The sequence below is a fragment of the Mesoplodon mirus genome, assembly GCF_964341445.2.
Source record: "Mesoplodon mirus genome assembly, chromosome: 12".
Lineage (NCBI taxonomy): Eukaryota > Metazoa > Chordata > Mammalia > Artiodactyla > Ziphiidae > Mesoplodon > Mesoplodon mirus.
In genome coordinates this window covers 36,721,625-36,863,229 of record NC_138988.1, presented here as the reverse complement: position 1 = coordinate 36,863,229, position 141,605 = coordinate 36,721,625, and the positions used below count along the sequence as shown (strand labels likewise).

The following is a 141,605-nucleotide window of genomic DNA, read 5'->3' as shown; positions in this document are numbered from 1 at the left end:
ACATTCCCACCAACAGTGTAAGAGGGTTCCCTCTTCTCCACACCCTCTCCAGCATTTATTGTTTGTAGATTTCTCGATGATAACCATTCTGACCAGTGTGATGTGATACCACATTGAAGTTTTGATTTGCATTTCTCTAATAATTAGTGATGTTGAGCATCTTTTCATGTGTTTGTTAGCCATCTGTATGTCTTCTTTGGAGAATGTTTGTTTAGGAATTCTGCCCATTTTTTGATTGGGTTGTTTGATACTGAGCTGCATGAGCTGTTTGTATGTTTTGGAGATTAATCCTTTGTCAGTTGGTTCGTTTGCAAATATTTTCTCCCATTCTGAGGGTTGCCTTTTTGTCTCATTTATGGTTTCCTTTGCTGTGTAAAAGCTTTTAAGTTTAATTAGGTCCCATTTGTTTATTTTTGTTTTTATTTCCATTATTGTAGGAGGTGGGTCAAAAAAAATCTTGCTGTGATTTATGTCAAAGAGTGTTCTGCCTATATTCTCTAAGAGTTTTATAATATCTGGCCTTACATTTAGGTCTTTTTTTTTTTTTTTTTTTTTTTTTTTCCGTACGCGGGCCTCTCACTGTTGTGGCCTCTCCCGTTGCGGAGCACAGGCTCCGGACGCGCAGGCTCAGCGGCCATGGCTCACGGGCCCAGCCGCTCCGCGGCATATGGGATCCTCCCAGACCAGGGCACGAACCCGCATCCCCTGCATCGGCAGGCGGACTCTCAACCACTGCGCCACCAGGGAGGCCCTACATTTAGGTCTTTAATCCATTTTGAGTTTATTTTTGTGTATGGTGTTAGGGAGTGTTCTAATTTCATTGTTTTACATGTAGCTATCCATGGTGCAATTTTATGCTAGGCTTTTTTTTTTTTTTTTTTGTGGTACGCGGGCCTCTCACTGTTGTGGCCTCTCCCGTTGCGGAGCACAGGCTCTGGACACGCAGGCTCGGCGGCCATGGCTCACGGGCCCAGCCGCTCTGCGGCATGTGGAATCTTCCCGGACCGGGGTACGAACCCATGTCCCCTGCATCGTCAGGCAGACTCTCAACCACTGCGCCACCAGGGAAGCCCCATGGTGCAATTTTAAAAGATACTGGTTTTTTACATTCCCTGTCTGATATTTCATTGTTAGTGTAAAGAAATGCAACCGATTTCTGAATGTTAGTCTTGTATCCTGCTACTTTGCTGAATTCATTTATTAGATCTAGTAGTTTTAGTTTGAAATTCTTAGGATTTTCTATATATAGTGTCATGTTATCTGCATCTAGTGACAATTTTACCTCTTCCTTTCCAATTTGGTTACCTTTTATTTCTCTTTCTTGTCTGATTGCTGTGGCTAGGGCTTCCAATACTATGTTGACTAGAAGTGGTGGGGGTGGACATCCTTGTCTTTTTTTAAAAAAATATTTATTTATTTATTTATTTGGTGGCACCAGGTCTTAGTTGCAGTAGGTGGGCTCCTTAGTTGTGGCTTGCCAGCTGCTTAGTTGCGGCTCACCAGCTCCTTAGTTGTGGCATGTGAACTCTTAGTTGTGGCATGTGAACTCTTAGTTGTGGCATGCATGTGAGATCTAGTTCCCTGACCAGGGATCAAACCTGGGCCCCCTGCATTGGGAGTGCGGAGTCTTAACCACTGTGCCACCAGGGAAGTCCTGGACATCCTTGTCTTGTTCCAGATTTTAGTGGGAAGGCTTTCAGCTTTTCACCATTGACTATTATTTTGGCTGTGGGTTTGTCAGAAATGGCTTTTATTATGTTGAGATGTGTTCCCTCTATACCCACTTTGGTAAGAGTTTTTATCATGAATGAATGTTGAATTTTGTCAGATGCTTTTTCTGCATCTATTGAGATGATCATGTGGTTTTTTATTTTTCTGTTGTTAATGTGGTATATTACATTGACTGATTTGTGTATGTTGAACTATCCTTGTAAACTTGGGATGAATCCCACCTGGTCGTGGTGTATGATCTTTTTCATGCGTTGTTGGATTTGGTTTGCTAATATTTGGTTGAGAACTTTTGCATCTATAGTCATCAAAGATATTGGCCTGTAATTTTCTTTTTTGGTGGTGTCTTTGTCTGGTTTTGGTATCAGGGTGATAGTGCCTTCATAGAATGTCTTGGGGAGTGTTCCCTCCTCTTCAGTCTCTTGGAAGAGTTTAAGAAGAATCAGTATAAGTTCTTCTTTGTATGTTTGGTAGAATTCACTTGTGAAACCATCTGGTCCTGGACTTTTGTTTGTAGGGAGTTGTTTTTTTTTTAACTACAGATTCTATTTCACTTCTAGTGATGGGTCTGTTCAAATTATCTATTCTTGATTCAGTTTTGCTTGGCTGTATGTTTCTAGAAAGTTGTCAATTTCTTCTAGGTTGTCAAATTTGTTGGCATATAAAATTGTTCATAGTATTCTCTTATGGATTTTTTTTAAGGTAAGTTTTTTTGCTTGTCTTTATGGAAGTGAGGTTCGTTCTTTTTAATGTTTTATTTATTTTATTTTTGGCTGCGTTGCTGTGCATGGGCTTTCTTCTAGTTGTGGTGAGCGGGGGCTGCTCTTTGTTGTGGTGTGCAGGCTTCTCATTGCAGTGGCTTCTCTTGTTGTGGAGCACGGGCTCTAGGCACATGGGCTACAGTAGTTGTGGCATGCAGGCTCAGTAGTTGTGGCTCGCGGGCTCTAGAACACAGGCTCAGTAGTTGTGGTGCACAGGCTTAGTTGCTCTGTGGCATGTGGGATCTTTCCGGACTGGGGCAAAACCCATGTCCCCTGCATTGGCAGACAGGTTCTTAACCACTGCACCACCAGGGAAGCCCCTCTCTTATGTTTTTTTGTATTTCTGTGGTATTGGTTGAGGTTTCTCCTTTTTTGTTTCTTCTTTTGTTTATTTGGGTTCTCTCTCTTTTCTTATTCATGAGCCTGGCCAGAGGTTTGTCAATTTTGTTTACCCTTTCAAAGAACCAGCTCTTGGTTTTACTGATTTTTTTCTACTGTTTTTTTTTTTTTGCGGTACGCGGGCCTCTCACTGTTGCGGCCTCTCCCGTTGCAGAGCACAGGCTCTGGACGCGCAGTCTCAGAGGCCATGGCTCACGGGCCCAGCTGCTCTGCGGCATGTGGGATCTTCCCGGACTGGAGCACGAACCCGTGTCCCCTGCATCGGCAGGCGGACTCTCAACCACTGTGCCACCAGGGAAACCCTCTACTGTTTTTGTTTTGTTTTGTTTTTTTTTTTGTGGCACGCGGGCCTCTCACTGCCGTGGCCTCTCCCGTTGCGGAGCACAGGCTCCGGATGTGCAGGCCCAGCGGCCATGGCCCATGCGCCCAGCCGCTCCGCGGCATGTGGACTCTTCCTGGACTGGAGCACGAACCCGTGTGCCCTGCATTGGCAGGCAGACTCTCAACCACTGCACCACCAGGGAAGCCCCTCTACTGTTTTTTAATCTCTGTTTTATTTATTTCCTCCCTGATCTTTATTATTTCCTTCCTTCTGCTGACTTTAGGTTTTGTTTGTTCTTTTTCTAATTCTTTTAGGTGATAGGTTGTTTATTTGACATTTTTCTTGTTTCTTGGGTTTTTTTTGAGGAAGGCCTGTATCACTATGAACTTCCCTCTAAGAACTGCTTTTGCTGCATTGCATAGATTTTGTATGGTTGTGGGTTTTTTTTTTTTTGCGGTATGCGGGCCTCTCACTGTTGGGGCCTCTCCCGTTGCAGAGCACAGGCTCTGGACGCGCAGGCTCAGCGGCCATGGCTCACGGGCCCAGCCGCTCCGCGGCATGTGGGATCTTCCCAGACCGGGGCACGAACCCGTGTCCCCTGCATCGGCAGGCGGACTCCCAACCACTGCACCACCAGGGAAGCCCGGTTGTGGGTTTTTTTTAAGATTTTTTTTTTAATGTGGACCATATTTAAAATCTTTATTGAATTTGTTACAGTATTGCTCCTTTTTTTTATGTTTTGGTTTTTTGGCTGTGAGGCATGTGGGGTCTTAGCTCCTCAACCAGGGATCAAAACTGCACCCCTTGCATTGGAAGGTGACGTCTTAACCACTGGACCACCAGGGATGTTGCTGTATCATTGTGTTTTCATTGTCATTTGTCTCAAGGTATTTTTAAATTTCCTTTTTGATTTCCTCATTGACCCATTGGTTTGTAGTAGCATGTTGTTTAGTTTACATGTAATCTTTTTTTTCGCATTTCTTTTCCTGTGGTTGATTTCTAGTTTCATGCCTTTGTGATCAGGGAAAATGCTTGAAATAACTTCTATACTTTTAAATTTGTTGAGGTTAATTTTATGCCCTAGTATGTGGTCAGTCCTAGAGAATGTTCCATGTGCACTTGAAAAGAACATGTATTCTGTTTTTGTTTTTTTTGTTTTTTTTTTGGATGTAATGTCCTGAAAATATCAATTCTAACTGTTCTATTGTATTATTTAGGATCTCTGTTGCCTTTTGATTTTCTGTCTAGAAGATCTGCCCATTAATGTGAGTGGGATGTTAAAGTCTCGTACTGTTATTGTATTCCCATTGATTTCTCCTTTTATGTCTGTTAGTATTTGTTTTATGTGTTCGGGTGCTCCTATATTAGGTGCATATATGTTGACAAGAGTAAAATCCTCTTCTTGTATTAATCCTTTTTTCATTATATAGTGTCCTTTATCATTCTTTATAGACTTTGCTTTAAAGTCTGTTTTGTCTGATATGAGTATTGCAACTCCTGCTTTCTTGTCATTTCTGTTTGCATGAAATATCTTTTTCCATCCCCTCACTTTCAGTCTATGTGTGTCCTTTGCCCTAAGGTGGGTCTCTTGTAGGCAGCATATTGTAGGCTCTTGTTTTTTTATCCAGTCTGACACTCTATGTCTTTTGATGGGAGCATTCAGTCCATTGACCTTTAAGGTAATTATTGATACCTGTGTATTTATTGCCATTTTAAACCTTGTTTTCCATTTGATTCTGTTTCTGGGGTTGTTCCTTTCTTTTTTTTTTTGGCGGTACATGGTCCTCTCACTATTGTGGCCTCTCCCGTTGCAGAGCACAGGCTCAGCGGCCATGGCTCACGGGCCCAGCCGCTCCGCGGCGTGTGGGATCTTCCCGGACCGGGGACCCGTGTCCCCTGCATCGGCAGGCAGACTCTCAACCATTGCGCCACAAGGGAAGCCCCATTCTTTTTCTTTTTGTGGTTTGATGATTTCCTTTTATTCTATGCTTGTGTTCTCTTCTTTTTGGTTTTTGTGAATCTATTGTATGTTTTTGATTTGTGGTTTCCCTGTTTTTCAGGTATGTTAGTCCCTTCCTATATCTGCTTGCTTTAGACTGGGTGTCATGTAGTCTCAAACACATTTTTTAAAATCTGCATTTTCTTACTCTCCTTCCCCAAATTTTATGATTTTCATTACCTCCTTTTTGAACTTGTTGTCTATTAGACTGAAGAGGTCTGTTTCATTGTTTGTTCCTTCAGGGGAATTCTTTTGGTCTTTTAACTGGGGGTGGTTTCTTTGCTTCTTCATTTTGCTTATATTTCTCTTAATCTGTGAGTTTAGGAGAAACAATTATCTACTGTGTCTTGGAGGGCTATTTTATGCAGGAGCATCCCTGCGTAGAATGTGTGGGTTTAATATCTTTTTGGCCTGAGGGCTGTTGTTGGTTTGGATGCCTGCCGTCTCTTTCCTCAGTATGTGCTGGCTGTTATCCCCTTGGTAGTGGGTGTGCAGGTGCGTGGCCTGAATACGCTCCTGGAAGGCAAGGACAGCAGTTGGTGCCCGGTTCCTGGACCCTCAGCAGCAGGAGCAGTCTGCACCTCCCTCTGGAGTTTGAGATGGCGGTGGACGCTTACACCCACCCCTGGAGCGTGTGTAGGTGGTGTTCTGCTGCCTGAGAGCGCGTGGAGAAAGAAGCTCCTATGGCAGTCCCGCCCCTCTTCTCGTGCACCGCCCAACAATAGCACCTTCCCTCTCTGGTGGGCCCAGGCTTCTTCCCATACTCCCTCAGTTGTGGTGACCACACCCTAGTCCCCTCAGGCTGTCTCTGCACAGCCAACTCCAGCCCTGTCCCCGGGGTCTGACCTTGGAAGTCTGAGCCTCAGCACACCACCCCAATGCAAGTGTCTGAGGCTGGGGAGTAGACTTCCCAGTGTGTGGAAACCTTTCTTCTTTCACAGCTCCCTCCCAGGGATGCAGGACCTGTCCCAATTCCTTTCTTTCTCTCTTTTTTTTTCTTTTGCCCTACCCAGTTACATAGAGATTTTCTTGCCCTTAGGTCTTCTGCCAGCATTCAGTACATGTTCTGTGAGAATCGTTCCACAACGTAGATTTTTTTTTTTTTTTTTTTTTTTTTTTTTACAGTATGCGGGCCTCTCACTGTTGTGGCCTCTCCCATTGCGGAGCACAGGCTCCGGATGCGCAGGCTCAGCGGCCGTGGCTCACGGGCCCAGCCGCTCCGCGGCATGTGGGATCTTCCCAGACCAGGGCACGAACCCATGTCCCCTGAATCGGCAGGCGGACTCTCAACCACTGCGCCACCAGGGAAGCCCCGTAGATGTATTTTTGATGTATTTGTGGGAGAAGGTGAGCTCCACATCCTATTCCTCCACCATCTTGATCCAATCTTTTGTCATATTTTAGATTCCACATGTAAGTGTTATCATATGGTATTTGTCTTTCTCTTTCTGACCTATATCACTTAGTATGATAATCTCTAGTTGCATCCGTGTTGCTGCAAATGGCATTATTTCATTCTTTTTTATGGCTGAGTAGTATTCCATTGTGTATATGTACCACATCTTCTTTATCCATTCATCTGTTGATGGCCATTTAGGTTGTTTCCATGTCTTGGCTATTGTGAATAGTGCTGCCATGAACACAGGCATGTATGTATCTTTTTGAATTATAGTTTTTTGTTTGTTTGTTTGTTTGTGGTATGCGGGCGCCTCACTCCTGTGGCCTCTCCCACTGCGGAGCACAGGCTCAGCGGCCATGGCCCACGGGCCCAGCCTCTCCGTGGCATGTGGGATCCTCCCGGACTGGGGCACGAACCCATGTTCCCTGCATCAGCAGGCGGACTCTCAACCACTGCGCCACCAGGGAAGCCCCTTGAATTATAGTTTTATCTGGATATATGCCCAGAAGTGGGATTGCTGGATCATACGGTAATTCTATTTTTAGGGGTTTTTTTGCCCCCTGCAGTGGAAGTGGGGAGTCTTAATCGCTGGACCACCAGGGAAATCCCTATTTTTAGTTTTCTGTGGAACCTCCATTACTGTTTTCCACAGTGGCTGCACCAACTTACATTCCCAACAACAGTGTAGGAGTGTTCCCTTTTCTCCACACCTTCTCCAGCATTTGTTATTTGTAGACTTTTAAAAATTATTTATTTATTTATTTGTCTACGTCAGGTCTCAGTTGCGGCATGCAGGATCTTTAGTTGCAGCAGGCAAACTCCCAGTTGTGGCATGTGGGATCGAGTTCCCAGACCAGGGATCGAACCCAGGCCCCCCCCACTGGGAGCATGGAGTCCTAGCCACTGGACCACCAGGGAAATCCTCTTTGTAGACATTTTTTTTTTTTTTTTTTTTTGCGGTACGCGGGCCTCTCACTGTTGTGGCCTCTCCTGTTGCGGAGCACAGGCTCCGGACGCGCAGGCTCAGTGGCCATGGCTCATGGGCCCAGCCGCTCTGTGACATGTGGGATCTCCCCGGACCGGGGCACGAACCCGTGTCCCCTGCATCAGCAGGCGGACTCTCAACCACTGCGCCACCAGGGAAGCCCAACTTTTTCTTTTTTTAATCAGAGGTACCTGTGTTATCCATTTTTTAAAAAATTTATTTATTTTGGTTGTCTTAGCTGCAGCACATGGGATCTTTGTTGTGGAATGTGGGATCTTTCATTGTGTCGTGTGGGCTCTTCATTGCAGCACATGGCCTTCTCTAGTTGCGGTACGCGGGCTCAGTAGTTGCAGCACGCAGGCTTAGTTGTCCCGTGGCATGTGAGATTTTAGTTCCCCGACCAGGGATCGAACCTGCATCCCCTGCACTGGAAGGCAGATTCTTTTTTTTTGATTTTTGTTTGTTTGTTTTGTGGTACGCGGGCCTCTCACCTTTGGGGCCTCTCCCGTTGTGGAACACAGGCTCCAGACGCGCAGGCTCAGCGGCGATGGCTCACGGGCCCAGACACTCCGCGGCATGTGGGATCTTCCCGGACCTGGGGATGAACCCGTGTCCCCTGCATTGGCAGGCGGACTCTCAACCACTGTGCCACCAGGGGAGCCCTGGAAGGCAGATTCTTAACTGCTGGACCATCAGGGAAGTCCCCTGTAGACTTTTTTTTTTAATTAATTAATCATTTATTTATTTATTTTTGGTGTGTTGGGTCTTCATTGCTATGCACGGGCTTTCTCTACTCTTCATTGCGGTGTACGTGCTTCTCATTGTGGTGGCCTCTCCTGTTGCGGAGTACGGGCTCCAGGTGCGCGGCCCTCAGTCATCATGGTGCGTGGGCTCAGTAGTAGTGGCTCGTGGGCTCTAGAGCGCAGGCTCAGTAGTTATGGCGCACAGGCTTAGTTGCTCCGCAGCATGTGGGATCTTCCGGGACCAGGGCTCGAACCTGTGTCCCCTGCATTGGCAGGCTGATTCTTAACCACTGCCCCACCAGAGAAGTCCCCCCTGTAGACTTTTTAATGATTGCCATTTTGACCGGTGTGAGGTGGCACCTCGTAGTTTTGATTTGCATTTCTCTAATAACTAGTGATGTTGAGCATCTTTTCATGTGCTTATTGGCCACCTGTATTTCGTTTTTGGAGAAATGTCTATTTAGGTCTTCTGCCCATTTTTTGATTGGGTTGTTTGTTTTTGTTGTTGTTGAGTTGTATGAGCTGCTGATATATTTTGGAAATTAAGCCCTTGTTGTTCACATCGTTTGCAAATATTTTCTCCGATTCCATAGGTGTTTTTTTCTTTTTCTTTTCTTTTTTTTTTTCTGCTGTTTGTTTTGTTTTGTTGGTTTCCTTCACTGTGCAAAAGCTTGTAAGTTTGACTAGGTCCCATTTGTTTATTTTTGTTTTTATTTCTATTGCCTTGGGAGACTGACCTAGGAAAACATTGGTATGATTTATGTCAGAGAATGTTTTGCCTATGTTCTCTTATAGGAGTTTTATGGTGTCATATCTTATGTTTAAGTCTTTAAGCCATTTTGAATTAATTTTTGTGTATGGTATGAGGCTGTGTTCTAACTTCATTGATATACATGCAGCTGTCCAACTTTCCCAGCACCACTTGCTGAAGAGACTGTCTTTTTCCCATTGTATATTCTTGCCTCTGTTGAAGAGTAATTGACTGTAGGTGCATGGGTTTATCTCTGGGCTCTCTGTTCTGTTCCATTGATCCATGTCTCTTTTTGTGCCAATACCACATTGTTTTGATTACTGTACCTTTATACTATTATCTGAAGTCTGGGAGAGTTATGCCTCCTGCTTTTTTTTTTTTTTCTTCAGGATTGCTGTGGCAATTCTGGGTCTTTTATGGCTCTATATAGATTTTTGGATTATTTGTTCTAGTTTTGTGAAAAATGTCATGGGTAATTTGATAGGGATCACATTCAATCTGTAGATTGCTTTGGGTAGTATGGCCATTTAACAATATTAAATCTTCCAATCCAAGAGCATGGGATATCTTTCCATTTCTTTGAATCCTCTTTAATTTCCTTTATTAATGTTTTATAGTTCTCAGTGTATAAGTGTTTCACTTCCTTGGTCGGGTTTATTCCTAGGTATTTTATTTTTCGGGGCACAATTTTAAAAGGTATTTTTTTTGTACATTCCCCCTTTTTTTAAAAAAAAAAACATCTTTATTGTAGTATAATTGCTTTACAATGGTGTCTTAGTTTCTGCTTTATAACAAAGTGAATCAGCTATATGCATACGTATATCCCCATATTCCCTCCCTTTTGCATCTCCCTCCCACCCTCCTTATCCCACCCCTCTAACTGGTTGCAAAGCACTGAGCTGATCTCCCTGTGCTATGCAGCTGTTTCCCACTAGCTATCTATTTTACATTTGGTAGTGTATATATGTCAATGTTACTCTCTCACTTCATCCCAGCTTACCCTTCCCTCTCCCTGTGTCCTCAAGTCCATTCTCTACATCTGCGTCTTTATTCCTGTCCTGCCCCTAGGTCCTTCAGAACCTTTTTTTTTTTTTTAGATTCAATATATAAGCAGTTTGTTTTTCTCTTTCTGACTTCCTTCACTCTGTATGACAGACTCTAGGTCCATCCACCTCACTACAAATAACTCAGTTTCGTTTCTTTTTATGGCTGAGTAATATTCCATTGTATATATGTGCCACACCGTTCATCTGTCGATGGGCACTTAGGTTGCTTCCATGTCCTGGTTATTGTAAATAGTGCTGCAAAGAACATTGTGTACATAACTCTTTTTGAATTATGGTTTTCTCAGGGTATATGCCCAGTAGTGGGATTGCTGGGTCGTATGGTAGTTCTATTTTTAGGGTTTTTTGTTTGTTTGTTTTTTTGTTTTTTCATGGTACATGGGCCTCTCACTGTTGTGGCCTCTCCCATTGCGGAGCACAGGCTCCGGATGTACAGGCTCAGTGGCCATGGCTCACGGGCCCAGCTGCTCCGCGGCATGTGGGATCTTCCCGGACCAGGGCACGAACCAGTGTCCCCTGCATCGGCAGGCGGACTCTCAACCACTGCGCCACCAGGGAAGCCCTATTTTTAGTTTTTTAAGGAACCTCCATACTGTTCTCCATAGTGGCTGTATCAGTTCACATCCCCACCAACAATGCAAGAGGGTTCCCTTTTCTCCACACCCTCTCCAGCATTTATTATTTCTAGATTTTTTGATGATGGCCATTCGGACCGGTGTGAGGTGATACCTCATTGTGGTTTTGATTTGCATTTCTCTAATGATTAGTGATGTTGAGCATCCTTTCATGTGTTTGTTGGCAATCTGTATATCTTCTTTGGAGAAATGTCTATTTAGGTCTTCTGCCCATTTTTGGATTCGGTTGTTTGTTTTTTTGATATTGAACTGCATGAGCTGCTTGTATATTTTGGAGATTAATCCTTTGTCAGTTGCTTCGTTTGCAAATATTTTCTCCCATTCTGAGGGTTGTCTTTTCTTCTTGTTTATGGTTTCCTTTGCTGTGCAAAAGCTTTTAAGTTTAATTAGGTCCCATTTGTTTATTTTTGTTTTTATTTCCATTTCTCTAGGAGGTGGGTCAAAAAGTGCTGTGATTTATGTCATAGAGTGTTCTGCCTATGTTTTCCTCTAAGAGTTTTATAGTGTCTGGCCTTACATTTAGGTCTTTAATCCATTTTGAGTTTATTTTTGTGTATGGTGTCAAGAAGTGTTCTAATTTCATTCTTTTACATGTAGCTGTCCAGTTTTCCCAGCACCACTTATTGAAGAGGCTGTCTTTTCTCTCTTACCTCCTTTATCAAAGATAAGGTGACCATATGTGCATGGGTTTATCTCTGGGCTTTCTATCCTGTTCCATTGATCTATATTTCTGTTTTTGTGCCAGTACCATACTGTCTTGGTTACTGTAGCTTTATAGTATAGTCTGAAGTCTGGGAGCCTGATTCCTCCAGCTCCGTTTTTCTTTCTCAAGATTGCTTTGGTTATTTGGGGTCTCTTGTGTTTCCATACAAAGTGTGCAATTTTTTGTTCTAGTTCTGTGAAAAATGCCATTGGTAGTTTGATAGGGATTGCATTGAATCTGTAGATTGCTTTGGGTAGTATAGTCATTTTCACAATGTTGATTCTTCCAATCCAAGAGCATGGTATATCTCTCCATCTGTTTGTATCATCTTTAATTTCTTTCATCAGTGTCTTATAGATTTCTGTGTACAGGTCTTTTGTCTCCTTAGGTAGGTTTATTCCTAGGTATTTTATTCTTTTTGTTGCAGTGGTAAATGGGAGTGTTTCCTTAATTTCTCTTAAAAATATGGAATGCTTCACGAATTTACATGTCATCCTTGTGCAGGGGCCATGCTAATCTTCTCTGTATCGTTCCGATTTTAGTATATGTGCTGCCGAAGCGAGCACTACATTCCCTTTCTAGTGTTTCATTGTTGGTGTAAAGAAATGCAACTGATTCTGAATGTTAATCTTGTATCCTGCTACCTTGTTGAATTCGTTTATAAGTTCTAGTAGTTTTTGTGTGGAGTCTCTAGAGTTTTCTATATATAGTATCATATCATCTGCATGTAATGCCAATTTTATCTCTTCCTTTCCCAACTGGGTACATTTATTTCTTTTTTTGTCTGATTGCTGTGGCTAGGACTTCCAATACTATGCTGAATAGAAGTGTCTTGTGCCAGATTTTAGCAGGAAGGCTATCAGCTTTGCACCATTTAGTATTATATCGGCTGTGGGTTTGTCATAAATAGCTTTTATTATATTGAGATGTGTTCCCTTTATACGCAATATAGTAAGAGTTTTTATCATGAATTGATGTTGAATTTTGTCAAATGCTCTGTCTGCATCTATTGAGATGATCATGTGGTTTTTGTCTTTGTTTGTTTGTTTATGTGGTGTATTACATTGATTTGCGTATGTTGAAGCATACTTGTGAACTTGGGATGAACCCACTTGGTCGTGGTGTATGATCTTTTTTATGTGTTGTTGGATTCGGTTTGCTAATATTTTGTTGAGAATTTTTGGGGTCCCATAGCTGCCTTCTGTAATTTTCTCCTAATGTCTGGGGCAGATTGAGTGATAAAATGGGTATTTACTAGGACTTGCCCTTCAGGGGAGTCAGGATTAATATTGGTATACTTTCTAAAGGCCTCCACCAAACCGCCCTGGAAGAGCGCCAGTTTTTCATCTTTTCCATGTGTTACTTCCTGTGTTGTTCTTCAGTCTTAACAACACACCTTTTCATCCCTTCTATGAAGCAAGTTATCATGTGGTTCCTGTGTTCAAGCCCTCTACCTCCCTGTTGGTAGTCTCAGTGGGAATCTCGGTCAGGGATTGCGTCCCTTCCGTAAGGTAGATTATATATCCTTGATTTGGGGCTGCCAGTTTGTTGGCATGTGCCCAGGCTGCACCAAGGATCCGGCTTTCCAAAGGTGCAGCAGGTAGAAAGGAGGACCTGTGTGTCCCCCCAGGTAAGTTCATAGAACATTGTCAGCTTGGTGAATTCCTCTACGAACCAACTGGTGTCCTTTGGAATAACGTCCAAATTTCTCTTTGCAAGTAGCTAGGTCAGCCATAGGAAAAGGGACATGGACTCTGATTGTTCCTCCACCACCAGCTGGCACTTCCCTTAATGGACAGAGTTTGGTATTTGGAGGCTGGTAGGTAGCCCTGCTTCATGTAGTACTGGCAGGACTCACCTCCAGTAATGGAGGACAGGGCAAAGCTAGAGGGATAAAGTGGTGGGATTTCCAGCAGCCCAGGAGGGGCACTTGGGGCAGATGGTCTGGAAAATGTCCCCTCTCAGAACTGGGGGGTGGGGTGGGTAGGAGTTCCTGGTTGTGGACCTCGAGGAGGTAGACTCATAAGGGAATCATTTAAAACATCGAACTCCTGTGGGGGAAATAAAGCACTTTGAAGGGGTGTGAGCCAGGCACACCCAGCAGGAGTTTTTTAGATCTGGATCTTGGAATAGGGTCGTGACCATTTGGATGTGTGGGACTTCACCCCATTTACCATTCCTTTTACAAAATACATCCAGCTGCAAGATGGTATTGTTTTGTTTTTTAAATATTTATTTATTTGGCTGTGCTGGGTCTTAGTTGCGGCACTCAGGATCTTTTAGTTGTGGCATGCAGGATCTTTAGTTGCAGCATGACGGATTTTTAGTTGCGGCATGTGGGCTTTTAGTTGCGGCATATGGGATCTGGTTCCCTGACCAGGGATTGAACCCGGGCCCCCTGAATTGGGAATGCGGAGTCTTCCCCGCTGGACCACCAGGGAAGTCCTAAGATGGTATGGTAATTCAGTGACCCATTTTCTGGCCAGATCTCTTGATCCCCAAGTTTGTACTGGGGCCATGGAGTATTGCAAAAGAAAATTAATTTCTTTTTTCTTAAACCATCCTGTCTAAATTCACCCCAGTTAGCTAATATGCATCCTAATGGGGAGTTCTTTGGGGTGTTTGTAGTTGCCTACATTTTTGGTTAGGATGTCATGACGAGCTAAGTACTTCAGTGGATAGACCCCCTCAAGGGGGTGTTGCAGAATTAAGTTTTGAGCATGAGAGAGGCAGCTTCCGGAAGGACAGTTTTCTTCTCATAGCTTGCAGAGCTAGCCCCAGAGAAGGCCTGGTCTACTGAGTCCCCCAGATGCTTCTAGACCTCGCAGGTCACCCCAGCTACAGGGCACTGGAGGGACTATCCTGTAAATAAGAGGGGGATTCTGCTCCATTGGTAGGGGTCATGTGGAGCCCGTTAGAAGACACAGGATTCATTGATTGATTGATTGATTTAATTTTTGGCTGCTTTGGGTCTTCGTTGCTGTGCGTGGGATTTCTTCTAGTTGCGGTAAGCAGGGGCTGCTCTTTATTGTGGTGCGAGGGCTTCTCATTGCAGTGGCTTCTCGTTGCAGAGCACGGGCTCTAGGTGTGCAGGCTTCAGTAGTTGTGGCACGCGGGCTCAGTAGTTGTGGTGCCCGGGCTTAGTTGCTCTGCGGAATGTGGGATCTTCCCGGACCACGGCTCGAACCCGTGTCCCCTGCATTGGCAGGTGGATTCTTAACCACTGCACCACCAGGGAAGCCTGAAGACACAGGATTTAGACCACTGAAGAATTCTGTGATCAGCTGGCCATGTCTGCCATTGGTGGAACATGGGACAGATGACGTGTGATGGCTGTATGTTTGCAGCCCTTCGTTGTACAGTCGGAGAAACTGAGGTCCAGAAAGCAACTCTCCTAAGACCACAGAGCAAATTAGAGACTAACTGCTTCTCCTTTCCTTCAAGTGGTGATTTCCTTGGGGCAAATTCCCAGGAACAGGACTGCCAGGTTGAAGGTTATGCATATTTTTAGGCCTTTTAACATAAGCAGGTAAAAGGCCTTCAGAAAGCATCTCCAGGTCCACGTCCTTGGCGGGTTGTGAGGCAGTTATACTTGTGACCCAGCCCTACTCTGGAAGTCGTTATACTTGTGGCCTGGGACAAAGCCCTCTGGAATCCCCCTGAGATAGAAGGACTCACCTGTACACACATCAAGCCTCACCCTTCCCTCTGCGGGGACTCAGGGGTAGGCAAGCCAGCTCTGCCCTCCTGTAGTCTCATGGGGGCCCCAACAGGTAGACAAACCCTCACAGCACTGGTTAGGGGGTAGTGAGCACAGCAAAGGTACTTACGTCAGTCTGGGGAGGGGCGGCTTCCCAGAAGAGGCAATGCTAGGCCAGGTAGGAGGCAGCTGGCTGGGGACAGAAGGGAGAGTCCTTGTCCTGAAGCCTCCGTGGGGCTGAGCCTGATCCCAGAACGAAGCACTCCAATTCCATCATTCCTTCCCAGGCAAGGGTTGGGGTGTGGGCGGCCCCTCCCCATGCCCAAGTTATAAACTTCTCTGGGCCTCAGTTTCCACACTCACAGTAAAATGGGAACCTGGTAGAGGAGTTTGGAGAGCTTGTGTGAGGTCTTCAGCTTTGAGCAGGGGTCACTACTGGCCCCAGATACCCAGGAGGCAGAATTCTCCTTGGCGGGGGAGCGTGGCTGAGCCCACTGGCTGCTAGCTGAGGCCCTAGGACTCCTCCCAACTCAGAGTTCAGGCTCAGATAGCAGCATTCAGAGTCGTACTGTCAGAGGAGAGAGGCCTGAGACCACCTTCCTGAGGGCTTGCCCACACCCCCTTCCCCTCTGTCTGCCCTCTGTCCCCTGAGACCCAGCCCCGGGGCAGAGTGACCCAGCACCCTGCTCCTCGCATCCACCTGCAGGGTCACCACCTTCGAGGCAGCACTTCCACCCCCTCGGTCCTCCTCCGGCTGGGGCACACCCTGCAGTGTGGCTGCTTGGGCAGCGCCTGAAAGTGCATCCCGGGGGCCTTACCCCAGTGGGGTGAGGTCCTTGGAATCCACTCCCAGCCCAGGGCCAGCGGCTCTGAGGGTGTCTGGGAGCTCCCCCCGCCCCCTGCCCTGCCCAGCGGGCACACACAATAACAGCTGCTGCCCCTGTTCTCCCCGGGGCCTGGTGGCTCAGACAAGTCGCTCCCACACCTGGTGAGACAGGTATCTATATTATCCCCACTGAGTGAGGCTCAGAGAAGTGAGGGTGGGACTCCCCACTTCTGAAGGTGGGACTGCAAACCAGTCTGCAAAGCCAGACTCTGCTGGGCCACAGAACTCACCCCACTGGGACGTGGCTGTATGTGATACCCACCCTGGCTCAGCTGTTACCAGAGCTATGGTTCATGAGACATCTCTGATCCTGGCCACAGCCCCCAAGGAGGGAATGGACTCATGGTGTAGAGGTGGCAGCTGAGGCCCAGAGAGGACAGAGCTGGCCTTGGATCACACAGCTTAGAGCCACTCACCGAGCCCAGGGCAGCAGTGGGTGCACACCTACACGGAGGCTCTCAGGAGTCTTGGGGCCGAGGGATGGTGCTATCAGAACGTTGTGTGTCCTCCTCAGAGTGACCCTTCATGGGAGGTCAGAGGCTGAGGACAGAGTGGAGTCCCCTCCCAGAACCCTTGAGTCAGATGAGGTGACTATTTGGGGGCCTATTGACTAATAGACCATAGTATGTCTGGCCTAGCAGGTGTTATACAAGAACTTGGGGTGTCTGAACTGGGAGCAGCCCTCAGTGAGTCCAGCCAGTGTGAGCAGCTGGGAGACTGGGGTCCAGAGGGTGCAGGAACCTAGCTGCAGGCCCGCTGCCCTTTGGGGCCAGAATCCAGAGCCTCAGCCTCCCAGCCCCGCTGAGGAACACTCGGGCAGCTGTGCCTCTCCCTTGAGCTTCAGTAGCTTAGTACAGGCCCAGCTGGGGCAGGTGCTGACCACTGCTGGGGCCTGAGCCTGGGGCAGAGCCTGGAGACTGGGGGCTGTGTTGGAGCTGCGACCCCACCTAGAGCCAGAAGTTGCCTGAAGCCCCATCCCCCCGACCCCCGCCTTACCCTGATGGCAGCTGCAGCAGATCATTTAGGGATCCTAGGAACCCTCAGTGTCATCAGGCCAGGCTCCCACTTCTGTCCTCAGGCATCTAGAGGCAGCCTCAACCTCTGTTCCCTGGAGGGACACAGTTCAGAGGCTGCCTTGGAATCGAAGGAGGTTGAAACTGATCAGAGCCCAGGTCTCGGTCTGGAGTTATAGCAGGGGCTCAGCTCTTAACCCCCTCCCAGGGTCCTGGGCTTGAGTGGGCTGGGGGACCAGGGATTCTGAGGATGGAGATCAACAAGATGGGCAGCTGGGACAGAAGGGGCCCTTGGCCAGGTTTGGGAGGGAGAACATCCACCTCTACTCCCAGACTGAGCCTGGCAGCCTCTACCCAGGGCAGTGGCCCCACCCCCACATATTCCTGGGAGTCTAGACTGGGGTGGGTGGTGTGCAGGGCGGGCAGGCTCTGGGGAGGGCGGGGCCAGGCATTTCCTGCTGCCGGGTGCCAGGCTCCAGTCCTCTGAGGGGTGATTCTTTAGTCTTAGTCAGAGGAAGTGAGGCAGGGCACATGGGCAGTGTGTGAGCAGGGCCGGTGGGGCAGGGCTGGGCGGACAGGCAGCTGTAGAAACCAGGGAGCAGGCCCGGCCCTGCAGGTCCCCTGCAGCCATACACACAGGACCTGCCCTCGACAGCCAGCCTGTTGCCCAGCACCCAAGTAGGGTCACCTGGAGACCAGACCCCGGTGGTGACCAGCCCCAGACTCTGGCTCCCTCCTCCCCAGTTGCTGAGGCTCTGCCGATCACCTGCTGTGTGGCTTAGACTGGTCACTTCACCCTGAGTCTCAGGGTTCTCATCTGTGGAGTGGGGAAAACTGTGGTACCCACGTGCCCCTGACTTTCTCCCGCCCCAGCATCAGGAACCCACCCTCCCAGTTTGTCCCACTCTTGGGTCCTGGGGAAGGAGCCCACCAGGGTAGAGCCAATCTCCTCCTTGAGCAGAAGGGGCATTCCAGTCCCAGACTGGCTGCTTGAATGGTTTTTTCAAGTCCCCAGGGGTGACCCCCCAAGCCCCCTGGCCTTGGCTGCGCTACCTGCCCCCCCCTCTGGTGGCCCCCAGCAACTGGAGCCCCCCTGCACTCCACTGGGGGATGAGTTACCAATACCATGGCTGCCTGTGGGCACCCGCCACGAGGCCACCACCCTGTCCCACAGCCCTGCTTCCGAGGCTGTGCCTGGGGCCCCTGATGTCTGGATTCTCGGGCTTCTCTCTGAGACAGCTCTGACCTCAGGGGGTAGGAGGTGCAGTTTCTGTCTTGATCCCCAGACTGGGACCTCTTCCCTAAGGCTCCACTGCTTTCCCTCTTAGGAAGCCCCAGCAAACGCTGTCCAAGTGGAGAAGGGAGGAAGCCTGCCGGCTCAGGGCTCCAATTCCCCAGTCCCTAACAGGAGGAGGCAGAAGACAGGGCTATGTGTGGGGAGAGTCTGCCCTGGGTAGAGCCCTGGCCCCCCGGCCTCTTGGCCAAGTGCTCTTGCCGGGGGAAGCTAGCTCAAGGATGAACAGAAGTGGCCTTCAGCTAGCTTCCACCACAGAAGGTCACTGCGAGCAGAGGCCAAGCAGAGGCCTGGAGAGGACTCAGACCAAGAGACCTCCTCTGCTTTCCCCACCCTGTGGGCCAGGGGCTCCTCCCCACTTCGGTGCTCTCACTAGGGGCCGGCGCTGGCTGAGGGCAGGAGCGGAAGTGGAAAGTTTTACCCCTCAGGGTCAGGGTAGCAGATCATCTCACCCAGCCCCCTTCCCACAGATAGGAAGACCAGGACTCAGGAGGGGAAGGACGGGGGCAAAGCCTGCTGTCCTCGTAGGTCCTTAGAGCGTGGCTCTGGCCCAGCTTTTGCTGAGCTCAAAAGGTAAGGAAGGCGAGGAGGGTCTCCGGATGGATGTGGCTGGGCCGAACCGGGAGAAAGTGCTGGGCTCTGGCTGGGCTGGGCAGCCGGCCTCCCTGCCTGGGCCTGGGCTGGGTGGGGGCAGCAGGGCTCAGGCCGGCAGCCCAACAATGATGAAATGGCCCCTTTGTCCCACGGCGCCAAAGTTTCTGTGACTGGAGGAGGCGTGACGTGAAAGGGTCATTGTTCCCACTTGGGCAGCCACTCAGGGAGCTGGAGGACCGGCCCAGGGTCGGCTTCCTGCCAAGGCTGCAGCCCTGCCTGCCGCTGTGGCGGTCATGGTGTCCTGGGCTCCCGGCCTCCTACCCATGGCCAGCTCCCTCCCTGGGGCCATCCGGAGCCACAGGTACCCAGCAAAGGTGTCCCACTCCCTGCCCTCCCTCCCCCTCTCTCCTCTGGTCTGGAACCATCATGTTACAGTGTTGGGGGCTGGGCTCTGCTCTTCATGCACGTGAGCCCTGCTGGGCAGGATGCCTGGGTGCCAGGAGAGCTTGCGGGTAAAGCAGGTGTTTTGTCCTGGGGCGAGGAAACATTCCTGACTTCACATCCCAAGGCTCTGGCCTTCGGGGACCCCTCCCCGAACCTTGCAGATTAGGGGAGAGAAGCCCAGAAAAGGGAACTGGGTGGCCCTAGGCCACACAGCATTAGCTAGTCTGCTAACACCCAGGCTAGACCTACCTCCCCACAAGACCCCACACCTGATGGACCTCCACTCTCTCTGGACACCTGAAGCTCCCTCTTTGCCAGCTCCCACCCCTTTCCTGCCCCTCTAATCCATTCTCGACTGAGCAATCCATCCCCCACCCCAGCCCACGATCTTTCCAAAACCCAAACCTGATCAGGCCCCTCCTTGCCTTCAAACCTGCCTGTCCTCCCACATCCAGAGAAAGTTTCAGCTCTTGTGCTGGCATTCAAGGCCCTCACTATGCTATAGCAGCCAAGGGTGAGAGGCCCTTTTGTGGAGACTGGAGTCTCCCTCAGCCCGTGTGGGGATGCTAACCAAGTAAAGGCCCTTTTATCTTCCCGGGGTCAGCCTCCACTGCTTTGCTCCCACAGGTCCTGCCCCCACCGGTGCACCTCTCCCCTCCTCCTCTGGGCCCAACTGCCCCTGGCCTCTGGGGCTCCGGTGAAGAGCCAGGAGGCTGGCAGGGTGATCAATGGCTGGTTCAGGCCCAAGCTGGAGGCCCCTTATCCCCACCCCAGGTGGCCCCGCTGGCTCCAGTGCCCAGAATTCCTCCCCGGCTCTCCACTGCCCCCAGCAGCTGGCATCAGGCTCAGCCTGACCCAGGCTAATTAAACCCTCCCCCAGCCCAGAGGAGGCTTTGGCTCCAGCTCTAGGCTTTTTTCCCTGGAGGGACGGAGCTAATTAACCGAGAGGGTTTAATTAATCAATTAGCGTGGCCTCCAGACCCCTCCACTTAGCCGACGTGGTGGCAGATATTTATAAACAGGAGCTCTGGCTGGAACTAGAGGGGAGGGCAGGCGACCATGGTGGGCACAGAGGCAGAGAGAACAGGGGCTGCAGAGGCCAGAGATCCTGTCAGTCCCACCTCCTCAGCATCTCCAGAGGCAGGTGCAGAATCAGCAACACCTGGACACGTGAGGACGTGTACTCTGGGGACACATGCAACATCTCTGTGTGCACAGGTCATGCAGGCCTGACATCCAGAGCTGGGCAAGTTCCCAGAGGTACCTCAGACAGTGGCCAGAGGGATGATGATGCCCAGCTGGGCCCAGCATCCTGACAAGCAAAGCCTCCAGGGAATGGGGCTGCACAGAGGGCCATGGGAGCCAGAGGAGGTGCCAGAACCTCAGCTGGGGGAAGAGGCTTGGAGGGCTTCCTGGAGGAGGAGGCATTTGAGCCAAGCTCAGGGAAAGAGTAGGCAGAGGTAGCCATTTGAAGGGAGCGGTGGATGATGAAGAGCATTCAAGGGGAGGAAATAGCAGGGGCAAAGGCCTGGAGGCAGGAACAGCAGAAGCTCCATCTTTACCACAAGATGTCCCCTTCTCTGGGAAGCCTCCCTGACACCTTACCTTTTAGAATTGGGTGTCCCTGAGTCTCTGCCCCTCCAGCCTTTGCACTCTGGGACAGCCCAGACTCAACACACCCTCCCAAGCCTCCTGAGGTGATGCCAACTCTCCTCCTCTGCCTCCCCTGCCCAGCCTGGCCCAGGGAACCCACAGATGCATTGTAATCCCTTCAGAAAGGGGGTTACAGGCTCCCTCCCTCAAGATGCTGCTCCTAGGGTTGGCACCGGTGGGAGCCCAGGTGGTGTTGGGATTGGGAGGGGTCAAAGACCCCAAAGCCACCATCTCATGCCTGGGATATTTGAGAGTGTTACTGAGTCCAAGCTTGTACTGCTCACTGCATGACAGGCCAGTAAATCGAGAGACAAGTTGTTGGGGCAAGGAATAATGACTTTATTGAGAAAGCCAGCATACTGAAAAGATGGTGGACTAATGTCCCAAAGAACCACCTTACCAGAGTTGGAATTCAGGCTTCTTTCATGTTAAAAGGGGGAGGGGGTGTGGTTGGTTGGTGCAAACTTCTTGGTGTCAGAATCCTTCCTTCTTGCGTCTGTCCACTTAGCCCGGGTCATGATGTTCCTGTAAACCTCCAACAAGACAAATGTTATTCCCTGTTTTGCAACCTTTTATCTCTACATGAATGGAAAAGTGTTATACCTTTGAAAGTCAGAGCCTTGAGAATGGGCCGTCCTGTATATTTCAGGCTACAGGCAACATTCTTAACTTATAGCAAAAGTAATAGAAGACAAAGGTTAGAGTAAAAGAAACAGGTCCAATATGGAGGCATATTTGTTCTTCACTATGACAAGAGCAAGGATTCCAGAGTCAGCCAGGCGTGCACCCAGACTCCAGTGCAGACCCTTCTCAACTTGCTTTCCTCGTCTGCCCACTGGGGACAATCAGCACCCCCTCCTAGGGCTGCAGGGAGGATTAAATGAGTTCATCATGTAAAGCCAGAGGGACTCGCACTGTTGGTGGGAATGTAAATTGATACAGCCACTAGGGAGAACAGTATGGAGGTTCCTTAAAAAACTAAAAATAGAACTACCATACGACCCAGCAATCCCACTCCTGGGCATATACCCTGAGAAAACCAAAGTTCAAAAAGAATCATGTACCACAGTGTTCACTGCAGCTCTGTTTACAATAGCCAGGACATGGTTTTCATATCTGTAAAACAACTCAAGAAATGCGCATCGGATACCATTATCTGGGTACTTCAATTAGCGATAATTGCGCCTCGGATAAACCTCATTGGCTACGATACTGCCACTGTGCAAAGCTATCTGGGTACTTCAGAGAGGGGCTACAGCAGAGGATATGGAGGAGGAGTCTGTCCCAGGAAGGCCCCATAGGGTCCTGCTAAGTTACACTGGGACCCTGTGTTCGCACCATGGGTCCTGCCTCCCATGAGGCTCAAGTGCTGCTGGTCCTGCGGTTATGCCCTTCTCTCTGCCTCTCCTCCCATGCTACAATGGTCCAGTCCCCACCACCCACCGTGACCATGCTAGCTTCCTCAATGTCCCCTGTCCTGGACACTTGCCCCTCAGCCTATTCTCCACTCAGAAACTAGTGTTTTTTAATATTTTAATCAATAGTTTTAAAATTGAAGCATTGTTGATTTACACTGTGTTAATTTCTGCTGTACAGCAAAGTGATTCAGTTATATATACATTCTTTTTTTAAATATTCTTTTCTATTATGGTTTATCATAGGATATTGAATACAGTTCTTTGTGCTATACAGTAGGACCTGTTGTTTATCCACTCTCTGTATAAAAGCTTACATCTGCTAACCCCAAACTCCCACTCCATCCTTCCTCCAACCCCCTCCCCCTTGGCAACCACCAGTCTGTTCTCTATGTCCGTGACTCTGTTTCATAGATAGGTTCATTTGTGTCATATCTTAGATTCCACATATAAGTGATACCATATGGTATTTGTCTTCCTTTGTCTGAATTACTTCATTTAGTGTGATAATCTCTAGTTGTGTCCATGTCGCTGCAAATGACATTATTTCATTCTTTTTTATGACTGAGTAGTATTCCATTGTGTATATGTACCACATCTGCTTTATCCATTCATCTGTTGTTGGACATTTAGGTTGTTTCTATGTCTTGGCTGTTGTGAATAGTGCTGCTATGAACATGGGGTTGCATGTATCTTTTTGAATTCTAGTTTTGTCTGGATATATGCCCAGGAGTAGGAATGCTGGATCATATGGTAGTTCTATTTTTAGTTTTCTGAGGAACCTCCATACTGTTTTCCACAGTGGCTGCACCAACTTACGTTCTGGGGGATCTTTCTAGTGACAACTATACCTTGCCAGCCATGGGCTTAAAGCTCTTTAGGGGCTCCCCTGTCCTCTGGACCACACCCCTCCACCCCCTCCTGGCCCATCCAGCCCTGGAGAAGGGGCTGCGGCCCCTCTTTGCTTGCAGCAGGGATGGAAGGGCCCTGGGACTGGAGGAGGAGGTGTGGATGTAGAGGGGCGGATGGAGATCCTACAGATGCACAGAAGCCACAGGGTAGATGATGCCCCCTGGAGGTATGCGACGAAGCAGACCTGGGAAGGGGGCTGCCTTCCTGAGCAAAGGGGGTTTGGCAGGGGCTGGAGTCCCCTGTTGCCTGTCAGGGCTCATCTGGCCCAGCCAGAGACAATGGGGCTGAGGCCTCATCTTACCTCTGGGGAGTTGCTAATGATGGTCTTTAATGGCCTTGCCTGGGAAGGGATGACCTCACCGGGCCACACCCTGATGAGAGGAGGCTGGAGTCAGAGGCGGGCGGCTCCTCCATCGCCGTGAGACCTGCTTGGGCTTGTCTTGTCTGAGGAATGAGGGGGCAGTGTGTGTGCGCTGATGTATCTGGTCCTTCATGCGGCCAGAGGGAGAAGGCTCCCAGCCTGATGGGGGAGGCAGGACCTGGGTGAAAAGTCTCAGGGCAGCAGGGTGGGGAGGCCTTGCTTCTACTCAGCGTCTCTGGCTTCTGTTAAGGGTTTGGGTGTGGGTGCCGGTGTTCCCGGCCACATCCGTGCTGAGGCAGAGGGTCTGCCCACTGCACACATACTATCCGGGGGCAGGCCTGCGTGTGCCAGGTGGTGGCGGCAGCAGGGGTGGGAGCAGGTTCCAGCACCGGCTTGCTGCCTGCCCCCGCCCTGCCCCATTCATCAGGGATGACTGTGTTTGTACTCTGGGGAGGGGTTCTGTGGAGGTGGCCCCTCTCCCGAGGGCAGCCTCCCCCCTCCCCCAGGCTCGGAGCAGGACCACTCTAGGGAAATGTCCTTGTCAGACCTCCTCCAGGGTGACGCCTCCACAATGCTACAAGTTCTTTCTCGTGTCCAGCCTCCGTCACTCTTGCTGTTGCACCTGATTCATTCATCAGAGGACAAGTTGAGGGCCCCATTATCCTGCCACCCAGTCTGACATCACTGAACTTCCCTCGGGCACGTTCCCACTCCTGGGACAGCCCAGTCGGCACAGGAAATGGCTGCTGGATGAATGTGCAAGTGAGTGAGTGACTGAATGAGTGGCTCAGATCCTCCTCCCATGAGAATGCTAAGTAAGAAGTGGCTAAGAAGTGGATGAGGGGGTCCTGGGGGCCTGGGCTAAGATGGAGACAGACCCAAAGGGAGGCAAAAAGAGGGTCAGGAGAAAAGAGATGGGACTGAGGGCACAGAGACGAAGCAGATGCAGCCAAGAGCCAGGTGTCCTCGAGCTCCACTGGCATGCAAGGCCTCAGCCAAAGATGGCCTGGGACGGACAGGGCCCATGGGGGGGACAGCACGGCCAAAACAAGGTGGAATAACAGGAGCTCAGAGTGAGGGACCATGAGGCAGGAACCTGGGACCCGGGGTGGGGACAGCAGTCTAGCATGACCTAGACCAAGGTCAGAGCAAGGACCCAGGGCCCCAGCCACCCAGCCATGACCTATCCCTCTGCCCCCACCAGAAGGAAGCTGCAGGGAACCTCAGCCAGGCATGGTAGTGAGGTGGGAGTTTCTACAGACGAGGACACCGAGGGTCAGAGGCCACCTGGCCTAAGGTTGCATAGGAGGTAAAGCCCCTCCTTGCTTGGTTGGAGGGGCCAGCTCAGGAGACTGCTGCTCCCACCCCCGAGCCTGTGCTTGGGCACGGTGGCACTGCCAGGCACTTACTCGGCCTGTCGAGGGCCCAGCCCCCCGCACAGCACCCGCGGGCTTCCCCAGCCCTGGCCGAGGGCAGCAAGGGAACAAAGGTCCAGTCTCTGCCTGCTCAGGCCCCCACCCCCTTGCCCGCCCCTGGCACAGAAGGACCAGGGCCCTGAGGGAGCCCAAGAGCCAAAGCAGCCCCCGCCCCTTTGCCGACACTGTGAGAACCCCCTTCCTCCCCCTCCCTGGCCGCACTGCAGTGTCCCCCATTCTAGAGATGGGAAGGCTGAGTGAGAGGGCTGAGGAGCTGGCAGCCACACAGCTGGGATTCGAGCCCACCTAGCCCTCCTCATACGCGTGAGGGTGTGACTGTTCCGGCTGGACGTAACTCACGGGGAGAGATGGGGCAGGGACGGAGATGGCAGAGCCTAGATGGCCCCAAGGGGAGTGCTGGGGAAGGGGCTGAACTGCTCTCGCTTCTCCAGCCCTGCCCACCTACCTGCCACCCAGGGCCAGGCCAGTGCTGGTCACAGCAGAAGGGATAAAGCCAGGGGAGAGGCAGAGATGGGGAAATGGAGTCAGCACCCAGGTCCCCCTAAGTTCATGACCGGGGCTCACTCAGTCCAGCCAGAGGTGAAGCCCCTGCGTAGCTTCCGTTTCCCCATCTGTAACATGGGGGCTGTGGGGCCCACTGGGGGCCTCGCTCCCCAGGCCACGGCCATCATTCTTCTCCAGGACCCTTGCCTGCCCCCTGCTCCCCCCAGGGCCTGGCCTTATGCCTCCAGAGGGGCCTGCAGGGAGGGCTGACGCTCATCTGCTCTGGAGAAGCTGGGCACAGCCTAGCCCTCCCTGCAGGCCCAGGTCCAGACCAGGAAATGAACATCAGGTGTTCATCATGCCCGAACGTGAAAAGCACTGGGTATTTGGGTGTGACTGGCTCCACTGTACAGAAATGGATACTGAGGCTCAGGGAGGCTGAGGGACCTGTCTGAGGCCACCCAGCTCCTGAGGAGCAAAGCAGGGCTGACCTGCTCACTGACCAGGCTTCACGTCCTATAGGCACCCCAGGGACAGAGGGGGAAGGAGGGAGGTTGATAAATGCACACCCCATGTCCCGTCCACAAGAGTAGCAAGAGAAAGGGTCAGGGTGCCGGGGCCGCAGAGGGGCAGGTCAGGAGCCTGGAGTGCTTGGGTAGTCTGGGCAATGTCCAAGTGGACAGCCTTGGGCGGTTCTGGGCGAGCAGAGGCTCAGTTCTGTAACCTTGGTCCATAAAACCTCTCCAAGCCTTGATCTGTCAACCAGTGGGCCAAAGCACATGGAGAAAGCCCAGATGCCCTTGCCTGCCTGCGCCTGAGGGGCTGGGGAAATGCCCACACCCCAGCCGCTCCTCCCAGCTTTGGGCACCTCCGACCAGTCAAAGCAAGTGCCCAACAGGCCCCAGGCAGGATCAGGCTGCTGCCTCTCGCAGAGCAGGCACTGGGATACTGGCCACAGTGCCCCTCCTCACTGCCTCCACCCCTGGCCCTTATCAGACACAACTCGTTTTAAAGAAAAAATAATATTTATTTGCAATATAAACAAAGTCCCGTTGCTGGATCGGGATATATATATGTATGTGTGTGTATATATATGTAGGGTCACAAATTTTCCTTCATAAGTTCATAAAGCAAAACTGGCCACCCTCTTGGCATACCCTCATTTACACAAATCTGATGCATCTTTCTGGGTTTTTCTTTTTAAAGGTAAAAAAGAGAGAGAACCATGTACAGCATGGAAGCTTTTTGTCAATTTCTTGACTGTGGCAAGATTTTAACCTGCTGCCTTAAAGAATCCCTGAAAACCACCCCTGTGAGGTAAGATGCAGTGGGGGCAGAGTTTCCGTGGCCTTGCTCACATGCTGAGTGCTGGCTCGCTCAGGGACCCCAGCCCGACTGCGGACCCCAGCCTGACTGCTCACCCCACCCCGGGCCCCATGCAGTCCTGACACCTGGGAGAACTGAGGTTGGAGAAGGAACAAAACTGGAGGAGGATAACGGAATCCGTGGCTTTGTTCTGTGGATATGGGGGTGGAGGGATGGACAGAGCCTCACACCCCTTTCCTTGTCCATCCTCGCTGCCCACCCCTGCCCTGGGATTGAAATGGCTGCGAGTTTCTTAACAGAAGGCAGGGGCAAGATGAGCACAGGGCAGGCTTTCACGGGTCGAGGGGGCTGGGAGTGGCAGCTGAACCAAAGCAACAACCAGGGTGAGGGAAGAGACCTGGGGGAGGCAGGGCTGGGCGCCCCCCGAGCCACTAGGCCTGCACCCTCAGCTACAAACAGAGAGAGGAAGAGACAGAAGTAGTGGGTACATATAAAAAGGGCCTGGGGCCCAGGCCCCCCTCGGGGCTGAGCCCAGAGGGTTAATGCTACTGCATGGCAGCCCCCTGTGGCCCCACCTCCAGCAGGACAGCGGCAGGGCCTCCCTCTGCTGCCTGGGGCAGTTGGCAGGGACCACCAGAAGGGCAGTTGGGTGGGCAGAGAATGCAAAGGCCACCTGTCCAGCCCACCACTCACCACTCGCGGCAGTCATCACAGGCAAATGCAGCGCCAGGTCGGGCTGGGCCGAGGTGGGAGGTGTGGGCAGGCCTGGGAGTCCAAAGCTGGCGAGAGCAGCAAACCACCCCTTTAAGGGCCGCTGCGGAAACGGAGGCTTCACACATGTGCAAAACGCTTTTGGTCAAGATCAACGCGGGGTTTGTCTTTTCCATTAAAAACAAAAACCCAAGAATTGCTTTTTGAAATAAGAAGAAAAACAAACTGATAACACTTCTCTCTCTCTCTCTCTCGCAGGATCAAGAAAGGGATGAAATACTGGTTTATACAATCCACTGTTGCATGTAGCCTGAAAATAACACTTTTCATTAAAAAAGAAAAATCAAGAAGAGCTTGAACACTCTCTCTGCTCCAGGGAGCTCGGATTTACCTGCCAAAAATAAAAAGTAAACTCAGGTCCATGGATGTGTCTTTAAAAAAAAAAATAGCCAAACTGGCTGGGCCATCAGCAGAAAGGAGTGTCCTGGGACAAGGACGAGGCCCCGCTGGACTCCCAAAGCCACATGTCTGAGAGCTGAGGGCCCCTCCAGAAAGTCCTGCCAGGGGAGGCCTGGCTGTGGGCCGCACCCTCCCCGGGATGGTGAGGGACGCTCACCTCTGGGCACAGGCGATGTCCGGGTTCCTCACGCCAGAGGCAGCAGGCGTGGGCCCTCCCTGCGGGCCCTGTGGAGGCCCGGGAGGGGCTGGCCCGTTGCCCCGTGCCCCCGGCCTCACGTGGACTCGAGCGTGTTGAGTGGGAACAGGTTGTGGTTGGTGGGCGTGGAGAAGTAGAGCTGCTCGCTGGGGGTGTGGTTGTCACACGGGCTGCTCAGCCCCAGCGTCCGCTCGAAGTCCAGCAGCTGCCCCATAAAGTTGAAGTTGGGTGAGATGTTGGACTTTTTCCTCTTGACAAAGTCGTAGGCATCATTGAGCGACAGGTTCATCTTCTGCATCAGGTAGGCCACCGTGACCGTCACCGAGCGGCTGATGCCTGCCAGGCAGTGCACCAGGACACCGCACTTCTTGGAGCGGGCCTCGTCTGAAACACACAGGCACGGGTCAGGGCAGCACCTCCTCCAGGGAGCCACCGCAGTGGGGGCTGGGGCACGGGTGGGGCTGGGGGCAGCATGGTGACTGGCTGGTGCCTCCCGACTCTCAAGTGACCTGGTGAAGTCCCAGGTGGGTGGGACAGCAACTTGGGGTCGAGGTCAAGAGCATGACTATATGGAGAGGGCTCTGCCATACAGTAGCTCCAAGTCACTGGACATTCCTGCACCTCGACCTTCTGTCAGAGGGCCTGCTTACTCAGTGCTCTCAGAAGGACGTGAGCCAAGGGAGGGCGCCACAAACACTGTGATCACTGCTAGTCCTACTGCTGCTACATGCCAAGGTGTCACCTGCAGCCTCTCAGGTCATCTGCACCATGGCTACCAAGCTAATTTTATAAATGAGGACACAGGCACAGAGACCAAGTGACGAGCACAAGGTCACACAAAGGTTCCTCCTAACTCGTAGCACTCACCCCCTGCTAGCCCACGACCTGGGGCTCAGGGCTGAGCTTGCTCTCCTGGGGCAGCTTCCATGGGTGCCCCCGAGAGCCTCCTTGGAAGCAGGCCTCATGGAGGCTCCTCCACAAGGGAACGGCGGGCAGCACTCAACTCTGCCCTGGGCCCAGCCAGTCCCCGGGGCCTTAGTCCTGCTCCGGAATAGCCAGGGACTGGGACCAGGGCCGCGCCTAGTTTCACGAGTGGGGTTTGCTTATGTGGGGCCTACCCAGCCCACTTACTAGACCTTTCCCTGGCCCATGTGCCAGCGACATCTCCCACCACAGCCAACCAAGTTCTGCCAACTCTCCCCTCCACCGCTCCTCCCAGATTCCCCCAGTGCGGTGCTCAGACTCCTACGCCTGACACGCAGTAGGAGCTCAAATACTGGTTGAGCCACCGGCCAACTCAGTCCTGTAATCTCTCCTCCCCTAGACCCGAGCACAGCTGCATCTCCGTGCCATAGCTGTGCCAGGGGCACAGATTAACAAGAGGTAGGCCTGGGGTTCCCAAGGTCCCCGCCTGAGCTCACTGGGAGCCAGGTACACTCCTTCAAGATGCACTCCTACAAAATGCCACAGGTTCACAAATTGTTCCTCATATGGCGCTCACTGCCTCTGGCCTGGCAGGACTTCCCTTCCCTAAGCCCACATGAGGGTTCCCAGGGCAAAGCATGCAGTAGGTGCTTAATCCAGACTCGGGGACCAACTGGGGGCCAGACCAGCGGGGGAAGAGACCGATGTCATTGATTCACGTGGAACCACGTTGTCTGACCTTTAGATTTGGGGCAGAAGAAGGAGATAGTGGAGACAAGCCTTCAGTGGTGACACATCAAGATAAGGGGAAGGCCTGGTCCCCAAACCCACTCCTGGGTGATCCAGAGTAAAACCACTTCCGCTGGCTTTATTTTTAGCCCTCTAAGGGTGTGGCTGAGCCTTGGGGGTGCTGGTGCTTGATCCTGCCCCACTGAGTCTATGGGATGCTTGGGCTTCAATTCCTTCACTTGTCAAAAAGGGAGTATGGTTCCTCCCACCTCTACACCCTGTTCTGTCCCCCTCCCCAGATGTAAAGGGACTTCCAAGAAGGATAAAAACACCTACAAACCAGGCTCAGCCCTGGGAAATCCGGGGGCCCCCTCTTAACCCCCCTCTTCACTGGGGAGAGCACGAATGCTGAGGCGGCACCCATAGCCCTCTGGGCCATGTCCTCCCAAGCAGAGCTGGGAAGCTCTGGATAGCCCCCGACACAGCCCCTCCCCCAGGCCTCAGCTTCCTTCCTTCCTCCCAGCCAGGCACCTACTTTTGGTTCCCAGTAAGCGGATGAGGCGGGGAAGCCTCCCACTTCCTGTTATTAACGTGAGCCCAGCCCAGCTGACACCAAAACGCCCTCCACTGGACATAGCCGCCAGAGGGAAAAGACTGCCGGGCCACCCCCTCCCTGCCACCGGAGGCTGGACAGAACGCTGGGTCACCAGGCTCGGAGAGCCCAGGGTTTACATTCACCCTGATCTTGTATCCCTTTCCTGAATCCTGGGTGAGAGCTGAACCCAAAGACGACCTGCCATCTAAACAGCCTCCAGCTGGCCAAGGAGAAAGCAGGATGGGAGGTCAAAGATAAGGAACCCGAGTCAGCTGAGGCTGCGGATGCAGGGGGCTCAGAGGGCGCTAAGCCAGACAGCAGAACACACTACTCTGGGGAGGGCTTCCTCAGCCTCTCCCCATACTCTCTGAATACCCCCTATATGCCAAGCAAGCCCCACAGGCTGCCGGGAGCATCTGAGGCCCCGCCGAGGCCCTTTGGGTCATCACGTTCCAACAGCTGCCAGTTTGGGGTAGGCCTCTGGCTCCAGGCCACACTTTAGCCCCCTCAGGTACACAGTAAAGCCCAAAGAGACTCCGTGACAGCCCCTAAAGAGACATGTGCACTGAGGCGTGACGCAAAGCAAGCAAGACCCGTGGGAGGTCTGAGTGCTGGGATGTTTCAGCTTGCTGAGCCCGAAACAGCGCAGCCAGAAAAACCCAAGCTGGACAGCAGAGTCCACGAGGCTCCAACAGCTGCGGGGAGCCTGGGAATTGGGGGACTGCTCAGGCCCCGAGGGCCTTGGTGACTCACCGAGGGCCTGGGTACACCCATGGGCACACGCTGGCACATGCAGGGCACACACAGGTCTTGACAGGCCCAGAGATACCCAGCCAGGCACGGGCAACACCCAGAGTCCCATACGCACCTTGACGCGCAAGCCCACCCACCCTGCCCAAAGCGCAGCAGCACTTACCGATGAAGCTGATGGCCTCAGGGAAGAACTGGGAGAGGTTCTGGCTCCAGTGGTCAGAGATGGGGATCTGCTTGTAGGTGAACTCGCCCCCGTGCTCGAAGGCATTGGGCAGGTTGGGCGTGACGTTGAGGATATACTTGATGCCGTACTTGCCGAGCACATCCAGGTTGGTGGAGTCCTTGGCGCAGCCGAGGTAGAGGTAGGGCAGGATCTGGACAGGGAAGGCCGGTTGGCTGGATGGCACAGGGCTGCCGTCTGACTCGGTGGCACTGCTGGGCAGCTCTCTGTCCGACTCACCATCTGAGCAGTCAGAGCTGATGCGTAGGCCCCCCAGACCCAGCACTGAGGTGGGCGGTGAGCCGCTCGGTGAGGACGAGCTGTCCACGTTGGTCTCGCAGTGTTCGGAGTACTCTGTCTGGAACTTGTTGAAACCACCTGTGGCCAGGATGAGACAGGGACTGGATGACAGACTGACGATGCCAGTGCCCCCAGACCAAACAGGCTGCACAAGACCAACAGCAGCCAGGGTTCCCCACGGCAAGCACCGTAACACCAACAATGGACAACAAGGGCGGTGCTACATATTTACACATGTACCTCCTCCTGTCTTCTCCACAACTATCCTATGACCCACTTCACAGATGGGGAAACTGAGGCCCCAGGTGATAAAGTAACATGCCTAAGCTCCATACCCTTACCCATAGGGCTTCAGGGCCCCACCCGTACAACCAGCTTTAGGGCACTTGAGGACAGACTCCAGCTCATTCCTCTTCCACAGCTCCCATGCACACCTGGCACCCATGGGTGCTCAGTAACTGCTAAGCGGTAAAGGAGACCAAACAACCCCATCTCAGGCCAACACCTGTGGGTTTGCAAACCCCTCTTATAGATGAGACCGCAGGGGCCAGAGCTGCATCTGGGTCAGCTAGAGGCAGAGAGGGCCTGGGCCCCCTGACTGGGAATCGGGTGCTTGAGCCCCACTCTCAGCCACACGGGAAGTAGTGTGAAGGTATCTGCTGACTCTTTCCCACGGCAGGGGCAAGTTCATAAAAGGGATCCCAATTCCACCTCTCCAGAACCCACCCCCTTATAACACAAGGTCTCCCCCAAGCCTTGGACCCACAGAAGGGGAGGCTGCTGGGGGCTTTACAGGGACAAGAAATGGGGAGCGCCTTGCAGCTAAGGATGGGCCCTGCGCCCGAGGGTGCCGCAGGCCTCCTCTCCCCTCCCGCCTGCCCGCCCCGCTGCCAGCAAGAGGCCATTTTGGAATGTTAATTGGAAACACCGGCTGCAGCCACTCGCCTCCCAGCGCTGCCTCCCCCTTCCACAATCTCTGGGGTGGCAGGCTAAGGACTTGGGGGTCCCAGAAAACCAGAGCTGGGGCAAGGAACACTGCTTACAGCCCTGCCTCAAGCGCCTCCAAGAGGCGGTGATTCCCAAGTGATGAGACCCACGCGGGGATGCCCGGAGTCCCCCAACCCAAATGATCCCTATTCCCTGGCGGGGGCGGGGACGATTATGAAAAGCTCCTGTCCTAACCGTGGCCTTCCAGGAACACGCATTCCAGGCTGTAGGAGCTGAACTTGGGTGCCCAGGAGGGGACCCTCCCTCCTTTGAGGGGCTCACGGGGAACCTAGGAGCTGCCATGGCCCCAACAACACGAAAAAAGGAAAGCCCAGGCAGGGAGAAGTTTGTTCGACCCACTTAGATCGTGCCCAGAAAGGGGTGTAGAGGAGGCCCGCGTGTCAGCCTAAACCCGCACAGCTGGGGCCGGACGGCCGGGAGAGGAGAATGCGGGCCGGGGGCGACGTGGCGCCGGCCGGGCAGGCTGGACACGGGGAGAGAAAGCGGCCTCCGGCTGGGGCACCCGGGAGCCGCGGGAGAGCCCCAATCCCAGACAGGGTCTCGGCGCTGCCCTCACCTTGGAGGTAGTAGGCCTGGCAGCCGTCGTCGCGCAGCTTTTGCAGGAGAAGGCCAAGCACCGAAGCGGGAGCGCCAGGCTCTGGTTGCCACTCGGCCGTGGCCTCGTCGTAGAGCAACACGGTGGCCGCCTTGCAGCGCGTAGCGAAACGCTCCTTGTCGGCGTGGTTGGGGATGATGGAGCGGATGGGCAGGTTGCCCTTGCGCAAGCGGCGCAGCATGAGGCCCGGGATGGCCAGGTTGATGGCCGTCTCGATGTGCGACGACTCGAAGAGCTCGTGCGGCCGGCAGTCGAGCAGCAGCAGGGACGCGCCGCCGCGCGCCTCCAGCTCCTCCTGCAGCCACTCGGCGCTCTTGCAAGGCATGGCCCCCGCACCCGCCGCCGCGCCTGCCCCGGTACCGGCGCCGGAACCAGACCCCGCACCGGGCTCCGACCCCGCCCCGGTGCCCCCAGCCGCCGACGCCCCCGAGGCCGACATGTGCGCCCGCGCTGGGGGGCCGCGGAGCTGGTTTTTCATGAGGAGCGCGGGCGGCCCGGGGCCGGGGCCGGGCAGCCCTGCCCTGGGACGGCGCCCCGGCCGCGCGGGCCCCAGCCGCGTCTCCGGGCGCCCGCCTCCCGCCGAGCTGCACGCCCGCCGCCCCGGCCTCCCGGCCTCCGTCCCGCCCGGCCCTCCGCGCGCGCCGCGGCCTGACAGCCCCAATTAAACGGCGTCTCGGACGGCCGCGCGCCGAGGCGTCCTCCGGGGGGCGGGGCCGCGGGGCCGGCGCCCGAGCTTAAAGGCGCCGTACCTCCGCCGCCCTCCCCACGGGGTACGCGGGCGCGCGAGCGGTCCCGTGCGCCCGGAGATCTGCGCCCCGGCCTTCGCCCCGCCTCAGCGCTGCCGCCGTCTCGCCTGGCCCAGAACTGATTATGCTCGCCTGGGGGCCCGGCCAAGACCCTCTCGCGTCCCCTATCCCGCGCTCCCAGCTCTTCTGTGCCCTACCCTGAAGGGCTGCCCTGGGGGCGTCCTGCGCGTGGCATCCCCTTCCTACGTTCACGGAAGCAGAGTTTCCCCGGGGATGGGGCGGAGGGAAGGGGCGATCAGGCTGAGCCAAAGCCCCCTCCTCCTGTCAACTCCATTCATTCATTCTCAGCGAGTTCATTCAACAAATGTAAGTTGAACGCCTACTACGTGCCATGACCTGTGCTTAGGCGGTCACCGTTTCTGGCAACTTGCATAGTCCCAATGAGGGCTACACGCTTGAAGACCTGAAGGTAGTCTCACCCCAGCAGGCCTGAGGGGAGATCAGCATCTAGGCGACTGGCGGAGTAGGACGGCCCAAGGCCGTGCCACCCTCCACCCTCCTTTCAGTGAAGAAATCCTGAAAGGACCTGGGAAGAGAGAGCGGGCCCTTTAAGGAAGCTTCACAAGCGGGGTGGTGACAGGCGCCGAGTGAAGCGCCACGTGACTTTTCCACAGGAGCGGGTGCTGGGGGGGATCCTCTTTAATCGGCTCTCCTCCTCCCACCTCCCAACGCACCAATCAACTTCCGTGGTAGGCGGGAGTGCGCCACGCAGGTGGCCAATCGCGGCCGAAGGAGACGGTGGGGCGGAGAGAGGAAGGCGGGGCCCGCCGAAAGTTCCACCCAGCGCGGGAAGTGGGCGGGGTCTCAGCGAGCGCTGTGTATCGGCTCGCAGGCTGCCTAGGCGGAGTAGGTGAATGGATCCGCAGGTAGCGCTGGAACAAAGCGGCTCGACTCAAGCGGTGCGCGTGCGCAGGGCCTGCCGCACTTTCCCTACTGTCAGGGTTGTCTGCGTCGGGAGGGAGCTCGCGGCTGATCCTGCGGTTCGTCTGGTCCGTTCCCTGCTGGGCGGAGTGCTCCCACATCCTTGGGGTTTATCCTTCCCACTCTGCCCGGGGCTGGTCGGCTCCCCGCCACCTTGCCCCTACACCCAGCTGGAGGGAGGTTAGCGTCAGAGATGAAGGGCGGTGGCGCTTGAGATTTGCCGAAGGGAGTGTGCTTCTGGAACCCGCAGGATTTGAGCTTTCCGCTGACAGGAAGGCACGAAGAGGGGCGGCCCTGGGTTAGTCCCCGCTGCCCACCTCCCTCCCCCCACCCCCCTTTGTCCATGCGAAGGATAGTCTACGTGAAGGGTTTCATCCCACTGCAGGGCTGTGTCGAAAAGAAGCAGGGATCTCTCCCCCAGTCACACTCCCAGCAAGATGACAGCATTGCAATCATAGGTGGCCTTTATCACCCAAGATTCGATGCCCAGAGAGGTGATAGGAGAATCAGGTCTCTGGCCTCCCGCGCAGGCTTGTCCTAGGGTTGCTGGGCAAAGCCTACTTCCCTGGGGACCTAGGACGAGTGGAAAGGGCTCCCGGGCGGGGCCTGAGGGGCCCAGATGTGGATTCTGCCCTGCCACCTGCTGACGTGTTGTGTGGCCCGAGTATGGTTCCCACCTCTCTGGGCCTCAGTTTTCCTCACGTGGGATCGTGCTGGTCTGGACAGTGCCCAACCAGTCCATCACAAATCTGTCAGGCTGGGAGGGTGGTTCTCTGAAGCCAGGCCCCTTGGCCGCTAGTCCAGGTGCTGGTTGTCAGGGATGGAGACAACCAGCACCTCACTCAAAAGGCCTGAGCAGACCCACAAGGGAGGGGACCTGCTGGCCAGTGAGTCATTCCTCAACGGGCTTGTTGGGGGCCTGTCGGAGCTTTGCCTACAGCAGTGCCTGATGAGGAGTTGACCACTGTTCTCACTAGTGGGGGCATAACTGCGAAGGGACCCTCCACTGTGCCCCCCCAGTCTCCATCCCCCGTGCTCTAGGAAGCCCCTCCCGAAAGAGGGCAGGAGGCCCACCACCCCTCACATTAGCTTGTGATGGCTCCCTAGTCTCCCTCACCCTCTGGACTCCTCTAGCGGGGACAGCCACCCTGGAGGAGAGACCTGTGAGGATGTGTGGAATTGGGAAGACTCCCTGGGGGGTGGGGGGCATCCTCCCGCAGGGATGTAAAAAGAGGCAGGGTTTGACTGAGTACAGGAGAAAGGAGAGCATCTGGGGAGAGGGTGACAGGGTGAGCAAAGAGGTGGAAGAGAATTAGCCTGGCCATGGGAGATGCTGCAGTGGTCCTGGGCCCCCATCACCCTGGCTGGAGGAGAGCCCCAAAGCCTTGGTTTCTGAGTGGAAGCCCTGCCTCCAGTCTTGAACCACTAGACACAATGCGTAAAGTGGATCCCAGCAGGGCTGCCCTTGGGTGTTAGGGGAGGGGGCAAGGGACAGACACAGAACCCTTTGAGCATAACAAGAACTTGCCTATGGTCAGACCGCAAGAGGCCAGAGCTGCCCCTGCCCAGGGCCTTGCTCTGCACCTGTGACCCTCCCTCAAGGATACTGGGAGAGGGGACCTGGTACCTTGGGCGAGAGCTTGGGATCAAAGACATTCCTCCTCCTCAGGAATGTGGCCTTTCCTGCCCTTCAAGGTTCAGACCCTCCCTCACCTGCAGCCCCTGGGAGAGGTGCCCCACTCACTAGGGTCTCCCTGAGGGGCAGGGGCGCCCCAGAACAGGTGTGGGTCCCTGGGGGTGATTGGGTCTCAGGAGGGGAGCTGCGGGTGGGGTGTGTTTGAACTCTTCGGGCTGTACCCCTCTCCCACACCCCTCCAGGCCTTTGCACACGCTCTTCCCTCAGTCAGGACATTTTTTTGCCCTCACCCTTTGCCTGCCTTCTAGAATATCCCAGCTCAGGTGTCATCCTCAGGGAGGCTTCCTCTGATCCTCCAGGCTAGATTAGCCCCCCTGATCCATGATCTCAGGACCCCTGCCCCCCAACTTTGCTCTGAACTCTATCAGTCATGGTTACACCGCCCACCAGACTTTCTCCCTTTGGATGTCCAATGGTATGCCTGCCCCTCCTCAAGGCCATTTCTCCTCCTGCTGTCTCTGTCTCATCCCTCGTCCCCCAGTTGCCAGGCCCAAACCCATGAGGCACGTTTGGAGCTACCTACCCTGTCTGCACATATCCAGCCCCAGAGCCACACAGTGAAGGGGGCTTCCCAGCCCGGCAAGGCTTAGCTGTGATGGTGGGATGTTTGATGTGAACTGAACAGATATGAACTGGTGTGTACCCACCCCCCAAACACACGTCCACATGGCATGGTGACCCAGGAGCTGTGTCACCAAGAATAGTTTAAGCATCTTGGAAGCAGACTTTCCTTTTCCCACTGTTGCCCCTGGATTTCTTAGAGATGGGTCAGCATGTTTGAATGGCATATGCTGGAGGGGCAGGAGGGGAGGAGGGTCAGTTTCTTGCCCTCCTACCCTAAGGAGGCTAGCACAAATTTGGGATGAGCTCCTCCTTGCTTCCAGGAGGGCAGCTTTCCAATCAAGGTCTATTTCCCACTATGAGAGCTGAGCAGGGGCTGGAGCAGGGGCTGGGGCAGGGCACTCCAGTCCACGATGCCTGCTGCTGGTGACAGAGCCAGTCTCTGCCAAGGGCAGCTCCACTAGGCTGGGGAGATGTGCCATCAGAGCCCTGCCTGAAACCCAGACTAGGGGTCACTCTGCTTGCCCCTGAACCTTGGGACAGCTTCTCCTGCATCCCTTGGTGAGGTGTCTGCCTGGGTTATGGTCAGAACAAGTAGTGTCTAAGCCAGGCCAGGAGTGGACTGTGAAAAGCCTGGCAACTCTCCTGCCCTGCACAGAACTCCTGGCTGTACACATCCGTGCACATACACACACACACACACACACACACGTAAGGACACATAAGACAGGCCCAAACACCCATAGATCTACCTATACATGCATATATGCTCACAGGCACATAAGTGTGTGTGTAGAAATACACAAATACAGACCTATGCACGAGTGCAGAAATGTACAGTACACATGTACACACACACTCACTGTGATACGCACACATGCAAACAGACCCTGTATGTGTGGGCACTTGCCAGTCTTGCTGGAGGGGTGCCCACAGACAGATAACCTAGAGAGGCTGTTACAGGCTGATGGAATCCATGTTCTTCTCCCACAGCCTTCCAGTCACCTGGGCTCACCCTTCCATATTGGCCGTTGCTGGGATCTCCGCGGTGACTAGTTCTGGATGGAACAGAAGTCCATCCCAGCCTGCATCCCAGCAGGGGGCTGCCAGGCCCTGGGTGATGGCAGCATGGCACAGGGAAGCTGTTGCCTGGGACAGCTCTGCTGTTGGGGGCCCAGCCTATCCATCCTCTCTCCCTGCCCTGCCCAGGTGTTGGGGCAGAGGGGGTAGGAGGTCAGGGCCCTGGGGAGCAGGTGAGAGAGAGGGCCACACCCAGGAAAATCAGAGAACAAGACCTGGCAGGATGGAAGCCAGGGCCTAGAAGATCTGGGAACTCCCCAAAGCCACCTGGAGAAGGTGGAGGGGAAGAGTGAAGAGAGCCTTGCCTCTGAAGGAGCCTCCCCTCTCATTCAGGCTCATTTTCTGAGCACCTGCCCTGGGCAAGGGAGTGGGCAGGGTAGTGAAGTGGGACCTCAGAGGGGGAACTAGACAGATGTAATTCCTCTCTCCCTGCTCCCCACCCAGCAGTGACTGCAGGCCCTTGGCCAACCTCCCCAGGTGGACTCCCTGGGGCTACTCACTTGAGAGTGTGCCTTTCCCAGCCACACACCAGCCCACTGGGGCCTGCCTCAGTGTGGAAGACTCACCACTCAGCCACGTTTCATCCCTGGCAGGCATTACTAGTCAATCACAGGACTTGCTGAACCATCCTCTGGCCTGAAAACCCTTCCAAACAGGCAGGACCAGTTGATCAACTGTGGTAGAAACGGGAGGTAAAACCTTTTTGCTAACGTCTCAATTCATAGCCAGACCAGCTATGCTTCTCTGTCCCCACCCCCAGGTCACTTCACTCTGACTTCCTACTCGGTGCCCCAGACACAGCACCCCTGCCTCCACACACTTCCTCATTCCATGCCCACCCCCGAAATTATCTCCAGCTTCTGAGGGGCCATGGCCTCAGGAAGCCTGCCCTGCTTAACCTCAGCAGAGTCTGCCCCTGCTCCGAGTCCTCCCCTGCAGGGCCCAGCATTTTCCACTCTCTACCCAGTGGAGCCTCCCCTCTGCGACTTCCCCTGTGTGAGCCTCCCTTCATCACTGGAGTCCCCACGTGGTCACGCAGAGTCCTGGGGCACAGCCAGGCCTTTCTCATGACCCCAGCTGCCCTCTGTTCCAAGCTCTCTTGGGCATGGGGTTCCCCTCAGAGTATGGGGGTCTGCTGGGCCTCAGCCTGGGCAAGTGAACATTTCAAGGCCTGCTCGGGGCTGGCTGACTTGGGACTGATGTCAAGCAGGCCTGATCCCAGCACAAAGGCCCTACCCCATGGCCCCCATGCCAGTGAAGTGTTTGCCAACTCAGCCCCGCATTGCCCCAGAGGCCCCAGTGAGGTGAGCAGAGCAGGGCTTGTCTGTCCATTCTACAGATGAGAAAACTGAGGCCTAGGAAGGGAAATATCTTGCCCAAGGGCCTGGCTCCAGCCCCAGCCAGTTACTCACTTACCCATGGGGCCTGGGGTGAGTCATCGTGGCCCAGGTGATGGGAAGAAAACATATAAACACGAGCAAGTGGGAAGGACGGTCTGGTAGGAGGGTGGATATGCCGGCCTGGGGCTCCCACACACAGGCCCCTGTGGTCTTACTGATCAGGAGCCCACCTGACAGTTTCAAGTTTTGTTTCCTTCTGGCCCCATGTCCAGGCTTTGCACCAGCCCTGGGCGGGCTGTCAACTCATTTGACAGGTGGGGAAACTAAGGCCCATGGTTACAACCCCAGTTGTGGCAGGGGGCTGGGCCCCAGACTAAGAACCCAGAGCTCCTTTCCCCCAGCCCAGGGGTTTCCAGCTGGCTCTTACCTGATTCCAGGCTCTACAGGGAACCCCTTGCTCTACCAGCTGTTTCCCATCACTGGGGTGGAAGGGGGCCAACACTGGCAGGGTGGGGGCATGGGCAAGCTACTCGCCCCATAAGGAGAGGGGGCTGTATCCTGCACATAGCATGTGTGCTATCAAATGCTCTTTCTATTTCCATGGCTAATCCTTCCCTACCCAGAATCTGTCCACTGTCACTACACAGTCCAGGCCCTCCTCTCTCTCCCGTGGACCATCTCCCTAGCCTCCTTCACAGCCCCCTGTTCCATCCCCACAGTCCATTCCCCACCCAGCAGCCAGAGGGATCTTTTGAGAATCAGACCTGGTCCTCCCCTGCTCTGAAGCTTCCCACCGTCCGGCACAGGCCAGCACGGCCCCTCTCCCCACCTCCTCACCTCCCATCAGGGTCCAGGATTCTCTGGTTGCCCAGCCCAGGCCCCTACATCATCTTGCCTGCTCTCTCTTCAGGGCCTTTGCACTCACTGGTCTGCCTGCTGGAGCCCTCCTGTCCTGGCTCTTTCCGTTGACTACCTGCTTATCCTTCCCCCCAAACCAGCTCATCCTCCAGAGCCGGGGGGGGGGGGGGGGGGCAACGGGAAGTGGATGAGTCAGAACTGGGATCCCGCCTTCTTTCTGGACTCTGTGTTGTCAGCCATGAGCACATGGTCCTGTGATTTAAAATGCCTTTGGCCCTTCTCTGCCGCACTGGAGGATTCCAGAAACCTCTCACTTCCATTCTCCACTTGGGCCTCAGCCAGTCCTGCATGACCTGCCCAGAGTCAGAAGGCTTCTTACCATGAAGGGATGGCTCCCTGCTCCCACCATGCCTGGCAGGGCCTCATCCCTGTCCTTGGGCTGCAGGCCTCAATTTCCCTGTTTCAGAGAGAGCACTCCACCCCCAACTCTGGTACAGCTTATACTTCCTCTGCAGATTGAGCCCGAACTCCCACCTCCTGGTGGACCCAAGGGTCCCTCATGTCCCAAGCCTGGGTTCCAGTCCTGCATACCACCACTCTCGAGCCTGGAAGAGGGGCTGGGATGGGTGGGGGAAGCCCCATCTGCTGACACTGAGGTCATCCCTAGAGGGCCAGGAGAAACAGCTCAACAGACCCAAGAAACCAGGCAGCTGGCTCTGATTTTCTTGGGGTTTGGAGGAAGGCAGAGGAGAGAGGAAAAGGACTCAGGTAAGTCTGGCTGGGCTGGTTCCCTGCCCCAAAGTCGTAGGTAAAGGCGAGCCCTTTCCTCTTGTATGCCGCTCCCCAGAATCTTTGCCCTGGGCTGATCTCCCCTCCATTTTATGACACTTTAGGGCTTGTGGGCAGCACCTCATGAGCCCACCTGGGACTCTGAGGGATGGAAGCCAGGGCTTTAGGGGAGCAGGGGTCCTTAGCTGCTGGCCTCTGGCAACCGTATCACCCTGGGCCTCCCACTTGAAGCTTCTGATCCTTCTGAAGCCACCTCTGCCAGGAAGGGCCTGGAGCCCCAGTGGTTTGAGCAGGGGTGGGGTGCAGGAGGGTGACTCGGGCAGGGATTCCCAGCCAGAGCAAAGGCAAGGAGCAATGATGGAGTCTGGGGTGGTGCTCTGGTCCGTCTTTGCCAAACCAGCTATGGTTTTTTGATTAGGAGAGCCAGCAGTGGCAGACTCCTGACAGTAAAGCCAATCCAACCTCTGAGGCTGGGAGGGCGAAGGAGGCTGGGAATTCCCAGGGCACCTGGCAGGCGGATGTGCCAGGGGTCTGGGCTGGGTCTGCTTCGGGTGGGCCAAAGGGCGGTGCCTGGTAGGTCTCGCTGTAGCTGCCAGGCCTAACTGCCTCATTAGCATCTGCCTACTGCCAGCCTGGGCCTGTCTGGTCCCCTCCCCATCAGTCCACACAGCCGTTTTTCAGGATTTCCTCCTATAAGGCATTGATGGTGACAGTGATGGTGATCATGTGACCACGGTGAGGTTGGGGAAATGGCCTGGGAGCCAGCTGGCCTGGCCCTGACATGAGGTTGCTGTGTTGAGGCCTCAGCGCTCAGCCCTATCCTAGGTTTCATGCCCAGCACCATCCCGTATGGGCTCAGCTGTCCAGCGGTCGCCTGGAGCTCGATGTGCCATGTTCCCAGGTAGGCAGGCACGGGTGGCAGCACTAGGAAACAGTCTGGGGAACTCCCCTTCTTGATGTGGCCTCACCCAGCCCTATTCCTGCCACAGGGGTACATGCCCCCAAACCTGGGATACTCCCTCCCTGCAAAGACTAGGGTCCCCTGGGAGAGAAGAGGGACCAGTGAACTCTCAGGGCTCCTAGTGGGACCCTCTGAGGTTGTTACAGGGAGGACCAGGGATCAGCTCTGCTTAAGGCCCCCTTCCCACCTCCCTGCCCCTTGCCGTGGCTTATACAGTCTCCCATTAGAAGCCAGCACTGCCCTGACCCCCACTGCCAGATGGGACAGCCCTCTGGCCTGAGCCATAGGGGTGGCTCCGAGACCGGGGCTGGCGGGGGTGAAGCACTGAGAGGGCAGTTTGGCCAGAGGTGGAGCTCTCTGTCAAAACCTCCCCAGAAACAATGGGCCAGGCCCAAGAACTCAGGCTGGGGAGTGGCTCAATTCCCCAGGCCGTGAGCACTACTGGGACACAGAGCTCCCACGTAGGAGGGAGCTGGAACCCCTGGATCTGGGGTGCTGCTGTGGACTTGGGTGGCCCCTGGAGGTGCCCCAGCCTCTCCATCTATAAAGTGGGGCAATACCTTCTGCCTACCCTAACTCCCAGCTGCGGGGCAGCTAGGCAGGTTCTGCCTCGGAACTGTCAGAGGGAAGGGCCTCTTTGGCCTAAGGGGCTGGGCACAGACTCTCAACCACCCCCATGCACTGCAGGGGTGCCTTGGCCTGACACCTGTACCAGACGAGGTCAAGTGCTGACCACCTGCCAGACCCTGCGCTGGACATAGCAGGACAACCCGATGTGGCCCTCAGATGATCAAGGTGTGAGTGTGCCATGTGTGTTGGGACAGGGCATGGGTAAGATGGGAGAGGTGGAGACTGGGGAGCCTGCCTGTAATGCTGACTCCACCACCGGCCTCCCCTCTCCAGGCCTGTTTCCTCCTCTATAGAATGGGGTACTGTACACCATGCGAGGCTGGTTGAGGCAGGAGGAAACATGCTGTGTGAAGGCTTCAGTCCAGGGCTGAGCTCATGTCCCCCTGCTGAGCCCTCTTATGCCTGGACAGTGGGGAGAGGGCCCTGGGGGCAGGAAGTGACCCCTGTGGGAAGGGGTCCTGGAGGGGAGGCCTGGGAAGGGGGCTTGTAAGCAGCTGTGCCGGGGAGTGTGGGCAGAACGGACTCTGAGCAGAGAGGCTGGTTCTAACAGGAAGAGAAACAGAGACAGAGGAGACAGTAACTCTTCTGAACCTGCAGCAGGTGGCTGCCCTGTCCTGAGGCTGACGTGGGGCCATGGACATGCCCAACACCCCATGGAGCAAGGCCCTGCCCACCAGCCTCATGCCTCTGCCTCTGTGTCCACCCCTGCCTACCCACCTGCCATGAGGGAGGGAAGTGGAGTCACCAGGCCCTGGCCCAGCTCCAGCCTGGTCCTACCTCCAAGTCTCAGCCACACCAGCCCCCTGCTGCCTCCTGCTCACCCTTCCTTAGCTGTCACCACCATTCGATTCCCACCCTTTGCTCAGACCCAGCAGACAACAGCCCCTGCTCTGACCCTCAGGGAGCCTTTCCCATCAGGGGGCTTTGACCCATGGCTCCTGCCTCCTCAGGGCTCTTCCTGTAGAACTGTCCGAAGTGGGACCCACAGAACGCTAGGCCCACCTCATAAAGAGGGTCATGTGGTCAAATGTCTGAAAAACACTGTGAACTCTGTGGCCCCAGCTGCATAGCATAGGAGTGTGTTAAAGGCTCTGAGAAGTCCTGCAGGGATATAGTTGGCTTAATTTTGTTCATCTGGCATTTCCCAAACTTTAGTGACCATAGCATCAGTTTTTTGCATAATCTCCACTCCCAGATGAGAAGCTGAGGATCATCAAGTAGCTGCTCAGAATCCCACACCCTCCCTCTGGCCAGCTCTAGGCACCCTGAGGTCTGCTTTTCACCAGCAGGTCCGACTGCCATCCCAGCCTGGCTCCTGGGGAGGCTAGGATGATTAAATGGGCACCGGGCAGAGATGAGCCGGATGCCTGACCAGCTTCCCCCAACCAGCACCAGCCAGCTCTTGGCCATGACCAGCTCCTGTAGTCTCTAGCTCAAGGCTGCACAGGGCCAGACGGGCCAGACGGGGAGGCTGGTCCTCTCAGCATGGGGGCTGTGGACAGGGCCCCCTCCTCAAGCCCAGGCCAGAGTTGGGTTACAAGCTCTGAGGGTCTCCTAATGAGATCCACATGCGAGTGAGGGCCTCTGAGAGGAAATGGGAAGGGGCTGGGGGAGGGGGAGAGGGGCCTGAGAGGGGACTGGAAACATGTGTTTGGAGGAGGAAGCCAGGGGGAGGGGGAGTGGAGGGAAGACTCTCCCCAGAAGTCTTGTGCCCACCCCCACAAGGTGGCTGCCAGGCTCCCAGCCCCTGCAGGAGGCCCCCAGGCCAGCAGTCTTGGGGGGAGACCCCTTAGAGGGCCCACTCCTCTCCAGGCAGAAAAAGCCCCAAATCCTTGGCCCTGCTTGACTGGGGTTCTGAGCCATTAGAGGCAGGATAGAACCAGGTGGGTGGGAGGGCCCATGGGGGCATGATGAAGCCCCTCCACAGCCAGCCAGCTGACCAGCAGCAAGATCCACATTCAGATCCAGCCCAGCTACCCCTACCCAATCAGAGAGCCCTGGATGCAGCGAGGCCACTGACCTGTCAGCCCTGACCCCCACCTTTGCCCCTCTCGGCTAGCGGGTGGACAGCGAAGCCTGGCATGTGGGTTGGCTGCCCCACCCTCCCTCCCTGTCCAGTGGGGGCTGTGCCTGGCCATTCAGATTGGCCTGGTGGCTGGAAGCCTCATTAGGAAAAGGCTGTCTAGGAGCCATGCTGGCATGTGGATTGGGATGTCCAGTGAGAGACCCATGGCGGTTAGGGAGCAGACTGAGGGCCTCAAGGGGTACAATGGGTGTCCCTCCCAGGAACACTGGTTGAACCCCAGGTTTCTAGTCAGCTGACCAAGGCTGAGCCTGGAGTAGGCCTTGTAGCCAGATGGCTGGCCTGTAGGATTCTGATGCTGGGGCCCCAGACCTTCAGCCCCTACCCACCTCCAGCCACCTCCCCAGGCCATGGATCGGAGCCCTGAAGGCACAAAGGCTGTTCTTAGAGCTTTGTGTGAATTGTGAGAGCAAATCTTTCCCACAGCCCTGTGAGGCCAGTACTACTCTTTCCCCATGTTGTGGATGAGGAGGCCAAGGCACAGAAAGGTGAAGTCAGAGCATTCCTGGCAGTAGGGACAGTAGGTACAAAGGCCCTGGGGCTGGAATGTTCCTGGTGTGTCCAAGGAATAATCAGGAGGCTGGTGTGGTGGGAGGGGCATGAAGGGAGGGTGGAGGGTGGTAGGAGATGGGGGTGGGGGAATGGGCAGGATTGAGTAGGGCCTCTTGGCTGTGGTGAGCATTGTGGCCTATACTTGAAGGAGGCTGGGGAACTGCTGGAAGGGGTTGAGCAGGGATGGCATGAACTATCTTACAAATTTCCTTTTAATTATTTTTTAATCTTACGGCTTAGCTGACTCTGGCTGCTATGTTGAGAACAGAGGGAGTGGGCCAAGGACAGAAGCAGACCAGGCAGGAAAGGAGCAGGCAACATCTCAGCAGGTCCTGGCTCCTTGGGGGGCTAGCTCTGGGATGGCCTGAGTGATGGGCAGATTGGAAGGGCTGTCACCTGACCTGCCCCAGCCTAAGCCCCCTTCCCTCACCAGAGGGGCCTCCATAGCTGAGGTTCCCCCAAACCAGAGGCAATTATCCCAACAGGAGCTTTGGGAGGAAATACAGATGGCCAATAGGCACATGAAAAGATGCTCAACATCGCTGATTATTAGAGAAATGCAAATCAAAACTACAGCGAGGTATCACCTCACACCAGTCAGAATGGCCATCATCAAAAAGTCTACAAACAGGGCTTCCCTGGTGGCGCAGTGGTTGGGAGTCCGCCTGCCGATGCAGGGGACGTGGGTTCGTGCCCCGGTCTGGGAAGATCCCACATGCCGCGGAGCGGCTGGGCCCGTGAGCCATGGCCGCTGAGCTCGCGTGTCCGGAGCCTGTGCTCTGCAGCGGGAGAGGCCACAGCAGTGAGAGGCCCGCGTACCACCAAAAAAAAAAAAAAAAAAAGTCTACAAACAATAAATGCTGGAGGGACTTCCCTGGTGGCACAGTGGTTAAGAATCCGCCTGCCAATGCAGGGAACATGGGTTTGAGCCCTGGTCTGGGAAGATCCCACATGCCGCGGAGCAACTAAGCCCATGAGCCACAACTACTGAGCCCTCGTGCCACAACTACTGAAGCCCGCGCACCTAGAGCCCGTGCTCCGCAATGAGAAGCCACCACAATGAGAAGCCCACGCGCCGCAACGAAGAGTAGCCCCCACTCGCCGCAACTAGAGAAAGCTCGGCGCAGCAACAAAGACCCAACACAGCCAAAAATAAAAAATTAAATTAAAAAAAAAATGCTGGAGAGGGTGTGGAGAAAAGGAAACCCTCCCACACTGTTGGTGGGAATGTAAGTTGCTGCAGCCACTATGGAAAACAGTATGGAGGTTCCTCAGAAAACTAAAAATAGAATTACCATATGATCCAGCAATCCCACTCCTGGGCATATATCCAGACAAAACTAGAATTCAAAAAGGTACATGCACGCCTATGTTCATAGCAGCACTATTCACAATAGCCAAGACATGGAAACAACCTAAATGTCCATCGATGGATGGATGGATAAAGAAGATGTGGTACATATACACAATGGAATACTACTCAGCCATAAAAAAAGAACGAAATAATGCCATTTGCAGCAACATGGACGCAACTAGAGATTATCCTACTAAATGAAGTAAGTCAGACAAAAAGACCAATACCATATGATATCACTTATATGTGGAACCTAAAATATGACACAAGTGAACCCATCTACGAAACAGAAACAGAATCACAGACATAGAGAACAGACTTGTGGTTGCCAAGGGGGAGAGGGTTAGGGGAGGGATGGAGTGGGAGTTTGGGGTTAGCAGATATAAGCTTTTATATAGAGAGTGGATAAACAAGGTCCTGTTGTATAGCACAGAGCACTATATTCAATATCCTATGATATGGAACTTCCCTGGTGGTCCAGTGGTTAAGAATCTGCCTTCCAAAGCAGGGGACATGGGTTCGAACCCTGGTCGGGGAACTAAGATCCCACGTGCCACGGGGCAACTAATCCCGTGGACCGCAACTACTGAGCCCGTGTGCTCTGGAGCCCATGCACCACAACTAGAGAGCCCGTGCAGCCTGGAGCCTGTGGGCCACAACTAGAGAGAAGCCTGCATGCCACAGTGAAAGATCCCGCATGCCACAATGAAGATCCCGCGTGCCGCAGCTAAGACCTGACACAGCCCCAAACAACAACAACAAAAATCCTATGATAAACCATAATGAAAAAGAATATTAAAAAAATGAATGTATATATATGTATAGCTGAATCACCTTGCCATATAGCAGAAATTAACAACACTGTAAATCAACTATACTTCAATAAAAAAATATTAAAACTGGAAAAAAAGGAGACTTTGGGACATGTCTCAAAGGGCATGGGCATCCTTGTAGAACCTCACAAACGGCCCTATTCCCTAGCACACCCCAACTATGAGGGGAACTGGACCCAACCCCAGAACCAGGGCAATCCTGGGAGCAAAGGTCAACTTCACAGTTGCAGCCAAGAAGTCCCACAGCAGCAGCCCAGACGCAGGCCAGCCCAGGCCTCTGCAACAGAAAGCACCTTCTGTTTCCAGTTAGCAGGCACATGTGAGCTGCTGCCTGGAGGGTCTGGGAAGACTAATTACATTGCTTCTCTAGCTCCAAGTTCCAGAGGCTTCTGGGGGAGCCAATCCAGCAGCAGCTGTCATGGAGAATGATCCTGGGGGCGAGGGTAGGGGTGGGGGGTGTGCTGGCCCCGGGGAACACGATCAGCACTCCCATCCCAACCGTGGGCATGAGGGCATGTCCCCAGGCGGCTCTGGCTGGGGTCAGTTTGAGGGGCTCGGTGCAGAGGTGGGGGGGGCACCACAGGGGCTTCTGGGGCAGCTGGATGGTTCCAGGGAGGCCTGCCAGGTCAAGGCAAGGCCCTGGGTTGAGCCTAGCCGGGGAAGGGCAGGGGCAGGGCAGAGATCTGGAAGAGAGGCCAGTTGAGCAGAGCAGCTGCAGGGCACCCGTGCCCTTGGCCAGGACTGAGACCAGGAGAACAACATGGACTGGGTGAACGTGGGCCCCAGGTGCTCAGGGACGGCCACAGCTCTGAAGTCAGTCTCCTGAGTCCAGGTGCCCAGCTGAGGAAGGATGGAGATGGCCAGGGGCTGATGTCAGTATGTTGGCTGAGTGACACTGCTGACACGGGCCCAACTCCTGCAGGCCAAGCCTCTGCCCACGGAGCACCCATGAGAGATACCAAAGTCCCACTTTCAGGAAGAGGCACTTGTGCCTGCAAGAGTAGCTTAGGACTGAGAAAGGAAAGCTGACGGAAGATGATTTCCTCTCCTGCCCAGGGTCCCCGTCTGACAGTGCTCAGATTTCTCATGGGTGGTAGGAGACAGTGGGGGCGGGGGGAGGCCTCCTGCTACAGGCAGCGCCCGGGCAGAAGGGGCTCGAGGTGGCCTCACCTGAAGTGAAACCACTCCCCAGCCTTGCTCTGTAAATAGGGTCTGGGGAGAGTGTTTCCACACAGCAACTGCCAGCGGAGGAGGGGCCGGCACAGAAAGTTTCCTCATGGCTTTGCCCCAGGCTGTCTGGCCTGACTCCAGTCTCATCTCAAGCACGGCTGTGAGCGCCCCACGTTCTGGGCCTCTAGAGAGACTTCCCCCAGAGTGGCCGCCAGAGTGAGCCCGGGGTGCTCACTGAGGGCTGGAGGCCACTCAGCAACAGGACAAGGCCCTGTGTCAGGGAGGTGATGCTCACAGGAAGTGAGCTGGGGCCCGCCAGCCTGACACTGCCGCCTTGGCAAAGTGGTTCCCTCCTCGGCAGCATGGGGCGGGGTGGGGTGGGGAGGGGGTGCTTGGAGAAAACCCCGGGGCCCTGTTCTGTCCCGCTTAAATGGCCACCCACCAGTTAAGGCTGGAGCCATCAGGGGCCCATCTTGAGCAGATCATTGAGGAAGTGAGGTTAGTGACAGGGAGCTGGGATAGTGTGACTCACCATGCTTGCGCTTGGCTCAGCGGGCTGGGTTTCCGGGATTCCCGGCAATCACAAACACCCACCCGCAAGCCTGTGCTGGCCCTAGTGGCGGCCTCGGCCTTGGTGACAGCAGAAGAGGTGGGCTTGGAGGGCTTGCCTCCTCAGGTGGGGCGAGGCTGTCTGCCGGCCCAACTCCCTCCTCACCACTGGGGATCCCCGTAGCATGGGCCATGGTGTCAAGAGACTGTAACCCTGGCCACCGAGAATTTCAGAGCCAGAAGGACTCTGGGACCATCAGACCCCATCCCCATGGACATACAGGCCAAGTCCCAGGGAAGGGGTCGGACCCGCCAGAAGTCTCCCTCTAGTCACACACAAAGCACATTCTCCCTCTGAGCGCGTGTGCCTGATGAGACGGGCACTAGCTCACAAATGGTCTCCACAAGGTTACTGAGCTCATTCAAGGTCATGGAGCTAGCGGGGGTAGAGCCGGGATTTGGACTCTGGCGGTGCCCCTGACTCCCAGGGCGATCCGGACCCCCCTGCTCCGCCCTCTTGCCAGCCTGCCATCACGCAGCGCGCCCCCCCTGGAGATCATGGGACAGAGGACAAGGTGGTGCTGGGTGGGAGAATGGCAGTTTCCAGGACAGGCTGGCTCATGCCACTCAAGTCTCTGGAGGGACACAGGCCTGCAGGGACCCATCAGCACTTAGTCAGGTATCCCTGGGAGTGGTGACTCAGGAATGAAGGGCGGCAGGCCTGCCACGGGCAGGGGTTGGACTCAGCTGCTGCCTTCTGGCTTGGTCGTCCAACCCACCTGATCTGCTTCCCTCAGTTTCTCCAGCAGGGAGTACAGATTCATCCCTGGAACCCTGAGAATCTGGCACAGGGTAGGTGGGGGATTGCAGTTTAAATCACAGACACCTGTTCTTTCACTTCACATGTTAGGAAAATTAGGGGATGAAGGGATGGGGGTGGGGGCTGGGAACTGTCACTGACATGTACTTCCTAACAAAACCCCACTAACCTAAGCACATCTTCCTAGCACAAAAAAAAAAAAAAAAAAAAAAAAAAATTTGCAATTTGGTTTTCTGGGAGCTGTTACCAAAATCCAAAATTAGGAGAGATGACGGCTGAGCTGAGGCATTTACATTTCCAGGGGCTGCTTCTGAGCTTGGCAGCATGGGTGGGGGATGAGGAAGAGCCCCTGGCCACAGGGGAGCTGCCTGGGAGGGCTAGCGGGGAGTGTCATTTGGGGAGACGCCACAAGGCCCTGTCATGTGGCCCCCAACTGGGCCGAGCCACCTCAAGCCCCGCTAGCCCCCACTCCTCCTGTGCTTATAAGGGCCCTCCCTCCCTCCCGCCCCCCAGAGCCAGTCCTGCCTGCCACCAGCCCAGACCGTGTTGCCCAGCTCAGGGGCCTGCAGCACCTTCATGGGGGCGGGGCTTGGAACTGAGGCTAGACAGACAGTCCCCAGAGTGGTCAGAGCACCCTAGGGTTTTCTGTCTCCTTCCCACCAGGAGCAACCTGGCCCCTAGATTCTCAGAGCAGTGAGGTCCTGGGTCAGGCCCCACATGAGCAAGAAAAGGAACTCTTTGGGGAAGAACATGGCCAAATGTGAGCCTGAGCCCTCACAGCTCTGCCTTGGCGAGGTCATACACACTGACCCCCAGGCTTGGAGATGGCAGGTCTCTGTGCTGTTTTAAAGACAAATGCAGCTGTCCAAGAACCATCCTTCTCCCCAGTTCCAGATCTGTCTGGTGGCTCTGTCAAGGCAGGTGTGTGAGTGGCAGGAAACCCCTCAGGAGGGCTTGGCCCGGGCCACTCGTGCAAAGCTCTCCCAGAAGCCCATGGCCACGGCTCTGGCCCGCCTCCATCTGGGAGGGCCCAGGTCGGACTGTCCCAGGACATGACGCTATTGTCCTACCAGACAAGGGGTGTGCTGTGTGTGGGGGGTGGTGGTGAGTACCCCTCTCCAGACTGTTTACATCTGACAATGGTGGTGGGACTTCCAGGGGAAAACAGTACACCACTACTTCCCAGGCCATTTCCCAAATCCCTACCAGACCCTCAAAAATCCTCATTTTCTCCCACAGAGAAAGGGAGATTTCAGAGAAAAATTCGAAACTTGATCCTGGTGTAAACTGAAGACACAATGGGTGGCAACCCTTGCCTGGCCTGTGAGCAGAGCTGCTACACAATGCCTTGGAGACCCTGCTCCTGTCCTGTTGCACCATCTGTGTCTTTGGAGAGGCTCTCGCCTGGGCTGGCTGCTCGGATCACCAGAGCCCCAACACCTGGGAGCTCCAGCTCCACTGGCCGCGACACGGCAGCCGATGTCTCATCAGTGGCAGGGCAGCCAGCATGGGAGGGGATGACAAGCCTGGCTCCCAAGCTGTGTCCCCTCTGAGCAAGCTGACTTAGCATTGCCCAGACTCCCTAAAAGCCTCCAGGGACGGGGAGCCCATAACCTCCTGAGACAGCCAAGGGTCTTACCTGCCAATTTAGACCAGCAGGACTTCCAGGCTCTTCTACACACTAGCAGGGCCACGTGGGAAGACTGCAGCGGGTTCCTGGGGGCCTCCTAAGCGTCCTGGGCCTCCAGCCTCTTCCCCCATCGTCCTAGAGGCACTGATGGGGGCGGGGAGCCACGGGCCTCTGTTAAGTACCTACCTCATCGCCACCTGGTGGGGTGGTTACCACCACCACCTGACACAAAAACCTGAGGCTCAGAGGTTATGTCACCACGTTGAGGTCACACAGCTCGACCAAAGGCAGAGCCTGAGGCCTAACTGCAGACTACAGCTCTCTCCCCACCAGGTGGAAGAGGCAGCTCCTCCAGGCTTGTCGTTCATCGGTACTCAACATAGGCTACCTCTTGTCAGCCCAAGCTCTTAGGCGTTCAGACTCTGCTCCCACCTGGAAGTTGCAGAGGCTGGGAACCTCATTAGCTGCTTGGTACTGACAGCTCCCAGGAAGATCTAACACCGCCCTCCCCCCAGGCCCCAGGGCAGGGCAGGTGTGTTGGAGGGTAAATACCTCTCTGGCTGGCTGGGCCCCAAGAAGCTGAATGCAGAGGCATGGAGGACACCCAGATATATGGGAAACACTTGCCTGGCTTTCCTGCAAGGATGCAGGGGAAGCTGCCTATGGAACCCTCATGAGCAAGAGGAAAGGCAGGTGCCTGAGGCCTCCAGGTCCCAGCTGAAGCAGCCAGCCAGGCCAGCCAGAGGGACAGGGTGTAGGCAGGGACTCTGCCTGTCCTTGTTCCTGAAGACCCCGAACGGCTGCAAACAGGGTGTGCTGGGCTTCAGAGGTGATCCTGGCAGGGGCCCTCCCAGGAAGCCATTTTCATTCTCCCTTTATAGGTCCTGGGGGTGGGGGGACTAGGTCTCACTCAGAACAAGCCATTTCACTGACGAGCTCCATCAAGTCCATTTTAATGTTCAGTTTCCTTTGCCCTCATGCATGCAGAGGAAGCCATCAGGCCCCAGTGAACATGTGTGGGGCAGAAATCAAGGCCACTGCAAAGCTACCACCCTCTCCAGAGTGCTCGTTCCTGGGTAAATCAGACACAGATGGGCCCACTTTGGGCCTTTTGTCAGATTTATAGGAAACTCCTGGCTCATCCAACCAATGAGTAGTCCATTTCTATGCTGGGAAAGGTCGGTGGGGGGAAGCCAGTCACACGGCAGAAAGGTTCGTAAGGGAAAAGTGGACTCCACTTAGGACTCCAAGGTAGCAAACATTTTCAAGTGGCTCCTTCACATTAAACTAAACGTGGTCATCTGTGGGTATGTGGGGCCTCCCACAGCCAAGTGGAGAGTCTCCAGGTGCAGACAGCTTGGGTGGAGGGCAGAGGTGCAGGACCCCTGGGGCTCCGGGATGGATGTGATTCCCAGAGCTGAATCCCCTTTATTTATTTACCTAAGTTCCCCAGTACAAATCTCCAGTCTGTCACCCACCAAATCGACCGAGCTCTTGATTCTTGCTCCCCTGATCATGGTGGTGTTCTCTGCAAGATTAGCTGCTGATTCTCCAGACACTGCTTCAGCTTGTCTTCTGTCAGTGTCAACCGCTGCTCCAGGATGGAGACTGTCTGCAAAATAAACGGTCAAGCTCAGAGGATGGAGAGGCCATCGGGCTGCCCTGGGGATGCCCTCAGCCAGTCCCGCTCAGCTGTCTCAGCCCGCTGAACAAATGCCAGCTCTTCCCACCCAGGGCTCCTTCCTGGCGCCTTGTCTCTGGTCTTCATGTCCACTCCTGCTGGTTCAGGATGGTTGTTCTCTGATGTTTGTTGGGCAGCGGGAAGGACATAGTGAGGGAAAGTAGGCAGCAGGTCCCATGGTCCTCGGTCATTGCCCAAGACAGCCAAGGGTGAGGAATCCCCAGCCCCGGTGGTCTGGCATTTAGACTGGAGTTCCAGAGCAGGACCACTTGCTCATGTGGGCCAGGCTCTGTCCATAACCAACCAGAGACCATCAAGCATCTCCATTCCAAAGGTGAGAAAACTGCATCCACAAAAGAAGGCACCCCACCTGGGTCCTGCCCACGCCTCAGGCCCTTTATCTCTACACCTGGAGGGGCTTCCCAGGCTGGAGGTGAGTCCCTTGAGCCCAGGAGGGCCTCTGCCTGTCCGAGTCCACTGAGGACCATTGCAGGAATGTGCTGTTTGGGGGTTAGGCCCTAATTCCCCGTTTTTGAGCCCATTTTCTCCTTTGTAATGGGAAGGATAATGCCAAGCTCACAGCAGTCCTGGAGACCGAGAGGTGACAGCATGGTGCCCATGTTGTCCACCATGACAATGCCTGTCATGTTGACTTCCAGAGGCAGAGCCTTTGCTCCCTGGCCTCTCCTGCATACCCACCATGACGGCTGGCCTATGAACCTGGCTTCCAGACAAGGCTGCAGAAACCTGCCCCCTTCCTCTGGCTTTGGACAGAGTGTTGACAGAGGGGCAGTGGTGTCCAGGCCCACACCAGGCCCTGGGCAAGTCCACTGTGAATGAAGCAGGCTTGGTTCCTGTGCCATGCAGCCTACCGGCATCAGAAAAGGGTCAGATTAAGAAACAAAACTTTCTATTAATTTTACTCATTTGTGGGCTTTCCCCAGAGGTTTTGCCACCTTCCCTGAGGCTCCATGGAGGCTCTGGGCCTTGGTCCAGTAGAAAGGAAACTTTCCTTTCACATATTTAATAAAACATTGAAACATTTTGGGAGGGAGTTTCCCCTCTAAGACTGCTATAAATTTTTGCAGCATCCCGCATGGATGTTAGCCGCTCATGGAGGCTGCTCCTCCTGGCGGCTGGCCCCTTCTAGATGAGTTGGCTGGGCTGCAAAGGCTCCGAGCCCTGGGGCACAGGACAGAGCCTGAAAAGTTGCTGCCTGTGGAATATGAACTGCACCCTGAGAGGTAGAGCTGAGCTGAAAGAGACGGTCACATTCCCCTCTGCTGGCCGGTCAGCCATGGAGGGGGTCTGCAGCTCATAAAAGTGGCGGCGGAAACAGCCCCCGGCTGGCCCAGAGCAGCATTCCTGGAAGTTTCCACTGGCTGCTGCAAAACTCACACTGAGCCAAGCTCCAAAATCATTCCTCATCCAGACTTTTTCCGATGGCTCTGGACTCCAGGCCCCAGTGGGGGAGCCAGCCAGCTTTTCCTCTTCTGCCCAGCACCATCCCCCCTCCCAACACACACACACACACACACACACACACTTAAAACTTTTTTTTTCTTCACAGGGACAGAATTTCCAAATGTGGACGCAGTGGGTGCTGGGCCAATGTCAATACCAGGGGTGCCACGCATTTCACTTCTAAGTAGAGGCCTCTACTTAGTTCCATGGGGGGCCCATACTTCAGCTCGGTAGAAATATGGCATTAAATCTGATGATGTTAAATTTCTTTGAATAGAAAAGCATCGCTTATTTCACCACCAGCCCCCTGAATGGAGGGAGGGTGTTAGGGGGTCCTTCCTTTGGGAGCTATGAGGGGATGCTTCATAGCACGTTAGAGACAAACAGGCTGAAAAAATGTCCACCCTTCTCAAACCTGTAGCTTCTCCCCTTTCCCAGGCAAGCTTCTGGAAGAGTCACGTCATCTCTGTGTTTGGTGTCCACTTTCCCTACTCCCTGCGCCCCCAGCCTACTCCGCCAAGATGCTCGGTGGCAGCCACCATCCAGAGATTAAGTCCACTCAGCTCTTCCCCGTCACATATGATCCCGCCCAAACCCCTTTTGAACTGGAAGGATGGGCCAGGGAGAGGAGGACGGACACTTCGAATTTCTGTGCATTACAACACAGTCTCTGCTTCACAAATTTGTCTTAATAATCCCATTCCACTAAAGCACGGGACCTCATTTCCATGGGAAACGGTATCCCTCCTGATAAAGTAAAGCCTGGAAACCCTGATCTCCGATTTGCTGATATGCCTTCCCTCCACCAGGAAAGGGCTTCCCCAGTGATGAAAAGGCTCCGATCGGGGAAGCCAAGTAGCAGAGGTCAGACACGCTCAGGGCTGGCGATGCACACAGTGAGAAGGCAGGCAGGCCGGCCACCTGCAGGGAGTCAGCCAGGCCACCACAGCGCGCCACCACCACCGTGCTTCCCCAGCTGCTGGGGCCCCATGCGAGGAGGGAGCAGCATCGCTAGCAGGGACCGATTCCAGGCCATGTCACGTGGCTGTGTTTACAGTGTGACCTTTACCTGTTGGTTCAGAGCAATATCCCCACAACCAAGTGTCAGGGGCACAGCAAGCCTCCGTGAGTATGTGCTGCCTCAGCACCCAGAGGGCAGAGCAGAGCCCGCAGCTGTGCCCTCCTGAGGCTCAGGGCCACGCCAAGCAGGCTGCTTGTGGCTCACCCCACCTTGTGCTCTGGCCCGGCCCTGGGAATTCTCCTCCTGCCACATGGTGCCCATGCTCCCCAGGCCCAGAGACAAGGCCCGCCTGCCCTGGAAGGTGAGGAGAAGCACTGGAAAGGCAGACACCTCTGCAGTCCCTCTAAGTCCTCGCTCCCAGCCCAGTCACCTTGCTTTCCTTTTATTCAAGGGCGAATGACCTGGTCCCAGCCTCTCACAAAGTCCCCAAGGAGTTGAAAGCTGCGTGTGGTGGCAGGTGTCAAAAAAGGAAATGGCCCTGCCCGACATGGGTGTCCGTGGGCCTTTGACTTAATTTTAAGTAGGGCAAAGGGAAACTGGAGAAGGGGCTGAGGAGTCTAGGGTTCTGGCTGCTGGGCAGACCTGTCTGGGCAACGTGTCTGGGAAAGACGGCCATTAGCCTGAACTCCTTCATTATGGGGTCCAAACTTCCACAGAGAGGGCCCTCCTGTCTGTTGACCTTGGAGAAACCAGGCAGCTCATGCTCTCTCCCTGGCCCTGTGCCATCCAGACACGAGGTCCCATCTGTAATTGGGTGTGAAGCCCAGACTCGAGGGAAGACCCAGGACTGGGCTCTGGGGGCCATTCTGATTCCTGACACACTCTGCTCCAGGGGCTGCTCTTGACAGCTGACACTCACGGAGTGCTCACGGTATGCCAAGTATTCTATTCCATACAATGACCCCTCAGTGTGGGAGCCTGTATCACCCCCATTTTTTCCGATGAGGAAACCAAGGCACCGACCAAGTGATACTAACTTGCCAAAAGTCACACAGCATATAAATGACAAACCTGGACTGTGAACCCTGGTGGCCTGGCTTCAGAGTGCTGGCTAAGGCACCGGGAACTGTGCACCTGTGCTCTGTCTCCATCCACCACGGATAAGGAGAGGCCTAACCTACTCCTTCCCCCGCCGCACCCCCCCCGCTCGCTCTGGCATCACCTGAGGGCTACTGGCCCTGTGACCCAGCAGACCTGCTTGTCCCCCACCCTATGGCCAAGCTCAAGCAGCCTGAGAACATGCTCCTGGACCTCTGTGCTCACGCAGGGGCAGCCACCTTCTGTCCTGTCCAAGCCACTTGGTCTGGTGGCTCTGGATTAAATGAGCAGGAGTGGAAGGGTCATCCCTCAGGGTCACCCAGCAGCACCCTCACACCATCAGGCCACTCTCCAAGGCAGTTCCCAGGCCTCAGACACCTCCAATGCCCATGAAGTAGAGTCTCTTATCTGGCTAAACATTTAGGTTTGGAATTATCACAGAAGTCACAATTCTGAGCTATGAAAAGGCAATATTATAGGGTTAAAAGGGACATACCGACAAGAACCTTTTAGTAGATATGCAATGAGAAACGACCCTAACACCTTAATTTCAGATGCCTTCTCTCACTGGGGTGCTTATGCTGCTACAGCATAAGAGATCAGCCCCCAGACACGCTCTGGTACTCGCCCCAGTCACTGCTGGCGCCCCACCCCTCCCAAGACTGGGCTTGACTTCAAACAAGGCACCTCCCTCCCTGAATGGGAGCAACAGGAAGCAGAATTCAGACTCCACGCCTGGACACTGTTACCCCTCGCCCAACAATGTCTGCCTCCCAGGGTCATGGCCTTCACCTGCAAGCCATGTGGGAGCCTCTTGGGGCAAGGTCATAGGGGATCCAGAAGTTTCACCTTCAAAGTCACACCTGTTGGGAGGGTCACCTGGGGGCTTGTTTCAGAACCACCTTCTCCTGCTGTTACCAGCGATTTCCAGGAAGCCACAGCCCTTTCTCATGGAAAATTGTTTCCTTAGAAACACTCCCATTTGCTGTTGAATGAATTCTGTTGTTTCTCTAGACCAAGGGTTGGCACACTCAGCCTGCTGCCTGTTCTAGTAAATAAGGTTTTATTGCTGTGCCCATTTGCTTACATATTGTCTATGGCTGCTTCCTGGCTACAGTGGCAGGTTGAGTAGTTGTGACAGACTCTAATGGCCCCCAGAGCCTAGAATATTTATCATTAAGAAAAAGTTTGCCAACCTTGGCCCTAGACTCTTCACTCACTCAGATCCTCCCCAGGCACCACGCCGTACTGGCCTGTGCCAGGGCTGGGGTGACAATGGCGCAGAGCAGACAGACTCAGCTGGGCCCGCAGGGTGCGCAGCGGGTTGAAGAGGCAAGCGCTAAGCAGACCAGCGGGCTGCGCTGGGAAAATGGAAGGCGCTGCTTGGTGAGAGCCAGGGGAGGTGGCCCTAGGAAGGGAGTGAGCTAAGACTGAGGAGGAGTTCACCAGGAGAGAGGGGCAGGAAGGCCCCGAGGTGGGAGGGAAGGCAACGAGCAGGAGGGGGCCTCAGAGGAGGCAGGAGATGGGGCCGGGCCCTGCAGGCCACACCTGGCGGCCTCATCTTCAGCCGCAGAGCAGCAGGAAGGTGCTGGGGGTTCGAGGCCAAGCGGGGATGACACCCCTCTGATTGCTCCATGGGGATGGCCCGGGGAGTGGCTGTGTGGCTGTGACTAGGCATGATGGAGTCAAGAGAGAATGAGAGGGGATGATGGTGGCTTGGACTGGGGGAGGGGGCTAAGGAGGAAAGTGGGCAAAATCAGATATCCATGAGGTATGAACCACCACCATCTGGTGGTGAGTCAGATGGGGGACAAGAGAGAACACGCTCCTGAGGCCGAGAACACAGGCTGAGGATGGGCCCTGCAGGAGAGGCCGAGGGCACCACACTGGACAGGCTGAGGCCCCTCTGAGGGGGGTGGGAGGGTCAGGCAGGCATGAGGTGGTGGCGGAAAAAGCCTGGTTATTCTGCATTTCTCAGATCATCCTCATTAACAGGGGGAGAGGGGGCTGGGGGAAGACAGGGAGAGGGAGAGGGCAGTGAATCCACAAGCCCCTGGATACTGGAGAGGAGAATCCGGTGCGGGTGAACTGGGAGCTCTGGCCAGGGCTCAGGACCATGTCAGTGATGCTGCTGAACCCCCCTGGAAAGCAGCCTGGCCCCTCAGTGGGCACTGATGGAGGGACGGCCCAACCCAGGGACCCAATAGGGAGGAGGATGCTGGAGGCATTGGGGAACAAACCCAAGAGCATGGAAGAGGCCAGCTCGGGCTAGGGGGCGGGGTTCCCAGCATGACTCACCACTGAAGCTCTCTGAGGAAAATCCCCCTGGGAGAGGCTCAGCAAGGGCATCTCATTCAGATCCAGACTTTTCTGCCGAGGGGGGAGAAGACATTGTGATCTGTCTCCTACTGGGGCAACATTAACAGGGCGAGAGGCTTCTCTCCCTCACAGTTCAACAGTGTAAGACGTTTTATGAAACATCCTGAAGGGCCTTCTGAGTGGTGTAAAAATAACCAATTTTAAAGTGACAGGCTTTTATTTTTAGTCCCCTCTGAATTGTAGTGCTGCGCGGAGAAGTGGCACCAAAATGCCTGTCCTTAGTGATAAGTCTGGTACCTGGGGCCCCCAACTCCAAGTGGGAGGGAACACAGCACAGGGGACATTCTGACAGAGCCACGGGTCCAAACTTTGCTGCCTCAGATGCCTTTTCTCTACTGGCATCGAGTCATCAGGTGTCTGCACCCCACGGGGCCCAAAGTGGCCTGCGCGGGACAGAGCCTGGGTTTGTGTATCTCCACTGGCCTCCGAGGTGGCCAAGGGGAGAGCCTCCACCCCTGAGTCCTGTGACGGGGCCTCACGCATCTGTGATGCTGGGAGAAGGCAAAGTGGGTCCACGGGGCCTCCGCCTGACTCTACAGCTGCGAGGGGCCGGGCCGCGATACTCCCGTGGGCTCCACGCGGGTCCAGGGAAGAGTTCTGCGGGCAATGCACGGAGGCGGCAGGAGTCCAGGGCTCCCCAGGAGAATAAATCCCCCGCCCTCGGAAGGGGTGGAACAGAGCAGAAGGGGGGCGGTGCAAGTTGCCCACAGCCCTGTGGAGCAGCGCAGTTCTTTCAGGCCCACATGCTCTCCCTGGGCTCTGTGGGCCCTTCCTTTGCCCCCACTTTCTCCTGTTGACCGCCCACTTCCCAGGCCCCCACTTCCTCATGGTGTGTCCTCCCCTTCTTTCAGCCCTGCCAACCTTTTTTCTCCTCAGCCTGGTTTCCTCTTGAGGTGGGCCTGTCCTCCATTTTTCCTCAGCTCTTTCCCCCCCAGTACTCATTTCTGCCTCCTTTTCATCCCCTTTTCACTTTGTGTTTAGGGAGAAGGCAAAGAGAAAAGCAGCAGGATGTGTCGGTCTGGCCCACAGGGACTGAGCTCCGCGTGGAGTCCAGGCCCCTGACTCGGCTCACGTGTTCTGGGGCCGGCAGACCTGGGAAGGAGAGTTCCAACCCTGACAGGAGGCCCAGAAGGCCTCTGTGAGGAGAGCACAGGACAGGCCAAAGAAAGTGGGTTCCAAGCACAAGGTGCAAAGGCCCTGAGACAGAGAAGAACACAGCACACTCTTGGCACTGTCGGGAGGCCAGTGTGGTTGGTTTGGAGTGACTGAACAGGGAAGAGAGTATGGTGGTCACAAGGAAGGTGGAGGAGGGGTCCCAGGGCCCTTACCCAAAAAGGGACAGGAATGGGACGCCTCCACTCCCTAGCACTGCCTCACCAGATTCACAGATCCGAGGAGGTACAGCCAGGGATGATGGTGCTCCTGCATGCCCGTGGCCACTTTTCCAAGCACTGGATCCAGAGTGGACTCTGGGAGAAGGGGCTCAGCCTGGGAACTGATCATGGCTGCCTAGTTTCACAACAGGTGGTGAAACCAGAGGGAGTGAACTGGCACTTCAGAAACGGACCAAGGCTCACCCCCGGAGCCAGGTCCCTTCCGGCAGCTGCTCCTCCTTCCAGAGCCACTGCTGCCACCACCTTTATTGAAGGTCTCTTGCACATACTGGTGTGCAAATGTAGCAGGAAAACTGGAGCCATAACTTCTACAAAGCTCTGAGGGGCCACAGAACCCTCACGAGCCCTCCTGCCATCATCATCCACTCTCACACTTGTCAGGTGCCCATCACATGCAGCAACGAGAGACTCTGGCTCTTAGGGGCTTCCAGGCACTGAGGGGATGCAGTACCAGTCCTATCTGGGCGGGCTTTTGGCAAAGCTGCCACGACTGATAGTGAATAACATTTTGGAGGAAGGGAAAAGAATGAGGGTGACCAGCCAGCCGTTCTCTCCACATTTCTCAGCTCTTGGGCCAGTTCCTTATGAAATGCTGCCACGTGTGCAGGCCTCACTCACTCCAGGCCTTCCCACCACACTCCCCAACAGCTGTCCAGATCTGCGGGCAACCCTTTTTCCCAGCAGACCCCACTCCCCCAGCCAGGGCACTTCCACGGCCACTTCCTGCTCTAAGCAGAGCCCCACAGGGTGCATGGGGCCCCTCTTAGGTGAGTGGTATTGGTTTCTATGGTTGTAAGGCCCTCCTGGGCCTCCCTGGAACATGGAAGACAGGTGGCACAGAGGTGAACAGGGTGACTGGGCCAGAGAGACTGACGATGGAAGCAGAGAGCTGACATCCAGCCACGTGCCTCCTCTAGCACTCTGCCTGGTGGCAAGGGGGAACTAAAACTGCTCTGGGATGGCAGTCTCGGGAAGCCAGGAGACTGGGACCTCAGTGTCCAAATGGGGCAAAAGGGGCAGTGGGGCAAGAGGGCTGAAACGGTTGGGGGTAGGAGTGCCACACAAGCACACACCTGCTACACAGCACGGGGAGAAGGTCAGGCTGAAAGAAGGGATGCGTGTAGGGCAGAGGCAGCACCTGGGAGAAGGCCGGGGGAGGGCAGTGGGAATGGTGGGCACGGAAGGGCACTGGAGCAGGTCGGGGAGGCCGCAGGAAGGGCTGACGAGGGTGCAGGGAATGTCCAAGCCCGCTCTGGCTGCTGTGTCGGGCTGGGAGCGGTAGTCGCATCAGGGCTCTGTCCAAGGAGTCTCCTCGCCTGACCCAGGACCCCAGGGCCCACAATATACAGTTAGTGCTGAGGACCCCAGGCGTGTCCCACTTGGTGACTGCCTCTTCTCAGTCCCCATCCTTTTGCCTCAGCTTCCTGGTGACTCCTCACCCGCTTGCCCTCCACGCTGCTTCTGTTATATTCCTTTTCTGTTCAAGAGCTCAGGAAGAAAGGCCAGACTCTTGGATGTGGCATTCGCATGGCACTCAAGGCCTGCGTTGCCGGTCACTACTGCTCTCCCTGCCCAAAGCCCACCTACTCGAAGCCCCGCTCTGGCCCTGCTCCCCCAAGAAGTCCCCCTCATCCCTCCCTCCCCACCCCCCAGTGCTCAGGTCCCTGCCCTCCTCCTCTCTCACCATGTCATGGCTGTGACACAGGTGTGGGCCTTAGAAAATGCTGTCAGAGTGACTCCTGGTCCCCACCTTTGTCCCAGGTGATAAGAGCACAGGCTCTGGAGCTGTACTGCCTGGGCTCAAATCTGAACTTGATCACTAACTTGTTGAGTGGTCTTGGGCAAGTTACCTGACCAGGGGTTCGGATTCCTCATCTGTGCCCTGCATCTCTTGTAGAGCCATCGTAATAGGGTTGGCGAAAAAAAAAAGTTCGTTCGGGTTTTTCCATAACATCTTACGGAAAAACCCAAACGAACTTTTTGGCCAACCCAACACTTTATTAATAGCTACTATTTACATGGCACGTGCTCTGGGCAGGGGGTGCACCGTGGGCAACATGGCTACCCTAGCTCGCAAGGGGCCATGGCTGAGCTCCGGGCTGTTTGAGGGGGCGGCCCTAGACACAGATGGGGCTTGATGAGGCTCCAAAGAAGGTGGCCTGTGGTCAGGCCTCGTAGGGCCTGAGCCATCAGGGCACGTGGTGGTCTGGCTGCTTCTTAAAGTTCTCCTGTGATGGAAAGTTCTTTTTAATCATTTCCAGGCTTATGGTTGATTCTGGCTCCTCCAGGCGGTCTCCCCAGAGGGGCTGGGGCACCCCAGCGCCCTTCCCCCAACACAGGAGCCAGATTCCTGGGGGGTAGGGGGTCCCAGGTGCCCTGGGTCTCAGGGCGAGGGCACAGTCACCCAGCCATGCCGCTGGGGGCACTTGTGCCAGGCTGTAGGAAACATCCAGGGGCTGGCCATTGGCTCAACGCCCCTGTCTCTACAGTGATGCACAGAATATCTAACTTTCCTATGGTTTCACTGCAAAGATCGAACAGTGTGGAATTAATCTCCCTTGTAGAAGGGTTTTGACTTAACTCAGATTCTAAAGATTTAAAACAGATGCAACAAAAGGGGAATCTCTTTGCTGTGGGGTCTTGTGAGCTATCAAAACAAAGTGGGGCTGCTGGGCTCAGCGCCTGCCTGGCTCTGCCTTGTCTCCTGGCAGCTCTGGCTCTGGCTCTCGGTGTTCATGCACGTGTGTGTGCACACACGCGGGGCCCTGGCTTGCTGATGATGCCCTGGCCAGCCCGTTGCCACATGTCAGGGGTGAATGGGGGCCGGAGGAGCCAGCCCATCTCCCTGGGGTTGCTGGTCTGGGCCCAGCTCTTCCTACCACCAAAGGCCCTGCCTCTCAGCCCCAGCCTCGGCCCAGCGCCTGAAGGTCTGTGGCACAGGGGCCTTCGAGTCAGAGTTGTAAACGCTGGCCCTCGAGCGGCCTGTTGACAGCCATCAGAGTGCCAGCCCCACGAGGACAGGGATTTCTGTCTATTCTCGCTCACCACTCTCTTCCTGCTCCCAGGCCCAGCTGCTGGCGCATCACATGTGCACACTGAGTGCTGGATGGACACAGGCCAGACCCTGAGTGCCATGGGAATGCAGAGGAGGCCGGTCCTGCACCAGCCAGTCCAGGTCCCCCGGGTCTGGGGCACTGGGGATGAGCCTGTCTGGCTGGTGAGGAACATTCCCCCCAGCTTGGGCCTTGGACCTGGTGGGCTTGAGGGGCTGGCGGAGGAGGGAGAGGAGGGTGGGCAGGCTGGAGCCCGAAGGGCCACCGCCAGATGGCCTTGGGAGGGAGGAAGCCTCCTGGCCTCAGCAGGAAGTAGGGGTGTGCAAAGTGGGGTAGGAATCCAGGAAGCAGCCCAGTTCCTCCCCTCCCCACCTCATGCCGATTTGACGAGGACTAAAAGTTTCAGGGCCTAAACTTTAGAGGGGGAGGAGTGGAGATTCCCGCTCATGCTGACGTCTGACATGTTAACTTGTCCAGCATCACACACAGCTGATGCACAGAAAAACAAGTTTCTACAGAAATTCCTCGCAACCTCTCTGGGCTCAGTAACTGTCTTTTTAACCACCTCTCGTCACCCCACAGTCTGCTGCCAACAACACAAAGTGAGCTTTTGTCCCTTGAGCCCAGAGGTCCATGTTTCTGCTTCACATTGTCTCAGGGATATAGGATTTCTTGGGCATTTCTGCATCCCCCAGCCCCCACCTCTAACGAGGATTAGCTCTCTTCCGGAAGCGCATGAGACACTATTTTCTATTGGTGGATTAGCTATGACATTAAGGAATCTTGGCTAATTCACTTACCTTATGGCTTTATAGCAACTCCTTTTAAATAAACGCAGGCTTTTCCATATTACTGCTTACCCCCAAAGGAGAAGCTATTAAAAGTGGGGCCACTCACCACCATCCATTAAAACCGGATGCTGCGGGGACCCGTGGGGTGCTACCCACACCAGGAGGAAGACCTGAGCCACACCCCCCACCATGCTGACCCTGGCCTGGGTTCAAGCTCATCTCTCTGCCAGCCATGGGCATGCCACCAGGGAAGGCAAGCGTCTGATAGGGACAGGCCCCAAGGTGCAGGATGCCAGTCACTGCTCAGCTGTACTCTGGCTCCAGGGTAAGTCCAAACAGGGCTGACAGTGGGGCATGAACCTTGGCCTTGACCACCTTCAGTATCCCCTTTCTTCAGATGCTCACTTTTTCAGAAATCCATATAAAATAGTTAATTTGCCAGCACCCAATAAAACACAACCATCACAAGTCAGAGAGACTGCTTGGTAGCTTGTTGGAGGCCTGGAAAAACTCAGTGCAGCCTGGCAAGTCAGGCTGTGGCCCCTGTCCAACAGGCCCACCTCAGGGACGAAGGCTCACAGGCTCCCCCTGCCCTGTGGAGTGCCTGGTGAGTCACAGTGGGAGACCCAGTCTCTCATTTTGGCTGGTTTTCTGGAGCTACCACCTAGGCCCAGATCAGAATGGGGGGAACAGAATCGCTCCCCCAAATGCCACGCTCTGCTGAGTTCAAAGCTCCTTTCCATTTTTTCTCCTCCCCCAGAGCTGAGGCTACTATGGGTACAGTGAGGGTCTGTACCAACAGTCCAGGCCCAGACAGGGCCCTCTGCAGAGCGGGCGGAGGGAAATGGCAGGCCCGACTGCAGTCTTTCCCGACCCAGCTCTCACGGCGCTTCATGCAGGAGGGCGCCAAGTGGCCATGGGGCAGCTGGGGCTTGGTTAATCTCAGAGCCATGTAGGCCCGTTTGGGGCTGCCTGTCACAACCAGAAGACTCGTAGGCCCCTTCTTGTGGCCTGTGCTTGACCCTTCTTTGGAGGGCCCTTGGGTCCTCAGAGCAGTGAGAGCAAATCGCCTGGGTCCCCTTCCTCCCTCCTCTCAGAATCATCCAGAGTCAGTCTGAATGAGATGTCCCTGCATGGGCCTAGCTCTCCTAGATCTCCCGCTCCAGCCCCTGCTCCCCAGCCCCCAGCTCCAGGCCTGCTCTGGGCCTCACAGGGGAAATCTCATAAGACCGTGAATGTTCCCAGGCCCCAGAGGTAACCACAGCCATCCCAAGCCCATCTGGTGGGCAGGGGCCTTCCATCTGCAGCTTCTTTGGGGAGGGGGTGCTTTCTGCCATAACCGCAGACAGGATAGAAGATGGAGCTGCCATCCAGCCCCTCACGCAATAATAAACACAAGCTCGCCCCGTCTTTGACTGCTGCCAGCACACTGGCCCTGACTTGGTACTCCCCATGCCTCTGCATTTGCAAAGCCAGAGAAGCCTCTGGATAAACTGTCAAAATGAGCAACAGGGCTGGGGAAGGGCCAGGGCCCAGCCCCTCTGCAACTGGCCAGAGTCAGACCCCAAGTGTCTAACAGACCAGAGTGTCTTCAGTCCCTTGTCCCCAGGAAGCAGGCTCTTAACAGAGGAAAAACAAGTCTCCAAACCCCAAGTGGCAGGAGGTCCGGCTGTCCTGAAGTCGACTCTGGCCCAAGGGCAGCCCTTAAATATCCAGGAAGAGGAGGCTGGCTAAACCCACTTGGGATTATGCATTATACACGGTCAAGGCTAAGTGGCGAGATAGGCTGCTGTGGAGGGAGGGCCCGCTCTTGCGGAAACCAGCAACAATCACCCCTGCAGCCCTGCCTGGGTGTGCGAGCGCCGTTGGGAGGGCTGCACACACCTCACAAAAGGGGATTACTTGGGGGTGGGGGCGGGGAGGTGCTTTCACTGCACACCTGCCTGACAAGTTCCATCTGGGCACACCTGGGAGGACCCGCCCCCAGGGAAAATGGCAGAACTGCTCTAAAGTCTGGAGTCTCTTTCCACAAACAACAGCTGGTCCGTCCGGGAAAGAGGGACCCCGAGAGCCCCTGAGAGTGGTCAGGCAGCTCGGCCCACACCGGGCCTGCCCAGTGTTCCCACCTTCCCTGTGTGGGATGCCTCACCCGAGCAGCCCATCAGATAGGAAACTGCCAGGACCTTGGGGGGCAGGGGCAGGGTGTCTTGAAGCAATGAGTCACTCTATCCAACTCCCCAGAGCAAACAGGCCAAAATCCTTATCCTTGTTGAGTTTGGTCAGCAGCGTTGCAAGCAACAACCTGGACCTTTAAACCATAGGGCTGGGTGGCCTGCCCGCGGCTGCTCCCACGGCGCACATGTTCCGGTCCCCGAGCCCAGCGGCCCCCAGTGAGTCACAGGAACCTGAATGTGTGACATCACAGCCTTGCTGTGGCCAGCCTCAAGCACAGCTGCCATGAGAAAACAGTTGGAGCAGGAATTTCATGGCTTGGTATTTTTAAAAAGCAGCAAGACGTGAAATCGGAGTCAAAAATAACTTTGCTGTGGGCTTCTGAGGCGAAACCACCGGCCGCCTGCCGGGCTCAGGCCCCTCACTGCAGCCTCCCTAGCTCCCGGGTACCGCCCACATTGCCGAGCTGTGCCCCACGCCCACGCCCACGCCCTCGCCCTTGAGGAAGACCCAGGGCCCCTGCAACTTCCAGACACCACCCAACCTCTGTCACTCAGGAGCCTGTGAAGGAAGTGAAGGGAGCCAAGGTGGCAGGTGAGCTCCCAGGGGACTCTGGCTGTGAAAACAGCCTCTCCCTGCTCACTGGTGAGCGTCCCAGCACCCGCAAGAGGGACCCTAAATCACTTGGCAGAACCCCCAGAAGAACACCAGGGGAGAGGTCAGGGCCTCTGAATGCCCATCACCAAGCAGGCAGGCCTGGCAGGGGTCCACTCTGGAGCCCCTCCTCTTGGAGTGGCCGCAAGGGGAGAGGCCCGGCCAGGGGTGGAGGGGAGGGGCGACTCATGGAAAGAAGGCCCTGAGAGCAGTCCTGGCCCCACCTGAGACGCCGACCTCTGCTGCCCACCCCAGAGGGCAGACAGATGGGCAGGGCCTCAAGTTTCCCCTCAGTGGAGGAGGAAACCATGGCTTCCTCAGAAAATGGCAAGGCTGTGCCAGAGCATCTGCGGCTTCTAACTCCTGGTCTGAGCTTTGCTCTGACTCCTGCAGGCCTCTGGGACTGAGCCATCTATCTCAGGAAGAGAAGACTGGGGCAGGCCCAGCAGGACAGTGACCAGGGTGGCCACAGGACAGGTGTGTGTTCTCCCCAGACGGGGAGGGGAGAAGGTGGGGCCCAGGACAGGCTCCCGAGAGGAAGGGGGGGCACACACACGGCTCCCAGCACCCATACTTGTGACCTCAGCCCTAGTTGCTTTTGAGAATTCCCATGAGAGGTTTTGAAAAACCAAAAAGTCACCCAAAGGAAAACCTAAATCCCATCGTGAGGAAATCTATTTCCCCCACAACCATTACGGTAACTCAATTCAGAGGATGGCTGTCACAAGATATATATATACATCTTTGAAGAGCTTCAATCTTGGCCCCAATGCCTGGGTCTGGGTTCAAGGACCGCATCTAATGGGCCCCACGACCCACCCCTGATTTTCAACAGTCCCCAGGCACCCAGTCCCTCTCGTCACCTCCTGGGTCCTCCTCCTTCCTGGACATGGGGAAAGACCTCCTCTTTGTCTCCCTCCCATCCTAATGCCTAGTCAGACCACTAGATCTCACTGGCAGCTCAAAAGCATTCCTGGCACTCCAGCAGTTACAGACATGCATGGAATGTCCACTCCTGTGTCACCTGACCACCCTGGTGTTTTCCCACACTGACCCTTGGAGAACATCGACCTAGCACACCCAGGTAACCCAGAGCTTCACCATAGTGCTCAGAGGACACGAGCAGGCTTGGCTGTCCCCACTTTACATGCGAGGAAGCTGAGGCTCTGGGGAGTAACATCACCTGCCCAAGGTCACCCAGGTGATGAGCGGTGGAGTTGGCCCTCAAGACCAGGAGGGCAAGTATGCCCAGGCTAATGGGCAGTGGCTCACTGGGCTGAGCAGAGCAGCCCTGACACCCAAGGGAGGTACCTCTGTTCCCCACAGCTGACAGGGACGTGTAAGGCCAAACACCCCCTGGCAGCTCAGGACACAGTGTCCAGCTGGGATCATGGTACTGAGGAGCTCAGTGAGGCCCCAAACAGCAATCTCACAGGGGCAAGGGGGGGTTTCCCCCACACAAAGAAGGGCCAGGGCAAGGGGGTGTGCTCTCTGGCTGGTGACCTCAGGGGCCGGGCCTGCTGGGCTCTGTGATCAGAGCGCTGAGCAAGAGCTTCTGGCCTTAACTTTCAGAAAGGTCAAGTTTGGTTTGCAGATAAACTTCTCAATGAAGCCATACCTAACTACATAGAAATGGTTAGCAAGGGAAGCTGGGGAAGCTCTGACCTACAGCAGGTCGAGCTCAGGATCACCTGGCATCCTGGAGAAGCCCCAGGCTGAGTGGACCACAGAGCTGGTCCAGGCACAAGCCGTATCTAGGCACAACACCCTATCTGCACCGGGCATGAGGTGACCTGTGAGCACCAGGCAGGAGGATAACACAGGGCTGCAGAGGAAAGCCCTTGGAAAGTTGCAGGCCTCAGATAAACATCAGGAGGAAAATTATGATGAGGATGTGATCCCCACACTCTGAGGACTTCCCATCTAAAACAACACTGTGGGAGGACCCGACAGCCTGGGGCAGCCCGAAGAGTGAACCTGTTCGGGCGTGAGATGCACGAAGGGCTGTGTACCTTGCAAGGCCATCCCATCCTATTTCCCTGAATAAATACACCTCTGAAAAACAATGTATGCACTTTACTAAAAAGGTATTCCTAAAAAAATAAAACCACACAACCCCAATTCAGGAGTTAAAGGGCTGGATTCAGATGCCGCACATGTCCCTGGGGCAGTCTGCTTTCCAATGGGGGCTAAAGGAAGCGCCTCACTCCCTCGGGAGCCCAGCGGCATCGCAGGGGCTGACTGCTGTGCTGCCCTGCCCATCTCCTCACCCCCTTCCTCCCTCCTGCGGTGAACCTGAGCCAGGGCGGCTGCAGAAGTCGCCTCCTGGGGGAAGGGCCCTGGCAGCTCCACCCCCCGCCCAGGTCCCAACCTCTCTGTGTCCCTGTCCCTACCCCATGCCAGACCCTCAGCATGGGTGTGGCCCGACTCTGCCTTGCTCAGCGGCCACACCAGCAGCGCAAATGCCTACGTTGCTTCTTTCAGCCCAGGCCAAAGGACTTGTGGCCCTCTCCACCGGGCCCACAGGACTCCCGTCTGGCGCACTCTGCCCAGCTGTCTCCCACGGTCCTGGTTGCCTGCTTCTCCTAGGAGGCCTGGTTCTGACATCAGCAGATTCAGTCCTGGGCCCTCCTAAGGGTGGGACTGGGTCTCACTCAGGGCCCCGCACACAGAAAAGGCTCAGCGAACGTGTGCGCACGGAGGGGACCCTCCACACCTGCTGTGAGGGCGGGGGAAAGGATCTCCTGGGCAGGGAGGCAGGGGGAACTGGGGAGCTATTTCTGGTGCCGTCGTGAGGATCCCCTGCACCCATGCCAGCCAGGCCCTGAACAGTGACAAGGTCAGCAGCAGGAGCAGCACTGAGCACATCAGCAGCACATGGCGTTGCTGGGCACCGTTCAAAGAGCTGCACACTGGCTGACACACCCCATCCGCACAAGAGGCCCGTGAAGTGGATGCAATTATCAGCTCTGTGTCCCAGATCTGGAAACTGAGGCATGAAGAGGTTAAGTGACTTGCCCAAGGTCACTGAGCTAGAAGTGGGAAAGCCAGGACTTGCACCCAAACAAGCTCTGAGCCACATTTTCCTCCAGGCCCGCTCAGCCGCCTGACCTCTGGGCCTCTGGTTTGCACAGAGCGTCCACGGACGAGGACTGAGGCCGGGTCCTTAGCCTTCAGACGGGTGCCAAATGAGCCACACACCTCCAGAGAGGGTTCGACCATTGGGCCGCATCCAGCCTGCTGAACGGGAAGGCAGGCTCTGAAGACAGTTAACCTCCACGGCGGAGCGCCTTCTGTCACTCGGGACTGGAGGCTCTGTGACTCGCTCAGTAAACATCCTGGCCGCTGCCCACTGCAGCCCTGGGCTTCTTCCCTGAAGGATGCTCTTCAGGACGGAGGCCCACAGGACCTAGAAGGCAGTGTCCCTCTCAGAGGCCTCTTAGAAATAGACTTCCTTGTGGGGGAGGGAAAGGGCAGTGATGGGGCGGGACGGAGGAGAACAGCATGATTCAGACAGAGAACTCTGAGGTAGGTGTCAGTGTCGGGGTGGCCGCGACACCCCTGCTCCTCCAAAGCAGAGGCGCACGCCAGGAGAGTGAGGAGTGCCGCTGAGGGGAAAGCATCTGAGGCCAACACCCACGGGCCAAGTAGGCGCAGAGCCCCAGCTGAGCTACCCGCATGGGGAGAAGGATGGCGGTGGTCACCCGGCTCTAGGCCTCAGGGGAGCCTCCAGAGAGGGGGCTGCCCGCAGCCAGGCTGGTCCCAACGGGAGGGGTAGCTCTGGCTGGAGCTAAACACCTCAGCTAGGGCCCCAACTCCAGGAGGGGATGTGGGCCTGGAAAATAACTGGCGACCAAGCCCGAGGTAGCATGCAAATTCGTGCAGACGCCTCCCCACACCATTTTGAAAACAGGTTGCACTCTAAGGTCTCAGCTGGGGGCTTCATCTGTGGGTCCCAAGTTGCCTCAAAATATGTTGACTCCATCAGGAACACGCCACACTTTGTGGCCTTCAGGAACGCACACTGTCTGGCAAAGCGGGTGACTGGTTGATGGGCTTGGCCGTTGGTGGGGGGGCAGTGCTGTCTGGATTTGCAAAGGGGCTGAGCGGTGTGACCCCGGGCCACAGGCCAAGGTTTCACTTATTCCCTGTGATGCCAGTTTCTTACAAAGTTACTACCAGACTCCTGACTGCTAACACATAACAAAACCTTCCATGTATGCCCTTAAAACACAGTGACAGGAAATGTTTCTAGTGTTATACTCCTCTGGATCCAATGAGGCTATTTTTAACTACCTTCTCAGACTTAATTTCCAATTTTATCCTATAAAGTTCTAATTCATTCCACCTCCCCTGAACTCTCACTTGACGAGGCTGTGAAGAACATGAGGCAGGCTTGGCAGTTTCTGACGGCTCTGAGGTGGGAGAAGTTTTCTAAGTCTTTGCTCATCTCCCTCTCAGCACACGCCTCCTCCTCCAGGGCTAAGAGGCTCTCGGCAATGTCTGTATGATGTGCGCATAGTCTCACCATCCCCTAGTCACCGATGCCTGACCTTTCCCCTCAAATGTCCTTCCTTCAGTGGGTCCAGGGTGTGCAGTACCAGCTGGGATGCTGTGACATGCCGTGGACCATGGGACACAATGTTGGGGAGGTTTTCACACTTAGCCCGAGATCCAGAGGTAGGGAAGGGACGCCACGCCACTTCAGCTCCATCTCTGTCAGAGACCCAAGGGTCCTCGGCCTCCCTCTTGCATTCCCCCCTCTAGCCGTGAGCCAGCACAGACGGGGGGGGGGGGCGGTCTGCACCCAGAGCCCAGGAGGGAAGGGGCCTGAGGACCTTTAAATCCTGCCTCGGCCTAGCTGCCACCACCACCTACATGCCCCATGTCAGCTGTGCTGGGCTCTGCTTGTTGCCTGGATATGCCCATGGCCCCTCCAGACCTGCAGGCAGGCTGTTCCCTCTGCAGCACTGCTCTTCCACCCCAGGAGAAGATGCCCCACTGGGCATGCCCACAGTGCTGGCTGCCACCTCTTGTCAGGGCACTTTGCTCTCACTGGAATTGCTGCAGTGCAAGTCTGTGTTATGAGCTGCCAGATGCACTTACGCTCCTGGTGGTGATGGGGCCATGTTGATCTCCCTGATGAGGGTGGTCAGTGCCACAGCTAACATCTACTGAGCAGCTATCTAGGGCCAGGCACAGGTCAAACACTTCCTGCAGATTCATCTCCTTTAATCCTGACCACAAACATGGCAGGCTCATCACAGATAAACACACCAGGGCTTGGAGAGCCGAAGGGATGTCTCCAAGGTCGCTCAGAGGATAAGAAGCAGTACCAGCTCGAACCCAGAGCCTGGGCTCTCGGATGCCTTGACTCACTGCACGCTGTTCCCTGGCATATCCCTCGAGTGCCCACCCAGCGAAGAGTCAAATGAACGGACAGCGTTTCTTTCAAAGCTCTGTTGTGGCCCAGGCCAGCACTGGGTGGGCATTCCCTGGCAGGATTCAGTGTTGGTGATTTTGGGGTCCAGTGGCTTGGCCAGGGATTGGATGGCTCTGAAAGCCAGGATCCCAGGGCAGGCACTGCTATTTCATTAATTTGGGCTGGAAAATAGGTATATTATAATTATATTTTTAAAAAAATCCAGCACCCGGAGGTCGCGATGCTGAGAGCTCGGTGCGGGAACAGGCATCAGGAAGAGCGGTTGCGGGGGACCCGGGTGGGCTGGGCTCGGGAGCCAGTTGCAGCTCCCAGCCCTGCCAGGAGATGCAGGTACTGTGGGGGAGGGCCGGGGCGCAGTGCAGGCAGCTGTGTCAATCGTTTCCCCTCCAGGAACTCGCCGGTATCTGGGGACAGTGGGTTGTTCAGCTGCACCGGGCCTGCTGGGGTCGCCGCCTGGGAGCCAGGAGGCGAGGAGCTCACGGCTCCGAGCGGGCCTCGACCTGGCCTGGCGCAGTTAATGACAGCAGGGACGGGGAGGCCCGGGGAGCTGGGCACCTGATCCAGGGCCGCAGCCGGGAGCGACGTCACCTCGGCTCTTTAATGTGCCGCCTGCATCCCCTCGGTCCTTACCTTCATAGTTCTTTCTCCCTCTGTGTGTCCTGAACCCGTTAAAAGTGACCCCTGAGAATATTGCATGGTATTGAGGAATTATCATTAACCTTGTTGGGTGTGATGACAGTAATGTGGTTAGGATAAGGAGAGAGAGAGAGAAAAAAAAAAAGACGAAATACTGAAAGTTTTGACAGATTAAAAAAAAAAAAAACAAACCAGCACCCGCTGGCCAACTTCAAATGGTCCAAATGCCAGGCCAAGTGCAGACGATGGGGTGAATTCACGTCACGGCCTACCTGGGTGAGGACGTCCAGCTGGCCTACAATGTGCTCCAGCGTGCTGGTCAGCGTCTGGGGCATGCTGACAGGCTCTTGGGGCTGGCTCTGCATCGACTCCTGACTCCTGCCCCTGCCTGGTGGGATGGGGGAATCCACTTCTGGCTAAAGACAATGAAAGGAAAGAGAACCCCTTAGTCTTGAGTCAGTGCTTGAGGAAACACCGAGAGGAAGAGCTCCTTGAAGGATCAAGTGGAAAACCACCAGCAAACTCGAGAAGACGAGTTCCAAATGTTGGTGAGCAACGGCGGTGTGGCGGGACTCCCACATCCGGGCTTGTGCGCTCCCTTCCAGCTCCCCTTTCTGAGCAGAGGCCGTGAGTGAGGAGCGGAATCAAAGCACCTGGCAGTCCGGGCTGCAGGGGCCTGGGAGGGATGTGCAGGTGGGCTCTTGGAGGCCCTCAGAGAGGCCAGGGGCTGCCAGCTCTTCACACGGCATGCCCTCCACTAGGCCTGTCAGAGTGCGGGACCCCTGAAGCCCAGCCTGGCTCTGAAGTCACCCTTCCTCCTGGTTAGCTCAAGGTCAATTCCCCACCCCAGGAATGGGGGTGGCCCAGAACAAGCGGGAGGTTCCAACCCTGCCCTGGCCGGATCCCCTGGGAAAACAGATTCTACATGAACGTCCTGGCCTGATGGCTGGCGGGAGTCAGAATCCACAGGACAGGCGCCCCGGGCTGCTTCAGAGAAGACTCCAGGAACATGAGGGACTTGGTGTTTCTGCCTAAGATCCTCAGTCCCCAAATGCAGAAGCCATCCTCCTCCTCCTCCACTACCACTGAGGGCAAGTGATTTCCTAAGGGGGCTCATTCCAGTCCAGTGCGTGTCCCCTCAAAGTCAGGCACTGCTCTGCACACAGACAAAGGCTTCTCCTGACCCCAGAAGCATCGTGCATGTGTTCAGCAGGGCAGAATGCCGGGAGCCTTCCAAGGACACGGTGGGCAGATGCTCAGGAACCTACAGTTCCTCTGTGGACTCGCCCCCTGTGGGAATGACATGCTCAGTGAGGCCGACACTCTCGGCCAGCCCCCAAACCCCAGTAACCCATAAAGGCAGCCACACTTGGGGCTCAGTGTTTTCAACCATAGCCTCACTGATGGACATTCCAAATGTTACCACATCATTCCCTGGCTTTGCCAGTCATCCAGGGCTCTCTACCGGCACTGGGAGAAAATTCAACCCCCTTGACGGGGCACCCTGCTCCCGCCTGCCTCCTTCCGCAGCTCTGCTCCCACCTCAGTGCTCCCGTGCCCAGCTCCCAGGGCCCCTCATCTACCCTTCTTTCCCCCTGCTCCGAGCATCCTGTCCTCCACTCACCTTGCAACCCCCCATGCCCAATCGGAAGCTCCTCTGTGCTCCGCACCTGGGCCTGCCCCATCCCTGCCCTGTTCCTCCAGCCACTGCGTCTCCAGGGCCAGGACACGAGTGGGATGAATCAATGCCAGACCACCCACAGGGCCTGCCACCTGCCCATGTGCCTGTGCCCCCTATTCCAGTCTTCTGCCTGCACTCATCGCGCCTCTCCCCTCTAAACCCAGGGCATCACTAGGCTCAAAGCTTGTCAACTCCCCATACACCACAGAGCTAGGGTACTCCACCCAGGACTCCTCCACCCCTCAATGCCACAGCCACTGGAGAATACTGGCTATGACTGGGGCTCACCTAGGATGCCTCACACCTGCCACTGGCAGCCTGCTTGCATCTCCTCTGAGTTGGCCCATCTTTTGGATAAATCCAGTGGCCTAGCCCCAGGAAGATGCTCTGCCCTGGACATGTTCACCTGGGCAGGCCTCAGAGTCCTTGAGAAGAATCAGCCCAGAAGAGGATTCCCAAGCATCAAAGAAGGGCAGTTTAGCACGTGGACCCTACCTGCATATTTTCCTTTATTAGGAAAGTGTTCTAATCTCATAGATAACAAACTCTCAAGTGCATGTCAATTTGAACTTGGAAAAATGCAGGCCCTGGTGGTTAAAGAGAAATTGAATGTGAGACACAAGCCTGAGGAGGATCCTTGAAAGCAGGAGCAGGGCCATGTCCACATGCCCACCGTCGGCCTATCTGCTTGCGGCACTGTGGCCATTTTGTAAGACCTCAGCCCACCGGGGCTAGGCTCTTCCAGTCCTCCAGGAATCGATACACTTCAGCTCTCAAAGCCCATCCCAAAAGGAATGTTCCAGAAGCCCTGACTGGCCTTCACCTCACCGCAGTGGCCCCCAGACCCACGCAGTGCTGTCGGGAGACAAAGCAGAGTGCAGCAGGGAAGAGCAGTGACTCGGACAGGCTGTGGTTGATATCTGAGCTCTACCACTGACCAGCTAGGTGGCCCTGGGCAAGAGGTTTAATCCCTCCTGGCCTCCACTTCCTCATCTTCTATAAAATGGGGGTGATGACTGGGCCTGTCCTTCCAAGGGCTGAGCTGTAAGAGGTGCTTATCTGCAAATCACCCACAGGCCTTTCTTAAGAAGCCAGTGCCTACTGCTTCCAAAGGACCCCCCTTCCAGACACGCACGCTCTTCCTCTGGACACTGAGTCCCCCTGGCTCCCTCAGGAAAGGCCACCAGAGGGAGGGTGGGAACCTGGCAGCCCTCTGTCCTGACAGCCAGACGGGCGCTGCCTGCTGCCTGGGAAGGAGGGGATGGAAATTCTGAATGTTTCTGCAGAGTGGCCCAGAAATGGACAGTGTGGAGCCGAGTCTCTGGAAGCAGGGGTGGGGGGGTGAGCACCACTGAATTTACTAACAGGAACCCTCCTTCTGAGCCCAAGCCCAGCCAGCTCCAAAAGAGTACTGAGGACCGCAGTCACATGCCCGAACCAGGGAGGTGGCCTCTGGAAGAGAGGGCCGCAGGAACCTGAGGCTCAGACAGGAAGTGACTGTCAGAAGGTACCCAGCCTCCAGCCTTGCTCACAAGTCCAGGGTTCTGCCTGCCCTGGGCTATTCCTCCAGCCACAGCGTTCGCTCCTGCTCTTACCTTCACCAGGACACAGCCCTTCTTTGCGACCTTGCCCGCTCTTACCAGAAGACTTTACAGCACTCGGCACACCGCACGTGAAGATGGTTATCGCTGTGGTTCACTTGCCACCCATGTGCCAGCAGTTTATATGTCACTTCAGTTAATCCCTACAATGACCCCTAACAGCAGGCATTGCTAACCTTAATTTTCAGATGGGGAAGCAGGCTCAGGGAGGTTAACTCACTTGCTCTAATACAGGAAATGACGGCTGGGATCTGAACCCAAAGTACAGGCATTTCCTGACAGGAAGCAGCCTCTGACAGGTGACATGGCCTGCGGATTTGCTTCCACACCCCCAGCTCCTCTCTTCCATCCTTGTGGAGGCTCCTGGCTCCTGGCTCTAACGCTTCCTGCGTCATTCCCCCACCCCACCTGCCCTGGAATGCCTGCCTGGCACAGAGCTGAACACAGAGCAGGCCCTCCACACACACTCAATGCCTCAAAGAGCCAAGCCCATCATCGTGACACTCCTGTGAAATGACACCTCCCCAAGGCAAAGGGCCAGCAGTCCCGCCCCACTGCACATCATCGCAGGCACTCACCTGCACTCCAGCACTCTGCAGATGTGGCATTTCCCCGAGAGCTCAGTAGATAAGCAATAAAGCAGAGATAAGAAGATGATGGGCAAGAGCAGGAAGAGAAGCACATTCAAGGGCTGTGACGGGATAACAGGAGCAGTGTTTAAGGGGAGAAATCCTATCAGTGCTTTGTCTGTTCCACATCCAAGGGTACTAGGGGCCCTGCCTGGTGGTCCTTGTTAGTTCTCTCACAGGTAAGATTACAACAACATTAACCCAAACACACATACCTAGAAAGTCACACCAAGTCGACAACTTTCACTTGTACCAAATATAAACATCTTAACATCAAAAGAAAAAAAAAAGGTCAAACTCAGAATAGATGAATCTATTTAACTTCGTGGCAATCTCATTTGGGGTCTGTAGGTGTCCCCACCCTGGTGTGGGATCCCAGGCTCTCACAGTAGTTTAATCTACTTGCCTCAGTTTCTGTTGCTGCCAGCTTGTCATACGCCACCATGAGCTCAGCACTGCGCACAGTAGGAGTTGCGTAAATATCTGTGGTTGCTTTCAGCCACTCAAACACATGGGTAACCAACCCATACATTTTCATTAAAAAACAAAAGAGCAGGACTTCCCTGGTGGCGCAGTGGTTAAGAATCCGCCTGCCAATGCAAGGGACACGGGTTCAAGCCCTGGTCTGGGAAGATCCCACATGCCACGGAGCAACTAAACCCGTGCGCCACAACTACTGAGCCTGCGCTCTAGAGCCCACGAGCCACAACTACTGAAGCCCGCGTGCCACAATTACTGAAGCCTACGCATCTAGAACCCGTGCTCTGCAACAAGAGAAGCCACCACGATGTGAAGCCCACACACTGCAATGAAGAGTAGCCCCTGCTCACCGCAACTAGAGAAAGCCCGTGTGCAGCAACAAAGACCCAATGCAGCAATAATAAAATATAAAATGAATAAATAAATCTTTTTAAAAAAATTTAAAAAAAACAACAAAAAAACAAACAAAAGAGCAGAGCTTGCAGGTCTTCCTTGTGACGAGAAATCAACCCATCTGGGATAACTTCTTTACTGGTCTCTGGATTGCCTATGGTCTCACCTTTTCATCATCAAAATGCAGGTGGGGATAAGAAGCTTCTGCCTAAGGTAGAGAAAGTTGGGGGAAGCATTAATCCTATCCTAACAAGAAAAAGAGCAACAATCTAAAAGGATCTTAACTTTTCTTAAATCAGAGAGCTGAGATCACAGAGCAAACAACTAGCCTGAAATCTAAGGAAAGGCAGACTCTTCCAAGGAAAACAGGAAGTGAGCATCGGCTCACCTCTGGCAAAGCCTGGGAAGAAGGGACACTGAGTGCCATACAAGTGGGTGAGAAGAACTGAGTTATGCATGTTAACAAGTTGCAGAGGCTGAGTGGCCAGGGTGAGAATGAAGAACCCCTGGGAGCCACAGATACAAGGGGAGTTTGCACCTGCTCACAGGGTCTTCTCCACAGACCTCCGCTGGGCATCCATGAGAAAGACGGGGTGGGGGGAAAAAGCCATCCTTGAGGGTGCAGGCCTGGAGGAGGGGAGTAGACACAGAAAAGGCACGAAGCCCTGCCAAGACCCTCCTTGCCTACGGAACAAAATCCTTAAGCTACTGGGGGAAGAGCAAAAAGAGATGAAACCCCCTCTTCCCTTGTGGGAGAGGCAGGAAACCATCCTGAGTGGAGATCATCGAGGTATTCAAAGGCTGAGGGAGGGGCAGGACTACTGAGAATGCCCTACTTCTAAGACCCAGGGACACAGGGCCTAAGACTGAAACTGGCCCAGGACAGCAGAGAATTCCTCCAACAAAGCTAGCAAGCACCAGGTAACAAGCACCAGCAGCCTACTGCTGGGGGAGGGACAAGACCATGGACACAGACATCCTCTGAGGGGCAGGACCCCAGGGTAGGCTGAAAGCTGGGGGTGGAGCAGGAACATTGAGAAAAATCCTCCAACACCCAGACCTCACCCTAAGTACAAGGTATCAACTCCTGATAAGACTGACTATTTACCCCAGTCTCTGCTATTCTGAACATGATGTCTGGCATTCAATAAAAACTTACGAGACACTCAAAAAGGCAAGAAAAAAAACCCCGACTGTCAAGAGACAAAGTAATCAGCAGAATTAGATTCAGATGACTTAGATGTGAGCACTATCAGATGGAGAAAAAATAATTATGATTAATATGTTAAAGATTTCACTGGAAATTGTGGACATGCATGAACAGGTGGGGAATTTCAGCAGAGAGGTAGAAATTATAAGAAAGAGTCAATGGAAATGCTAGAAATAAGAAACCCAATACCAGATATGAAGAATGACTTTGTTGGGCTACTACTGGGTTGGCCAAAATGTTCATTTGGGAAGAGGTTTTGGAAAAACCTGAACGATCTTCTTGACCAGTCCAACAGTAGGCTCAGCTCAACTGAGGAAAAGAAACCAATGACCTTGAAGACAGACCAGTTCCTCAAACTGAAACATAATAGGGGAAAAAAAAAACCAGAACGGACTACCTGTAAACTGTGGGACAATATCAAATTATCTAATACATGTGTGACTGAAATCCCAGAAGGAGAACAAAGAGAAAAGAGACATTTCTTATAGTACAACTTTACTGGTAATGAATTATCTCAGCTTTGGTTTGTCTGGAAAAAAAAAGGGGGGGTCTTTATTCCTCCATTTTTAAAAGATTTTTTTCCTGCATATAGAATTCTGGGTTGACAGTTTTTTCTTTGGACACTTTTAAAATGTTACTTCCATGTCTTCCAGCTTGTGCAGTTTTATGAGAATAGTTCTGTAATTCTTATCTTTGATCCTCTGTACATAATGTCTCCTTTCTCTACCTTTTTTTTTTGCGGTACGCGGGCCTCTCACTGCTGTGGCCTCTCCCATTGCGGAGCACAGGCTCCGGACGCGCAGGCTCAGCGGCCATGGCTCACTGGGCCTAGCCGCTCCATGGCATGTGGGATCTTCCCAGACCGGGGCACGAACCCGTGTCCCCTGCATCGGCAGGCGGACTCTCAACCACTGCGCCACCAGGGAAGCCCTCTCTATCTACCTTTAAGAATTTCTCTTAATCTTTGGTTTCAGAAGCTTGAATATAATTTGTGTAGGGTTCTGTTTTGTTTTTGTTTTTTCTTCAGCCTGCTTGTCATTTCTCTGAGCTTCTTGGATCTGTGGTTTGATGCCTTTCATCATTTTCCAAAAATTCTTGGCCATTATCTTTTCAATAGCACCAAAAAACATGAAATGTGTTATCAGTTTCCTATGGCTGTTCTAAAAAAAAATTGTCACATTTGGTGGCTTAAAATAACAGAAATTTATTCTCTCAGAGTTCTGGAGGCTGGAAGTCTGAAATTAACATATCAAAAGGGCCTCACTCCCTCTGGAGGCACTAGGAATCCTTTCTTGCCTCTTCCAGCTTCTGGTGGCTCCAGAATTCCTTGGCTTATGGCTATATAACTCCACCCTCTGCTTCCATCTTCACATGACCTTCTCTTCCCTGTGTGTCTCTTATAAGGACGCCTGTCACTGGATTTAGGGCCAACCTAAAAACACAAGATGATCTAATCTCAAGATCCTTAACTTAAGCACATCGGCAAAGACCCTTTCACCAAGTAAGGTCACATTCACAGGTTCTGGGGGTTAGGATGTAGACATATTTCCTGGCAGGGGGGGCACTATTCAACCCACTACAAAATGCTTAGATATAAATCAAACAACATATGTACAAAATCTGTATGCTGTAAACTAAAATACACTGATGAGAAAAGACTAATATCAATGAAGAGATATACCATGCTCATGTACTGAAGGCTCAAAGTTGTTAAGATGCCAGTTCTCCTCAAAATCATCTATAGCAATCAAAAAGCTTATTCCAAAATTTATATGGAAAGGCAAAGGAACTAGAAAAGCCAAAACATTTTTGAAAAAAAGAACAAAACTAGAGGACTCACATTACCTGATTTTATGACTTAGTCTAAAGCTAAAGCAATCAAGACAGTGTGGCATTGGTGAAAGGACAGACACATAGATCAGTGAACAAATAGAGTCCAGAAATATACACACAGATATATGGTCAATTAATTTTTTTAAATGGTACACCACTTACCAGAGAGAAAATAAGATAGTATTTTCAACAATTGCTGGAACAATTGGAATCCTTATGCAAAAAAATGAGTTTCAGTACATATCTCATATCGTATACAAAAAGTAACTCAAAAATGATTCATAGACCTAAATGTAAAACCTAAAACTATAATATTCGTATGAATTTTTCTTCTGAAACATAGGAGAACATCTTTGTGACCTTGGGTTAGGTAGATTTCTTAGATATGACAGCCAAAGTATGATCCATAAAAGAAAAAGCCAATAAAATGAACTTCATCAAAATTCAAAACTTCTGCTCTTTGAAAGACATTGTTAAGAAAATGAAAACACAAACCACAGACTGGGAGAAAATATTTGCAAGTCACATATCTGGTAAAGAACTTGTATCCAGAACACCTAAGAACTTTCATAATTCAATAAGACAACTAATTTAAAGAATAGGCAAAAGATTTGAAGACACTTCACCAAAGAACATATAAAGATGACAAACATGTAAAAAAATGTTCTACATCCTCAGTCATCAGGAAAATGCAAGTTAAAATCACCATGAGGTATCACTTATACACCTATTACAATGCTTTAGAGTTAAAAAGACTGACCATCCCAAGTGCTGGCGAGGAGGTGGAGAAACTTGAACTCTCACACACTGCTGGGGAGAATGCAAGATGGAACAACCACTTTGGAAGACAGTTTGACAGTAACATAAAAGGTTAAGCGGGCCTCCCTGGTGGCGCAGTGGTTGAGAGTCCGCCTGCCGATGCAGGGGATACGGGTTCGTGCCCCGGTCTGGGAGGATCCCATATGCCGCGGAGCGGCTGGGCCCGTGAGCCATGGCCGCTGGGCCTGCGCATCCGGAGCCTGTGCTCCGCAACGGGGGAGGCCACAACAGTGAGAGGCCCGCATACCGCAAAAAAAAAAAAAAAAAAAAAAAAAAAAAAAAAAAAGGTTAAGCATATACCCATTACACGTCTCAGCCATTCCACTCCTAGATATTTACCCAAAAAGAATGGAAGCATATGTCCATAGAAAGATATGTATGTAAAAGTTAACAGCAGCTTTATTTGTAATAGCCCCCAAATTGAAAATAACCCAAGTGTTCACAGACAAATTGTATATCCATTTGATGAAGTAGTACTCAGCAATAAAAAGAAATGAACTATTGATAAATGTAACAACATGGGTGAATCTCAAAATAATTAAGCTGAAAGAAACCAGACTAAAAAGAACATATAACTATATGATTTCAATTATATCAAATTCTGAAAAATGCAGAAAAAAGACTCGTAGTTGCCTGGGGCTGGAGGTGGAGGGACTGGATTGACTACAAAGAAGCACAAGGAAATCTGGAGGGATGATGGAAATATGCCATAACATGATCATGGTGGTGATTACATGATTGTCGAAACTCAGAGAATGGTTCACTTTTTTATTTTTTATTTTATTTTATTTATTTTATTTTTTTATGAGGTATGCGGGCCTCTCACTGTTGTGGCCTCTCCCGTTGCGGAGCACAGGCTCCGGACGCACAGGCTCAGCGGCCATGGCTCACGGGCTTAGCCGCTCCGCGGCATGTGGGATCCTCCCGGACCGGGGCACGAACCCGCATCCCCTGCATCAGCAGGCAGACTCTTAACCACTGCGCCACCAGGGAAGCCCTGGTTCACTTTTTTAAATGGTGAATGTTACTACTTGTGTACTAATATGTCTGACTTAAAAAAGAAAAAGATGCAGTTACAACCGAAATGCCCCTAGGACCCCAACAGGCCCATCACATGACACTACCCATCATTGCCACTCTGCACTCAAGGTGAAAATCACTGCCTCACCACAGGACATTACCAGTGGGCAAAACCCAAGGTTAAAGACCGCAGGTCAGGCCCGTGAGGTCCACCATTGGTCTGGGGATGATGGTTTCCAAATGCAGAAGGTCAGAGTCACATTTCAGTGACACCCCAGTTGTTAGCAGATGTCTCAAGCAAGGTTTCCCAAGCAGCAGCTGCCCAGTCTATGGAACTTCAGGTCTCAGCTGCTTAGGGGTCCATACACAGCTTGACAGTCATGAGCAAGTGAGGTCTACATACACCTGGCCAGAAGCCAGGAGTGGCTGGAGTTCTACCATAAAGATGTCATGAGCTGACTTGACAGAATGCCCCCCTCTAGTTGGGCGGGGTGGTCAATTATTAACACCTGCTTAAGACGGAAATTTCTCCTTCTCTTTTAGTCTCTAACACCGGACCTTGCCCCCTGCCCAGCCTGCTCCAGAAACTAAAACTCTGTAACAGACAAAAGTATCTAGGAACTAACTGGTCCAAGGCTTGGGTCTGGCCAGAGAGGGGAGCCAGAGGTGACCCAGGCCCAAGATCTGGACTGTCTCACCAGTTACCCTCCTAGTAGAGACCCTGAGTGCAAAATGAAGAAATGGACAGACACACACACCATGGTTGAATCTTTTCAACTTAATCTTTCATCGAACTGCTCATCACATAGTCTGCTAAGCAAGGGTGCAGATTCATGGACACAGACGTTCCTTGGTTTTCACCTCAGGCCTTTGGCTTTGACAATTTGCCTCATGGAAAGTTAACAGGCATCCAGTTCGCCTGCCTCCCTGTCTGCTAAACCTGGCCCTGGCGAGGAGAGCAGGGGACAAAGCAGAGCTCACTTGGGCTCTGCTCAGCACCAGCTTCTCAAGTGGAAATAGACACAGCTGTTTTCTCAAATCAAAGCTCAAAAGAAACCTGGTACTGTATTCCCCGCACATATTTGTGGACTAGATCTACTACAGCCTTGTCTGCCCTATAATTTAGGGTTCCGGCCTGGAGTCCAAGAAGAGAGGAAACTTCTGGTTCTAAACATAGCCTTGAACCCAAGAGGAATTCTAGTTTCTTAAAATCATCTAATTGTTTGGCAATCTTGCCAATGTTCTTCCAAGCCAGCCCAAGTATGTGTGTGGGGTTTGGTTACCGCTGCTGGCTTTTGTCTAGAGTATGAATGTGCAGGGTGCCTCCATGTGTTCCCCACACCAGGCTCCCAAGGACAGTGAGCCAAGAGGCTCGAGGGGATGGGGCTGGACAGCGTCCTTTGAACTCGATCAGACTCTGCAAGATGACAGATCCCAGTTCAGTGTAAGAGCCACCCTGTGACCCCAGGCTCCCACCAACGGGAAGCAGACAGGGTGTCCTCTGAACTAAGAACTGTGAAGCGGTCAAAGGATGGGTCTAACCTGGAGGATGAGGGATCCACGTGCCTGACCCAGGCCTCCTCACACAGAACCAGTGCCATCCAGGCACCAAGACCACAGGCAGCTTGGCCCACTTTCTCACCTCACAGTCCTCTCCTGAGGGTCCCTCTGAGGCAGGGGCCACAGCTACCTCTGTCATCCTATTACACCTGTGTGGGTCACAGGCCCCCCTGGCATGTGGGAGATGTTAAATGCACAAACCACAGAACCCCTGTCTCCTCACTCAGGCCCAAAGCATGACCGAGGCTCCCACCCTCAGGGCTATGTCAGCCACTCCTGGGCTCAACCCCAGCCATCTCCTGCTGACTCCCCAGCCGTGCTCTCCAATACTTGGTTTCCAAGTCTTTCTCCCCACACAAGAGGGCTGACTTATACAGCCAAATGTGTTTCAAAGGCGTGAAAGGACGGCCTTGGTAAGAAGCAGGAAACAGGAAGTCATTCCAATGTCCAGATATGCCCCCAGGAGAAAAAAGTAGGGCAGGGGAGGACTGTCCTACTGAAACGACACGTGAGGGAAGCTGTGGGGAGAAGCGGGGGAGGACGAAACGGGGAGAGGAAGGCTAAGCAGTTGCAAACTGGTGGCAGCCATGAGAAAGCAAGCAGACCATCATGCAGCGAGAACTTTCCTGTGCCCAGGGGAGGTCCTGGCCCTCCTGGTTCTGAGCGTGGAGGAAAACCAACCCAGGCTTTAGGGGTGGAAGCCCTCCAGGTCATCACACCTGGTACAGCCAGAAACACGTTGATAGGCAGCAAGGCAGAGCCCAGGGCTCAGGGACACGGATGAGAAGGAACAGGGAAGGGCAGCGTGGTGGGGTCCTCCACACGGCCCAGGGAAGCCTCAGGAGGAGGCGATGCTGCAGAGCATCTGCTGCCAGTCTGCCCAGAGTTCCTGGAGAGGGTGCACCTCCGGAGCATTTTGAGAAACGACAACGTCCACAAGCAGACAACGCCACCCTGCGGTCCCCATGCTGGTGACCAATACCTTTGTAAGAACTCCCTTTGAACATGACCTGTTTCCTGTAGGGCCGGCTCTTGCTCAGTTCAGCTCCACACACGTCACTAAGGGCCCACTCCAGGTTGGGTGCTAAGTAGCTCAGGTTGTTACCTCCTACCTTGAGACAGAAACACCTGCCCTCCCCCACCACAAACACCTGAACCGAGACACCCTGGGCGGGAGATCAAGGCTTCTGATAAAGCTTAAGTGTTGACTGTAGTTTTTGTTTTGTTTTTTTTAAATTAAACTGCTTTGAACTAATTTTAGACTTAGAGAAAAGTTGCAAAAAATAGTACAGAAAATTTCCATATATCCCTCCCCAAGGCTCTCCCAGTGTTAACACCTTACATAACCATTAGTACAATGGTCACGCCAGGAAATTAACATTGGGACAATTCCATTAACCAAACCAAGGAAGGGCTCCATTTGAGGTTCACCAGTTAACCCATTAATGTCCTTGGATCCTGATGTTCCAGAATCCTATCCAGGATCCCACAATGCATTCAGTTTTCTCTTAGTCTCCTGAGATCTGTCCAGCTCCTCAGTTTTCCCTTGTCTTTCATGACCTTGACATTTTTGAAGAGTACTGGTCAGTTTTGTTGTCAAATGTCCCTCAGTTTGGACCTGTTTGATGTTTTCTCACAATTGGGGTGAGGTTATGCATTTTTGACAAGAGCACCAAAAAAGCTACATGCATGACACCACAGGGCTCACACAGACAGGTCTTATATATCAGACAGGTCTTATATATCTTACATATCAGTGATGTTGACCTCAATCAATGGTGATGCTGACCTCCCTGCCAGGTTTCTCCAATGCAAAGTTACATCGTTCCCTGTGTAGTCAATCATGGGGCACGGTGGCTTGGCACTGTGGCTCTTTAAAAGGGAACGTGTGGCTGTCATTACAAACTCTGCGTGTCAGCCCGGCTTGCTGATGGCCGCAGCTGCCCCACAGATGAGAGGCATCTAATGAAGATGAGCGGCAGAGCCGACGTCTCTGGAAGCCGCCGAAGCTCTCGGTGACAAAGAGGAACAGTAGCAGTTTATTTATAGATCCACTTGAAGACAGCTCATTGTAACTACTGGAGTTGAATTTTTAAAACCTCGGGAACAAAGGCTGGCTATTTTAAACTCTCCTTGCACTTAGTTCAATGGAGAGTGTTAGAGGCACCAACCAGCCCCGGGCACCACTCCCACCACTCGGCAATTCATATTTTGTGCAGCATCTCGGGACAGGAGCAGAGCCTGTCAAGACAGATAACCAGGACCGGCTCTGCCTACCCCGCAGAGGCAGCGGGCCTCCGATGAGCCAAAGCCCTCACCCTGGTGCTGCCCAGGGAGGAGCCGAGGGAGGCTGCCTCCCCCAACCCCAACCCCGGTGTCTCACAGCCTCCCTTTCCTGGAAAATGAAGTTGCACACAGCTGTTGTGAATCAAGGTTACATCACCCCTCTCCCTCCCTCCCCTTGCAGACTGTGAAGAGGGACAGCGCACCCCAGCGGACGCCTGCCCCAGGACAGCTGGCAGTAGCTGGCCCACCTATGCTGACACATCTCCAGGCTGGGACAAGGGCGTCCTGGAGCTCAGAGTACACAACTCTCCCTTGTGGACAGTGGGAGGGTGGAGCCCCAAGGCTCCGCCTGGCCCGGCCCCACTGCAGCGCTAAGCTAAGGGTGCTCAACCTCTCCACGTAGCAGGACCACGCTGAGGAGGGGAGACGTGGGCTTTCAAAGGCTCCCACGTCCCTATTTGAACAAAGAACACAAAACAATATTCTTGACACAATGCAGAAAAATGTGAACATGGACTAAGCATCTGATATTAAGGAAATATTAATTTTGTTGGATGTGATAAGAGCACTGAAGTTATTTAACCCAGAAAAGTCTTTATTTAGGGTAACATATCTGGATTAAACAAAAATATTCCAACTTCTAAAAAAGGGTGGGAGGAGATGAACAAAATAAGATCAGCAAAATGCTAAAGCTAGGTAAAGGATACATGGGGCGGTGGTTCATTATATTATTCTCTCTACTTTTTGGGCTAGCTTGAAAATTTCCACAATACAAAGGGTATTTTTTGTTGTTGGTAAAAAAATAAAAGCTCCAGGCTACTTGAATGAGCTGTGGAGCTGAGGCCAGGCAAGCGGGACCCCAGGAGGAAGGTGAGGCACAGGATCACCCCCACTCTGGTGTTCTGGCACTTTCAAGCACAGGAGGCAAATTAGGCTGAATCCACAAACGTTCAGACCAGCTTTTGGCACTGCCATAGAGAAAGCCCCGATGGCACCAAAAGCATTCAGTGAACCCTGCAGCAATGTCTGGACCTTCAAAGAAACTAATTTTAAGATAATCTCCATGGAAACCATCTATTCTGATTTTTTCCATGGTAACCAATGAGAACATAAACACAAGCATTATCCAACACCCTTACACCACATGGGCAACGCTGCCATCCAATCTGGAAAATACAAGCTGAAAAGGGATTTTTTCCATTGAAAATGAAAAGAAGGACTAAAACTTCTAGTCCAGACATATAGATTCTCCCACCCTCCACTGCCCACACCACTCCTTACCACCTGCCCCCAAACTGACAAACCAGGTGAGAAAGTGGTTTCCTTCATTTAGCCTGGGACCATCAAACATGGCAAAAGGAAAGCGCCAGAGCCTGCCTCTAGCCTCACACACTCAGCCCACACTGCCCACAGACAGCAGAATGTGTCCACTGAACTCTGGTTTCCTGAGCATTCTGCTCAGGTGTCCAGACGCATGTTGGGCACCACATGGAGACCAAGGCCCCAGGCCTCCAGGGCAACAAGTTCGGCCTGTGAAAAACTGACCGTGGCAGAGAGGGGCTGCTCCACCAAGCAGAGTGCTCTGGGTAGGTGGAGCAGGAAGATTTCACAAGCTGCTGCCCTTCCTGGGAAGGCTGCATGGAGGAGGTGCCATCTGCAAAGAGACTAAAAGGAGGAGCGCGGTTCTGCTGGGGAACAGGGGGGTGGAGCCAAAAAATCAGTCAGATTTAAGCAACTGGGTCTATTTCCACCTGTGGCTCATTTATTCCATTTTCAGGTTTCTAGGTTTAAAAGCAGCATGGAAGGGGAGGGAGGGAGGGAGGGAGGCAGGCAGGGAGGGAGGGAGGGAGGGAGGGAGGGAGGCAGGCAGGCAGGCAGGCAGGCAGGCAGGCAGGCAGGCAATCTCTCAGATGCCACCCTCTCTACTTCGCATGCATGGCCTCTGCTGGCTCTCTGTGGAGAGGGGACTTGTCAGTGTGGCCTAACCAGGCTGTGGATGTTTTATCATCTCTGTCACCAAAATGGTAGCATCACTGCAGTGGCCCCAGGGCTGAAACAAAGGCACTCTGAGGCATGCGGTGTGCCCTGCCCAGGGTTGTGTGTGCCTTGCAGTAAAGCACCACAATGTCCAGACCCCACTGTCCTGTGATTTGGGCTCAATTCTCCATGTGCAACTGTGGGATCTCCACTGACCTTGAACCCAAGCTTTGGCTGCCAGGGGGAAAGGAAACCCAAAACAGCTCTGAGTCCCTTGAAAGAGATGAGAGCTCTCACAGGTGTGTGTGAGCGCCCAGGTTCACACACCAGGTGTGTCCCGATGCATGCAGGGCTGGACACAAGGGCGTCCAGGCTTTGTCTGGATTCCACAGTGACTATCTTAATACATCTTGCCCTGGATTTCTGAGACTACGTCCCCTGTTGGTTTAAGTCATTAATAGGCCTTCCTTCCTAAGAATTGTGCCATTCTCCTCTGGATAGGGACCTTGTGAAAGGGATGGGAATTTTCCAGTGGCGGGAAACTACCATCAGCCCCTCAAAAGGGCAGCTCAGAGAAGGGAGTTCAGTTACTGCCCCATCCCACAGCCCCATCCTCTTGGTGCCACTGCGGTCATCGCTGTTTCAGGGCTTGTTCCTGCTCTTGCTACCTGGAGGCACTTCCCCAAAAGGCTCTACAAAGAAGACCTCCACCTGGGGGTTAAAATGTTGGGCCACAAGCACCCAGGCCGTCTCAAGCTCAGGTGTCAGAGACTCACCCGCCAGCTTCCCTAAAGGCCCAGCAGACTCTGGAGGATGGGAGGTGACCTAGGCACCCCCATCTGCAGGTTAAGAGGTGGACATTGAGGACAATGCAGGAGGCAGGTGGCCTGGAGAACATGGATTCAAGCACTGATGACTGAACCGATGCAGCAGCACTAATGGCCAGGACAGGAGCTGAGAGAGGACGACAGGCCCGGCAGAGGCCCACGGAGGGCTGCCCTGGGTCCCGTCCTCTAACTGATGTCCTTGGCTGGTAATAAAACCACACATCTGCCTGCCCAGTTGTAAACAGAGCTCAGTGGGTTTAAAGAGTGCCTTTAGGTCTAAAAAGCCTAAAGGGCAGCACTGGGATTTCTTTTAGCACCGCACCAAGATCAGAAGCAACCACACCGCTTTTCCTCTTCTGGAAAGAGGAAGACTACAGTGCTCCAAACTGGGCTGAAGGGACAGCAATTCTCCAGGTGCCTCTCCCAAGCTGTAGCCCCCATGAGCCACAGAAACTTCCTAAGACGGACAGAGACTCACTCTCTCTCTCCAGCCACCTCCCTGCCCGCGATGCCAGGGTGTCAATCGGCTAGACTGTTTTCCAACCAACCAGCAGCAACGGCATCACCTAGAAATTTGTTAGGAATGTAAATTCCTTACTGAATCAGACACTCCGGGGACGGGGCAAGCTAAATTTTAACAAGCCCTTAGGGTGATTCTGATGCACACTAAGGTTTGAGAACCACTGCAAGAGGCTTGCTACAATAAATGTCAAATGGTAAAAGGCCTGTCTCCTCACTCCACTGCCAGGAAGCCCAGTTAACTCTGCCTGATGCGTTTCTGCAAACATTGTTCTCGTGCTTGTCAAAGGCAACCCCTCCCTTCTTGTAAACACAGTAATTATTTAACATGTGCCTGGTAGCAGCCCTGACCCACCTCCCAGTAAGTCAGTTGTAGCCTCTGGAAGGAAAGGAGAGGGCATCCCGCCTGCCTCCCAGTACTGGATACAACAGGTCAGCGGGGAGGGCTCAGCCCCTCACTCTGATCCCTGGGCCCAGGAAGCCCCTCTGCTAGAGGCGTCGAATATCTGGTGCTCCTCGACCATGCACAGCCACATTACCCATCAGCTACTGTCCAAGGGTTCTCTGTTTCAAGCAGGAAACTTTCTTTAAATATCGCACTTTGGTGACAAATATTGAATCTTCTATATTTCTAGTCTCCTCTGTCTTCCCATGGAAACTAAGAAACCTAGAGCACTTTCCACGACTTCCATTCAGGTAAAGATGGGTAAAATGCAATCTGAGCGTGGAGTGAGGCATCTGTCTGAGCACCTCTATCGCCCAGGGTCAGCAAAGGCTGTGGCGGCTGCCCTGCCCTGCCCTGCCCTCACCCCTGCAGGATGGTCTTTTGCAGAGTGAGCCGGTAAAATGGAAAATGCCCAGAGAAGTAATGTACTCTGGGGGGAGAAATCAGGATACAGAGAATCCAGATGACCTGTCTGAGGTTACAGGAGAGATGTGCCACATCCAGCCAGGCCCCAGCCTCGGCTTGGAACAGGATACAGGGGCAATACTGCCAGCCAAGCTCTTAAAGTGGCTCCCAGAGCCAGAAGTTTCCAGCATCATCCACCTCCCTAGTAGGGCTGCCCGAGAATCCTCTCCAGGGCAGCCATCCTTGTAAGATTGCTGTCCTCACCGCAGGAAGCACCTGGCCAGCCGGGTCTCTTATTGTTCCCCTGTACTGTGCCCAGCCCCAGGCCATTCCAGGTGATCTGGAGACACCTCACAGGACAGGAACCTCAGGGTCTTAGTGGGGGGAATAACGGGGACCAGCAATGGGGAGTCAAATTTCACAAAGGGTGAGGGGCATGCAGACACCAGAGGCCCCAAGGTGGTGCTGCCAGGACTCAACACAAGCGCACACACACAAAAGTGAGGAAGAGCTGTTTCTGAGTCACCAGAGTCTGTCCTATGCTGGGCTTGCATATCTGTCCCAAGGGCTGAGGAGGCTAGGATGCCCACTGAGAAATGGGGAGAATACCTCTTGATCGTTTCCAGTCCAGGGTCTCTTAGTTTTGCTAACAAAAGGGCTGAGACCCAAGGGCACAGGCTTGATTGGTACCTGGGCCACTCACCAGCAGTTGACCTTTGAGCTCAGGTTTCTCCTCTGTGCAGCACAGTGGGCAGGAATGAATTATCCCATGGGAGTCATCCACTAAGTCCCAGGAAACATGAAAACAAAGTCCCCACTGTTCTTAAGTCAGCCCCCAAGGCCCAGGCCCTGCCAGGCCCAACAATGGCCAAACCAGGCAAGAAGGTACTGGGAGGGGCCAGGGAGCGTCTGCTTTCCTGTGTTTCTCACCAGGCTCTCGTTCACATGGATGAAGGAGACTGTGGAAGGCCAGCTATTCAGCCAGAGGGTGCAGCAGAGTGAGAGCCCCCAGCACATTAAGAGGCACATCTCAACCCCCACAGATGCCCCGAGCCCAAGGCAAGGTCAGCCAACGTGTTAGGAGTCTGGGTCCCATGAAACCAACACTTTTCCAAGATGCCTGTGTGCCTGGCATCCTCTAACTGAGGATCTGCTGCCAAGAGCCCCTTGCAACAGCTTGGAGAACTCAGAGCCAGAACTGGCCTCAAGTGGAGAAATGAGAGGCTCCCCTCTAAGACACTTGGGGTTCACAATGCCCCATCTACCAACCCACACTTCTCCTCACTACAAAAAGCAAATGCCAGCCAGAAATGTGTATTCTCAGTAAAAGACCCAAGTCATCCAAGTTCCCAAGCGAGAAAGCAAATCTATGAGGCAGGTGGAAACGGGTCCCTTCCCCAAACTTGACCCAATGACTTCTCAGTCCAGGTGCCTGCATGAGAACCCAGATCTTGAGCAAACGCCACCTGGGACTCCCAGATCCTCAGCGTGGGGCAAGATCCAGTGCCAAGACTCTCTGGGCCAGGGATCAGGGCCCAAGAATCCCTAAGTCAAGCCCACTCTGTATAGCGCCCCAAAATGGAAATGTGGGAGCTGAAGGGGGCACAGGGGGTGTCTGGGGTTCCCCCTTCAGAACCAGAGAAACTAGGAAGAAGAAACAGGCCGTCCTTAGGGAAGGCTGAGGCCTTGGACCAGATATCCTTGGCTAACCTGGCCTCCTCTTCCTGGGGACAGTCCTAGCACAGAGTCTCAGGGGGTCCTGGGCACCATGCCCTGAGGAGTCAGAGGGTGAGGGGGGGAAAAGAGGCCTGTTTCCACCCACCTCATGGATTTGCTTTTGTGTCTGCGAGCAGAGAGGACTTGGGCTACTCATCAGGAAGCACAAATGACACCCGCAAGAGTCCAGAAGCCACAGTGGACCTCACAGGGACAGTCTGCTGAGCGGAGTCAACCTCAAATGTGACCCGGTCAGAAGGGCCCCCACCCCCGCCTGCTGTCCCTCACCGCAGCAGGTTTAGAGCACATTAAGTCCCTTGCCCGGGCAGGGGACTCGCCTAGCTCTGCTGGACAGAGGAAGGAAAAGGAACATTTTAAAAATAGCTAAAGCTTGGTGAGCACTTGCCACATGCTGGGCACAGTTCCAAGTGCCTGCTTAGCATGTACCACCTCGTGAAATCTCCCGAAGGAGGACCTGGCATCTCCCCATTTGAGGTGAGTGGAGAAAAGCCCTCGGCCCTAGACCTCAAGGTTCTCTGAACTGGAGGGCAGCCAGCCCAGAGAACTCAGGAAGTGGTTTTTTACTTTTACTGAATTACCTAGAATTCGGCCTTCTTCCACTCCCGCCCCACCCAGCACAACCTTCCTTCTCAATTGCATAACAGGCTCAGATGTTTGAAGAGAGGACAAGAATAAGATTATATCAGAATAGATGCATCTTTGCTATTAAAAATGGTTTTACAATGCTTCTGTGGTTGAGGCAGAAGTCAGTTATAGTGGCTGGGACTTGGGGGGCACATGCAAATCCAAGGTCAGCCAAGACACAGTGGTCCATAGCCTCAGGGACAGACCAAAAAGCAGAGACAGCAGGAGGGAATGAGAACGGTGAGGATGAGCACAGAGGGCGAGAGGACGAGGGCTGTAGCAGGAACAGAGCTAAACAGGAGCCCCTTGAAAACGCCAGCACAAGCCCCTCGTGGGGCCCCACACAAGCCCCTCTGGGAGGCGGCTCATCTGCTTGAAACCTTGCAACCTTCCTCCAGCCATGCAGCGCGTCGTGGGGCAGACCACGAAGTTTCCTGCCCACCCTCAGCCCAGCGCATGGGCTGGAGTCCTTCCTCTGCAGGCTTCCAAGCAGAGAAAGCGCCCCAGCCACAGCCCTGAAATCCCTCCTCATCGCAACTCAGCCAAGAATAGAGGGAAAATGGAACCCATTATTCTCATTCTGAAGGGCTGGGAAATGGCTTTTGCTTTTCAACATGAAATGTGTCTAAAAATAAGCTGTGAATTTCAACCAGAGGTTGAAAATAGCTCCGGCAGTGAACAGAGCTCTGTTCAGAGTGGGCTCAAGGATGGCCTTCATTCCAAGAGCGGGAGTTGAATGCCACAGTCAGGGCAGGGGTCCAGGGCAGGGGCTGTCACAGGCCCACAGGGCTGCCCTTGCCATGGTCTGCCCCTCTGGCTTTAAACTGTCAAACTCTAATAGGCATGTGGTCCAGAATTCAAGATCCAGCACCTGGTCCAACGTGCTTCCTAAAATCCCCAAACGTGCAGGAGTGACTTGTGCAGCATTAGAATCTGAGACTGTGTGCAGACAGAGCTGAAGGGGGAGGGGCCTTCAGGTTTGAGAGCTCCTTGGGCACGGTGGTGGTGCTCGTGGGCTCTCTGAGAAGCCAAGCCAGCAAATCACTCACCAGGTACTACTGTAGAGCCCGGGAAGCCCACAGGCAGGAAGGGTAAGAATACATTCCAAGTGTAGTGAAGAAGACCAAGTTGCTCAAGGTCTTTTTTTGTTGTTTACCATCCCCATAGAAGATTCCACAGTTTGATAAGCCAAACGACATTTCTACAAAATGGGCTTGTGTTAGAAAGTCAGGCTGAGAGACCTGGGCCACAGCTGTTAGCGGGGAGCCCAGATCTGGCCCATCAAGCAGGAGCACAGGCTCCGGAGTCCTCAGTGCCCCCCCTAAGCTCCTCCCACCCTGACAGCCATGCCCACATTCCCACCCTCCTCTTGCTGCTGCAGCAGCCCCCTTTCTGGGCTCACTCCAAGGCAGGAGTTACTGCAGTGATTCTCAACTGGGAGCAGTGCTGCTCCCCAGGAGACATCTGGCAATGTCTGAAGACATTTGTGACTGTCACAACTGGGGGCGGGGGATGCTACCGGCAGCTAGTGGGATGCTCCCAAACATCCTACAATGAACAGGATTTCTTTGGGTCAAGATTCATCTGGCCCAAAGAATCGACGTGCCGAGGCTGAGAACCCCCGGGTTGCTGGAAGGATGGTAATGTGGACAGAGCTAGACGGGTGGGGGCTCCCTGAACTTACAGCTCCTGGGCTCCCTGAGGAGCTGAGACACCCCGGCTGGCCACAGAATCGGTCACCAGTACTATCTCGGCGCCAGGGAAGCCCTGGGGCAGGACGGGCAAGACCATACTCGTCAGCTTGCCTTCCCAACTCAGGGGAAGATCTAGCCACTGAGCCGTGCTATACTGACTAGCTTGCCTCAGTTTGGGAAGACGAAAAAATTCTGTGTACGATGGTGATGATTGTTGCCCAACAGTGTGAATGTACTTAATGCCACTCAACTGTATGCTTAAAAATAGGGAAAATGATGAATTTTATGTTACATATATAAAACAAAACAAAACAAAACAAAACAGCCTCCCCAGCTCTCCTCTTGACCTGGGAGTCCTGAGATCAGAGCAGCCCCTGCAAGGGTACACCGGTGGTATGCGTGTGTGGACACAGTGCGTCTGGAGGAGGACCTATAGGTCAATTCAGAGTCTCAAAGGGGCCTGAGACAAATGAGGAAAAAGCCCCAAACGAAGAATGATTTTAGGATTAACAAGTCAAGTCACTTCATAGGTTAGCAGAGGTCACCTACATCACACATGGGGTCCTCAGAGCCTGTGAGTGTATTCGGGTCCCATCGTGGAAATGGAGGCTTGCAAAGAGTGGGTGCTTTACCTGGGACCACACAGCCAGAGCCCACACCCCTTCCCCAATTTGAGCCCAACATGGTGATGCCCACTGGGCAGAGGGGAATACAGGAACAAATGGTTTTCCTGAGCCCGGCTGATGGTTTGAGCACCCAGGCCCTACCCTGCCCTGTCCTGCTGGCTTTCCCCACCCCACATCCTTCGTCATAGATGATCAGGCCCCACAGCTATGGGAAGCAAAGGTGCCCCACACCCCGTCTCTGAGCTAGGGCTGAAGGGACAAGAGGCAGCGTGTCCAAGTTACTTTCTCAATAGCTACAAGAAAAGGAGCATGGGATTCTCCCCTTGCTGGTGATTACTAACCATTCCCAAGAGACAGGTGGCAGGGCCCTCCCCCAGGGTGGGAAAGAGCTTCCAGGCAGCCCTCTGCCACCTGTAGTTTCTAGCTTACTCAGCCCTGCTCAGAGGGACCAGCATGGTGGGTCCCCAGGTCCAGGCACCAGGGCAGGCAACTAAGCCCCAAGTGTCTCCTCTGTGAGTGAGAGCAGTAACTTTACCCACTCATCCTGATGAGGTAAGGAATATACAGGGCAGTACACGTAAAGGCCTCGGCAGGGCCTGGCTCGCCGTAAACACCCAAGAGACGGGAAGCTGTCGGGAAGTGGGCATGGACCCCAGAGGATCCCAACTCCACAGTTTAGAAGATGCCTTTCTAGGTGGAAGATGAAATGGCAGCAAGCACACCACCGTGCAACCCAACCACCCCCTCCCCGTGCCCCCCAACAAACCCAAAAGCTGAGAACCGGCCACTCCTTAGCAAATGTGGAGGGAGAACAAAACCTCTGGGCCAAGGGCAACCCTTGGAAGAAAAGCTTTAAATCCCAACCTGATCTGTTCCTAGAAGAAGCCCCAACACACAGGATGGGGCGTGGGCGGGGCAGGGCCCTCTGCTGGAGCCAAAGAAAGCCCCGGGATGGACTCAGAGGCTTCCTGGTTCTATTCTGGGCCAACCTTGACTTGCTGGGGACCTTGGGCAAGCCGCTTCCTGTTGTTCAGGCCAGTTTCCGCGTGTGGGAGAGGCCACGCTGCCTTTAAGGTCCAGGAGGGAGAGATTTAAGCAGCCTGAGGCCACTGGAGCTTACAACCCTCACAGTTCCACCTCCTTGGCTTCACCGTTTATTTTACCCAAGGCTGAATGTCACCTTATTCAGTGAGATGGTATCAGTTATCTTTTTTCCCCCAAATATTTGTCCAAAAAATATTAACTATTTTAATTCAGGAACACTGAATGCCCTTTTACCAACAAAGGTACTAAAAATGGTCTGTGGCTGAGGAACTTCCTTTCCATGGTAAAAAAAAAAAAAAAAAAAAGGAAGTAAGAACAACAGGGCTGGGGCCCTTCCCATTTGTCCCAGTTATGGCTTCAGGCCCCACACCCTCTAGGAACCCGACATCGAGCTCAAGGCTCAGCAAAGGATGGGTCCTTCCTTCCCTCAGGCCTCAAACAACCAACGGCCTACAGCATGGAAACCAACAGCCTACAGCATAGTCCCCCACCAGACGGTACAGGGCCTAGACACCCAGCAGTGTGCGCTAACAGCCTCTTCATGTCTCGTGTGTTCATTCTAGATTGGAAACAAAGCACCACAAGCGCCTAAGGTTTGGTAAATGATGAGATCTTACCAGGGTCTCTTCCCCGTGACCGGCCTAAGCCTGCAGCAGCCCTACCGTCCCCGAGCCCAGTGTTACTCACCATGACCCAGCCCACCAGTCACAGGGCTCAGGATATGCATGCCGTCAAGCCACTTACCAGAGTCCTGGAGGAGCTGGCCAGCGTGGCCGGGGGCCTCTGCACTCTTAGGACTTCTCCGTAATTGACATCAAAGTTACTCTTCCAAACCATTACCTGCCGAGACCAATAAGCACACAGAATCAGGGGGAGAAAAACCCCTTACCAGTCCTCCTCCACGGAGAAAATGGGCCCAGAGGCTACCCCCAAAGTTCTGGGCCAGTGGTGGGATTGTGATCCCCACCTGGCACCCCACTCCCTCTGGGACCAGCCCCATCTCTGAACAGGCCCTGAGAGGATCAGGTGCTCCACCAGGATGGAGAGTCACTATCACCACTGGGCCTCTGCACTGGCTGCTCCCTGGGCCTGGGATGTCCCAGGCCCAAGCTCTGTGTAGCTGGCACCTCAGGCTGAAGTGTCTGCTCTAATACCACCTTCTCAGAGAGGCCTTCCCTGGCCCTCCTGCTAGTTTTTATCACAGCCGTCTATTTATTTCCTTCAAGGCATCAGAGTCGGTAGTTAGTTAATCTTTGTCCCTTTTCCTTGTCTACCAACTGTCTCCCCACTAAAATACAAGTTCCTTAGGGTGGGGGCCTGGCTGGCTTCACTGTGAGAAGTGGTTCAGATACAGACTCCAAGCCAAACAACTAGGGTTAAGATCCTGGCTCCACCCCTTACTGTGTGGCTCTAGGCAAGGGACTCAACCTCTCTGTGCCTCAGTTTCCTCATCTGTGAAAAGGGGATGGTCATAGTTCCCACCTCACAGGGCTGCAATGAAGCTCACAGGAGACAGTCTGGCACAGACACTGGCCCCCAGGGAGAAGTCGGTAACATGTCCATTATTCTACATCCCACTGGGAGGACCTTCAAGCCCTGAGGCTCCTCCAACAAAAGCTGGGCAAGAGCGCTCCCTGCTGGAGGGTGCGGGCCACCCGTGGCTGCACTCCTCTAGGGCCACTTCCAGGATGGCAGGAATTGTGAATCGTGGCCAGTAGTCAACTGAGGCCACAGAAAAACCAACGAATCCACATAGGATGGAAATTCAACGTGCCCTGGATGCATGCCCCATCGGGATGCAGCCACGAGCCTGGTACTTTGGGAGGCTGCTCGCCACTCCCAGAGCAGCACCACTGTTCATTGCTCCCCAACTGATGAGCATCTAGGGTCTCTCACTTGTCCCCTTTACAAAAAGAACATCGGCACACACACCCTTGTTTATAGGGTCCTGTGTACTGCACAAGCCTAACTGCTGAATGGTCCTGAGCCAGGGAATGGCTATCAGGAAGGTGAAGAGAGAATGTCAAATGTCATTCCCAAAAGGCTCTCAGAGCAGACAATCAGAAGGCAGCCAGGGAGCTGACAGCAGTGGCTGCCCAAGGAGGGGCCAGGGTGGGGGAAGCCCTACTTCCTACCAGGTTGCCTCTTGTGCTATGTGAATTTCTTTTGCCAGGACTTTATTTATGGTGTGAATTTACTGTACTAGTTTCCCTAGTCTTCTGAGCAATGAGCCAGGCCTCCATGCCCAGGGAAGGCTCAGGGGTTCCCTCTGCCCTCCTCCTGCCTTGTGTGGTCAGCACAGGAACCGGTGCTGGTATGGGAAGATGCCTGCCATCCCTTAGCCATGCTGTGCCTCCAACTGCCCTCTGCTTTACTGGCAGAGACTCAACCAGAATCAGTCCATCAGGCCGGGGCTGGCGCTCACTGGGAGGCCAGCAGCACTTTCCTAGGCACAGCTGTCAGAGCTGAGAGGCCCGGGAGCAGTGGGATGAACATTCTAGGTGACACACCAGGTCACCAGTGGCTCGGAACAGCCACCCCTTCCTCCCTGCCTCAGGGAAGTGTGGTTTTCTGGACAAGTAGCACTGCGCCAGAACCCGGAGAAAGATTTCCAAAGGGTGGACTCTTCAACGGCCCTGGAGCCTCCCAGGTGCCAGACTCTGGGCCAGACCCCAGGGACAGGGTGCCCCGCAGGAGGCAGGTAATCAGGGCTGAGCAGTCTGGGCAGGAGGCACCAGGGTGCCTGACAGGCAGCCTGACAGGCTGACAGGGTGACAAGGCAGGACAGGACCTCCTCACACATGTCCTCGCTCCGCAGCCTGGAGTTGGAAAATGCTGCCCCCTCAGACAGCACAGGAGCAAAGGATGGCAGACGACAGACCGCAGGCTCTAGCGCAGGCTCCAGCTCTGCTGCAGCCGAGACTCGGTTTCCTCACCCACAGAACAGCTGAAGAGAAGGCTTGCCCCACTCGGCTGCCCTGAGGACTGAATGAGGGGTGACGCTCTTGCCATGTTGCCCTCATTACCAGGCCCGCAGTAAGCATCCAAGAGTTATCTAATTATCCACCTATAATCAGGAGAAAGAAGTTCCTAAGAGAACGTTTTAACTTTCTCACGGCAACAGTAACCCAGACTTCCTGCCCTCGCTGGTTTGAGCTGGAAGGGTTCTGAGATGCTGCCACACGTCGGCACCTGCAGCACTCCTGCTCTGGGGAGGCCAGGGCCCAGCTCTGGGGGCCCCAACCCAAGATCCAGGCCTCAAGATCGCTGAAAGCCACCAAGGAAGCTGGTGAAACCCAGCCTGTCCATCCCCAAGACACCTCGGCCCCCCGTTCTGTCCTGCTCAGTATCAGCTGAGACCCCTCAGATCATTCTTTACTTACTTGTTCATCAGAACCTCCAGAAGCAAAATACTCCCCCGTTCTTGAAAAGGCAACAGTGGTGGCTGGACCCTAGGAGAACAAGCCAAAAAGAGCAAACGCCAAAGGTCACTCTAGATTCTCAATGCACAGGAAGAAACCAGAAGCTAGTGAGCGAGTGCAGCAGCGGGACTCGGTGCTGAGCACCTCATCCAGCCCATGCCCTCCCCAACCTTTGGCGGAGGAACTGGCAGGTGCCCAAGCATGAGCACTACTGCTGAGACTCTGGTCCCAAGCACCACTGACAAAAGCTGGGCCATGAGGTCGAGGGTTGGGCCGACAGGAATGAGCAGGAAAGGCCACGCTGACAGCCCTACCGGACTGACATCACTGTCCTCACTTCCCAAGGAGAAGCCGGACGTCAGAGAGGTGCACTGACCTATCCCAGGCCCAGCACTGGGGCCAGAAGTCGGTCCCCCTGACCCAGACCATGGACCCCCACCAACACCACACTGCAGCTGACCAGAGAAGCACGGAGCCCCGTGGAGGAGCCAATGAGCAGAGGCAGGGCGCTTGGGGAGCTCAGGCAAACCAAAAGGCCAGAACCAGGGCAAGGAGGAGGATGCGGTGGGGTTACTGAAGGTGCCTGGGCAGGGGAGCAAAGTGACGTGTCCCTCTAATGGGCACATCACTTCCCTCATGCTGGGGCCTTGGGAGGAGACATGCCACTCTGGCTTCTCACGCGCTGAAGGTCCACTGAACTGTCCGAAGGGTGATGTCAGGCCTGCATCTGGCCGCACCAGTGAGCACATTCAGGCTTGGGGCAGGGGGCATGATCTCCTGGTAAAGAGTGGGGGCTCTTCCCCACACGCCTGAAACCCATTGCAGAAAGATGCACAGAGCAAGAGTCTGCTCGGCACACCACCACACTAAAAGTTTGGCCAAAAGGAACCATTGCTTCCTTTTGGCCAAACTGTTAATGCGGCAACACCTGGCATTCCCCAAGCAAAGCCAGATATAAGAGGTTCTCGCCAGATGATGACAGTGCGGGCCCCATCAAAGGCCACCTCAGTTCCTCCAGAGCAAGACAGGGAGCAACAGGAGCTCCAACAGCGAATATGAGGGGCCTCCAGCAGCAGGGCTGACACAGCGGTGGACCCGTGGACAACAGAAATACTGGGAAGCACTTCCACTCGGTGGCAGAAAAGACTAGACAGGTTGTGGGCTGGAAAGGGACCCGACAACACGGAGCAAGGCCAGCTTCTGCCTGCCCAGAAGAGACAGGCAGGTTAGACAGAGCTGCCCCCTGGGCCCAGGCACACTGGGCAGGAGGCAGCGTGTCTGCCCATGCTTCTGGAATCTACCCACGGCTCCTCCTCTCCGAGCTGCCCATAGTGGGGGTGATGAAGAAGTACAAGGGGCCAGAAGGGGCTGGGCTCACAGCAGCCCGGGAGTCCTCTGCAGCCATCCATCAGGACAAAGGAGATCCATTCTCCCTGATGGGGAACAATGTCCACTTGCATAGGTGAGTGTGCAATACCAGGAGCGCAGCATCACGGGCTGCAGGCACAGGGCCTGGGGGTAGGATGGGAGCAGGTCGTCTGTCACCCAGATACCCTTCCAGGCGGACAGTCACCACACTGACAGGACTTAAGTCGGGGGAGGCGATTTCAGGTGACTTACTTGAGTCTTAGAAATCTCTGTAATTTCCCATACTTTGAATTTTTTAACGAGTATAGAGCACCGTTACATTAATACAAAAACAAAACAAAACTGTTCTCATTTTGAGGAAAAACAAAGAGGGAAGACAGAAAAGGGAAGGAACACAGCACATGGAGTGTCAAAAAAGCCAGGCTCAATGGCTGCCCAGAGCTCATTGAGGAATGGCAGGTTTCCAAGAAGTCACAGCAACTAAGGAACCAAACAAATATTCGTGGGTCAGTCTCCTTTCCTGCTGACACTCAACACCAGATGCCAAGCTGGGGACAAGATGTTGGAGGCCAAGCAGCAGCAGGACCACTGAAGAATGTGGCCGGCAGCCCAGTTTGGCAGGGGGATCAGGACCAGAAAGCAGGTGCTAGGAGCCCTCCAGGCAAGAAGAACTAGAGCCTTCCCCAGAGTCCAAGTCCCAGGAAACTCCAGGGAGGGCTCGAGCGACAAGGGCGCTCAGAGGAGCTCTTGAGGGTTGAGGCCTACAGTCCTCCCCAACAGTGCCCGTTTACCAAGAGGACTGCATGGCTCCTGCACCAGGTACCTCGGTGTTCCTGGAAAGAGTGGTTTCCACGAAGGATCCTACCCATCCACCCCGGGGCCCACAGCAGCAGTCCAGGGCACTCAAAGCACAGCCCACAGAATGGCTGGCCCTGGGCTCTGCTGTGGGCCAAAGTCATCATGGACTGCAATGCAGACTCGGCTCTTCACTGCTGACAATCTTCAACCCAACCCTTGGTGGGCCTTCGGGGCCCCAGGCCACCCAGACCCCCAGAGACCTCACCAGGCCCTCTCCTCTGCCCTTCCCATCAGCACCCTGGCCCCACTGAACTGCTCGCCGCTCCGCAAAACCGTGAGCTCAAGAAGGCCTCTTTCCGTGGTCTTTCTGCAGCCTCCTACATTGAGCTCTGAATTTGGTTATTTTTGATCTTTCTTGGTTTTAAATAAATTCATTTAAGGCTACAAATTTGCCTCTGACTGCCATCTTAGAGCTTGGATCCCCAAAGTTTCCCATATGCAGTATTTTCACTGTCCTTCATCTCCAAATGTTCCATTTCCACTGGGATTTTCTCTTTAGCCCAGCAGTTATTTAGAAGTGAGTTCTAGTTTCCAAACCCTGCGGGCTGGGGGAGTCTCTTTTATCACTGGCAGGGATCAGTTGTGATCAGGAGTGTTCTCTGAGACTGTCCCGCCTTCACAGTGACTGATTCCTTTCGGTCAATTAGTCACTCTTGATGCATTAATTCACCGGCTAGGGCCAGGCGTGTGGCCAAGCTGTTTCTTCCCACAGGCAAGGCCCGGGGCCTCTGCAGCGCCTCCTGAGCGGGACTCCGAGCAGCAGCTCTCAGCTGGGCCCTCGGCAGCGTGGGTCTAACTTGCCCCTGATCGCCAGGGGTGCCCACCTGCCTGAGGCCCTGGTCCCCATCTGGCTCCAGGCCAGGTCCACTGGCAGGGACGCTGCCTAGCCTCAACAGGATCCTTCCTCCCTCCCTCTCTGGATCTGGCCAGTTGGGGCCTTTTGTGAGATGATCATCGTGAGCACTGGATGCAGCCCGGTCCCCCACCTCTCTCTCCCCCCTGACCCAGCTGCACGTGGCCCTCAAGCTCAGCTGGACTCACACCCAGTCATTTCACCATACACCGCCTCTGCCTTGCCAACCTCCAGACCCAAGGGACCCATACTGGCTGGTTCCTTCACTCTCAAACAGCAAGGCGTCAATGGAGGGGGCAAAGAAAGGCAAAACAAAGGATGCCACGGTGTTTAGATCCCACACCTCCTGACGACTCTCACTCCACAGCCCCTGCAGCTTGTCCAGACCTCTCCGCTGGCCTCACCCCCTCCGGCCTGACTCCCTGAGTCCCTGCACACCTGAACTTTGACCGCTGTGGCCACAACAGCTACAGGGGCAAAGGCCAGGCCAGGTACCCCTGCCCCCACCCCCACCATGCAAGGGTTTTGATATGTTTTTCACTGGCTGCCTGCCAGTGAACAAAAAGCAACGTCACACCACATGCCCCACATCAGAGGTAAAAGAAGAGCGGCCATCAAACAGATACATGGAGACCAAGGAGGCCTCTGGCATGGGTGCTCTGGACTCTGACCCCCATGCTCAGGCAGACACCGCAACCCAGTCCACCAGGAGGATTCTTCCACAAATCCCCGCGAGGGAGGCTTGGCACTCACTCGCTAGACCTGTTGTGGGCTGGTGCTTATGTCCGTTTGTGGGGCCCCGCGGACAAGAAACTGGCCACCTAGGCTGCTCCTGACCTTGGCCAAGGACACCTGTTCCCAGCCCTCAACTCTGGGCTGCCGGGAGGGGACAGGGGGTCAGGCTGAGCTCTTGGTTACTTCAGTTGGAGTAAGTGAGATCCTCTCCCTCTTAATGTCCCCTCACTTCTCCTGGGAGCTGCCCAACCATCCAAGGCAGATCTAAGCCTCTCAAGCAGCAAAGCGAGTCTCCAAAATGAACAACTACACAAGGGCCACAGGGCGCAGAGAAACAAGGTGGGAGGGGCCCATTCTGAGAGCTTCCTTCCTCCTGGGGCAGCCAGGGGCGGCCCACGTGCCCAGGCCGCTCTGTCCCCCTGCTGTCTCTCCTCCTAGAGGGCGAGTCCCCCTTGTTGCCACTTCCCCAGCCCCAGCCCGCCAGCGCGGCACAAGCTGCCAGTAGCGTCGGCCGACCCCGTGCTCTGAGCCTGTGATTTCTCGACAACCGAGCACAGCCCCTCACACAGCTGCCCCGGGTTTGGGGCTCTGGGCCCTGGGTGATGGGTGCTCGCTCCACTGCGGGCCAGCTGAGGTTCGGGGAACCACGTGCCCACTGGTCCCTGTGCGGTTCAGTCACTCCACAGAGACACGTACGCCAACTGCACAGCCGCAAACACCAGATTTAACGCCCCACCCACGCCCCGCCTACTCTCCTCTCCCAAATAGCTCTGGGGACTAAAACCAAATGAGCATGTCTCGAGATTATGTTTCGGAAAATACAGAAAAATAAACCTGTATTTCTAGAACGATGCCCCCACATCTGCCACACAAAACTATGGGGGCCTTGCTCGGGGCACAAGGCTTCGAAAGACAGCTGCCGTTGGTGGGAAAGCCCTCCCCTCTGCTGGTCTTCCCTGCGGCAAAGTGAGGGGTGAGCGGGGTGAGGAAGCTCCCGTGCAGCTGACGCCCTAAGTCTGTACAGGATCCAGTGAGAAGCAGGGTCTCCCTTTCCTCCTGCTTAACTGTCCCGGTCGTGGCGGATCCCCACAGCAAGACTTCCCAGAGCCTCAGAGAAGGCGCTGGCACCCCTACCCAGCCCAGTGTCATCAGATACCCAGCCTGTCCTCCAGGAGTCAGGCCCTGGAAAAGACCCAATGGGCGGGACTAATAAAGGGCAATGGAAGCAGACCTGTAGACCAAGGCAGCAGCAGGCCGAACCCACTCAGGACAGCTGCTGGGGACAAGCTATCGGGGAATCACTACAGCCCACCCACTGTGGGACGGATTTTAGGAGTTGTGTGACAAAAGAGAAGCCAGAGCAAGAGGATGTTCTGGGGCAGATGAGAACAACCCTCAATAAAATAAGAAGCCAGATAAACCCTTCAGAGACTCTGTGGGTGAGTGAGAGGAGGGGAAATGGGTGAGCCCCACCCCAGAGGGGGAGGGGCCGACGGCTACAGCCCTGTGCCCATCAGTGGGCATTAAGTCATCAGAGCCCCCTAATATGTACTCAGTTTCCTAACAAACATTACCCATCCATGGTGCCAGGACCATGCCCATAAGAGAAACTTTAAACAGCCTTTTAAAGAGCTCTCATCTAGAACAGCATGGGGTCATTTTCCAAGAGCTGCGCAGGACAGGGACTGGCATCTGTGAGGACATGTCCTCTCCCATTATGACAGATATGGGCGTCGTTCTTACAGAGGAGGAAAGGCTTGGCAAAGTCAAGGTCTTGCCCACTGTCACAGGTTAAGAGGTGGAGCCAGAATGGTTTGACTCCAACGTCCAAACCCTTTCCTCCCATTTGTGGCCCCCCAAGGCTCAGGGTTTTCTGGCTGAACAAGATGGGAGGGTGTCCACCATTTTTCTAAACCAGAAACAGGTGGGTACAAGCTGTTCATCCCTGGAAATGTTGGGGTGTTTCCTTAGAAAGCTGGGCATCAGATAAGGCTGTGAACCCTCCCCAGCCGAACGTATCCGGCACTTGGTCTCAGTCAAAGCAGCTGGCAAAGGTGACCGGTGCAGGCTCTTTTCCAGCCCAATCACTGAGAGAGAAATCATCCCGGTGTCCCCAGTGGCGGAGGAAGGAGGATAGTGTACCATATCCAGGCTGGCAGTGCCTCCCTGCTCTGTTCACTCTCCACCCGGATGGGCAGATTTGTCTGGAAGCAGAGGGCTACCCAACCTCTCAGCCCCAACAGGCTCCTCAGCCTGTCCCACCCCCCTGCCCTGGCAAAGGCATCAGTGTCTGCTCGGCTTGAGTTTGGAAACCTGCCGCCCCTGCACAGCAGGGGTAGCAGGGCGGTGAGGGGCCAGGGCTCATGTGGGGTTGGAGCCAGCAAAGGGCCTGCCCAGCTCTCTGGCCTGTTCCCCAAATCACCTGGAGACATCCACCCCGTGGAAGCCTCTGAAGAGCCACACGAGCCCCAGCTGCAGCCAAGGAGCTGTTTCTGGGGTACAGCACATGTGGCGTCAAGCTCCCACGGGGCAGGAGCCTCGCTCAGTCACCAGCCACACCCCCTGAATGGCCCTTTGTGGCTCAGAGTCCCAAAGCCAGGACTGCAGGGGAGAAGCACCAGAATCCTTCAGGCTCACAATAAACTTGTAACTGACGTCCATCCCCAGCCCCACAGGTAAGCCGGCCTCACATGGGCCGATGGAAGTGTGACCAATCACATGCACTCCAGAGAACCACCAAACTGCCAGCATGGTCAGACTCCTGGGGGCACAAGCTGTCCTCAGTGCCAGCACGTGGGCCCAGCCCAGGAGACCCAGGCCACACTGGGTGATCCTGATCTTAGCTTTGCACTTGGCATGTGCCTGTCCTGGTGCCCCTATACCTTTAGGAAACAATAAGAGACTTTGGGCCTCAACTCAGGCAAGAGAGCTTCTACCCAACAGCATGGCCTCCCCTGACCCTTCCTCACTTTTCCCCCAGTGGGGCTGGCTCAGGCCGGCCCTCTCACAGGACACGGAGATACTTCCCTGCCACACACAGAGCCCCCTCTCCTGCTCAAGGTCTGGCTCCCCGCAGCACCAGCTCTCTGTGGCAGGCTCCTCTCGGCTGGCCTCTGACCCCCGGCCTGCACTGTCCCTTCTCATAAGCGTGGACCTGGAGGCCTGAAGGGGTGGCTGCTCCACGTGGCAGAACAACTCAATAGCCCTCCCTCTACGGCTCCCTCGGGGCTATGCCTGAGGGCGGTCACAAGGAGGTCCTCCAAGTCCAAACCAAAGCTTCCTGGGGATCCCTCTCCTGCTGGACCAGAACGCCATCACCTAGCAGCAAGGCTGGAACACAAGAAGCTATGAGGCCCGCTGGCCTCCTACACAGACCAGTGATCTGAAAACAAGAGTGAGATCACAACTTCTAAAAGCCATACATATGAGGTCAATGGGTGTGGTGGAAACTGCAGATGCGGGTACTCGTTCCAGGTCAACAACCCTAAGCTGCATGAGACCCCCTACAAGTCCAGATCATTCTCTGGACCTCGGTTTCCCCACCAGGACTCAAAGGTGCTTTCAAATCTGCCTTCTCATCTGGGGGACAGAATCCCTGGGCATCTGGGACCACTTGGGAGCTGTGGGTGCCACAGGTTTCAGGAAGTGGCTGGTGACAGCTGTGCTTGGTGGGGCCCTCACTACCTCCTGGAACAGAATGTGGAAGCTCAAGTCACCAAGGAGTGCAGCTGTGCATCTTCCCGGAAGGACGGGACAGGGAGGGGACTTCACGAGCCGGGGAGCCTAAGAGGACCAGACACTGCACAGAGCATCTGGGCGGGGCTTCAGCCCACTCCTCAGCCTGTGGTGCAGGCCCTCTCCCTGTGGCTTGGCAGGGGCAATACATTCTCCAAAGGAGTCAATACATCCTTCAAAGGGTTGTCAAAGAACTTCTTCCTGGAGCTGAGCCACTCTGGCCCGACAGCATGTCACAAACCCTCATAGGTCAGGGACATTTTCGGAGCACACTGGCTCCCAGTGACAACACAGGCCCAACTTCCACGGATTCGTCCCCTCGGGGAGAGCAAAGCCACTCCCGCTCCCGCTCCCAGCCCAGATGTCCGCCCACATTAGGTATCTGGTCCAGCTGGCGGACTGATTTTAACAACTGCCCGAATCAAGGCTGCTCAACCACACTCTCCTTCCTTAGGAAGCCACCCTTAGCTGACTTTGAATCGCCCCAAACCCAGGGGCAGAGTCAGACCCAACAAGGAGCCACAGCAAACCCTGGCAGACTGGGGCACAGAGTGGGGGCTAGGTTTTGCAGCTCCCCTCACACACACACACCACGTGCTTGCCCTCCGACATCAGCCCAGAGACCAGACTCTTCAAGAGTCTGTGCCCAAAAGAAAGCGCCCTGGAGGCAGAGAGGGCAAAGGAAGTGGGCCAGGTCTGCCCACGTGGCCCGCTGGAGAACCCAGCACTGAGCTGCCACCGGTGAGTGCATGGTGGTCTCACTACAGGTCTTGAGGAAGAGGAGGAGGAGAAAGGGAGAGATCAGCTCTCCAGGAAGAGGAGAGGGGTTAAAGCTAGTGCGGGGCTCTGGCCAGCTCCTTCCTCCCAGAATCGGTCTGTGGAACCCCAAGGAAGCCAGGCCCTGGGGCTCCCACACCCTGCACCTCACAGTGGAGCTGTGTTATGGGTACTCCAGGAAGAAGAGCCCCTAAGACCCACGGCACACCAATGCTAAGTTTCTGTATTTGATAGGGACTTTGGGGGGTCGGAACAGAAACAAATGTGAGCCTCACACTCCGACTCCCACTTTCATCTGAGCGGGGAGAAGCCTACCCTGCTTCACCCAACCTTCCAAGTACCACCCAAGACTCAACCTGCCTCTCCTGGTTTCCTAACACATCTCATGCCACCTCGGCTCTGCTGATGTCCCCAGAGAGTCCCCTGCTTCCCAGGCCATGAGCCCCAGGGGGTGGGACCACGACATCCATTTCGTACCCCTGGTGCTCAGCCCGGTGAGCTGGGAAGCGGATGATGAATGGACAAATGGACGGCAAGATGAACAGAGGTGAGCTCGCTTCTCCTTCTGCCCCTTTCCTCTGGGCACTGCGAGTTTGGTGCCCTGAGGAAGAACTGATTTCTGAAGCCATTTCCCGTTCTCCACACCCCCAAACCACCGCTGTCCCTCATCCTGTCTCCCACATTTCCAGGTTCAACAGCAGATAGGCAACTGCGCGGTTTCTCTTGGCCCCTGTCTCACTTCTCCGGGAGAACAATGTCCACAGGTTTCCCATATGTGCTGATGCTGGGCCCGAACACAGGAATGGCCTTTTAGATGCCGCATTCAAGGCTTCTCACGCTGAGAGGTGAGTCAGCTGTCTAAAGAACGTCCACAAGAAAGGAGAAAGTGCTCGGTGATCACTTGGTATGCACCTGCCTGCACGGTGTTTCTGTGCATTGTTTTTCCTTCTTTTCGTGGGAGCAGGAGAGGTAGCAGTGTTCACGTGGTTTTCAAACGCCCTCCTGGTTATAAGATCCGAAACTGGTTATGTGTGAATCTAAGTAACTACTTGCCAAAGGGCTAACAAAGGTGGCTCCCCCACAGGCTGATAATAGGAGCAGCGATCATGCCAGTGCAATGGCCATATGTGACACCTAGATGTGTCGACACCAGGGGAACAGGCCCGCTGGTCCTGCACACCAGACATTTCTCTGACAGAGAGGACCAAGGGTCACCATGGGCTGAGGGCAAGCGGCCTCCAGGTCCCAAGGAAGCAGAAGAAAAGGCCCATGCCCCCACTCCAAGCCATGGCCAAGGCCCCTTGTGCTCTGACTCAGATGGCAGTGGGATCCAGAGAGCCCTGGGCTAGACGCCTCACACCTAGCTGCTGGCCCAAGAGACATGAGCACCCCAGGGCCTCCCTCAGCCCTCAGAGAGGTGCAGAGAGCCTGTCCCCACTCTCCATCCCATCTGCCCCTGCTCATGGGTGCAGAAGTGGACAAACTGAAATGCTCTGGTCTCTGCACCCGTGCCCCACTTGGGTGTGGTGACCACGTCCCAGCAGGAGACACTCTGATGACCGTTCTGCTCAGCAGGAGACAGCTCAGCCACACCCAGGCCGGCTTCAGGGGAGAACCGCAAGCAGCCCACCGCCCACCGGGCCCCGGGCCCAGCTACTGCCCACACCCGGGCCAGGACACCGGATGTGTTGGTGAAAGATGCTCAGAGAGAAGGCCTTTCTCCCTCGTTTCAGTTCTAGGAATTCCCCAATGAATGTGTGGGAAGATTTCCCTCCTTCACACCCACCTCTGCAAGACACCTGTTGTTTCTGCCTCCAAAGGGCCCCAGGAGGCCTGATGGCAATTCAGGGCATGAGTTCCAGGGCTCTACTCAACTGCTGGACCAAGTGATGCCTGAAGTCATTGGGGACAGATTCCATTCAGCCCCTGGGAAAAGTCTGTCAACCATGTCCAGAGGCCTCCGTTCCGACCCCCCACCCAACTGAACCCCTGTACTCCCTTCTCAGCTGCAGCATCAGGCCCAGCACTTCTGCCAGAGGTCACAGGTCTTGTGGGTGGGAAACCTGCTTCTGCACCTCACCCCAATGTGCAGGCTGCGAGGGGACCACAGAACCCCTCCATCGGGCTCCAAGGGAAGGGCCACCTCAAGGCAGCACCTCCACCCCACTCCATGCCACTCAGCCCAGGCCGACGACCTCACCTGATGTCCATGGAGTGTGTAGAGCAGCCGGCCCTCCATGAGGTCCAGGATCTTCAGGGTTGAGTCGCTGGAGGCCGTGACCAAGTAGTTTCCCGACGGGTGGAAGGAGAGGGCATTCACCGCTGCACTGTGCACTGGAGGAAGGACGTCACTCAGATGGGCTGGGAGGCCCATGAAACCAGAAGACGGGCCAGAAGGCTCGGCACAGGTCTGGGCCGGGGCGGCCATTGCCCAGGGTTGCTATGAAGAGCCCCACAAGGACTTCCCAGGAGGGCAGCACAAACAAAGGACAGGAGGAGACTCATCCAGAGATGAGGGCAGGCAGCGGGAGACGCAGGGCAGGCAGGAGCACGTGTGGCAAGGCCAGAGAGATCAAGCTATTCCTCCGCCTCTCCCTCCTCACGAATCAGTCAAGCTAGAGCCGAACAGAGTGCTCAAACATAACGCTCAATCTGTCTCACATGCTGCTACTTCAGGGAAACCAAATGGGAAAGAAAACCCCTGGAAATGCCAATATGATGCCCCTGCCCCGGGGGAAAGGATGGGCATGGGAGCAGGCAAGAAAACAGCTTAAGACATGCTCTCAGGAGCCAGTCAGGCCCGGGTTCCAATCCCAGCCTCCTTACTGGCCCACCCCGGGACCCTGAGCGAGCATCTTCACACACTGAGCCCATTTCTCCTTCTGTGGCACAGCACCCACAAGTTAGGGTGCTGTAGGCATGCTGCCAGGTGAAGCCTGTGAGGCCTCTGTACAGAGTGAGCCCTGATGTCCCTCTCTGCTACCCCAGGCATCCCATGCTACTCCAGGTCCTGCCATTTAACCCACTCGACAGCTCAAGCCCATTCACGATTCTTCCCCACTGCTCGAGCCCAACCTCACCATCCACGCTGGTGTCCCTCACTCTCCAAGATCTGGCCACACCAGCTCTGTCAGCTCCCTATCTGTGGGACCTTCCCACCCCTTGTTCCCCCTGGGCCGGGAAGACTCTTGCCCACCTCTTCCCCAGACCCTGCAGCTCACTCACAGCTCAGTCACCTCCTCAGGGAAGCCTCCCCTGACCTCGCCATCAGGGTCACCCCCTTGTTTGGTCCCTCCTGAAGCACCATGAGTCTCTTCACAGCAGGGTTTTTACATTTGTGTGCAGCTATTTGGTTCCTGGCTGGGTCCCCCATGAGACCATGTGCTCCATCAGGCAGGGGGCTGTGTTGGGTCCTTGGCTCCTGGCTCAGTGCCTGACACTGAGCGGGACTCAAAAAGCAGTTGGTCAGTAGGTGAACTGGACCAGGCAGGCCACATGGGGACATCAACGTGTGGACCAGCCATATCACAGCTTAGAGTAGCTGCTGAGGAAGACCCAGGTGCCTTCGTACCCATTATCACAGGCCTCGTGAGCCAAACCAGAGGGGCTAGGATAACCATGACCCCGCCAAGTCAGAACTGCCACAAACATAAAGGCAAATTCTAAAACCAACCCCTCATCCTGGCACCGTGAGACTGCAGGAACCACTGCTGGACCAGTAAACACACCCACCATGAAACGGCCCTCAGTAGAGCTGACTGAGGTGCACGGAGCCCCTCAGACACCAGGCCAGCCGATGTGCAGACGTGCCGGGGAGTGTGGATTCACGTTCCCAAGCACACTTAGGGGAGACACTAGGGCTTTACATAATATGATCTTTAGGTCTAAACACTCTCTCAGCACCAGGAACTCCAAGAGACGGCCTGGAGTGGGGCTGATGGGGTCTCCGGAGCCAGCTCCTGGAGGTGGAGTCCAGAGCCCCACGGCCAGACGCTCTCCCACACTCAGGGCCATGAGGCAGGGGGCGGCACCCTCAGTGTTTACCAGAAATGGGGGCATGGAGAGAAGAGAAAAAAAGCCAGAGCCAACCCCAGCAAAACTGAACAGGCACCGGCCACAAGCAGCAGCAGAAAGAACGTTAGTGGCACACAGGGTGTGCCCGTGACTCCCCACGTGTGGGGGGCACACCCACGTGTGCAGACCCAGAGGAAGGTGTGGACAGAAGCTCCAGACACAGAGCAGGGGTGCTCTCTGGGGAGGACAGGAATAGGGGGACTTCTAATTATTACTCTACATACTTCCAGAAAGTATTTTTTCAGCTTCAGAATATAGTCACTATGATTATACAACTGAGCAAATGATAAAAAGTGAATCCTTCCCTCCCCCAAAACGAGCATGTCACATGTGGGGAGAAGGAGACCCAGGCTCTGAAGGCACTTCAGGCTGTGCTTCTATAGGCTGCGAGCCAGTGTGTGCTCCTGAGGGGCTGGCTGTGCTCGCCAGAACGCTGGTTCACACCCGCGGTGAGGGGGTGGGAGAGGGGCACAAACACTGCGAGATGCCCCTGAGGAGTCCCGCCCACCCCTGACCCCTCGGCCCACAGTAGGACAGCTTTGAGAGGCAGCTGCCCTCCATCTATCTCACCACGCCCCAATCTCCCCTTGGGCCTCCTTAGATGCTGCTCCTGGCACATCTGCCTCGCTGAGCCTGGAGAAGGGCGCGCTATTCTTGCTTCTGCAGCCCCTGGCAGCCTGTGCTGGCATGAACGCCCCCCAGCCCCTCCCCGAGACAAAGCTGGCAGGGTACAGCCAGCAGCAGCGTGGATCGGGGGAGGCAAGCTCAGGAAACACAGGGCTTGCCCAGCACCAGCAGGGCGGCAGGGGCAGGGCGTGGTTACCACGCCAGGTTCTCCCACCTGGCCAAGCCCACCCAAGGGAGGGAACAGCCGCCCATCCTCCCAACCGGCCCAGGGAAGGGTGCCCAAGGCCCTGCTCCACTATTAATGGCAGGAATAGCTAAGGCCTCTTGGCTGGGGTAGAAATATCTGGAACCATTTACTCCAAAACAGGGCTTAGCCTGGCAAGCCAGGCTTTTGGGAATGTGCCAGCCCCACCTTTCCCCACTCACTCTCCTGCCTCACCCACCGGCCCCGCCAGCCTGGAGCAGCCTCTCTGGCTCTGCTGAGGGTGGGGCTGTACCAGGGAGGCCTCATAGAATCAGCCCTGCATGACAGTCTCCCACGGAGGCCTGGCTGCCCCACGAGGGGGTGAGCCTCCCGTTCACGAAGCCCTGAGCAGTGACGGCACACAAACAATCCACTTTTCACCAAGCCCAAAGTTGCAGGCCCTCCGCCTAGTTCCATGGCAGACATAGGTGACAGCTGATGGCAGGCTGCCATTTGGGCACAATGTGGGCTACACCCCACCCCCACTGTGACCCCAAAGAAGGGACTCCAGCTCAGGGTCAGAGATGTACCAGCGTCAATGTTCTATAGGTCACCAGGTGCCAGGGAGGGTGGGACTGAGGCCACTGCAGACCCTGCCCCCAAGTACTGGGAACGGGCCACAGCCTGCAGGCAGCAGGTGGCCTAAGGAGAGACCTGGCTATCCACAAGCTGCCCGCACAGCTCTGCTTGTAGACCCCTCAGCAAATCTGGCCCACTGCCCAGTGGATCCCAAACTGGCCATGGGACCCACAGAGACCCACAGGTGCCCAAGGTGCCCAAGCAGGAGGTCTCCTTCGGGCCCCACCACATGCCCACCACAAGGGGCTCGGCTCGCTCTGCCAGGGTGGCCTCTCACAACGCACAACTGGCATTACTAGTGACACAGTGGCTGTGGGCTCACAAGAGGCTATGGGTTCACACAGTGAAGGTGCTCTGACAACAGCAGCAAAGGACACTCCAAACAGTCATCTCGTGAATGTCGTAGGAACACCCGCTCAGGGATGGTGGGCGAGAGCCGGTGAGTTGGCCAGAGCAGGTGGGACGGTGCACCGCCTCCTGATCAACCCTTTTGGTCTCCAAACGCCAAAAAGCGTGCAGGCCTGCCCTGCTGGTTGCACAGCGGCTTTAAAACCCTCCGTGACCATGTCTGGGGTAGGGAGGGGGTCCAGGGACATGCTAAGGACCAGTAGACAGAGAAGCTGGGACTCTGAGCTCTAACTGGAGTTTCTGGAGAGAGCCACACCAAGCCCTTTTGGGGGCCTCAGGCAAGTAAATGACTAGAATCAACATGGTGAGAGGAACCCATAGCTTCCCAGCTGTGTGACCTGGGCAAGCCTCAAACACCCCATCTGTGAAATGGGGAGTAGCCCTGCCCTGCTGACCACTCAGGCCTGTCCCTGGATAATGAACCCGCATGTGCCTGGAAACCGCAAAGCACATTAAGGGATCCGGGACAGAGCTGCTGCTGCTCAGATGTCTGAACAGTCTTAGTGTGGGCTCAGAGCATACGGAGCCTACCCCACCTCCGTGGGGACTGGCACTCCCAGGGCTCCAGTGCCCCACCAACTCCTTGCTGAACTGGGAAATCAGAACTGCTCCCTGCAGTGATAGGCCAGAGCAAGAAACTCCTCGCCTGAGACAAATGGTGCCAGCTGCCTGCTGTAGCCCAGAGTGATTCCAACAACCCAACATGGGACCGGAAGTGCCCTCCACGGAGCAAGATCATGGCGGCTGGCCACAGGCTGGCTGCGCTTGCTGGCCACACATTTGCCGTATCATGAACCAATTTCTTTCAGAAGAGCCCAACAGCTTATGCGCCCAAAGCCCAATCAGGGAAGACACTGGATGTCACTGTCCTTAAACACTTCCTCCTGGGTGTCCTAGGGGTCAGGGACAGAAAACAGCTCAGATGCCTGCTACCGGGGGGCTGGGAGCCCTACTTGGGGAATCAGCTTCCCAAGAGATCCCCGGCACCTCTTCTGGGTGGGGGGACAGCTGCTACTCAGGGGCTAGGAGGGTCTCTCAGGTAGAAGGTTCTGCCACGGAGCTCTCTAGGGGAGCTGCTGAGCACACCTGACCAGGCCCCTCCCCAGCAAACAGGGTGAGGGCTGTCGCCCCCAACCAATGAGCTCAGACCTGCCAGGCTCTCCTTGCGCCCCGGAGGCTGAGCCCAGAGGTGGTGGGATGAGTCTGCTGCCTTGTGAATACCCACCGTGTGCCATGCATTGGGCAGGGAGCTCAGAGGGAACCGGGTTATTTATGGGGTACTCCAGGCCCCCTGAAGCCTCTGGTCTCTATTAGGGGTGGCTTAGGAATAAGATGCTGCAGGCTCACTGAGTGGCTCTATCACAGGAGGAAAGGACAGCAGCAAAAACAAACTGAAATCTCACTGTGGAGCCTGTCAGCCTCATGCACCTCAGGCCCCCTCAGGACTTGACCTCTGATGCTATCCAAGTCCACCCCCACCCCTGGGCCCTGCCACTCACTGATCTCCCACCCCCACCCACAGCCAAGACTGCTCCCCCAGGAATCTCTCCCCAGCACCCTCCACTCTCCTCAACTGCTCTGCATCATGCCACCCCCTGACCGCCCTCTTTAGGAGACCCTGTTTTCCTTCAGTCCCCTGGCTCTGCTCTCCTCAGCCCTCCATCACGGGAAAAGCGGGCTCCCCCTGCTCACTCTGGCTGCTTGTGGACCTTTTTCTTCCACAGCCCCTCAATCACAGGGATGCAGGATGTGGCCTCAGCCCTTCTCACATCCCAGATCCCTAGGCCCAGCTGGCCCCTCCACCCCATAGCATCAGCTTCTGCCTCTATTCAATCTCCAAAACCCACCCCCTGGGCCTGACCCCTGCCCCACTCTGATGCCCAGCTCTCACCCGACATCGGGCATTGACAGCCCACCCACCAGTCACCTAGGCACATGGCTTCCTACCCAAGCAGGCTCTCAGCACTGCTGTCCTCTCAGATGCCCCTCACCCTTTCACCCCTGTCCCAGCACTTCCAGCCAGGCTGCATCTTTGGGACCCTGGGCTAGAGCATGGCATTCAAGGCCCTCCCCTGCAGGTACCTGTTGCTGCACCTCGCCAACACCAGACCTAGGTTCCTGATCCATCAGAGGTGGGCCTGGACTCTCCCAGAGTCACCTGGAGATTCTCTTCACCAGTATCAAGATTTATGTGGTACAAACCATGTACCCAGTAGTGTATTGTAATCCTCATGTGGATTCTCCCATCAGACCCTCACAATCCCCATAAGGCAGGCTACCACCACCCCTTCACAGACAGGAAACAGAGCCCGTACTCCTAACTACTGCTCTGCCTCATCCCCTCCCTTCCCGTCTCTCCCTGTCCAAGTCCTCCCTCCTGACCCCGCACTCAGAGGTGGCCTTCCCACCCAGCACCTCTGCACCTCCCACCTTCCGCCCAGTCAGCTATGCAGATGTACCCAGTCTCCAACTCAGGCCTGGCCCAGAGCAGGAGGAGAAAGGCCTCTGAGCCTGAAGGAGAGGAGGGAGAGGCGTGGTCTCCAAGTAGAGGGCAGACCCTGCTGGGGCTCTGTTCAGGAAGCCTCTGTCTGAAACAGCATCAGTGACAAACCCCAGGACTCCCTGTTGAGGAAAGAACCATTCTCGCGGCTGGCCCCTGCCACCTGGTGGTGATGTACAGTACTGCAAGCCTGGACCAACTGGGCCCGCCTCGCTGGGAGACCAGACCTCCTGACTGAGACTCAGCATCACTGTCATTGTCACTAACACTGTGCCTGGTTCCTGTTTTGTGTGAGGCACTCTGTAAGTTCTTGTCATGGACCAACTCATTACCCTCCCAACACTACCTAAGAAACAGGCCTTATCATTGTGCCAGGGGGCCCAGAGAAGTCAAGTAACCTGCCCAAAGTCACACAGCTAAAAATGATGAAGCTGGGTGCAGAGTCACCCTCCACCATGTGCTTTTCAAGACCAGGATCCACTCCCCCTTCTTGGAAGGTCTGTTCCCTCAGTTATCCCAAGAAAGTCCTGGCCTCAAACATCTGAGAATTGGAAGGGCTTGTGGGGAGTAAGGGGAGAGCTCTGAACCCCACGCCCCACACCTTTCTCCAGATATGTCCTTCCCATTTTCAGATGTGAATTTTGGAAGTGAGCCCATGGACTTGAAACTTAATCCCAGGTCAACAACCACAGTTCTTCAAACAACGCCAGCTCTGACTCTCCCTGGTCTCAGCCCTGAGCCCCCAGGCCTGCCCACCCATTCTGCCCCCTGCACAACTCCCAGTTCCTCCTGTGGCCCTTCACCAGCTCCCTCCCCTGGGCCCCATCCCCACAACTGGGGTGACTTAGGACTCTGCCCAGTCATACCTGCTCTGAGGCCAGTTCCATATCCCAGTACCTTCAGCTCTCTCATCGTAAGCTCACCCAAGTCTGCCCCCACTCCCACCTCCCTCCTGCAGCCCGATACCAGCCCACGTCGACAGCCCGCTGCCCTGCCTTCCAAGGGCTATAATTAAGTATATATATAAATAAGGGGACACAGCACCGGGGCTGGCTTCCAAGCCTGGCCCCCTCCATATAGCTCATGGCTCCACATCTGTGGAGGACACCGTGGAACCAGAGGTGGCTAAGGTCCCACCAACACTGACCTCTTTTGACAGACCTGTCTCCTTCACCACCTCCAGGGCTGTCACCTTGGCCCTGGAGGACAGAGCCTCCATTACAGGGGGAGGTGAGTGGCATGGGCAGCCCCTGAGAAGTGCCCCTCAAGAGGAGCCCTGGCCAGAGCCCCACTGAGAGCCCCCATCTGGACCGCAGTGTGCGTGAGGTTCTGCCACCTCATAAGTGGGCACCAAAGGGCTGGTGGATGCCAGTTAGCACCACGCTCTATCTCCGGGCCAAGGTTCCAGGACAGCCACAACATAGACTACCCACCCCTGAAGATCCCAACAGACCCAGGACTCCCCCCTAACCCCAAGCCAGCCACAGCTGTCCTCAGGCCCATTTAAGCCCCGCAGCCAAGAGCCGGACACCCGGCGTGGCACAGTCCCACTGCAGCCGCTCGGGGACACTCACGCTGATAGTGCTGCAAGAGCCGGTGAGTCCGCACGTCCCACACCTTCACCGTGTTGTCCATGCCGGCGGCGGCGATGCACGTGCCGCTGGGGTGGAAGTCCACGTAGGTGACAAAGCTGGAAAGGGGGCCACCGCATGCTGTAGGAGGTCCGCCCCAGCTCAGAACAGACCCCCAAACATCCAGCACATCCCCATCCCCACACACCTGCTCACACTCTTCCCTCAGCTCAGAATACCTCCCTACTGCCCTGTATCTTTACCAGGCGGCCAAAGGAGAACAAGAAGGAGAGGGTGAGAACAGAGGCTAGCAGTGACCTGAGGGGCACTTACCAGGGAGCAAGTCTCAGCACCAACTTCTAAATGCGAGCAGAGAAAGTTGTCTTCAGACCAAAGGTCAGCCAGCTGCTCGGGTGCTTTCAGGTAGAGCTGGTGCCCCTACCAGAGCAGGAGGCAGGGCAGGCCCTGCCAACTGAGGCCCAGACATCAAGGGCCAGCAGGGTCCCAGAACCACTGGCTCACCTATTTCTAGAAGACAAGCCAAGGGCCCTCAATATACTCATATGTGACACCCAGGCTGGTATCATGGCCAGCCCTCGGGAGGGACCCTTACCTGGGGCTCCCAACCTAACAAGGGGCAGACGCTGGGGATCATCTAGGAACCCAGATTGGGTGAGTTCCTGCTCAAATGCAGGCTCATCCCTCTCAGTGATGCAGCATGATATGAACAGCCACCATCCACTACAAGAACCTGATTAGCCTTTCATTTATAGAGTCATCACCAAGGAGAACATCCTTTTGGGGGTCTGGGTTCAACCTCTTTAGACAGACGTGTCACAATTTTGAGAACTAGAAAGTGAAGGGAAAAGAGAGGCCTCGAGAGTTTCATGCCTTTATCTTTATCTTTATTCCTGTCCTGCCCCTAGGTTCTTCATAAACATTTTTTTTTTTAGATTCCATATATATGTGTTAGCATACGGTATTTGTTTTTCTCTAAAACGCAAACGTAGAGAATGGACTTGAGGACACGGGGAGGGGGAAGGGTAAGCTGGGACGAAGTGAGAGAGTGGCATGGACATATATACACTACCAAATGTAAAACAGCTAGCTAGTGGGAAGCAGCTGCATAGCACAGGGAGATCAGCTTGGTGCTTTGTGACCACCTAGAGGGGTGGGATAGGGAGGGAGGGAGGGAGGGAGACGCAAGAGGGAGGAGATATGGGGATATATGTATATGTACAGCTGACTCACTTTGTTATAAAGCAGAAACTAAGACACCATTGTAAAGCAATTATACTCCAATAAAGATGTTTAAAAAGAGTTTCATGCCTTGAGGTTAAGCACTCTTACTGTTTGTGGGGATGGGGATGAGGCAGAAACTTCCGCCCACACGCGAAAAGACACAGAGCCAGGGAGCAGCAGAGACATGGCGGTGGGCCCCAAGTGCGGCCACTGGAGGCCACTAGGTCCTCTTTGAGCCCAGGTCTATGCTTTTCTCGAGCGCCTACAGGTGGAGGACAGGGTCTGGGGACTCACCTGCCATGCTCACAGTACGAGTGGACACACTCCCGGCTGGTCTTGTCCCACACCTTGACAGTCTTGTCATCACTGGCAGACACGATGAGCCGCCCATCCGGGGAGAACCTGAACCAGGCGGGGCACAAGTCACATCACCAGTCAACAGACATCACGGGCACCACACACCATCTTCCACAGTCACCCTTCCCGAGCTGCCCACCACCTGACCTCAGGAACCCTCCTGGGCCACATGCCCTGCTCTGACCCTGAGTGATCCTGGGCAAATGCCTTTCTCTCTACAAGATGGGTCAGAAGGGTGCCTACCTCCTGGTAAGCAGGTAGGCAATAGCGTCCCACGCAAGGCCCCCAGCACTGCACATGGCAACATGCATGCTGACTGCTGGTACTTGGCCTCATTATCCTGTTCCCAGGTGCCCTGAATCCACATCTAACCCTGAGAATGGGTCAGCAAAACCAACCTGCTAACAAAAAAGGAGTGGAGGTTCTGGGGACCCACCACCAAAGGCCCGGTGTAAGTTCAACACTTGTTTGCTGGCAGGGCCCCTCCTATTCTCAGGAACCCAATGGTGAGGGCCTCTCAGAGCAATTAGGGACCTCCCAGGACAGAGGAACGAGGGCCCTGGAGAACAAGTAACTTCATGGGGTCCCCAGAACACAGCTCAACAGTCCCCAACCTCTGACTGCCATGGTTTCCCAGTGTCCCCAGACACCCCATCCTCTTCCTCCAGAGCACAGAGATTAGACACGTGAGATCTCTGTTGAAAGGAACAGAATAAGCTAGAAGCAGGCACAGCTGTGTCTGCAATTCTTCGACCTTGAAAGGTGCTTTGAATCAGCTGGCCCCCATCCCCACGGCACTGGCCCCCACACCAAAGGGAGAACCGGCTTCCAGACCAACCCCTCTCAGAAGCCTGGGCCCCCATTTGGCAGCTCTGAAGCAAAATCAACCTCTGAGGAGCAGAACGTCCTCAGAGGAAAGTAGGCAAGTCTTAGTGCCAGACACTCGGCTTCCAACTCCAGCTCTGCCACTTACTCCCAATGTGCCCCACGGCAAGATACTACACTATTCTGAGCCTCAGTTTCTTCATCTGCAAAATGGCAACAATGCCACCTACTTGCGGGACTGCCATGAGGAGTTAGAAGAAAATGTCTAGTGGTGGTACTGACGGTATTTTGTTGTTGCTATTGCTAATAAGTGGCCCCTGATGACTCACCTTGGGCTCCATCAGCACAGGCGTCAGGGGTCAGTCGTGGCTGACAATGGACTAACTTACTTGTCATGCATTAGCTCAGTGAAGCTTGGACAACTTACAGTGTGAGAACTATTATTGTTCTTTTTCACACATAAGGAAGTTAAGGTTCAGGAAGATGAAGAGTGGCTAAGTAACTTGTCCAAGGTCACGGTGCTAGCACCTGGCAACTCCTCTGTGCCCTCCAACCCCCGGGGTCCCTCCAGCGGTCTCCAGGTAGGACACTACTCACTTGGCACAGCGGACCCAGTTGATGTGCTGGCTCAGGGAGAACAGGAATTTCTGGCGATGAGTTGACCACACCTTGACTGTCTTGTCGTCGGAGGCTGTCACGAAGGACTGGCCATCGCTGCAGAAATGGACGCTCCTCACTGTGGCCGTGTGTGCACGAAACACGGTTGACTCACCTTTGCTGCAGGGATGGGTATCCAGAGTCAGGAAACCCATAAACCCATAACAGCAACATAAGGGCACATCGAAGCCCTCCCCACCCCTCAGAACCCTCCCAAAGTAAATCCAGGCTTGAGTGCCTCAGTCCCCAAAAAGGGAAGCCAGAGCCTCACCCACGTGCAAGCAGTGTCAGGTGGAATCCCTTCCAGGATGGCTGAGGTCAGCCCAGAATCTCCCTATTGGCCCTGAGGGGAGGGCCCCGACTGAAGCCCCAGCTTCTGATGGTACCTCCTCGGAAGTGGGGCAGATGTCCCACTGTGACCAGTCCAACACTAGGGCCCAGACTCAGACAAGCCCCTCCAAGTCTTTAACTCACACGTTGGGTACCCAGATGCGGACAGTCTTGTCGCGGGAGCCTGAGGCAAGCAGGTGTCCCGAAGGGGAGAAGTTCACACAGGTGACGGTGTCCTTGTGGCCGGCAAAGCGGTAGGCACGTGACTGGGGCTTCATGTGCCACACCATGAGGCATGAGTCCATGGAGCCACTGGCTGAGGAGAGAGCAGATGCCATGACGCTCGGCTCAAGCAGGCCCGGAGCCTCCACCAGGATGCTGGAGATGGGTAGGTGGTGGGGTGCAGGCAGCAGGGACAGCCCAGCTCTGCCTTCTCCATGGGGACAGGCCACACCTCCAGTGACTGCTGAGCAGGAGTTTGGAGAGCCTAGGGCCTGTCACCACTCCAGGCAGCAGGCCCACACAGCAACCAGACCTGGGCTGTAACCGAGGGTCCCGGGTCTCCCCACAGACACACTCTGCGGCTCGAGAGAGCAAGTCCTCACAAAACCGGGGAGCCAGCTCAATCCAGTGGCCTTTTTACCATTACGAGGACCCATCAGAAGCCTAGTGGAGGTCCCCAGAACAGACCAAAAATGACTTCAGTTTCCTCTTAATCTCCAGGGTATCACGAGACCAGCAGCTTCTGGCAGGGGACCTTGACCACTGGATGAAGGGGGAGCCTTGTCCATAGAAACAAGAAAGCTGCAGCCGTGACAGCTGTGTATGAACCCCCAGGTGGCTAAGGAGGGAGCACTCGGCTGCAGCATAAGGGCCGTGGGGGGAGGGGAGCACCCCGCTCTGCTCCCCATCCTTCTCAGTGGTGGGCGTCTTCAACAAGGAGCTGTGCCTATGGTACTGTGGACAACAGAATCAGTAAAGACCCAAGGAAAAAGCCACTGTTAAGGGCTCATTCTGCAGGCCAGACCTGAGAGGTGGATGGGGTGTGCAGAGAAAAGCCCAGAACCGGGTCCTAACCTCAAAGGCTGTGTGACCTTAGCAAGGCCCCCAACCTTTCTGAGCCTCACACTCCACATGCAGAATGGAGCTCATAAAGCCTAGCGCCCAGAGAGCTGGCCAGCTGAAGCAGGAGGTAGGTCTAGACAAAGCACCTGGGTCCTCGCTGTGCCCTGCTCCCCCCAGGCCACACCTCCCGGGAAGAAACACGACCTTCCCAGCTCATAACCTAGTGCCTAGGACAAGATGCCTCTTCTTACCCAGCTGCTTCATGTTGAGACTGAAGTCCACACAGGTAACTGCATCCCGGTGGCCCTTAAAATGCCTCTCCAGCGAGGGGTCCTCCTGAGGGAGAGCCAGGGTCAAATATGTGAAGCCTGGATGAGGAAGGGGCTTCCCCAGGGCCAAGACTCTTCCTATAACAGCCAGCAGCATTTAAAAATGCTCAAGGCAGTGGTTGAGAGTCCGCCTGCCGATGCAGGGGACACAGGTTGTTCGTGCCCGGGTCCGGGAAGATCCCACATGCCGCGGAGCGGCTAGGCCTGTGAGCCATGGCCGCTGAGCCTGCATGTCCAGAGCCTGTGCTACGCAACGGGAGAGGCCACAACAGTGAGAGGCCCATGTACCACCAAAAAAAAAAAAAAAAAAAAAAAGCTCAAGGCATGATCTTGTATATAGAAAATCCTAAGGAATCACTAAAAAATCTATTAGAACTAATAAACAAGTTCAGCAAGCTTACAGGATACAAAATCAATATACAAAAATCAAGTACACCAACAATGAACAATGTGAAAAATAAAAGTATGATAACAATTCCATTTATGATACGTAAAAAAGAACAAAATACTTAGGAATAACTTAACAAAAGAAGTGCAAGACATATGAGAGCTAAAAAACATCATTGAACGAAGTATAGAAAGACCTAGATAAATGGGAAGACATCCCATGTTCATAGTTTGGAAAACTTAATATTGTTAAGATGAAATACTCCTCAAGTTGATCTATAGAGTGAATAGAATCCCTTTCAAAATCTCAGATGCCTTTTTTTTGCAGAAATTGACAAGCTCATCCCAAAATTCACATAAAATGTAAAACAAACAGAATAGACAAAACAATGTTTAAAAATAAAAACAAAAACCAGTCACTGTAGAAAGCAATTTGGTAGTTCTGCAAAAAGTTAAACACAGAGTTATCAAATGATCCAGCAATTGTAGGTAAATACCCATAAGAGTTGAAAGCATTTTCACACAAAAACTTGTACACAAATGTTCATAGCGGGATTATTCATAATGGCCCAAAAGTGGACAAACCTTAATATTCATCAACAGATAAATGGATAAACAAAATGTGGTATATCCATACAACAGAATATTAGTCAGTCATAAAAAGGAATGAACTACTGACACATGTTACAACACGGATAAACCTTGAAAACATTATGCTAAGTGAAAAAAGCCAGACCAAAGGCCACATTTTGTCTGATTCCATTTATATGAAATGTCCAGAATAGGCAAATCTATAAAGATAGAAAATAGATTAGTGGTTGACAGGGACTGGGCGGGGGCGGCGGAGGGGGGCCAGTCAGTAAGAAGGGGAGTGACTGCTTAATGGGTATGGGTTTCTCTTTGGGGTGACAAAAATGTTCTGGAAATAGACAGTGATGGTTGCACAATATTGTGAGTGTACTAAAAACCACTAAATTTTACACTTCAAAAGGGTGAATTTTATGGTATGTGAATAATATCTCAATAAAGTTATTTTTCGAAAGACCCAAGAAGAGAAAATGGGGACTTTCAGCACCCTCATCTCAGGAATCAGATCCTATACCTTCAGTCCCACTGTGGACCGACCAGTGAACCCAAAGGTCAGCCCTGAATAAGCCCCCAGTGGCTTTATGACCATCTCCACTCCACCCAACATCAGAGAAGCAGTAGCTTAGGAAGACATGGAGATAATATTCCAGAGATTCTCTCCATCCAACAGCAATTCATGTTGGAGAGTTATAGTCCAGCCATGCAGACATCTCCCCCTACCCCAAATATCTTAAACCTCAAAGAAGCATTTTAGGGGCACCAGGGAGCCCAGCAAAGCCTCCTCTTGAGGAAAAAACGGCCTTGGGGCAGAACAAGGACTGCAGGGAGCTGTAACCAGAACAAAGGCTCCCGTGGCCCCTTGCCCAGCTCCACCCCCCAACACACCAGCCGGAGTCCTCCTTTCAACAAGAGAAGGAATGGCAGCTGGAGGAGGGCGGGGAACTGAGCAGAAACTGCTCCACCTGAACTTGTTGTAAGAATAAGGGTAAAATAGTGCACCCTCTAGAGGCAAGTTCAGATCCGCCCCTAACCAGGGGACGCCTGAAATCTCCCGACACCCTCTCTTCCAATCCCACAGGCTTGTTGGTTCCTCATCTCCCCCAAAGGTGGTTTATATATTGGGGTGGGGGGTGAAACACCACTAGAGATCAAAAGGCCTAGTTCCTAGTCTAGGCCCTCTGCTCACATGCCCAGACACCCAAGGAAGCCAACAGGCCACCACCCAGCGTCCTTGACTTTCAACCCAGCCAGAGGACCAGGCAGGTTCAGGTTCAAAACCACCTCTCAAAAAGAGGGGCTTTGGAGTTCTCCCCTCTGGCCTCACGAAGAACCTGGGACTCAGAGAAGGCAGTCTGGCCCAGGTCACACTACAGGCCTGGGCCGTCCCGGGCATCCCGGGGGCCTGCTGTTCCCACACGTCGTAACAGGGTGCACCCTCAACAAACCCCCATTCAGCCATCCACTGCTCAGGATAAGGAGACAGAAGGCAGAGAGGCCCGGCGCTGGCCCCAGGTCACACCTCCAGTCGGGCCATACAAGTGTCTCCCCCGCTAGGGGGAGATGCAAATCCTGGGGGCAGAGGCTGGTTTGTTAGCCCCGGTAGCCCGAACAGAGCCTGGCTCGCAGGAGGCGTTCACCAGGTGCTCGTACTCAAGTGCCCCCTGCACAGACGGTAAACTGGGGCCAGAGAAGACCGGCTCGGAACCCTCCGTCCGGCTAGGCGGGGAGACTAAAGCCCGGGCGGCCGCAGCTGGCAGGAACTTACCAGGCAGGGCGCGGCCATGGCGGGACCAGGGGCGCCCAAGGCGCCAGAGGAGCCCGAGGAAGCAGCGGCTGCAGTTGCGTCCCGTTCAGTTTCCGCGCCCCCAACCGCCGCCAATAGCAACGCGGGTCGCTTCGCCTCGCCCCGCCCACCGCGATTAAAGGAGACGCGGCGCCTCGGCTTTTTGTCCCCCGACTGGAAGGAGAGCCGTATGGCCGGCTCCATGGTCTCCGCGTCCAGCGCCCCCAGGCCAGGCAGCCTACAGACAGCGCCGCCAAAGGCCTCTGTCCACCGTCACTCATTCCCCCTGAGAAATTAAAAAGTCCAGGATGAGAGATTCGCCCCACCGACCCGTACCCCGGCTAACGAGACGGCGAGCACAGCCTTCTGGGAAATGCAGTTCCAAGACGCCCTCATCCTTGTGTCTGGAGGAAAGTGGGACTACATTTCCCAAGATGCCATGAGGGCGGGGCCGTGAACAACATCCCGAAGTGAACGCTTTAAGGATCCCGGAAGTGGAGATCCTTAAAGCGTTCACTTTGGGTTGGTAATTGTGGCTCGTTGTGTTTGCGTCCTCTTCAAGCGCCCGCGAGGCCGGCTTTTCTCTCAGTACCCCATTAGAAGCCAATTATTCACCCTTCGGGAATTCTTTAAGTAGTTCGCCCTTCCGAACGCGCTTAAAACAGGTGTCGAGGGCTTCCCTGGTGGCGCAGTGGTTGAGAGTCCTCCTGCCGATGCTGCAGGGGACACGGGTTCGTGCCCCGGTCTGGGAAGATCCCACATGCCGTGGAGCGGCTGGGCCCGTGAGCCATGGCCGCTGAGCCTACACGCCCGGAGCCTGTGCTCCGCAACGGGAGAGGCCACAACAGTGAGAGGCCCGCGTACCGCAAAAATAATAATAAGAATAACAGGTGTCAATTTAAAACAACACTAGTCACTCGTCATCACATCCTTGGAGTGGAGAGGCCTGGGTTCTATTCTTAGTTCTTGGCCTGATTCGCTGCGTGACCTCAGGAAAAATAACCCTGCTCTGTGGACCTCAGTTTCCGCACTTGTGACATGAGAGGGTGTGACGCAGCCTGGCCCTCTCAGGACCCTCAGCCCTGAGCAGCCGTTGTAAATTACATGTTTAAAAGAGAAGGAGACAATCCAAGGGCCTGGCCGCCAGAGGTCGTCCTTGCTCACTTTCTGGGGTCTCTAGACCCCCGCCCTCACCAAAGCGCGCGCGCGCGCGCGCACACACACACACACACACACACACACACACACACACACACACACACACACACACACACACACACACACACACACACACACACACACACACACACACACACACACACCCCTCACTCTGGGCATCTTCCCAACACGGACCTGATCAGGACTGGACATTGTCAAGATTTGGGAACCTTATGTCACCTCTCTGGTTAAGTGTGGATTGGCCATGCTTCAACACTGATTAAGATCTGGCCAGGCCCTGAGGTTTCTCAGGACATCCTGAGATCTAAGATGGTGTGTCCCTAGACCTGCAAACCAGAGCCCAATTCAGTGAACTCAGAGACTGGCAGTGGGGGGGAGCTGGCATGTGGAGGAGTGAGTCTCTTCTTTGGACATGGAAGGTTTGGGGCCAGACCCAAGAAACAGATACATTTAATCCCATCTTCGCTGTGGTTCGGCTTAAAACTGGTTCCTGTATGTTAGAAATGTTCAGGCTCACTTAACTTATACAATATGAAATTCCACTTAAAACATGTATAATATCGCTTACACACACCTGAAATTGTTCAGCACTGTTCAAATGACAATTTTCAAGCCTTCCCACCAATGTTTGCATCTTATTCAGCTATTCTCTTGACTACTGGACAAACATTTAAAGTGAAAACATTAAGGAAGAAAAAAATTTAAATACAGAAAAATATATCTATTACACATAAGGGTTCAATCATTCTTGTTGTTGGGTGGCGTTTTTGGTTTTGTTTTGTCGTCAGTTTTAGTTATAGAACACCCATGGTTTACAGGAGTTCATAATCTACATAACTAAATTTATGAAACTTCTGTAAAATGATTTTCAAATGTCAGGTCTGCTCAAAGCGAGAGGCACTGGAAGATTTTACTCATCCTTGCTGGTCTTTCCAGATCCCACTGTCTGCTATCCTTACCCCTCAGGGAGGAGCAGCTGGGAATGCCCCACTCCCTCTTGCTCATTTACTCGTCATAAAAACGCGGAGTTCAGCTCTGCCAAAACCACATAGACAACCTAGGATACAACACTGGCACAGCATAAACCAAGATTGGTGCCTCCATGTTCTGATGGAGCAGTCCCCACCCCATGCCACCTTGACCAGATTGAACTCCATTTCTGACTGGGGCCTCCATGGGAGGGGGGAACACTCAGTGCTGGAAGAGCTTTAATATTGAAGGGGCTCCATGTTGAGGCAGCTCAAAGAGAGCTTCTTTTCCAAGCCCCGCTATGGCAGAGATGTCTCTGTCCTGGTACAAAGCCCACACTCAGGGCCCCCTGTGAGGGCCTCTCACCCTGTCATCACTCCCAGACCCCCTACCCAAGGGCCACATGTCCCCTCCTAGGGCTGAGGTGAGCCAAAAGAGACTGCTCATAGATGGAGCTCTGGTACCAGGTCTCCCTGTTGTGGGAGTGACCCCTGCAGGGTGACCCTCCCCAGGAAAGACCCACTGTAATTCTGGGCCTCAGGAGAACCCGCTGTGAAATTGGCGTGCCCCTGCAGATCAGCCTTCTATATGGTAGGCCCACCCCAAAGTGGGGAGAGGTCACATGGAGCCCCAAGCCTTCAACCTCACCTGGCCCTGCTCCTCTATCCCATAGCAGTGGCCACTCTGGGTAAGCATCCAGCTTGGGCCTGTCCATGTATGTTGCAAACAGTGCGTAGCGTGACTAAAGTTGCCATAGCAATTCCTGGGACAGTGATGTCAAGGGACCCAGGGGTCCCTGGGACCAATTTCCAGAAAGACACAGAGCTGGCCAGTAGCCACATTCCACACCATCCACTCAAGTCAGATAGGGACGCCTCTGGGTACTTCTACCCAACTCCCATAAGCATGACAGGCATGATGCATGGCCTCTCTCCCACAGCCTCAAGCAACCCCATGAGAGATTCTGGGCCTCCTTTTCACATTGTCCAGAGAGAGGGGAAGGGGCCAGGGCAGCCCAACTGTGATAAGAGAGGGAATTCCACAAAACTGAGCCCCACCCCCCAACCTTGGCTCTGCACACATGGGCTGGAAGCGGGATGCAGACACTCACAAAAAGTCTGAATTCAATTTGAACCTTTTAGAGAATCCTTTCCAGTAGACAATGCAAACAGGGCTTTGGAGCAGTTCTCAGCCCTGGCTGCCATTCAGAACCTCTGCAAGTGGGGCCAGGCACCAGTGTTTCTTAAAAGCTCTCCAGTGCGCAGCCAAGGCAGCCAAGGCTGAGAACAGCCCCTCTAGATCAGTGTGACCGAGAGAACTTTCTGTGACGATGGAAATGTTCTGTATCCACACTGACCAACTGGTCCATGTGACTATCCAACACTTGAAATGTGGCTACCATGCCTAAGGAAAAGAATTTTAAATTGTATTCAATTTTAATTAATTGAAATGTAAACAGCCGTATGTGGCTAGTGGCTACCGTATTGGACTGCACAGCCCTAGGCTATGGACTGGCTCTGTGACCCTGGGCAAGTCATGGAGCCTCTTGGACTTCAGTCTCCTGGTGAGGCCGGTAAGGAGCTCAGTGTCCTGTCCACAGTAGCCAGAGCAAATCTTGGTCCCCATGACCCACTGCCCACCTGAGGGGGGTTTGGTGACACCAGCCCAAACCCAGGGAACTTGCTCAGGCTAGAAGAATGCAGGCCACAGCTCCTCAGGCCCCCTAGCAGATCTTTGCTGGCTGCCCCCAGAGCATTTGGGGTGGGAAGATAGGGCCAGGTACCCATGAAACCAGAGGATAATCAGATTTCCCTCCTCCAGGGAGCCCTGAATTGTGGTGTGGTGAACCAGCCTGGAATAGTGTCAGCAATAAAATAACTGACGATTTTCATTTACCAAAGGTCACTGTACACCAAAAACCATGTGAAGTTTTAGCTACAACCCCAGGAGTAGTACAATATTATTCCCATTTTACTGATGGGGAAACTGAGGCACAGAGTTACTAAATGGGGAGCCAGGATTTGAACCCAAGTCTGTCTGTCTGCACAGCCTGAACCCTTAATCCTAACAAATACAGAAAGAAGAACTAGGAATCCTTAAATAGTTCAGGGCCCGGTAAAACTTAAGAGGGCCTCAAGACTTTACCCCCAACAGCAGGGATGGAGGACGAAACAGTCCCAAGGCAGCGAACCCCACATTAGAAAGTCCTTTGTTGTCTCATATTTTATCTTAAACTGTCAAGTAAGTTTAGCATCTACTCTTCTTTTCAATATCTTTTTAATATCAAATTAATGTTTTAATGATGGATCAGTTAATGCCAAGTCACACTGATATTCAGGAAGATGTCCCAGTTTATCCTGCGGTTTTATGACCCGCCCCCATCCTCAGTTTGAGAAGCAGGGCCATAGAAGGGTCATTCAGCTGTTTATCAAAGGGAGTGGGACTGCCAAGACCAGGACCACAGGGGGCCTAGGGCACAGGGTTTCCAGAGTCTAGGTGCAGCTGGTTTAAATGCCAATTCCCAGACCAGCCATAGAGTCTGATTCCATGGATCTGGATGGGGCTGGGAGCCCACATTTATAACAAGCCCCTGGGATTGTGACATGGTGGTCCCAGGACCTGATAAAGAAACCCTGGGCACCATAGTGCCTGGACAGCTCCATCCTACCCTCGAGGAGCCAGGGGGCTGTCACTCAGCTACGATGCCTTGGCCAGGGACCCAGACTTGATAAGTCCTAGCTCTGACCCCAGCCTGCTCTGTGATCCCATCTCAGGTCTCAGGTTCCCCATCGGTACAACAAGGACATCCATAGGTGACCTCTAGGGCACTTCTGGCCTCAATGGGTGGATGTGGTCAGCTGCAAGAGGAAGGGCTGGAGGCAATTGTAGGCAAGCCCCCTTGGTCTCCCCTCCCTCATCATGCCACACTGGCATCCCTCATGCTCAGACCCTCCTGAGGGTCTTTGTGCTGGCTGTTCCCTCTGTCTGGCTGCTCTTCCCCCAGCTCATCGCTTTGCTCACTCACGGTCTTTCGGGCCTTGGCCTGGACATCACCCCTTCAGAGACACCTCTGCCGGCCCCACCCCAGACACTCCTCATGCCTCCATCCCCTTCACTGCTTATATGCTGGAGCTTTCTCATCTATCTCACCCGGGTTATGAGCTCTGTGTAAGCAGGGACCACACCCTGCTGATCAGAGGGTGGTCCTGGGCACTCAGCCCTGGCTTGGCACTGGAAAAAGTCACCAAACTTGTGTGACAATTCAATCCCTGGAACCACCACTGGGCCTGAGGAACACAGGAAATCCTTCCCAAGGTCCCCAGTGATGCTGGGACTCAGGGAGGGGCTTGCTATGGGGTCAGGAGCAGACAATTCTATTCCACAGCATCTTTGGAATGCCAGCTGCGTGCCCCACCCTGTTCTGGGGTACCCAGGCATTATGGAGGGTCATGGGGGAGGCAGGTGATGAACCAGAGCCTCTGCTCCAGGGGAACCAGAGAGGGAAAGGGCCACCAAGCAGGCTGAGCCCTCTGTGTGTCCTTCCAGGTGCTCTGGATCAGCACTGATGGTGTCCCTCTGTTGGCAGGATTGGGGGGCTTCCAGGAGAAGGTGCATGTGGGGATTTGAAGTACAAGCAGGACGGGGTTTTCTTGTGAGGATGCAAGTGCTTTCAGAGGGAGGGTCCTGTCAGTTCATTCTGGTCTCCTCTCGAGAGCATATGGAATGGATGAAGGTGTGTGACTGTGTGTCTGTGTATGCCCACGTGTGCCCCTGAGTGCTTGTAGGTGATTGTGTGTCTGTTGCACATGTGCGCATGCCTATGGGAGATACTTGACGTGTGTACCTGTGCCTGTGTATCTTGGTTCAGGTTCCTCCAGAAGCTGAGAAAGAATTCAAGGTTAATTCATTTATTTGGGAGGTGACTCTAGAAAACACCAGTAGGGAGTGGGAGCGTGAGACAAAGGATGGAGGGCAGCCAGTGAAGGGCATTATTAAGCAAGTTACCACCTCAGGTGACCAGAGCCCAAGGTCGCTGGAGAGCCTGTGACCCAATACAAAACGTGCCTCAGGGTCATCTCACCTGAGGTGAGGGAGTTGAGGGTTTATCCACCTACACTCGACAGCCTGGCATTTCCAGCCAGTCCTACACCAGGCCTAGGGTCTTCTGGGGCAAAGAAAGCCCTCAGCACAGGGTCTCTGGTACTGGCAGTAAGAAGTCAGGCTTGTGTGCCCCAAAACGGTAAGTGGGAGGGAGCAGGTAGAGCGCCAACACCAGCTGCTACACCACATGTCTACGCTCCTGTGTATGAGCCGCTGCCCGGTTACATCACATGGATGCATGGACTCCAATGACCTCTCCTTGTGCAAACCTCCACTGGGCCAGGGGAAGGCTATCGCAACATCAAATGAGCTATGTATGGCCTTGCACTCCTTCCCTTTCCTGAACAGGCTGGCTCAGGATTTGTCAAACCATGCCAGGCCTCCGCCAAATTTGGCTGAGCAGACCTGGACCTGCTTTGGGCAGTGGCAGCTTCTGCGCTTGGGCCAGGGTGGAGGTGGCGGAGCGGGGAGTCAAATGGGCTGGGGGCAGGGAGATGGGGGAGGCCTTCTCTACTGCAGAGAAGGTAACCGGGGCCTCCTCTGTCTGAATCTTGCTGCCCACAGGGGCCTGGACAGTGGCCTCAAATGCCACTCGGGGGCAGTGGGGTCTGCTCATAGCTTGGGGTGCCAGGAAGGGGTGCAGTCAGCGCTCCCCTTTAGAGGGTCCATCCTGAACAGGGCTGGAGGGGGAGAGGTCTGGGGACAGAGGCCTGGCCATGGAGATCTGGGAGCAGCAGGAAGAAGGGATGTGGCCACGGGGAGATCATGACTGCACAGAGATGCACAGGAGGATCTGGGGTCCAGGCTGTGGGGTACCAGAACTCCCACGTGGACAGCTGAGAGCAGCACCAAGGACTGAGGCTATGTGGGGTCCGGGGGGACAGTGAGGGGCACCCCTGAAGTCTGCTGGGGAAGGTAAGACTGGAGCTTGGGGAAGCCAGGACATGGAGGAGTTTTAGGAGCTAGTGAAGAAGACCAGCGGCCCCCAGCTGGGAGGGGATGGGGTCTCCCCTGAGGCTGCAGGGGTGGCGTGCTGTAGTGGGTCAGGGAGTGGAGCCAAGGGGGGTCCGTAGGGGAGAGGCTAAGCCCACAGGCTTGGAGTTGTGCAGATCTGGGTTCCAATTCCATGTGCAACACTGACTTGCTGTGCACCTGTGGGCAAGAGCTTAACCTCTCTGAGCTTTATTTCCTCGTGTAAAATGGATATCCTAACAGAAACGAGGTGTATTAGTTTCCCAGGGCTGCTGTAACGAGACACCACAAACTGGGTGGCTAAAAACAGCAGAAATTTATCCTCTCCTACTTCTGGAGGCTAGAAGTCACAAAGCAAAGTGTTGGCAGGGTCCTTCCAAAGCCTCTAGGGGAGGACCCTTCCCTGCTTCTGGTAGACCCAGGGGTTCGGCTTGTGGAGCGTAACTCCAATCTCTGTCTCCTTCTTCACATGGCCTTCCTCTCTATGTGCCTCTGGGTCCAAATTTCCCTCTTCTTGTAAGGACACAGTTGTGGGACTAGGGCCCACCCTCATCCAGTATGGCCTCATTTTTACTTCATTACATTTTTAACGACCCTATTTCCTAATAAAGTCACATTCACAGGTACTGGGGTGTTAGGACTTCAACATATCTTTTGGGGGAACACAACCCTATGGCATAGGGTTGCAGTAGGATTAAACCACAGGCCTGGCACATAGCTCTCAATAAATGGTAGGGACTTCCCTGGTGGCACAGTGGTTAAGAATCCGCCTGCCAATGCAGGGGACACAGGTTCAAGCCCTGGTCCGGGAAGATCCCACATGCTGCGGAGCAACTAAGCCCGTGTACCACAACTACTGAGCCTGCGCTCTAGAGCCCGCAAGCCACAGCTACAGAAGCCCGCCTGCCTAGAGCCTGTGCTCCACAACAAGAGAAGCCACCACAGTTAGAAGCTGCACACCAACACGAAGAGTAGCTCCCGCTCGCCACAACTAGAGAAAGCCCGCCCGCAGCAACGAAGACACAACGCAGCCAAAAATAAATAAATAAAATAAATTTAAAAAAATAAATTGTAACTGAAAAAAGAAAATTTCCAGTTATAAACTGAATAATTCGTGAGGATGAACTGTACAGCATGGTGACTATAGGTAATGATACCATATTGCGTATTTGAACATAGGAGAGTGGATACTGAAAGTTCTCATCACAAGAAAAATAATTTTTTGGGAACTGTGTATGGCGACAAATGTTAACTGACTTATCATGGTGATCATTTTGCAATACATACAAATACCGAATCATTACATTGTACACCTGAAACTAATATAATGTTTGTCAATTAAAAAAAAAAAAGAAGGGCAGGCAGGGGTGGAGGGTGGAGGTGTAGGAGCGCAGACTGCAGACTTTTCCTGCACCTGCACACGTGTGTGTGGGCAGATATGGGCACATGGGAAGCAGGACACTGCTCATGGAGTTGCACCCAGGAGGGCCGGGATGAGTGACCTAGAGACCTCAGCCTGCAGTCCACTGGCCAGGCAGAGCCATTCAAAGCAAGGCTTAGGGACTGATGCCAGCTCCCTGGGCAGGAGGACCCTAAAGTCAAAACCTTGTTTGTCAGGGTCTTCCCTGGAGGTCTAGTGGTTAAGACTCCACGCTTCCACTGCAGGGGGCACGGATTTGATCCCTGGTCAGGGAACTAAGACTCCACATGCCACGTGGCACGGCCAAAAAAAATAATAATAAATATTTAGGAATAATTAAATAAATAAATAAAAAGCCTTGCTTGTCAGAAGATTCCTTGGGAGTCCTGAGCAAGGCCACTACTGACATCATGGGCAAATTCACGGACTATCCCAACGCCCAAGGCTGCTTAAAGCCACAGCCTTGACATGACGGGGGAGGACTGTGGGTGTACAGCCAGCACAGCCACTTTCGGAGGGAGGCAGAACACAGACTCAGACAGGCCCCAGTGACCCCAGTGCAGATTCTGGGCAGCTACCCCACAGACCTCACAGAGGACTAGGTCAGAGGGGAGTCTGCCATTCCCCCACCCCCTCCCCATCACTCCTATGCACCCGGCAGCCAGACAGGCCTGGGCTAACCCTCTTTCTCCCAGCTGCCCACTGGGGCCACCTCTAGGCCAGGCCAGAGCCAATTGAGGGTGTGATGGGGAAAACAAGCCTGGCCCCTATTCCTCAGAACCTTCTGGTTTCTGCCACAGGACACCCTCTGACCTCGCCTGGGTCACTGTGAGGTGCTGGTGAGCCAAGTTCATCCACGCTTCCATGACCTCTGAAGAGATGTGTCAGGACACCAAGGGCTCCAAGGAGGGGACACAGGTCAGCACTGATAAGGAGCATGAAGCCAGTGACAGAGCTTCATTGCCCACAGGGCCACTGCCCACTACCCCAGCCTGGGTACTTCTCCCCTCCTCCCCACCCCCTCCCAGGGCACCAGACCTGCCATCGGACCAGAGAGTGCCACTTAGGGTCGTCCTGTGTGAGGGCTCCAGTTGCTCGGGCTGGCTGGCCAGGGAGGCCCGAGCTTCAGCCCTGCTGGCCCCTGGGCCGCTCCAGCTCTGTTCATCTAACAGCACCCAACCCCTCCCCCCGCCTCCCAGCACCGTGCTCGGCGCTGGGAATGGAGCCGAGAACAAGACAGCATGGCCTTGGCTTCATGGAGTGGACTCGGAGGGCTGCAGAAGCTATAGTGGTCACGGCAGGCCTCTTGAAGGAGCAGGGGTAAAAGCATGGGGTTGGAGGGGTGAGAAGGAAGGGATAGGGCAGGAGGGGTTGTCGCCACCAAGATCTGGGGAAGGAGCGTTTCAGGGCAGAAGGGGCAGCAACACAAAGACCTGAGGTGGGGATTTGCTGGGTGGGTTTAAGGGACAGAGAAACAGACTTGGGGGGGGCGCGGTCACCTAGGTGGGTGGGCCTTGCAGACTCCCATGAGGACTTGGCTTCCAATGAGTGAGACAGCTTTGAGCAGAGGAACCCCAGGCAATTTTTGCTTTGAAAAGATCCCTCTGGCTGCTCTAAGGTCTGCTGTTTTCCAGGTGTGGTCCCAGAAGCACCACCTGAGAACTTGTAGAAATGCAGATTCTCGGGTGTGCTGATGAATCTGGAGCCCTGGGGTGGGGCACAAAGTGAGTGGTCCAGTGGTTACTGGTGCCCCCCAAGCAGCCTTGCCCCAGTGCTCCCAGCCCACCAGAGGCGCTGAGAAGAAAGCGTGGGTGGGAAATGGGACCCACACTATCACCCCCCAATACCACCCTGAACGCTCTGGCAGCACACGGCCCTGCCAAAACCCACAAACAAGAAACCGGTTCACCTCTGTTCAGCCCAGCTGAATTATATAATATGCTTTCCTAACTTAACCACAGAACATTTTTTTCAGAGAACACCTGTTAAACAGCCTCAACGCAGACCAGAGCCACCTCAGGTGCACTTCCATGTATCTTCTCTGGTCTCCTGCCTGTCCCTAACACGCAACTGCCCTTTAGAAACTGCACGAATGTCCCAAGGCGACCCTGACTGGACTCGGGTGATTTACAACCCACTAATGTTTCCCGAGCTCCCAAGGGGGACATACTGACTTCATAGCCCTGACCTCATCAGGGATGCAGGTGGGGGAAGGGACAGTGATGACACAACCCAGGGAGCTAATGAGCACTCGGCGTTGGGGGGGGGCAGTAAGGGTGAGAGGTGAAGCACCACACGCAACCCTATGACCCTACACTGCCCAGCCCATGTGTGTGTGACACCGTGTATCACCATGGTGCATGGTGGCGGTCCTTGTATGTCTGCCAGCAACAAGTGTGACTTTTGCACCTACATGTGGCTGTTTTCATGTGTGTTCCTGTCTCTATGACTAGAGTGGCTGGGCATGTGGCTGTGCACGAGGGGGTGTTAGTGACTCTGGCACCTGTGGGCCTGGGACCTCATGTGAATTTGAGAGATATCCAGTGTGTGCACCCATGAATGTGACCAGCAGGCTGCTCTGGCCCTAAGAACTCCCAAACCTGAACTGTCACTTCAGAGCTGCCAGCAATTTTCTGTCTGCTAAGACATGGGCAGGCTGTGGAAAACTATTTTCTAAATGTAGCTACCCAGATATAAAGTGGGAGCGCTGCCACGCACAGCCATGGTCATCTGATATGCTGGCCACAGAGGCAACAGGAGAAGGACCAGGAGAGAGGCTTAGGGTCTGCGATGGGAAAGACTTGCCACCTGCCCTCCGTCTGTCCCGCAGCCCTTACCCCAGCCCAGCCCCATGGGGCCTCAGCTGGGTCCTGACCACACACGCAGTCCACAGACCAGGACCAGGATCAAAGACAGCCAGCTCCAGGGTGAACACAGAGGATGGCGTGGAGGAAGATGGCACGGACCCCGGGGAGGGCCCTGTGAGTCTGTGCATGGACGAGATGGGGTGCAGTGGTAGGGTGCTCGCAGATCTCGCCGGGGGCAGACTCATGTAAATGCCCAAGCAACCGAGTGCCTGGTAACGACCTTGCTCAGATTCTCCTGCCCATCTCTGCACTATCTGCTGACCAGCCATCGGCTTCCCACTTTCCACACTTACCTCTTTGCTGACACAACTTGCCCACAAGCTGCCCCCAGCTCTGGGGCCTGAGAAACCACCACACACATGCATTTACACACAGTCCATGGAGAATCCTCGTCTATTTACCCACTCCATTCATTCATGCACGTGTGCATGCATTCATTCATTCACCAAATGCTCATGGAGCACCTCCTCTGAACCACCAGCTCTGCTGACCCCTCTAGCCCCCCAGGCCCTCCAAGTCAAAGCAATGAAGGGAAAGTCCCAACGGACCTCCATGTGGGTAGCTCAGAAAAGAGGAAGCTAGGGGCTGGGTGGGATGGTGGCCGTTAGCTGGAGGGAAGCTCTGAGCTGGTGTCACAACCAGGTCTTTGTATCAAGCCGGATGGGTGCTGGAGGTTGGGTAAATGCCATGACTGCCCTTCCCTGACCCCAGGCTCCCCTGACTGGACCTGGCACTTCACTCTGCCTGAAGCCCAGGGTCTATCTCACCTAGGATTGACCCCAAGGCTTCAGAGCTGTCCCCCAATCCCAGACCCCACAGAACAAGGTCCACCTCTCTGTTAGCTCTCGGGGGGCCCCTCAGTTGGGCCCAGGCTGCCTTTGCTGCCCCTCATGCTCATTCCCACCAGTTACACCAGCCTCTGTGACTTCAACGAGGGCTTGGAGGCCTTCCAGCTCCTCACCACTCTCCCTCCTCAGGGTCCTCAAAGGCCTAGAGAGCCCGAGCCCATCTTCCAAGTACTGCCCACTTCCCCCATCTTCTCATCCATGCGTCCTCGTTTGCATTTTGTTCATAATGATAGCAATATAATGAGACGTATCCAACACCTCCTTGGTGCCTGGCACGATGGGTGATATTTCCAACTGCCTATATCATGAAGCGTAGTGACCGGAGCTGGAAGCAACCAAGGTCGTGGATCCCCAGTCCAGCCTCCTCCCCAACATCACCTGGTTGGCTCTTCTCATTCTTCAGGACTCACCTGGAATGTCCCATCCTCAGGAGTCCTCTCCAAGCCCGCAAATAAAGCAGTCCCTGTTCTGGCCACTCAAACCACCTGTGTGAGCTCTCACTCTCATGTGATCACGTGTTTGGATGGGCTTGTGTTTACATCTGTCTCCCCCACTAGACTGTCTACTCCATGAGAGCAGGACTGCATCTGCCTTGTTCACAGCCGTTACCCTAGGACCTAGTTCAATGCCCGGTAAACAGTAGGTACACAATAAGTATTTGCTGAATGAGTAAACCTATTTACCTATTTTATGAAAACTACCTCACCCCAGCAAGAATCTGAGGTTGTTTATAAGAATGCATACAATTCTATATGAGAGAAAAAACGAAGTTGGAATCAAAGATTTTGACCTTCTCTACAAACAATAAATGCAGGAGAGGTTGTGGAGAAAAGGGAACCTTCCTACACTGTTGGGGGAAATGTAAATTGGCACAGCTACTATGGAGAACAGTATGGAGTTTCCTTAAAAAACGAAAAATAGAGCTACCATTTGACCCAGCAATCCCACTCCTGGGCATATATCTGGAGAAAACCATAATTCGAAATGATACATGCACCCTAATGTTCACTGCAGCACTATTTACACAGCCAAGACATGGAAGCAACCTAAGTGTCCATCAACAGAGGAATGCATGAAGAAGATGTGGTACATATATACATTGGAATACTACTCAGCCATAAAAAAGAATGAAATAATGCCATTTGCAGCAGCATGGACAGACCTAGAGATGATCATACGAAGTGAAGTCAGACAGAAAAGGGCAAATTCATAGGATATCACTTATATGTGGAAACTAAAAAATGATACAAATGAACTTCTTTACAAAACAGAAACAGATGTATAGACTTAGAAAACAAATTTATGGTTACCAAAGGGAAAATATGGGTTGGGGGAGGGATAAATTAGGAGGTGGGGATTAACATATACACACTAGTATATATTGGGTTGGCCAAAAAGTTTGTTTGGGTTTTTCATAAGATGTTACAGAAAAATCCAAACGAACTTTTTGGCTAACCCAATATAAATTAGATTATCAACAGGGACCTACTGTAGAGCACAGGGAACTGTATCCAATACTCTGTAATAACCTATATGGGAAAAGACTCTGAAAAAGAATAGACATATGACTATGTATAACTCAATCACCTTGTTGTACACCCGAAACTAACACAACATTGTAAATCAGCTATACTCCAATATAAAATTAAAAAATTAAAAAAAACAAAAAATGAAGATTCTGACCTTCGATTTCACCTTTGACCTAGTGATTTCATTTCTAAATATCCCACAGAGGTCCTCACCCCATATGAGGAGGCATGTTCAAGGATGTTTGTAGGCACAACCTACTGAAAACCACCAAATAATCAGTTAGGGGCTAAGCGCGTGAACCATGAGCAACAGTGCTGTGGAGTATTATGCAGCCACGAAAAAGGATGGGCACTCCCTGTTCACTTACAGGGCCCTCTCCAAGCTATAGTATTAAGTACAAAGAGCGAAGAGGAATATATTTCATAAGTGCAGCATTGGACACGTAGTAGACAATCAACTGATAAATGTTGAATAAATGAGGGGGATCTTTCTGGAAGGACCCGTGAGAACTTAGGAGCAGTGGTAGTGTCTGGGGAAAGACCTGGATGAGGGGAATTTCTCTGTTTACCCTGTCATACTATTTGCATTGTTAGCATATACAAATATTATCTATTCAAATAAATAAGTTTTTGCTATTAAAAAACAATAAGAATTTAGAGTGCTCACATAAAAATCTGGATGTGAGGCTTTTCTCGAAAAATGGGAGGAAGGCCTGGCCACACCGGGCTGTGTTCCTTGAGATGACAATGGCCAGAGCTGAGATGGGGCCTCCCCTCAGCCCAGGGGGCGCAGGGCATGCACTGCCTCACCCCATCTGGCCTCTGTGGGCCTCTGTGCTGCTGACTGAAGGTCTACGCTGCAAAGAGATTAGCTTGCAAGGTCTGCAGAGTGCAGAGTGGGGCTGAGAAGGCTTCCCTAAGGTGAAGGGAAGCCATCTCTCCTGGTTGATTTCACTCACAACGACTCTAAAAGCCACAGCACGGTCACCACAGTTTTAGGGCTGGTGAATGTTGACAAGCCTGCTAGTCTTGCACAAGAATCAGTTAACTCAGTACCCGCCAGGCCCCAACGGTGCCTCTGGTCTCACCCCCGACCAGGGCTTGAGGGCTTTAATTAAACCCAAAGGGAACCCCTGGAGCG

General features: G+C 54.3%; 2 protein-coding genes across 2 annotated transcripts; both read right to left on the bottom strand.

Moving 5' to 3' along the window:
• Window positions 1-26,686: 26,686 nt before the first annotated feature.
• On the bottom strand, window positions 26,687-34,075 carry DUSP7 (dual specificity phosphatase 7). Its single transcript, XM_082639717.1, has 3 exons — window positions 33,458-34,075; window positions 31,537-31,971; window positions 26,687-28,756 (listed from the first exon to the last, which is right to left on the bottom strand). Exons 1-3 carry the CDS (start codon window positions 33,972-33,974, stop codon window positions 28,449-28,451), a joined length of 1,260 nt encoding a protein of 419 aa, XP_082495843.1. The 5' UTR covers window positions 33,975-34,075; the 3' UTR covers window positions 26,687-28,448.
• A 19,472-nt stretch (window positions 34,076-53,547) lies between these two features.
• On the bottom strand, window positions 53,548-126,923 carry POC1A (POC1 centriolar protein A). The gene is made up of 11 exons (XM_082639219.1): window positions 126,562-126,923; window positions 123,744-123,828; window positions 122,572-122,743; window positions 122,038-122,217; window positions 120,553-120,660; window positions 119,020-119,135; window positions 111,214-111,347; window positions 100,649-100,717; window positions 98,010-98,105; window positions 74,128-74,271; window positions 53,548-53,741 (listed from the first exon to the last, which is right to left on the bottom strand). Exons 1-11 carry the CDS (start codon window positions 126,781-126,783, stop codon window positions 53,643-53,645), a joined length of 1,425 nt encoding a protein of 474 aa, XP_082495345.1. The 5' UTR covers window positions 126,784-126,923; the 3' UTR covers window positions 53,548-53,642.
• Between the last annotated feature and the right edge of the window lie 14,682 nt (window positions 126,924-141,605).

Bases quoted from the DNA above. Each gene is read 5' to 3' on its own strand.
- POC1A (XM_082639219.1), bottom strand. From the start codon at position 126,783: ATGGAGCCGGCCATACGGCTCTCCTTCCAGTCGGGGGACAAAAAGCCG. The intron at 122,744-123,743 runs GTAAGAAGAGGC...CTCTCTCCTCAG, and splicing joins TCTCAACATGAAGCAGCTGG to CCAGTGGCTCCATGGACTCA. The intron at 111,348-119,019 runs GTGAGTGTCCCC...TCCTTCCTCCAG, and splicing joins GCTCTTGCAGCACTATCAGC to TGCACAGTGCAGCGGTGAAT.
- DUSP7 (XM_082639717.1), bottom strand. From the start codon at position 33,974: ATGAAAAACCAGCTCCGCGGCCCCCCAGCGCGGGCGCACATGTCGGCC. The intron at 31,972-33,457 runs GTGAGGGCAGCG...TCCTGGCCACAG, and splicing joins CCAGGCCTACTACCTCCAAG to GTGGTTTCAACAAGTTCCAG. The intron at 28,757-31,536 runs GTAAGTGCTGCT...TGTGTGTTTCAG, and splicing joins TGAGGCCATCAGCTTCATCG to ACGAGGCCCGCTCCAAGAAG.